At 46.4% G+C, this 121896-nt stretch overlaps 2 protein-coding genes and 1 pseudogene across 7 annotated transcripts in view; 1 reads left to right on the forward strand and 2 right to left on the reverse strand.

Moving 5' to 3' along the window:
• prkab1a (protein kinase, AMP-activated, beta 1 non-catalytic subunit, a) overlaps positions 1-17424 on the forward strand; it is a 30191-nt gene extending 12767 nt beyond the window's left edge. For all 3 annotated transcript variants that reach the window (XM_070887637.1, XM_070887636.1, XM_070887638.1), the window contains exons 6-8: positions 11735-11868; positions 13807-13875; positions 15414-17424. In XM_070887637.1, coding sequence (XP_070743738.1) covers positions 11735-11868; positions 13807-13875; positions 15414-15491 — 281 coding nt within the window. In that variant the 3' untranslated portion in view covers positions 15492-17424. The remainder of the gene's footprint in view (positions 1-11734; positions 11869-13806; positions 13876-15413) is intronic.
• A 9160-nt stretch (positions 17425-26584) lies between these two features.
• Positions 26585-117552, reverse strand: LOC139268858 (transmembrane protein 233). Of its 4 annotated transcripts, none has more exons than XM_070887639.1 (4): positions 117201-117552; positions 110778-110912; positions 83438-83507; positions 26585-28300 (listed from the first exon to the last, which is right to left on the reverse strand). In XM_070887639.1, exons 1-3 carry the CDS (start codon positions 117378-117380, stop codon positions 83478-83480), a joined length of 345 nt encoding a protein of 114 aa, XP_070743740.1. In that variant the 5' UTR covers positions 117381-117552; the 3' UTR covers positions 26585-28300; positions 83438-83477. The 4 variants fall into 4 exon arrangements, with proteins under 4 accessions (XP_070743740.1, XP_070743741.1, XP_070743743.1 ...); XM_070887640.1 differs by having other exon boundaries at positions 26585-28303; XM_070887642.1 differs by lacking the exon at positions 83438-83507.
• A 1662-nt stretch (positions 117553-119214) lies between these two features.
• LOC139269908 (U2 spliceosomal RNA) lies at positions 119215-119448 on the reverse strand (annotated as a pseudogene).
• Between the last annotated feature and the right edge of the window lie 2448 nt (positions 119449-121896).

Here is a 121896-nt window from a genome sequence, read left to right on the forward strand (position 1 = left end):
CAGTCCTCTGGCAACACCCTCATCTCCAAGAAGGATAGGATGATTGTGGTCACAGCTCTGCAATTTCCACCCTTGCTTCCCTCTGTAACCTAGGATGCATCCCATCCAGACCGGATGTTACGGGACTAGTAATCCAGAGGCCTGGACTTATGATCCAGAGACTTGAGTTCAATTCCCACCCTGAGAACTTTGGAATTTAAATTCAGTTAATTAGGTAAATCTGGAATAAAAAGCTAGTGTCAGTAATGGTGACCATGAAATTATTGGATATTCATAAAAACCCATCTGGTTCAGTAATGCCCTTTAGGGAAGGAAATCTGCCACCCTTAAGAAAAAAACACTACACAAAACAATAAGAATAAAACCGGACAGATCACCCGGCATCGACCTCAGCACGAAAATGGCACACCCAACCCAGTCAACTCTGCAAAGTCCTCCTCAACCAATGAATTGGGAGAGCTGTCCCACAGACTAGTCAAGCAACAGCCTGACATAGTCATACTCACAGAATCATACCTTTCATCACCCTCCCTGGGTACATCTTGTCCCATCAGCAGCACAGGTGACAGCACCGTGGTATATAGTCGGGAGGAAGTGGCCCTGGGAATCCTCAACATTAACTCTGGACTTCATGAAGTCTCATGGCTTCAGGTCAAGCAGGGGCAAGGAAACCTCCTGCTGATTACCACCTATCGCCCTCACTCAGCCGTTGAATCAGTACTCCTCTATGTTGAACACCACTTGGAAGAAGCAAGGGCACAGAATGTACTCTGGGTGGGGGACTTCAATATCCATCACCAAGAGTGGCTCGGTAGCACCACTGCTGACCAAGCCAGCCAAGTCCTGAAGGACTTAGCTGCCAGACTGGGCCTGTGACAGGTGGGTGAGCGAACCAACACGAGGAAAAATCCTACTTGACCTTGTCCTCTCCAATCTACCTGTCGCTGAGGCATCTGTGCATGGTAGTATTGGTACAAGTCACCACTGCACAGACCTTGTGGAGACAAAGTCCCATCTTCACACTGAGGATACCCTTCATTGTATTGTGTGGCATTACCACCGTGCTAAATGGGACAGATTCAGAACAGATCTAGCAGCTCAAAACTGGGCATCCATGAGGCGCTGTGGGCTATCAGCAGCAGCAGAATTGTATTCCACCACAATCTGTAACCTCAGGGCCCGGCATATCCCTCATTCTACCATTACCATCAAGCTAGGAGACCAACCCTGGATCAATGAGGAGTGTAGAAGAGCATGCCAGGAGCAGCACCAGGCATACCTAAGAATGAGGTGCCAAACTGAAGCAGCTGCAACACAGGACAACATGCATGCTAAAAACCACAATCAACGAATCAGGTCAAATCTCTGCAGTCCTGCCACATCCTTGTGAATGGTGTTGGAGTATTAAACAACTAAAAGGAGGAGGCTCCATGAATATCCCCGTCCTCAATGATGGCGGAGCCCAGTACACGAGTGCAAAAGTCAAGGCTGAAGCATTTGCAACCAGCTTCAGCCAGAAGTACCAAGTGGATGATCCATATCGGCCGCCTCCTGAAGTCCCCACCATCACAGAAGCCAGTCTTCAGCTAATTCGATTTATTCAACAATGATATCAAGAAACGGCTGAGCTCACTGGATACAGCAAAGGCTATAGGCCCTGACAACATCCCGGCTGTTGTGCTGAAGTCGGGAGCAGCGTCGAGGAGGTCCGTTGGTGAGGCCTATAAAAGGTATACTTGTGCAGCTACAGGGAGAAGGCAAAAAGTAGAAAGAAACAAAGGTGACGTCACAGCCAAGGGGGTAAGTGATTGCCTGGTGATTGGTGAGTAGTTTTTCTTTTTTCTCTTCTATAACAGTGAGTAAACTTTAGCATTGTTGTTGCCTATCTAAGGGTTAAGTCATGGCAGGAGAGCTCGGTCATGTGTTATGCTCCTCCTGTACCATGTGGGAACTCGGGGATGACACCAGTGTTGCTGACGACTACGTGTGCGGGAAGTGTATCCGCATCCAGCTCCTGACGGACCGCGTTGCGGAGTTGGAGCTGAAGGTGGATTCACTCTGGAGCATCCACGATGCTGAGAATGACGTGAGTAGCACGTGTAGCGAGTTGGTCGTACCGCAGAGAAAGGGTCCACAGCTAGATAGGGAATGGAAGACCAGCAGGAAGAGCAGCGCAAGGAAGATAGTGCAGGGGTCCCCTGTGGTCATCCCCCTGCAAAACAGATACACTGCTTTGGGTACTGTTGGGGGGGATGACTCATCGGGGGAGGGCAGCAGCAGCCAAGTTCATGGCACCGTGGCTGGCTCTGTTGCACAAGAGGGCAGGAAAAAGAGTGGGAGAGCGACAGTGATAGGGGATTCAATTGTAAGGGGAATAGATAGGCGTTTCTGCGGCCGCAACCGAGACTCCAGGATGGTATGTTGCCTCCCTGGTGCAAGGGTCAAGGATGTCTCGGAGCAGGTGCAGGGCATTCTAAAAAGGGAGGGAGAACAGCCAGTTGTCGTGGTGCACATTGGTACCAACGACGTGGGTTCTAAAAAAAAAAAGGGATGAGGTCCTACGAAACGAATTTAAGGAGCTAGGAGCTAAATTAAAAAGTAGGACCTCAAAAGTAGTAATCTCGGGATTGCTACCAGTGCCACGTGCTAGCCAGAGTAGGAATCGCAGGATGGCGCAGATGAATACGTGGCTTGAGCAGTGGTGCAGCAGGGAGGGATTCAAATTCCTGGGGCATTGGAACCGGTTCTTGGGGAGGTGGGACCAGTACAAACCGGATGGTCTGCACCTGGGCAGGACCGGAACCAATGTCCTAGAGGGAGTGTTTGCTAGTGCTGTTGGGGAGGAGTTAAACTAATATGGCAGGGGGATGGGAACCAATGCAGGGAGACAGAGGGAAACAAAAAGGAGACAAAAGCAAAAGACAGAAACGAGATGAGGAAAAGTGAAGGGCAGAGAAACCCAAGGCAAAGAACAAAAAGGGCCACTGTACAGCAAAATTCTAAAAGGACAAAGGGTGTTAAAAAAACAAGCCTGAAGGCTTTGTGTCTTAATGCAAGGAGTATCTGTAATAAGGTGGATAAATTAACTGTGCAAATAGATGTTAACAAATATGATGTGATTGGGATTACAGAGACGTGGCTCCAGGATGATCAGGGCTGGGAACTCAACATCCAGGGGTATTCAACATTTCAGGAAGGATAGAATAAAAGGAAAAGGAGGTGGGGTAGCATTGCTGATTAAGGAGGAGATTAATGCAATAGTTAGGAAGGACATTAGCTTGGATGATGTGGAATCTATATGGGTAGAACTGCAGAACCCCAAATGGCAAAAAACGTTAGTGGGAGTTGTGTACAGACCTCCAAACAGTAGTAGTGATGTTGGGGAGGGCATCAAACAGGAAATTAGGGGTGTATGCAATAAAGGTGCAGCAGTTATAATGGGTGACTTTAATATGCACATAGATTGGGCTAACCAAACTGGAAGCAAAACGGTGGAGGAGGTGCATAAGGGATGGTTTTCTCGACCAATATGTCGAGGAACCAACTAGGGGGGAGGCCATCTTAGACTGGGTGTTGTGTAATGAGAGAGGATTAATTAGCAATCTCGTTGTGCGAGGCCCCTTGGGGAAGAGTGACCATAATATGGTGGAATTCTACATTAGGATGGAGAATGAAACAGTTAATTCAGAGACCATGGTCCAGAATTTAAAGAAGGGTAACTTTGAAGGTATGAGGCGTGAATTGGCTAGGATAGATTGGCGAATGATACTTAAGGGGTTGACAGTGGATGGGCAATGGCAGACATTTAGAGACCGCATGGATGAACTACAACAATTGTACATCCCTGTCTGGCGTAAAAATAAAAAAGGGAAGGTGGCTCAACCGTGACTATCAAGGGAAATCAGGGATAGTATTAAAGTCAAGGAAGTGGCATACAAATTGGCCAGAAATAGCAGCGAACCCGGGGACTGGGAGAAATTTAGAACTCAGCAGAGGAGGACAAAGGGTTTGATTAGGGCAGGGAAAATGGAGTACGAGAAGAAGCTTGCAGGGAATATTAAGACGGATTGCATAAGTTTCTATAGATATGTAAAGAGAAAAAGGTTAGTAAAGACAAACGTAGGTCCCCTGCAGTCAGAATCAGGGGAAGTTATAACGGGGAACAAAGAAATGGCGGACAAATTGAACAAGTACTTTGGTTCGGTATTCACTAAGGAGGACACAAACAACCTTCCGGATATAAAAGGGGTCAGAGGGTCTAGTAAGGAGGAGGAACTGAGGGAAATCCTTATTAGTCGGGAAATTGTGTTGGGGAAATTGATGGGATTGAAGGCCAATAAATCCCCAGGGTCTGATAGACTGCATCCCAGAGTACTTAAGGAGGTGGCCTTGGAAATAGCAGATGCATTGACAGTCATTTTCCAACATTCCATTGACTCTGGATCAGTTCCTATCGAGTGGAGGGTAGCCAATGTAACCCCACTTTTTAAAAAAGGAGGGAGAGAGAAAACAGGGAATTATAGACCGGTCAGCCTGACATCGGTAGTGGGTAAAATGATGGAATCAATTATTAAGGATGTCATAGCAGCGCATTTGGAAAGAGGTGACATGATAGGTCCAAATCAGCATGGATTTGTGAAAGGGAAATCATGCTTGAAAAATCTTCTGGAATTTTTTGAGGATGTTTCCAGTAGAGTGGACAAGGGAGAACCAGTTGATGTGGTATATTTGGACTTTCAGAAGGCTTTCGACAAGGTCCCACACAAGAGATTAATGTGCAAAGTTAAAGCACATGGGATTGGGGGTAATGTGCTGACATGGATTGAGAACTCGTTGTCAGACAGGAAGCAAAGAGTAGGAGTAAATGGCTACTTTTCAGAATGGCAGGCAGTGACTAGTGGGGTACCGCAAGGTTCTGTGCTGGGGCCCCAGCTGTTTACACTGTACATTAATGATTTAGACGAGGGGATTAAATGTCGTATCTCCAAATTTGCTGATGACACTAAGTTGGTTGGCAGTGTGAGCTGCGAGGAGGATGCTATGAGGCTGCAGAGCGACTTGGATAGGTTAGGTGAGTGGGCAAATGCATGGCAGATGAAGTATAATGTGGATAAATGTGAGGTTATCCACTTTGGTGGTAAAAACAGAGAGACAGACTATTATCTGAATGGTGACAGATTAGGAAAAGGGGAGGTGCAACGAGACCTGGGTGTCATGGTACATCAGTTATTGAAGGTTGGCATGCAGGTACAACAGGCGGTTAAGAAAGCAAATGGCATGTTGGCCTTCATAGTGAGGGGTTTTGAGTACAGGGGCAGGGAGGTGTTGCTACAGTTGTACAGGGCCTTGATGAGGCCACACCTGGAGTATTGTGTACAGTTTTGGTCTCCTAACCTGAGGAAGGACATTCTTGCTATTGAGGGAGTGCAGCGAAGGTTCACCAGACTGATTCCCGGGATGGCGGGACTGACCTATCAAGAAAGACTGGATCAACTGGGCTTGTATTCATTGGAGTTCAGAAGAATGAGAGGGGACCTCATAGAAACGTTTAAAATTCTGATGGGTTTAGACAGGTTAGATGCAGGAAGAATGTTCCCAATGTTGGGGAAGTCCAGAACCAGGGGACACAGTCTAAGGATAAGGAGTAAGCCATTTAGGACCGAGATGAGGAGAAACTTCTTCACCCAGAGAGTGGTGAACCTGTGGAATTCTCTACCACAGAAAGTTGTTGAGGCCAATTCACTAAATATATTCAAAAAGGAGTTAGATGAAGTCCTTACTACTAGGGGGATCAAGGGGTATGGCGAGAAAGCAGGAATGGGGTACTGAAGTTGCATGTTCAGCCATTAACTCATTGAATGGCGGTGCAGGCTAGAAGGGCCGAATGGCCTACTCTTGCACCTATTTTCTATGTTTCTAAGACTTGTGCTCCAGAACTAGCCAAGGTGTTCCAGTGCAGCTACAACACTGGCATCTATGCGACAATGTGGAAAACTGCCCAGGTATGTCCTGCCAACAAAATGTAGGACAAAATCCAATCTGGCCAATTTCTGCCCCGTCTGTCTACTCTCAATCGTCAGCAAAGTGATGGAAGGTGTCGTTGGCATGCTATCAAGCGGCACTTACTCACCAATAACCTGCTCACCAATGCCCAGTTTGGGTTCTGCCAGGACCACTCGGCTCCAGATCCCATTACAGCCTTGGTCCAAACATGGACAAAAGAACTGTATTCCAGAGGTGAGGTGAGAGTGAATGCCCTTGACATTAAGGTAGCATATGACCGAGTGTGGCATCAAGGAGCTCTGGTAAAACTGAAGTTAATTGGACAAAGAGTGAACACTCTCCATAGGCTGGAGTGATACCTAGCACAAAGGAAGATGGTTGTGGTTGTTGGAGGCCAATCATTTGAGCCCCAGGACATCATTGCAAGAGTTCCTCAGGGCAGTGTCCTGGGCTCAACCATCTTCAGCTGCTTCATCAATGACCTCCCTCATAAGGTCAGAAGTTGGGATGTTCGCTGATGACTGCACAGTGTTCAATGCCATTTGCAATTCCTCAGATAATAAAGCAGTCCATGCCCACACACAGCAAGACCTGGATGACATTGAGGCTTGGGCTGATAAGTGGCAAGTAACATTTGCGCCACACAAGTTCCAGGCAATGACTATCTCCAACAAGTGAGAGTCTAACCACCACCTCTGGACATTCAACGGCATTACCAGCGCTGAATTACCCCACCATCAACATCCTGGGGGGATGGGTGTCACCATTGACTAGAAATATAACTGGAACAGCCACACACATGCGAGCAGGTCAGAAGCTGGGTATTCTGTGGCAAGTGTTTCACCTCCTGACTCCCCAGAGCCTTTCCACCATCTATAAGGCACAAGTCTCCACTTGCCTGGATGAGTGCAGCTCCAAAAACACTCAAGAAGCTTGACACCATCTAGGACAAAGCAGTCTGCTTGATTGGTACCCCATCCACCACCTTAAACATTCATTCCCTCCACCACCAGCGCACCTTGGCTGCAGTGTGTACCGTCTACAAGATGCACTGCAGCAACTCGCCAAGGCTTCTTCGGCAGCACCTCCCAAACCCGCGACCTCCACCAAAGATAGAAAGAAAAGTAAAAGTGGAGGGCAGAGAAACCTAAGGCAAAAAGGGCCACATTACAGCAAAGTGTGTTCGAAAGACAAGCCTGAAGGCTCTGTGCCTCAATGCGAGGAGTATTTGGAATAAGGTAGACGAATTAACTGCGCAGATAGCAGTTAACGAATATGATGTAATTGGTATCAGGGAGACATGGCTCCAGGATGACCAAAGCTGGGAACTCAACATCTAGGGATATTCAACATTTAGGAAGGATGGACAGAAAGGAAAAGGAGGTTGGGGTAGTGTTGCTGGTTAAAGAGGAAATTAATGCAATAGTAAAGAAGGACATTAGCTTGGTTGATGTGAAATCTGTATGGGTGGAGCTACGGAATACCAAGAGGCAGAAACCCGCTAGTGGGAGTTGTGTACAGACCACCAAACAGTAGTAATGAGGATGGGGACAGCATCAAACAAGAAATTAGGGATGCGTGCAATAAAGGTACAGCAGTTATCACTGGCGACTTTAATCTACATATTGACTGGGCTAACCAAACTGGTAGCAATGCGGTGGAGGAGGATTTCCTGGAGTGTATTAGGGATGGTTTTCTAGACCAATATGTCGAGGAACCAACTAGAGGGCTGGCCATCCTAGACTGGGTGATGTGTAATGAGAAAGGACTAATTAGCAATCTTGTTGTGCGAGGCCCCTTCGGGAAGAGTGATCATAACATGTTAGAATTCTTTATTAAGATGGAGAGTGACACAGTTAATTCAGAAACTAGGGTCCTGAACTTAAGGAAAGGTAACTTCGATGGATTGAGGCGTGAATTGGCTAGAATTGACTGGCAAATAATACTTAAAGGGTTGACGGTGGATAGGCAATGGCAAACATTTAAAGATCACATGGATGAATTTCAGCAATTGTACATCCCTGTCTAGAGTAAAAATAAAACTGGGAAGGTGGCTCAACTGTGGCTAACAAGGGAAATTCAGGATAGTGTTAAATCCAAGGGAGAGGCATATAAATTGGCCAGAGAAAGCAACAAACTTGAGGACTGGGAGAAATTTAGGATTTAGCAGAGGAGGACAAAAGGTTTATTTAAGAGGGGGAAAATAGAGTACGAGAATAAGCTTGCCGGGAACATAAAAACTGACTGAAAAAGCTTCTATAGATATGTGACGAGAAAAAGATTAGTGAAGACAAACGTAGGTCCCTTGCAGTCGGATTCAGGTGAATTCATAATGGGGAACAAAGAAATGGCAGACCAATTGAACAAATACTTTGGTTCTGTCTTCACGAAGGAAGACACAAATAACCTTCCGGAAGTACTAGGGGACCGAGGGTTTAGTAAGAAGGAGGAACTGAAGGATATCCTTATTAGGAGGGAAATTGATGGGATTGAAGGTCGATAAATCCCCGAGGCCTGATAGTCTGATCCCAGAGTACTTAAGGAAGTGGCCCTAGAAATAGTGGATGCATTGGTGATCATTTTCCAACAGTCTATCGACTCTGGATCAGTTCCTATGGGCTGGAGGGTAGCTAATGTAACACCACTTTTTAAAAAAGGAGGGAGAGAGCAAGCAGGTAATTGTAGACCGGTTAGCCTGACATCACTAGTGGCGAAAATGTTGGAATCAATTATTAAGAATGAAATAGCAGCGCATTTGGAAAGCAGTGACAGGATTAGTCCAAGTCAGCATGGATTTATGAAGGGGAAATCATGCTTGACAAATCTTCTGGAATTTTTTGAGGATATAACTAGTAGAGTTGACAAGGGAGAACCGGTGGATGTGGTGTATTTGGACTTTCAGAAGGCTTTTGACAAGGCCCCTCAAGAGATTGCTGTGCAAAATCAAAGCACATGGTATTGGGGGTAATATACTGACATGGATAGAGAACTGGTTGGCAGACAGGAAGCAGAGAGTCGGGATAAACTGGTCCTTTTCAGAATGGCAGGCAGTGACTAGTGGAGTGCCGCAGGGCTCAGTGCTGGGACCCCAATATACATCAATGATTTGGATGAAGGAATTGAGTGTAATATCTCCAAGTTTGCAGATGACACTAAACTAGGTGGCGGTGTGAGGAGTATGCTAGGAGGCTGCAGGATGACTTGGACAGGTTAGGTGAGTGGGAAAATGCATGGCAGATGCAGTATAATGTGGATAAATGTGATGTTATCCATTTTGGGGGCAAAAACACGAAGACAGAATATTATCTGAATGGCGGCAGATTGGGAAAAGGGGAGGTGCAACGAGACCTGGGTGTCATGGTTCATCAGTCATTGAAAGTTGGCATACAGGTACAGCAGGCGGTGAAGAAGGCAAATGGTATGTTGGCCTTCATAGCTAGGGAATTTGAGTATAGGAGCAGGGAGGTCTTACTGCAGTTGTACACAGCCTTGGTGAGGCCTCACCTGGAATATTGTGTTCAGTTTTGGTCTCCTAATCTGAGGAAGGACGTTGTTGCTATTGAGGGAGTGCAGCATAGGTTCACCAGACTGATTCCTGGGATGGCAGGACTGATATATGAGGAGAGACTGGATCACCTGGGCCTTTATACATTGGAGTTTAGAAGGATGAGGGGATCTCATAGAAACATATAAGATTCTGATGGGATGGGACAGGTTAGATGCGGGTAGAATGTTCCCGATGTTGGGGAAGTCCAGAACCAGGGGACAGTCTCAGGATAAGGGGTAAGCCATTTAGGACTGAGATGAGGTGAAACTTCTTCACTGAGAGTTGTTAACCTGTGGAATTCCCTGCCGCAGAAAGTTATTGATGCCAGTTCATTGGATATATTGAAGAGGGAGTTAGATATGGCCCTTACGGCTAAGGGGATCACTGGGTATGGAGAGAAAGCAGGAAAGGGGTACTGTGGGAATGATCAGCCATGATATTGAATGGTGGTGCAGGCTCGAAGGGCCGAATGGCCTACTCTTGCACCTATTTTCTATGTTTCTAGAAGGACAAGGGCAGCAGGCAGATGGGAACACCATCATCTGCAAGTTCCCCTCCAAGTTACACATCATCCTGACTTGGAAATATATTGCCGTTCCTACATCGTCGCTGGGTCAAAATGCTGGAACTCCCTCCCTAACAGCACTTTGAGAATAACTTCACCACACGGACTGCAGCGGTTCAAGGCAGCGGCTCATCTCCACCTTTTCGAGGGAAATTAGGGATGGCCAGTAAATGCTGGCCTTGCCAGTGATGCCCACATCCCATGAAAACATTTTAAAAAGCTGCTGCTGCCTCCTTTCCTGCTACATTGGCAGCATCCTCTTCCCTAGTGAAGACAAATGCAAAGTACTCATTTAGTTCCTCAGCCATGCTCTTTGCCTCCGCAAAAAGATCTCCTTTATGGCCCTACCCTTTGACCACCCTCTTACTCTTTGTGATTATAAAAGATTTCTGGGCTCCCTTTTATGTTAGCCGCTAATCTATTCTCACACTCTCTCTTTGCACCACTTATTCCCTTTTTTAGATCTCCTCCTGTACTTTCTGTATTTAGCTTGGTTTTCTACTGTATTATGAACCGTACAATTGTCGGAAGCCTCCTTTTTCTGTCTCATTTTTATCTCTATCTTTAGTCATTCAGGGAGCTCTAGCTTTAGATGCTCTTCCTTTCCTCCTTATGGGAATGTATCCACTCTGCGTGAACCATTTCCTCTTTGAAGACCTCCCATTGTTCAGTTACTGTTTTGCCTACCAATTTTTGATGCCAATCCAGCTGGGCCCAGATCCCTTTTCAACTCACTGACATTACCCCATCTCCAGTTAAGTATTCTTATGCTTGATTGTACCTTGTCCTTTTCCATAACCTTCTAAACCTGATGATATGATCAATGTTCCCCAAATGCTCTCCCACTGAAAAATGTTCCACTTGCCCCACTTCATTTCCCCAGTGCTAGATCCAGTATAGCTTCCTTCCTCAGTGGGCTGGAAACGCACTGATCAAGAAAGTTTGCTTATACACATTTCAGGAATTCCTCCCCTTCTTTCCCCTTTACATTGTTACTATCCCAGTCTATATTAGGATAATTGAAGTCCCCCATTGTCACTACTGTGTAGTTCTTGCATATTTCTGTAATTTGCCTGCAAATTTGCTTCTCTACATCCCACTATTTGTTGGCCTATAGTGTATACACCCAGTAAGTAGCATAATAACTGCACTCTCAATTCTAACCCCTAACCCCTCAACTACACTATCCCTCTCCGGTGCTATATTGGTTTATTTGATCAATATTGCCACTGCCTCTCTTTTTTTTCCTTCCCTATTTTTCCTAAATTCCTTGAATCCAGGTGTATTAAGTTCCCAATCTTCCCCTTTGAGCTAGGCCTCTCTTCTTGCCCCTATATCATCGTCCCATGTAGCGACTTGAGCCTGCAGCTCACCAACCTTATTTACCACACTACGTGCATTTACCAACATGCACTCCAAACCTATCTTAGACAGTTTTTCATTTGCCCCCCACCTGTCTGCTCCCTCTTAGTTCTGAACTCTTTATCCTAGTTCTAGTTGCCTCTCCCAGTCCCCTGTGCACTGTGTTTCTCCTCTCTAATATCATGACTTTAGATACTGCCACAGCTTCTCTCATCCGTCTCAATCCTGGTGTAAACCTGACAATTAATTTTCCCCAGATCTGTCCAGCTCTCCCCCCGGCCCGTACCATCAGGATCCATACGTGTACAAACCTGAGGAGAGGATTAAAACACCTCCTATTCTGCCACCACATCTGCTCCAGGTCATTCTCAACAAGGACACTGGCATTTCAGTGAGTACAATCCTCTGCCGTTTCTTCATTTTGCAAATATTGGATGCCAGTCAATGTGGTGATTCTTTACAGGGAATGTTTGTAGGTTGAGATTTAGCTCACTGCTGGATTTGCTAAATAACCATAATCTGATGGGTCAGCTTTGCATCAGAGTATCCTAGTTAACAGACTTTTTGATAGCCGAAAGCAGGAGCTGTGTTGGACTCCAGGTGCTGTGTGTGTCTGCCTGGTGCTGTGCACATGAGACAGAAGCCATATACATGTGCCCCAATTTTAACTCTGGCTGGTGAGTTGAGGCTGCTCCAGAAATGAGGCCTGGGTTATTTTAACTCCTGGGCCTCATTTAAATCCCACCGGCCAAATCAGTGAGAAGCGGTGGAAACTTGCACAGCAGTCCGCAGGCATGAGGTGGGTGTCTCTGGGCTTGGGGAGGCCTCATCTTTCTGTGCAGGGCCCAGAGGAGCGCTCCTGCATCCACCAAGGAAAGAAAACAAGTTGCCTTTTTCGGCCTCTTCCTGACTGGCCTTCACCTGGTGGGAAAACTTTCTCGCTCTGACCTGACATGCATATGTAAAAAAGGGCCCCACTGGCTTTGAAAGAAAGACTTGCATTAAAGCCTTTCACGTCCCAACATGCTTTACAGCCAGTGAAGTACTTTTGAAGTGTAGTCACTATTGCAATGTGGGAAAGGTAACCTCGTTGCCTGCTCAGGAGAGCAGCATAGAATCGTGGATGGTGCGATCCGGGTGGCTTTCTGCCAGCCAGTAACCTGAGCGATTTTAACTGCCCATGTGCCCGGGTTCTGCCGAGCGGATAGGGTTAAATCCACCCACCCCCCCATGGTTTGGCACTGTGTACATGTGCCCAGTGCCCTGAGGCTCTGTCATCCTCATCATTATTATAGGCAATCCCTCGGAATCGAGGAAGACTTGCTTCCACTCTAAAAATGAGTCCTTAGGTGGCTGAACAGTCCAATACGAGAACCACAGTCTCTGTCACAGGTGGGACAGATAGTCGTTGAGGGAAGGGGTGGGTGGGATTGGTTTGCTGCACGCTCTTTCCGCTGCCTGCGCTTGATTTCTGCATGCTCTCGGCGATGAGACTCGAGGAACTCGGCGCCCTCCTGGATGCACTTCCTCCACTTAGGGTGGTCTTTGGCCAGGGACTTCCAGGTGTCAGTGGGGATGTTGCACTTTATCAGGGAGGCTTTGAAGGTGTCCTTGTAACATTTCCTCTGCCCATTTTTGGCTCGTTTGCCATGAAAGAGTCCTGAGTAGAGCGCTTGCTTTGGAGTCTCGTGTCTGGCATGCAAACAGTGGCCTGCCCAGCGGATCTGATCAAGTGTGGTCAGTGCTTCAATGCTGGGGATGTTGCCCTGGTCGAGGACACTGACGTTGGTGTATGTGCATGTATACTGGGTATAGTGTGCAGCTGCTGAGGTGTAAGCCTGAGGCACTGTACGTGTGCATGCAACGCGGGAGCTTGAAGCTGTGTACACTTGCTGAGCACTCTGTACGTGAGCCAGAGGCTGTGTACCTGTGCTGGGCGCTCTGTGTGATATGACTTGAGGTTGTGTACAAGTGCTGGAGCTATTTGCTCAGGTCCCGTTTACCTGCTTTCCCCTGTAAAGTCCGAGAGAAGTGAAAATCACCGCCTTGTTTGGCCTTAAAACGGTTCTCTCCCAGAAACCAAAGCCCGAGTTCAGGACCCAGTGAATACTTTGTACGTAAGGTAGGATCACACGGGATGTCTTTCTGCGCTGTGTTCTGATTGCCAGTGCTCTACCAACGGCCTTCTAAAGTGAGCCCAGCAGCTGAGTATCGGGCTGTGCATCACTGCAGACTGGTAACCCAATGCAGGTCTCCAGTTTCCTACTGTCACCGTCGAGAGGGTAAGATTAGAGACCTTAATCTCAGCCTGTTCTGTTTGCTCCTACAGTGTGACCCTGCATTGCTGCCGGAGCCAAACCACGTCATGTTGAACCATCTGTATGCTCTGTCCATTAAGGTCAGTATTGCACAATCTGTTGGGGACACCATTTGTTTAACTCATTTGTTCTTCAATTCATCTACTTAGACCCCCCTCCCCCCCCCTCTTCTCTCACTTCCAATCTGAGCCACCACCTACTCCTCCCTCCGTTCTGTAACCCACTGTCTCCCTCCAGTGTCAGAGGCAGGATTTGTTTTTGGCGGGGGGGTGGGTGGGGGGTGTTTGGTTATGAGCTCACCAGAGCAAATAGAACTTACTTCGAAAGGTCTATTTCTCGTATGAATTTCACAATAAGGTTCAAATAAAAACATTTCTACTCATTAATCTAATAATTCAAATAGAGCAAACAAAAAAAAAGCAGCCTTGTTGGCCAAAAGCTCCAATTATGTGTTGCTGGTCTATCAATAACTTGACTATTAATCAGTCCAATATCCTGGTGAGCATTAAGAAGGGCAAACCCAACTTACCGAGTTTGATTGATTGAATTGTGGAACTGACTAGTTCTGGAACAGCATCCATTGTTTGTGTTCTATCGAGTGATCTAAGGCATGTTCGTTTTGAAACGAGTGGTTTAATAAAAGAAATCATAGAATTATCGGGAGAGCTTGAACCTCTCCCACCTGCACCACTGACTCACTCGCATGCTTTCTGTACCCCCTCCAGACTTTACCGCCCCACCCCCTCCCCCCATTCTATGCCTCCCTCCCTTACACACTTTTGCTTCCCCCATTCTGTACCCCACCCTACCTCCTTCACTTTATACGCCTGCTCTCCCATTATGCATCACTCCATCACTCCTTCACATACATTGTTTGCTCTTAACTGTTATTAGTGCGAGAGCTCTCACCTGAGTCAGAAGGTCAGGGATTCAAGCCCCACTACAGACTGTTAGTATAATCTAGCCTGATACTTTGCTGCACTGTTTGTGGTGCCATCCTTCGGATGAGACATTATACCAAGGCCATGTCTACCTGTTCAAGTGGACTTCGAAGATTCAAGGTACTTTTTTGAAGAAAAGCAGGAGCTTCTCCCAGTGTACTGACCAATAATTTATCCCTCAAACAAAAGCACCCAAACAGATTAATTGCTGTTTGCTACGTTGATCCCTGTAAAGTACTTTAGGACATCCCGCACGATATAAATGCAAATTCTTTCCTTTCTTTTTCTCCACCCTCCCGTTCTGACACCCACTCTAGCTTTCATACACGATGTGCCACTGTCCACTATTCTGCACAATTCTCCCCCCCCTCACATTTTGCTCCTTCCCCCACCCATTCTGTACCCCACTCCTCCTCCTTTCATGCTTTATATTCACCACCTCACATTCTGAACCCCGTCTACATCTATTTTATTTTGGAGTCACAGTCACTGAATGAAGCTCATTACCAAGCCCTTTACACCTGTCTGAGAAAGGAGACCATTCACTTGTGCCCAAGCTGATGCACGGCCAGTGACCGAGGTGATGTAACCTAGTACCACAGTGCCCAAGCTCTTACATTAATTGTCCAGTGACAGAGTTTGACATCTGCTCTTAAAGTGTTTTTAATTGTTCACAGGATGGTGTTATGGTGTTGAGTGCTACCCATCGCTACAAGAAGAAATATGTCACCACTCTCCTCTACAAGCCCATATGATCTCTCAAAGCAGCTTTACTCTCTCATCCAATCAGGAAGCTCCATTTCCTTCAACGATCACGCGCCACTCATCAATCATTGTCCTGGACGTGCTCAGCAGGATTTTAGCGTGATTGTACGGAGGGTAATTGTCGGAACCTTCGTCAGCAACTGAGAACTTATCTTCATTTCCTGCTTCCTGATTAGAAAAGGAAAACCTATAATCTGAACCTAGACAAAGTGCCTCTCCTCACTGTCCCTCAGACTATCAAAGTGGCACTAAAAACCTAATCCTAACCGTGAAGACATTCCTCTCATTGGGTTGTGTCTGACTCCATTCCATTAGTTGTAAGAGTTTCTTCACCCTCTGATCAGAGTGCCCTGTGCTCCGTTGTGTTATGCACCTTGGTTTCTGTGAGTCGAGGAATAACCGTACTGTGAACAGACCCGCCTTCTCACCCCCAGCCCCAGCTTCATGGTGACATCATCTTCCCATAATTCTCAATATAGAAAATCTATGTCATGGGAACCCTGATAAATAAATGGAACCCTAATTGGGTTAGAACACCTATAGGAAACATTAAGGGGACAAAAGAGCATGAATTTTAATATAATGGGCAACTGGTTGGAATCTCGTGCTTCTTCATGTCTGTGCATCTACCAGCAATGTATTCACTGAGTGCTCTACTCCACAGTGCTCACCACATGCTAATGGTATATGGCAATAGCCAGCTTTCCCTATTGGAGTTACGCTGGTGTCGCAGAGACGACTGACGGCTGCAGTGACCTAGGTGCGGTCCTCAGTATAGTGTTGTGATGTACTGGTAGGGTCTCAACATGACACTCTACAATCATGCAATTATATTCACTAACACTCCTCTGTAACTTTCCCAGTCACTGAAAGTTTCAATGGAGCTTCATCAGCCACATCAAGTCTTCCCTAACTTGTGGCAAATGAATCTTTAATTCTCTCGCCGCCATCTCTCGTTGCTGAGACAGTCCATCGCTACCTTGTCCCAAGGGACCATCCTTCATGTGTGAGCCTGTCCTCATCTGCCCCAGAGTTCCCACAGGCCTGATCCTGTCCTCCTCTGGCCCAGGGGTTCCAGGTAGCCTGATCATATCCTTGTTCAAATGCTGCTGGCTGACTTCCCACCCATTCCAGGCGGGAAGTTGGAGGGGAGCAGTGGTCACATCCTGTCCCAACAGGTTCCAGCAGCAGTCACTGGCCAGTGATCAGGTGCCAGACTTCATTCAGTCTTTACTCCTTTCCACGGATTAGGCCGCTGTGGTCAACTCTGGATCCCTTCCTGTTGTGCTGGCTGAGATCAGCTCATTTAGTACAAACCTGGGGACAAGCTTGCAGTGGGTCCTCCCTGCTTCACTGCTGTATTGGAAAGAGGTCCACAAAAAACCTCCAGCTAGCGACCACCTTTTTGCTTATTTTCTCCCGTCCTTTAGCAGATTTCTGTGTTTGAGCCCGTCCCAGTTCAGGGAGTCTGCATCTCCGACCTATTCATTAGTGACTGTGCAACCTTAATCCCTTAACTTTAGGGCAGGAGGAGGAATGTGACACCGTTGATTGGCTTTCTGCACACTCTGTTTTAATACTTTACCAAATGAGGAATCCTTCGATTCTGGAAATATGACTCCCTTGTTTGAATGGAGCGGATAACTCTGCCAGTTTCACTGCTTGGCTTTCAGCAATTCCAGTTTTAATGGCATCCAGGCTTTGTCAAATAAATTCCTGAAATATCATGTAAATTAAATTCCTATTGTCTGGCAGCTCCTCTTCTGTCGAGCAAGGTCATGAATCATGGGCGAGATTAGCCTGGATTTGTTGCCCTCTCCTGGTAACCGTGACACTTGCAGGAGATGACCTGTTGCCATGGAGTTCCTTGGTCTGCATGTATTACTGGCGTTATCCCGACAATCAATAAATATTCTGATCTGAGACTTCCGAGCCCTGTTAAGTTGTAAGAAACATCGCACTCTCTGCATTTTCAGGAATTTAATCGCTGCTGTACATTCACGCACTGTGCTAGTCTAATGACTATTGGGTCCCCTATTAGTATCTTTTTTTACACCGAGAAGGTTGGGTGAAAATCTAAGGTCTGCAGTGTATGACACCACCAGGGTTGACTAGGATGGAAGTTGTGATCAGATATCGCCAAGATTGGGTTTTAAGACCATGGGTTGTAGGTGGAAGAGAAGCCTATACTGGCAGACCTGTAATGAAGGACCTGTGTAATACGATTCATTTGACCTGTACTGACAGTTATCTAATTAGTGTGTAATAACATAATTACACACTACTGGGTGACTATAGGCCTGATCCAATGTAATAATGTGGAAGTGATTAATTTGGGAGCTGTAGGCTCTTTAGTTGTATAAATATTAACCACAAGAGGGCACTAAGAACACTGATCTTTCTCTTAAATGTTTTTTCTTCCATTCTCGCCGGAAGGCATTGACCCTGAATTTGCAGTCGGTGGCTTCCCGCGGGGAAATGCCTCCGATTCGCAAATAAAATACCCGCGTAGCTGATGGTCCGGGAGGTACGGAGACTCGCGGTCCCAGGTCCTCCGGTGGTTCGCAAGAGCTCCTGAGATCACGTGGGGTGGGCCGGCCCAACGAACGAAAGACGGGGATCCCCATTCATGCTTTTCGAGATTCCGTACATCCGGAATCCCCAAAGGCATGAATGGGAATACCCTATTAAGATACATGTACACATCAAATACATTTTCAAAAATTACATATTTAAAATTAATTAAAATGACAAAACAAAAATGTAATTTTTTGAAAAATAATTAAAATGTTTTAAAGGGGCTAAAAATAATCTTACCTTATTGTACAGCTTTTTTTAATGTTTAAATGACTGAAAAAACATATTTCAATGTTTTTTTAAAACTCTTACGCTGGTAAAAGCAGGCCTTGCGCTTGGGCGTAAGAATTGTACGAGCATTTGTTGGGCAAATAGCCAAACTCTCCGCCCGTGGATGCCCTTTTCCAGGGGATATGTTGGATCTGATTCTTAACGGATCGCAAGTTCCGGGCTTCTGCGCATGCGCTCCGCGCGTGAAAACCAGGGACTTGCACTGCCCGCATGGGCATTAATTCATGCCAGCCTGCAGTCTCACCGGTGTCAACCAGGGTGCCAATACCTTGCTCAAGAGGCCATTATTAAATCTTAGCAGTGAATACCATTCAACTGTAGGGGCAGCTCAATCCTGCTCTCTCCTAATGTCTGTGAGTGCTTCCAGGGGTGAGAAGCTTGACTGATTTATCTCCCTCCCTAATCTGGGGCTTCGAGACTGATTTTAGTAACCCTAGTCCTGCCCCTGCTCAGTTCAGTTTCAGTGACTTACATTTGTATAACACTTTTAAAGAAAGAAAGATCTTGCATTTAAATAGCGCCTTTCACAAACTCGGGACATCCCAAAGTGTTTCACAACCAATAGAATATTGTTTGAAGTGTAATTATTGTTGTAATGTATGGAAAGTTGTGCACAGCAAACTCCCACAAAATGCAGTGAGACGAATGACCAGATGGATCTGCTTTGGGTGGTGGTGGTTGAGAGAAAAATGAGGTTGCACACTGTGTGATTCGACCTGATTGAGAAGGGGTCAGTTATGGAGCTTTTGGTGATTTCTAAATAAGATGGCTTTGTTTTTCCCCAAAGTTCCAGCTCATCCCACAATAGGATGTCAGATAGACAGGCTCCCAACATGAGAGGTGGCTGTGGAATCTAGGTTGGTGGTGTATGCAGATAATGTTTTGAGAGAACATTAAATGAGGAAAATAGGGGCTTCTATTGCTCAACTGGCCACGAGAAGACTTGCATTAATCAGTCAGCAAGGTACTCTTCCTCCTCTGACTCTTCCTCCAATCCCCCCAGCCCTGACACACACAACCATGTGCAGGCCTGAGGTGGGATCTGCAAACCCCACTTCCGTGTGTCAATATTCAGTGAGCTATGGCACCCGACATACCATTTGATCACTTCATGCTGCACACAATAGGCTTCTTGTTTTTTGATTAGTGGTAATGGACAAGAGATGTTGACCGTCTGAGTGGCAGCCAATCTCAGGGAAGTAAAAAAACAGAAAATGCTGGAAATTCTCAGCAGGTCAGGCAGCATCTGTGGAGAGAGAAACAGAGTTAACGTTTCAGGTCATTGACCCTTCGTCAGAACTCTGACAAGCAGCTCACCTTTTTTAGTTCCCAAGCTGACAATGCAGTATCACTGCGGTCCACCCTCCCCTTCAAATCTGCTGTCATTACCCCTCTCAAAACACACACTCTTGACCGATCTATTCTTGCAAACTGCTGCCCCATTTTCAACCTCCCTTTCCTCTTTGGTGTCCATGAACGTGTTGTTGCCTTCCAAATCCGTGCCTCCAGGTTTGATCCCTCGAATCAGTTTTCCACCCTGCCACAGAACTAAAACGGCCCTTATATATGTCACAAACGACATCCTATGTGACTGTGACCATGGCAAACTATCCTTTGTCATCTTTCTCAACCTGTCTGCAGCCTTTGACACAGTTGCTCATAACATCCTCCTCCATTGTCTCTCTTCCATTGTCCAGTGGGGTGGGATTGCCCTTGCATAGTTCCATTCTTATCTAACCAATCATAGCCAGAGAATCACCTGCAATGGCTTCCCTTCCTACTCCTGCACTGTTACCTCTGGAGCACCCCAAGGATCTATCCTTGGCCCCCTCCTATTTCTCATCTACATGATTGGCAAAAGAGCCAGAGGCAACATGAGGAAAACCTTTTTTACGCAACGAGTGGTTAGGATTTGGAATGCATTGCCTGATGTGGTGGAAACAGAGGAGGAAAACATCCGGGAAGGCGCTGAATACCTCGAGTCTCTTTGCCGAGAGCAAGCTGAAGTCCAGCATAGACAGCGGAAGGAGCACGTGGCAACAGAGACACCCCACCCACCCGTTCCTTCAACCACCGTATGACCCACCTGTGATAAGAGACTGTAGATCCCGCATTGGACTCTTCAGTCACCTGAGAACTCGTTGGTGTGGAAGCAAGTCATCCTCGACTCCGAGGGACTGCCTATAATGATGATGGAAACAGATTCAATAGTAGCTTTCAACATGGAATTAGATAAATATTTGAAGAAAAATTTGCTGGGGCATGGGGAAAGAGTGGGACTAAATGGATTGCTCTTCGAAAGAGCCGGCGCAGACTTGCTGGGTCGAATGGCCTTCTGTGCTGTATTATTCTATGGTAACCCTCCAAGATCTCTGCGCTCATCCAATTCTGACCTCTTGCGTATCCCCAATTTTAATTCCTCTTCCATTGGCAGCAGTGCCTTCAGCTCATTAAGCTCTGAAATACTCTCCCTAAACCTCTCTAACCTCCCTTTAAGATGCTCCTTAAAACCTACCTCTTTGACTAAGCTTTTGGTCATCTGCCCTAATATCTCCTTATTTTGCTCTGTCAAATTTTGTTTGATAATGTTCCTGTGAAGTGCCTTGGGACATTTTACTATGTTAAAGGCGTTATATAAATGCAAGTTGTTGATGCTCCTTGTGGGCATTCCTACTGCAGTGCTTACTGGACTATAGCATAGGCTGGAGCTTATTTATGGAACATTTGAAGATTTGTTTGGGGTCATTCTGAGCGAATGGGTTGTGGGGGCATTTCCACTTTAAGTTGACTAATTGAACAAATATGCTCCACTAACTCTGACAGCCTGTGCTCCAACGTGCTGAGGGCACATTGTTCTATGTCATCATAGACTGATGTGATGCCAGCAAAGGATGCTGGGGATCTGCCAGCTCAGTGCTTTAGCTGAGCTTATTCCTCACCTTTATCTACTCCGAGGTCTCTTGACAGAAGTAGAGTTTCCAGCATTTAGCATTAAGGACAACCACCTGATGAAATGGGAACACATCCTTACCTGAGGTAGAGACAATGACAGATAACACACGACCAAAACACACACTTATTGATCTGCACAGAAGTTTAGTTTCCTTTTTTTTTGTGCCAAACAATTATTTTAGCCTCAACAACTTTCATAGTGTCCAATTCCATCCAAAGCTTGAATACTGTTGAGAGGAGGCTCTCCTAACATCTCTCACACTCTTGGACAGGATCCAAGAAGAGGCTTGTTATCTGATAGTTGCTCCTGCTCTCACTTCTATCCTTTATCTTTTCCTTCTCTCTGATTTATTGATATTACCTGGTTATTGCTCCTCTGCTCAGTTTCTTACTCAGTCTTTTTCAGGACTACAAAACTCGGCACCAATGTAAACTTCCTGGGTAGATTTTTGACTTGCCGTATGGCTGTAAATCTTGATGCGGGTAATAGGAACCGTAACAGTCAGATGAACCTGTTACAGGATTTCCATTGAAATCCATTAAGTGATAAATTTTGGTAAAAAGAATGAGGAGAGGAAAAATAAACTAAAGGGTACAATTCAAAAGTGAACAGAGAGACCTACGGGTATAAGTGCACAAATCGTTGAAGTTGGCCGGGCAGGTTGAGAAAGCGGTTAAAAAAGCTTACGGGATCCTGGGCTTCATGAATAGAGGTATAGAGTACAAAAATGTGGAAATGATGTTCAACCTGCATAAAGCACTGGATTGGCCTCAACTGAAGCATTGTGTCCAATTCTGGGCACCGCACTTTAGGAAGGATGTGAAGGCTTTCGAGAGGGTGCAGAAAAGATTTATGAGAATGATTCCATGGATGAGGGATTGGAGAAGTTGGGGTTATTCTCCTTGGAGCAGAGAAGATTGAGAAGAGATTTGATAGAGGTGTTCAAATTCATGAGGGATCTGGACAGAGCAAATAGAGAGAAACTGTTTCCATTGGCAGAAGGGATTTGAGTACAGGGGCAGGGAGTTGTTGCTACAGTTGTACAGGGCCTTGGTGAGGCCACACCTGGAGTATTGTGTACAGTTTTGGTCTCCTAACCTGAGGAAGGACATTCTTGCTATTGAGGGAGTGCAGCGAAGGTTCACCAGACTGATTCCCGGGATGGCGGGACTGACCTATCAAGAAAGACTGGATCAACTGGGCTTGTATTCACTGGAGTTCAGAAGAATGAGAGGGGACCTCATAGAAACGTTTAAAATTCTGATGGGTTCAGACAGGTTAGAGGCAGGAAGAATGTTCTCAATGTTGGGGAAGTCCAGAACCAGGGTCACAGTCTAAGGTAAGGAGTAAGCCATTTAGGACCGAGATGAGGACAAACTTCTTCACCCAGAGAGTGGTGAACCTGTGGAATTCTCTACCACAGAAAGTTGTTGAGGCCAATTCACTAAATATATTCAAAAAGGAGTTGGATGAAGTCCTTACTACTAGGGGGATCAAGGGGTATGGCCAGAAAGCAGGAATGGGGTACTGAAGTTGCATGTTCAGCCATGAACTCATTGAATGGCGGTGCAGGCTAGAAGGGCCGAATGGCCTACTCCTGCACCTATTTTCTATGTTTCTAAGGGTTGAGAACCAGAGGAAACAGATGTAAGGTGATTGGCAAAAGAACCAAAGGAAACAAAAAAAACCTTTTTTACACAGCGTGTGGTTAGGATCTGGAATGCATGGCCTGAAAGGCTGGTGGAGGCAGACTCAATCACAGTTTTCAAAAGGGAGTTGGATAAGTACCTGAAAGAAAAAGGTTTGCAGGGCCACGGTTAGCAAGGCGGTGGAGTGGGACTAGCTGAGGTGCTCTTGCAGAGAGCCAGCCCAGGCTCAATGGGCCGAATGGCCGCCTTCTGTCCTGTAACCATTCTATGGGGCTGAAATTGCCCACTGCTGGAAACGCGGCACACCTACTGTGTTTCTGTTTTACCGCCGTGGTTGATGCAGTGGCCTCTTCAGTGAAATTTGGCTCTTTGGCTTTTTTTTCCAGCAGACCTGAAGTCAGGCGTAATGGGGGCGGATGTGCAGCGGTGAGCGGAAGTTCGCAGTCTAGAGGGGGGAAGTTGGGGGCGGGTGCAGTGTCCGCCGCTGTCAGTCATCACAGTGCTGCGTCACCACAGTTCTTCCCTTCACCTTAAAGGGGAGAACGTGTGCGAATCTTCAAGTTCGGTCCACTGGGACACCAGGGAAGGTTTTGGCTGGGCCAGCAGACACCCAAGAGGGGGTGCCAGGCTGCCTGTTGGTGGCCCGGTCAAACCCAGGGGCATAATTATCGGGCCGACATGGCAATCGTCCGACAAAAACAGCGGCAGCGACAGTCGGTCCTCCCTTTAATGGGAGCCGCACGCCATTTTAAAAGGACTCTAAGTTCAGTGCACCGACAGAAAAAGCTGCCAGCGGCACTGAGTGGCGGGAGCAAGATTCTTTCGACGGAATTTCACCATCAGGGGGGGACATCAGTGGTGCGCGCTTGGATGACGTACTTGGGACGGATCGGCAGCAGTGGGAGGAGCGGGTCACCGCCGGGATACCGCAGGAGCGGAATTTTCAACATGGCGGCCATTACACAAAAAATCGGTGGTCATTGCACTCCGCTGTGTGGCCACCGATTTCCGGTGGTAACAGGCCTTCAGGGAAGGGGTAACTGCGGCTCCTATGAGTGTGTGCAAGCTGAGATGTGGGCTTGAGGCTTGCAATAGTGCGAAGTGTGTGAGGGTGAGGAGAAGAATATGAATGTTAGGTATGAGTCTTGATTGATAGAGATTGTTGAGCGATGGGGGGGTGTTGAATTGAACAATGGCTGAGGCTAGTGGTGCCGTTGGTAGGGTATAGCTTTTGAAGATGCATTCGCTAACTTTTGACCACTCGTGTGAGATCATTAAAGTTCTCCCTGCACTGCATCCATGTTCTTGGAGGTATACCCCTGGCATTGACTTCTGCAACTATGTCTTGCCACAGCCTTTTGACCAAGTGCCTGAGAATACAAGACATCTGTCCTCCATTCCAACTCTTCAACCAAGACCTCCAGTGCAGCGTCCAAAAACCTTGGTGCCCGCTCTCTCCCATGGTCAGCCATTGTTGATTGTTGCACAGTGCACTATTCCCAATGATCTCAACACCTCCAGCAGTCACAATGCACCTACTCTTTAAGTGGTGCAGGGTAGCTTTAAGTAATGCTAGGCACTCCTAATATTGGGCCTTCTGGTAATGCATGCAGTCAATGAATAGATGGGGAATGCTGGCTGCATGCAGAAATCACGGTAATGCACAGCCAGCATGAAGTTGGTATCCTGCCTGCATTTCAATCAATTGGCATTGGTTAATCACGCATTGCAATCCCTGCGCCAGTTTTCAGGGCTTATCCAATTCAATTATCTCTTATCTAACCATCATTGAGGGAGTTTTTAAATCACACACACGAAGAATGAGCACTTGGGTGTTGTTGAATCACTCCTTCATATGGTACCTTATCATCCTTCAGATATTACACAGTGAGTCAGAAAAGGAATTGGCAGCTTTCTTCATCAGTTCAACTATCAGCATTTCAGCAGAACAGTCACTAGACATTCAGATCATTCTGAGACCAACAACATCGAAGGCTTATGATCAACACGTGCCAAACACTGCGTAAAGTATAAAAATGATTTGCTGAAAGAGCCATTAGAGAGTGGAGATATATTTAGACACAACAGTGAAATGTCAATTAATCGGATTTTGAATCTCGAGGCCCTGGTGGTCTTTTGGTATTGCATGATGCAACCTCCCAGATTAACATCGGACCATGAGAGATCGGATGGACGGAAGGAAGGAACCAAGGATCGTTCCTCCCTCTTAATCTCTCTTGCTCTTTCAATTTCCAAATATCTTTTAGCTAATAACTGAAGGCATTAAAATGGATTAATCTGAGCAAAACTCATTACATCAAGCCTGCCAGTGTTAAAATGTACCATTTTTTTCTTTAAATAGCATTATTCTCACTCTGTATATCCTAGTGTGTTTTTATAAGTTTTCTTTCTTATAAAAGGATGTTAACACTCAAGTTTGGACGTTTACAATTTAAATGCATACTGGCTATTGCTGTTTGCATTCAGCTTATGGGTTGCTGAAGCTTTCTTCACTGGGGACACAGTTTTCTATATTTAGCTGAGTCAACGATAGGATTACATATCAAAATACAGACTTTAACATGTTTGCAGAATGCACCTGTCTTCACCCCCAAGCTCCAGTCACTGACACCAGTGCACAAGCTGAGAGCAGCAGTTCTGCATCTGTTGCTGCCATTAACAAGAGATGCTGGGAAAAGGGACATATGCTGCTTTTCCACCACTGAGACACAGCAACCTGCAATTTCTTAAACCACTGCTGTTCCACTCTGTATTTTCTCCCTTCACAATATAACAGCGTGCAGTTGTTTTGATAGCCATGGAAGTGTCAGTCGTAGCTCATTGTAGCACTCTCACCTCTGAATCAAGTCCCAGTCCAGAGACTCGAGGACATAAAATCTAGGCTGACACTCCAGCGCAGTGCTGAGGGAGTGCTGCACTGTCAGAGAGTGCCGTCTTTAGGATGAGACGTTAAACCGAGGCCCATCTGCTCTCTCAGGTGGACATAAATTATCTGGTCATTATCACATTGATGTTTATGGAACCTTGCTATGCGTAAATTGTCTGCCGCATTTCCTACATTATAACAATGACTACACGTCCAAAAAATATTTAATTGGCTGAGAAGTACTTTGGGACGCCCTGAAGTCATTAAAGGCATTATATAAATGCAAGTTTTTTTTAATGCTATCTTGCATATTTCAGAGTAGCATAGACTGCCTCGTTTCAGTGTCTGGCCGTCACCCATTAAATTACTTCAGTGACTTTTGTTTCTTGTAAATGAAGACGAAAACCAGACAGAGTAATGGGTAGGCCTGACTGGCTTTCCTATCGCTAAGTTCCCTAACCCATGAGGTGCTGAGTCTAACTCTAGCGGCCCTAGTGCTGTACCAGTTGACGACACCTAATACTGGGAGCTTCATGGTTTATATGGCTCATCTGCTCATTGGGTAAACTTACTGAGCCAGTGGGAAAACCTTTATTTTCATTTTCCTATCGTAACTGGGGATATTCAGATTGTTCACTTGCCTGCTCACTGCCATTGGCCATTAATTACACATTTGCCTGCAGCGATTATAACAATGTTGGTGAGAAAAGTAAGCCAGTCGAGGGCAACAGGTCCAACGGAAAAGCAACCCTTTATTTGATATTCAGCTGGCTGAGGTGAACAGGTCAGAGTAACACGGATCCCTAGGATTCACCAGATGAAGCAAATGGGCACAAGTGACAGGTAGTCCTGGAACTCACGCAACTTACCTACAATATTAATTTTTTTTAAAAAGGACACATTTCTTAAAGTTTTTCTTTATTACTGTATCACTAAACTGTACACCCTTTTTGTAATATGTACCAGTCACCATTTTATTTACAAAAGACATGTTGAAAAGATAAATAAATCCCATTTCATCCGACGCTGGAAAAGGATTTAATTTGTAAACATGAAACAAAAGTAAACCCCTACATTTCCACTCCATTATAATTCTTTCTTACTGCAGCTCCCTGATCTCGAAGAGTGTGACAGCTGCACAAACTATGTAAACAGTATATATATATAAGTTAAGACCAATAGTTTCCTATGTGTATGGATGAGTACATTCAATAAAGCAGGATCTAAACTCCCAGCTGGATTATTCTTTGTGTAGTCACTAGCATTTCAGTAAAGTACTGTGATGACTGTGTGAAACTTTCGTACGATGCCCTTTTGAACCACACACCCATCAGTATAATTATAGATTTTGTCCTTCTAAACTTGGGTTGTGGCTGTAAAAGCATTTTGTGCTGTGTGGCACTAGGATGAAGTGCTGGGGATTACAGTTCTGTCACTGGTGGTGATAGTACATTCACCACGCGGACTGCAGTGGTTCAAGATGAAGGCTCACCACCATCATCTCAAGAGCAACCAGGAATGGGAAATAAATGCTGGCGACGCCCATACCACGAGAATGAATTATAAAAAAGTATTGGGAACAATTTGAGCTAATGAATTGAGCACCACACAAGGTGCGCATCGTCATGTTAGTGTATTGGTTGGCGGCAGTGTTTTCTGTTGGGTGTTGGTATAAATGCGCTAAGAGGCATCACTGGATAATGCACTTCATTAAATCATTTTGATTAACTACTAAACAATTAAATAAACGTACACACCTTGGAAGTTGGCTCTTCGAATGTTAGCACTCAATGTTTAACATTTGTTATCTCCAAAGTGCCATTGGCCTATTTAACTTAAAATGGGTTTGTACCTCTGTTAAAAAACTGACAGGAACTTTGTCTATACTTGTTAAATGTCATGTGCTAATATTGGAAGAGCTGACTCTCAAGGGTTTAGCTTCATAATAAAATTAATATAACAGCTTTCAAATACTGAATGAAAATGCAGCTGTACAGTAAACAAACAGAGTGGGTCACACTATCTTATAAATAATGTGATCGCCTGTACATGGGAGTCCATTTCTGTCTCAGATTAATTCTGGTGCATTAAGTAAATAATGAGGTTTGATATTTTTAATATAACATCCCTAATTTTTATTGCCGCTCGTGTTCTGTGTTATCCAGCGACCAAGTTTGATGGAAAAGTGTTTCAAGAGCTTCCTGTTATCACAAAAGATTGAAATACGAATTATTTCAGTTATCTTTTCCCTGATGAAAGGCCTTAACTGGTTTCAAGACAAAAACCATCTGACCTCTAGCCGGCTGAATAAGAGGGATCACATCAACTACAATAAGCTGTACATGGTTGGCACTAATTACACGTAACTCCTTCCTCTTCCTCAGGTTGTTGCTGGTGAATGTCCAAAGCACCCAATCTTCCTTGGTGATTGTCCGGTCACTGCTGCTGAAAACAAAGGCAAAACAAACAGATTAACAAAAGGAGAAAAAAAGGCAAATGTTGGAAATCTGAAATTAAAACAGAAAATGTTGGAAATGCACAGCAGGTCAGTCAGGATCCTGATATAACAGAGGGTTATGACCAAGCAGTAACCTAGTTGTCTCGTACACGTGTCGATTCACCTCCTGTGCATTTCCAGCATTCTCTGCTTTCATTAGATTAAATGTGATTGTGATAGCAACAAACCAATAAAAATAAATATTTTCACACAAAGCATGTCCTTATCAATAAAAGATCACAAGATATTCAAGGATGAGGAAAGTCATTCGGCCCATCCAGCAAGACCATACAGTCACCAATCAATTGTTTATTAAATTAATCCTGAGTTTTATTCTCCGCTGTTCTACTCAGTATTGAACATTGTTGTGCATAGAAGAAAGTCCTAAATAAGCCTTTTACTAATTTAACCCTTTGTACCCTTGGTCTAAACTCACAATTTGATTTAAAGTAATTTTTTGGATTTATCTTTTCCGTTACCATTTATCTCGTATACCTCTGCAGGATCACCTCTCTGGTGCCTCATGTCTAGGTAAAGAAGTCCAGTTCCTGCAGTCCTTCCTCATAACTCGGACCTCTGACACTCGGGATCAGCCTCACGGCTCACAAGGCAACACCTCGTGATACACTATAATATTTTGCTCAATATTACTTGAAAAGCACATTACAGTCTAACTCTTAGAGGGTAGTAGTCTAACATGAAGACTTTTAAGGTAATTGGCAAAAGAACCATTGGGAAGATGAGAATTTTTTTAAATGCAGTGAATTATGATGCTCTGAAATTGTATACCTGAAAGGGAGGTGGAAGCAGATTCAATAGTATTTTCAAAAAGACATTTCATATATACTTGAAAAGGAAGAATTTGATAGGGAAAGAGCAGTGGAGAGATACTAAGTGGATCACTCTTTCAAAGAGATGGCACAAGCACGAAGGGCCGAATGGCGGCCTCCTGTGCTGTATGATTCTATGAATGTATGTGCAACTAAATAATCTTGATTCAAGTTTTCTCTGTCTTCCCTTGAAAGCAATAATACATAGAGTATGGTTCCACGGGCACCATCCAACCTCTGGCCAAGTGACCATTCTTTATGTGTGTTCAGAACATTCCTGAGTTGCAATCACAGTCACAATCTCGTGGGTTATTAGTTGATATGTTTTTAGCTCCCTTTACTCCTTTCACACCCGTGCTCTGACACTATATAAGGTCATTCCTGTGAATGGACTTGGACCCAAGCTGCAGATGTTTTAAAATCTTGTAAATAACATCATTTTACTGCTTAATGCTGCAATATCTGTGTCTGTTTTCTGAGTTTTATAGACAAAGTGCTCTGTCTAGTGTACATAAGATCTCTGTAAGATTTGATTGGTTGTTGCTAGTTTAAGGTGGCCCTGTAAACAATGGCCATCTTCACAATATTCTGTGCAGATTAATTTCTTATCTAAGTATCATCTTATTTGGTATCAGTTTTATCAGTCATCGTGAACTCCCTGTTTGACAGGTCATTATTGAAGTGCCATTGACAATGTTTTAATGATTTGCTAACAGACTTTGAAAATGTCTTTCAAAGTTGAGCTGCTTCATCATGTCTTCAACTGGAGCAGCAGATAAATCATCCAGATCTTCAGAGTCCCAAGAATGCGCTGAATATTTAGGAAAAACAGACAGCTCAAAGTTCTTCTGTTGGTTACTGTCACAAATTTTGAATTCTTTTGTTTCCATTTCTTTCAGCTCTGAAACTTTGAAGGTATGAGGCATGAATTGGCTAGGATAGATTGGTGAATGATACTTAGGGGGTTGACTGTGGATGGGCAATGGCAGACATTTAGAGACCGCATGGATGAATTACAACAATTGTACATTCCTGTCTGGCGTAAAAATAAAAAAGGGAAGGTGGCTCAACCGTGGCTATCTAGGGAAATCAGGGATAGTATTAAAGCCAAGGAAGTGGCATACAAATTGGCCAGAAATAGCAGCGAACCTGGGGACTGGGAGAAATTTAGACCTCAGCAGAGGAGGACAAAGGGTTTGATTAGGGCAGGGAAAATGGAGTACGAGAAGAAGCTTGCAGGGAACATTAAGGCGGATTGCAAAAGTTTCTATAGGTATGTAAAGAGAAAAAGGTTAGTAAAGACAAACGTAGGTCCCCTGCAGTCAGAATCAGGGGAAGTCATAACGGGGAACAAAGAAATGGCAGACCAATTGAACAAGTACTTTGGTTCAGTATTCATTAAGGAGGACACAAACAACCTTCCGGATATAAAAGGGGTCAGAGGGTCTAGTAAGGAGGAGGAACTGAGGGAAATCTTTATTAGTCGGGAAATTGTGTTGGGGAAATTGATGGGATTGAAGACCGATAAATCCCCAGGGCCTGATGGACTGCATCCCAGAGTACTTAAGGAGGTGGCCTTGGAAATAGCGGATGCATTGACAGTCATTTTCCAACATTCCATTGACTCTGGATTAGTTCCTATCGAGTGGAGGGTAGCCAATGTAACCCCACTTTTTAAAAAAGGAGGGAGAGAGAAAGCAGGGAATTATAGACCGGTCAGCCTGACCTCAGTAGTGGGTAAAATGATGGAATCAATTATTACGGATGTCATAGCAGCGCATTTGGAAAATGGTGACATGATAGGTCCAAGTCAGCATGGATTTGTGAAAGGGAAATCATGCTTGACAAATGTTCTGGAATTTTTTGAGGATGTTTCCAGTAAAGTGGACAAAGGAGAACCAGTTGATGTGGTATATTTGGACTTTCAGAAGGCTTTCGATAAGGTCCCACACAAGAGATTAATGTGCAAAGTTAAAGCACATGGGATTGGGGGTAGTGTGCTGACGTGGATTGAGAACTGGTTGTCAGACAGGAAGCAAAGAGTAGGAGTAAACGGGTACTTTTCAGAATGGCAGGCAGTGACTAGTGGGGTGCCGCAAGGTTCTGTGCTGGGGCCCCAGCTGTTTACATTGTACATTAATGATTTAGACGAGGGGATTAGATGCAGTATCTCCAAATTTGCGGATGACACTAAGTTGGGTGGCAGTGTGAGCTGCGAGGAGGATGCTATTAGGCTGCAGAGTGACTTGGATAGGTTAGGTGAGTGGGCAAATGCATGGCAGATGAAGTATAATGTGGATAAATGTGAGGTTATCCACTTTGGTGGTAAAAACAGAGACAGACTATTATCTGAATGGTGACAGATTAGGAAAAGGGAAGGTGCAACGAGACCTGGGTGTCATGGTACATCAGTCATTGAAGGTTAGCATGCAGGTACAGCAGGCGGTTAAGAAAGCAAATGGCATGTTGGCCTTCATAGCGAGGGGATTTGAATACAGGGGCAGGGAGGTGTTGCTACAGTTGTACAAGGCCTTGGTGAGGCCACACCTGGAGTATTGTGTACGGTTTTGGTCTCCTAACTTGAGGAAGGACATTCTTGCTATTGAGGGAGTGCAGCGAAGATTCACCAGACTGATTCCCGGGATGGCGGGACTGACCTATCAAGAAAGACTGGATCAACTGGGCTTGTATTCACTGGAGTTCAGAAGAATGAGAGGGGACCTCATGGAAACGTTTAAAATTCTGACGGGTTTAGACAGGTTAGATGCAGGAAGAATGTTCCCAATGTTGGGGAAGTCCAGAATCAGGGGTCACAGTCTGAGGATAAGGGGTAAGCCATTTAGGACCGCGATGAGGAGAAACTTCTTCACCCAGAGAGTGGTGAACCTGTGGAATTCTCTACCACAGAAAGTAGTTGAGGCCAATTCACTAAATATATTCAAAAGGGAGTTAGATGAAGTCCTTACTACTCGGAGGATCAAGGGTTATGGCGAGAAAGCAGGAAGGGGGTACTGAAGTTTCATGTTCAGCCATGAACTCATTGAAGGTGCAGGCTAGAAGGGCTGAATGGCCTGCTCCTGCACCTATTTTCTATGTTTCTATGAAACATCTGTCACCCTCACTATTAGCTCTCTTTGTTGCTAAAACCCTGAGCTAAACCTTCATTACTTTTATTAGATTAAACTTGATTGTAATATCGACAAATAAATAAAAATAAATATTTTCACACAAAGCACAGCCTTATCAATAAAAGATAGCAAGATATTCAAGGACGAGGAAAGTCATTCGGCCCATCCCTCCTCCTCCCCAGCCTCCCTCTTCCACCCTCCAACTTATCTAGAACGCAACAGCCCACATTTTTTTAATTAATTCTGAGGATATAGGCATTGTTAGCAAGGCCAGCATTCATTGCCCATCACGAGTTGCCCCTGAGAAGGTTGTGGTGAGCCTTCTTCCTGAACTACTGCAGTCCATGTGGTAAAGGTGGGGATTTCCATCATCTTGACCCAGCAGTGACGAAGGAATGCCGATACATGTCCAAGTCAGAATGGTTTGCGAATTGGAGGGGAACTTGGAGGTGATACTGCTCCCATGCACCTCTTGCCCTTGTCCTTCTAGGTGACGGAGGTCATGGGTTTGGGGGTTTGCTGCTGAAGAAGCCTTGGCGAGTTGCTGCAGTGAATCCTGTAGATAGTACACACTGCAGGCATGGTAAGCTAGTGGTGGATGTTTAAAGTAGTGGATGGGCGACCGATCAAGCTTTGTCTTGGATGGTATCAAGATTCTGAAGTGTTATTGGAGCTGCACTCATCCAGGCAAGTGGAGAATAATAATGTAATAACGAATCAATGGAAAGGTGCCATGTATCTTACATTATTATATATAACTGTATCCTAACATGCTATACATGACTGTAATAAGATATGACCTGTAACCACCAGCATACCTTACCACCAGGGGTGCACTTGCAAGAGACAGGTATATAAGGACAGGTCTCAGGCAAGTGCAGCATTCCAGAGCTGTGAAATAAAGGTGCAGGTCCAGAGTGACCTTGACTTCACTATATGCCTCGTGTGAATCTGTACTGAGGGGACAGGACTTTACAGTGGCGACGGGTTACGGGATTACAGAATCCACAGAATGGCGAACAACGGATCAGATGAAAAGTACAATGCGGGAGACAATTGGGAGGACTTTATAGAAAGGCTCCAGCAAAGCTTTGTAACCAAAGACTGGTTAGGCGACGATAAGGCAGACAAGAGAAGAGCCCATCTCTTGACCAGCTGTGGCTCGAAAACATACGCTTTAATGAAGGATCTGTTGGCACCCGAGAAACCAGCAAGCAAATCGTTTGAAGAATTGAGCACACTGGTAGGGGACCACCTGAAGCCAGCGAGCAGCCTACACATGGCCAGACACAGGTTCTACAACTACAGACGCTGTGTGGGCCAGAACATACCTGACTTTGTGGCGGAACTTCGGAGGTTGGCTAGTTTATGTGAGTTCTCCGATGAACTGAGGAGAGAAATGCTGAGAGACTTTTTCATTGAAGGAATAGGCCACGCAGGCATATTCTGAAAGCTCATAGAGACCAAGAACCTGACCTTAGAGGCAGCAGCACTGGTTGCACAGACATTCTTGGTAGGGGAAGAAGAAACGAGGTTGATTTACAATGCAGGTACGACAACTAACGAAATATCGGAACAAGAAGTTCACAGTACTAAACAAGCTGCTACACCCACACACAGACAAAACTGGGAGAACAGGCTCTCGACAGCAGGCAGAAGCCATCAAGGGCCACAGGAACGGCCGTTCACACCTCATCAACCCACAATGCGAGCAATCAACTACAAACTGAGAGAAGCTCAAGAGAGATCAGCCAGACGCAGCTCATTCTTTGGGAACTCTGAACAATGGAACAGGTCTGTACTGGAGGTGTAGGGGTGGGCACTCGTCAAGGGGATGTCGATTTCAGCAGGCTGTTTGCAGAAATTGTGAATATACAGGGCATTTGGCCCACATATCCAAAAGAACGGCAGCTCGGCTGGTATACGAATCGGATGGGTCGGAAAGCGGACCAGAAGATGGTGGGGACAGTACCCGGGACACCGGTGTACAGCGGGTCAACACGATCAATGGCCACTGCTCCTACAACAGGACGCCTCCTAAAATGATGAGGGTCCTACTCAACGGGATATCTGTCAACATGGAGCTGGATACGGGAGCGAGTCAATCTCTCATGGGCACTCAACAATTTGAACAACTGTGGTCGCATAAAAGAGACAGACCAAAACTCACAAGGGTCGACACCACATTAAGGACCTATACCAAAGAACTCGTACCAGTCCTCGGCAGTGCCATGCTCTCTATCACACACAAAGGGATAGTGAACCGACTTCCCCTGTGGATTGTCCCCGGAGACGCCCCAGCACTGCTGGGGAGAAGCTGGCTGGCAAAACTAAACTGGAAATGGGATGATGTCCATGCCATGTCATTAGAGGAACGGACCTCCTGCTCAACAGTTATAAAGTGATTTGAACATCTCTTTCAGCCAGATGTGGGCACTTTCAAAGGGGCCAAAGTCAAAATCTACATCACACAGGATGCTAGACCGGTCCATCACAAGGCCAGAGCTGTACTCTATGTGATGAGGGAAAAGATTAAACACAAACTAGACAGGCTTCTGCGGGAAGGCATTATATCACCTGTGGAATTTAGCAACTGGGCCAGTCCCATTGTCCCAGTCATAAAGCCTGATGGATCCATACGAATCTGTGGGGACTACAAATCTACTATAAACAGTCTCCCTACAGGACCAGTACCCGCTGCCCAGAGCGGAGGACTTATTTGCCACATTGGCTGGAGGTAAACTTTTCTCAAAATTAGACCTCACATCTGCGTATATGACACAAGAATTGACCGAGGAATCCAAGCTACTCACCACCATCAACACACATCGAGGCCTTTTCATGTACAATCGATGCCCATTCGGCATCAGGTCGGCAGCTGCCATATTCCAGCGCAACATGGAGAATCTGCTCAAGTCCATCCCGCGGATGGTTGTATTTCAAGACGACATACTTATCACGGGCAGGGACACCGACTCCCATCTCCGTAATTTGGAGGAAGTACTAAAGCGGTTGGATCAGGTATGCCTACGAGTCAAGAAATCCAAGTGCCTGTTTCTCGCACCCAAGGTTGAATTTTTGGGCAGATTGCCGCTGATGGAATCCGCCCAACAGAGTCCAAAACAGAAGCAATTCGCCTGGCACCCAGGCCCCGGAATGTCTCAGAACTGCACGCCTTTCTCGGGCTACTCAATTATTTTGGGAACTTTATGCAGAACTTAAGCATGCTGCTGGAGCCTCTCCACGTGCTACTCAGGAAGGGGTGCGATTGGTTTTGGGGGGACGCCCAGGAACGCGCCTTCAATAAGGCACGCAACCTTCTGTGTTCCAACAGTGTTTTCACTTTCCTTGATCCACGTAAAAAGCTAGTTCTCACATGCGATACGTCAGCGTATGGGGTCAGGTGCGTTTTGCAACATGTCAACAGTGCGGGCAAATTACAACCCATAGCTTATACCTCCAGGTCACTTTCGCGGGCGGAGCGCGGGTACGGAATGCTAGAGAAGGAGGCGCTCGCGTGCGTGTACGGTGTCAAAAAGAGGCACCAATACCTTTTCGGGGCCAAGTTCGCGTTAGAAACTGACCACAAGCCCGTCACATCCCTCCTATCCGAGAGCAAGGCATTAAACGCCAACGCCTCGCCGCGAATTCAACGGTGGGCACTCATGCTGGCATCCTACGACTATACCATAAGGCACACACCAGGCACAGACAACTGTGCCGATGCGCTCAGCAGGCTACCCCTGGCAACCACGGAAGGGTCTGATGAACAGGACTGTGAGATAGTCATGGCAATCAGTGCCTTTGAGTCCACAGGTTCGCCCATGACGGCTCGCCAAATCAGAGCCTGGACGGCCAGCGACCCCACGTTATCCTTAGTAAAAAGATGTGTCCTAACCGGTGACTGGGCAGAGGCTCACGATGCCTGCCCCGAGGAATTAAAACCCTTTCACAGGCACATGCATGAGCTATCACTACAAGCAGACTGCCTGATGTGGGGCAGCCGAGTAGTCATGCCTCTGCGAGGCAGAGAGGCATTTGTCCGGGAGCTCCACCGGGAGCACCCGGGGATCGTTCTCATGAAGGCCATAGCCAGATCCCACGTCTGGTGGCCTGGTATTGATGCGGACTTGGAGCTCTGCGTCCGAAGGTGCACCATTTGTGCCCAACTCAGCAATGCCCCCAGGGAGGCTCCACTGAGCCCCTGGCCCTGGCCTACCAAACCGTGGTCGCGGGTGCACGTAGACTATGCGGGCCCATTCATGGGCAAAATGTTCCTCGTAGTTGTAGATGCATTTTCAAAGTGGAATGAATGCACCATTTTAAACTCGAGCACAACCTCCACCACTGTGGAGAGCCTCGCAACCATGTTTGCAACGCACGGAATCCCTGACACATTGGTCAGTGACAATGGTCCGTGCTTCGCCAGCGCAGAATTCCAAGACTTTATAATTGACCACGGCAAAAATCACGTCAAGACGGCACCGTTCAAGCCGGCCTCCAACGGCCAGGCGGAGAGAGCAGTGCAAAATTATTAAACAAGGCATGCTTAAAATCCAAGGTCCCACGCTGCAGGGTCGCCTGTCGCGACTGCTGCTGGCATACAGATCTCGTCCGCACTCACTGACTGGGATCCCCCCCCCCGCGCAACTGTTGATGAAAAGGACTTTAAAAACAAGGCTCTCATTAATCCTCCAAGACATGCACGAAATCATTGAGGCAAAGCGCCGTAAGCTGACTGAGTACCATGACAGAAATTCGAGGTGGCGATGGAATGAGATAGGGGTCAAAGTGTTTGTACTAAACTATAGCAGGGGTCCCAAATGACTTGCAGGGACAGTAACGGGCAAGGAAGGAAACAGGCTACTGGTAGTGCAAATGGACAATGGCAAAACTTGCCGGAGGCATGTAGACCAAGTCAAAAGCAAATTTACCAACAACACTGCGGAACCAGAGGCAGACTACAATGTGGAACTCGCACCACACCTGGTGGACAGACAGAGGGAACAACCTGGGGAAAGGGCAATCCCAACAGACAGCCCAGGCAAGTCAACAACAATTACACCAATCGAAACAGACAGCCCAGGTGAGATACCAGCAACCACACCCAAAGAAAAACAGACACCAAGGCAAACAACTGAACCACAACTCAGACGCTCCACGCGAGAGCGTAGGCCACCTGAGAGACTGAACCTATAAAGACAATAAGACCTTGGGGGAGGGTGATGTCATGTATCTTACATTATTATATATAACTGTATCCTAACATGCTATACATGACTGTAATAAGATATGACCTGTAACCACCAGCATACTTTACCACCAGGGGTGCACTTGCAAGAGACAGGTATATAAGGACAGGTCTCAGGCAAGTGCAGCATTCCAGAGCTGTGAAATAAAGGTGCAGGTCCAGAGCGACCTTGACTTCACTACATGGCTCGTGTGAATCTGTACTGAGGGGACAGGACTTTACAAAAGGAAAATTGGGCAGGGTATGCAGCATGCAGCTAATCGACTACCACAGGAGCATAGGAACAGGAATAAGCCATTTAACCCCTCAAGCCTGTTCTAACAGTCAATGAGATCATAGCTGATCTATGATCTAACTCCATATTACCTCCTTTGCCCCATATCCCTTAATACCTTTGGTTAACAAAAATCTATCAATCTCAGATTTAAAATTCACAACTGATCTACCTTCAATTGCAGTTTGTGGAAGAGAGTTCCAAACCTCTACCACCTTTTGCATGTAGATGTGTTACTTAATTTCACTCCTGAAAGGTCTGGCTCTAATTTTTAGACTATGCCATCTAGTCTTAGACTCCCAACCAGCAGAAATAGTTTCTCTCGATCCAACCTATCTGTTCCCCTTAATATCTTGAAAACTTTGATCAAATCATCCCTTAACTTTCTGAATTCTAGGGAATACATCCTAATTTGTGTAATCTCTCCTCATAATTTAACCTTTGGAGTCCGGGTATCATTCTAGTCAACCTACGCTGCACTCCCTCCGAGGCCAATATATCCTTCCTACAGTGTGGTGCCCAGAACTGCTCACAGTACTCCAGGTGTGGTCTAACCAGGGCTTTGTATAGCTACAGCATAACTTCTACCCTCTTGTATTCAAGTCGTCTAGATATAAAGGTCAGCATTCCATTAGCCTTATTATTTTCTGTACCTGTTTCTGACATTTTAATGATCTACCTGGATCCCCAAATCTCTTTGGACCTCTGCTGTCTTTAGCTTTTCACCATTTAGAAAATACCCAGATCTATTCCTTTTAGGTCCAAAGTGGATGATTTCACATTTTCCTACATTAAAATCCATTTGCCACAGTTTTGCCCATTCACTTAATCTATCAATAATCCTTTGTAATTTTATGCTTTCATCTACATTGCATACGATGCCACCTATCTTTGTGTCATTGGCAAATTTGGATATGTGGATTTCTATCCAATCATCTAAGTCATTATAAATACAGTGAATAGTTGAGGCCCCAACACGGATTGCTGCGGGACACCACTAGTCACATCCTGTTATTTAGAGTACCTACCCATTATCCCTACTCTCTGTCTCCTGCCACTCAGCCAATTTCGTAACCAGGTCAGTAATTTGCCCTCAATTCCATGAGCTTCAACCTTAATTAACAGTCTCTAATGAGGAACTTTATCAAATGCCTTCTGGAGGTCCATACAAATATCATCCATAGACATTCCCCTGTCCACTACTTTAATCACCTCTTCAAAAATTCAAACAGGTTCATCAGGCATGGCCTACCTTTTACAAATCCATGCTGCCTTTGATCAGCTGAAAATTTTCAAGGTGTTCTGGCACTTTATCCTTAATTACAGGCTCTAGTCATTTCTCAATAACAGGTGTTAGGCTAACTGGTTTATAATTCCCTGGTTTCCCTCTCACCATTCTTAAATAGCAGAGGGACAGATGCAACTTTCCAATTAAAACGGTTCCTGAATCGAGAGAACTTTGCAAGATTAAAGTTAGCGCATCTGCAATGTGCTCACTTACTTCCTTTTAAACCCTGGGATGGAAATTTGGCCCTGGGGATTTGCAACTCTTTAGGGCCATTATTTTCTTCGTTACTGTTATTTTGCTTACGTTAGTTTTGTTGAATCCCTGATTCAATATTAATTTCCCTGGGATTTTCAGCACTGTAAATACTGATGCAAAGTAATTATTCAACATTTCCTTATCATTGACAATAGTATCACCAATATCAGTTTTCAATGGACCAACATGGCTCCTGACCACCCTCTATTCCCTAATATAATTGTAAAATAATTTGTGTTGATTTTAATATCCCTTGCAAGTTTCTTTTATACTCCCTTTTTGCAGCTCATACTATCTGTTTTGTCATCCTTTGCTGTTCTTTGTATCTTTCCCATTCACCAGGATCTGAACTATTTTTTGCACTTTTGTATGCTTTTTCTTTTAGTTTTATGTTGTTTCTTTCCTCTTTAGTCATCCGTAGCTATTATTTTGGGCAAGTAAAGCTCTTGCCCCTCAGGGGTATAAACTGGTTCTGAATCACGTTAAATTCTTTTCTTAACACCTCCTACTGATCATCTGCTGTTTTACCCATTATCAGGTTTGCCCAGTTTACTGTGGACAGTCTCTGCCTCATTCCTTTGAAGCCGGCCTTACCTAAATCTAGAATTTTAGTAGCTGTTTCACGTTTCACCCCTTTCAAACACTACTTTGAAATTGATCATGTTATGATCGCTATTAGATAAATGTTCATGCACTGTTAGGCTGTTAATTAAATCTGGCTTGTTACTTATTACTAAATATCATATGACATGCCCCCTTGTTGGTTCTAAAATATATTGTTGAAGAAAACTGTGCCGGACACACTCAAGAAATTCACTATCTTTTTGACATGTGCTAGTCTGCTTATCTCAATTTATATGAAAGTTAAAATTCCCCATTAAAATCACATACTTGCCTAATCTCTGGTTATACAATCCAGCACTTCACAACTGCTACCAGGTGGCTATACACAACTCCCACCACAGTCTTAAATCCTTTCCTAATTCTTAATTCTCCCCATAAAGTCTCCACTGCCTGCTTACCTCTCATTATATCCTGAAGGGATTTCATCCTTAATCCACCTCTACCATTTTCCCTATCTTTCCTGTAGACCTTATAACCTAATATATTTAGTTCCCAGTCCTGACCGTCTTGTAGCCATGCCTTAATAAATAGTTACTATGTCATACACTTCAAGTTGAATTTGTGCCTGCAGTTCATTCAATTTATTCCTTATACTCCGCGCATTTGTATAAAGAATGTTTATTTGGGCCACGTACCCTATAGCCTGTCCTTCAGCTCAAATGTTTTACAATGTTCCTCCTAATTTTGGGGGGGATTAGTTTCGCACATTGAAAAAGCTGTCCCGGACAGCGTGGGACAGGGAGAGAGCTGTGCGGCCACACAGCTTAGAGGGAACGTTGTCCACTACCGCCCGTTTTACGCCAGCCCCCACCCCCATCTCCCCTCCCCAGCTGAAGTTGACTTTTACTCTCAATAACTATTAAGAAGGATTCAGTTCTATCATCTCAATATCCATATTTCCTCTGCCTTTAATGACTGCGCCCAGAATTTTTCAGGACTTCCACATAGTTGGAAGTTCGGTGGAAACCCTGTTTACACACATGAACAGTTTCCTCCGAAGTTACAGCAGTAGAATGGGAAATGCCCCAAGGCAATTGCCCCTCCCCCCAGGTGTTTTTCATCTGTGTTGCAGATACTGAATTTGATTGTGATTGTAGTTTGTTAATATATTGAAAATCGCACCTACTTTACCATGTCAAATATACTCAGCTTTTTCGCAACTAAATGATAGTGAGGTGGTTTATTCTGTACAGTGTGAACATCACCTGCCACCTGTGTCCTATTTATAGAACTGCTTTTCATCTTTAGTCATCTGTCTTGCATACAGATTTTATTTGTGTCGTCCACAGCTTTCTGATTTAATTCTCAATTACCCCTGTATCATTTATAAAGTCCAGGTTAGACTGAGCCTGTGTGTACAGTGATAGTTACTTCTCCCTTGTCCATAATAATTTTACAAAGACCATTTAGGGCTTGCTGCAACACCAGGCCAATGATGAAGGGTGTATACCTGTCTCTACATAGAAACAAACCCAATACTGCTCCTTAAACATTGTTGCCCAATTCAGACTCAATGGCCTAGAAATTCAATCGTGCCTGAAATTATTATCCATAGATAGTCCCGCAAAATCGAGGAAGACTTGCTTCCACTTCAAAAGTGAGTTCTCAGGTGACTGTACAGTCCAATATAGGAATTACAGTCTCTGTCACAGGTAGGACAGACAGTCATTGCAGGAAAGAATGGTGAGGAGTCTGGTTTGCCGCATGCTCCTTCCGCTGCCTGCGCTTGTTTTCTGCATGCTCTCGGCGATGAGACTCGAGGTGCTCAGCGCCCTCCCGGATGCTCTTCCTCCACTTAGGGCGGTCTTTGGCCAGGGACTCCCAGGTGCTGGTGGGGATGTTGTACTTTATCAAGGAAGCTTTGAGGGTGTCCTTGAAACGTTTCATCTGCCCACCTGGAGCTCGCTTGCCGTGTAGGAGTTCCGAGTAGAGTGCTTGCTTTGGGAGTCTTGTATCCAGCATGCGGACAATGTGGCCCACCCAACGGAGCTGGTTGAGTATGGTCAGTGCTTCGATGCTGGGGATGTTGACCTGATCGAGAACACTGACATTGGTGCGTCTGTCCTTCCAGGGGATTTGCAGGATCTTGCAGAAATACCATCGTTGGTGGTATTTCTCCAGCGATTTGAGGTGTCTACTGTATATGGTCCACATCTCTGAGCCATACAGGAGGGCGGGTATCACTACAGCTCTGTAGACCATAAGCTTGGTGACAGATTTGAGGACCTGATCATCGAACACTCTCTTCCTCAGGCAGCCGAAGGCTGCACTGGCCCACTGGAAGTGATGTTGAACATCGTCATCGATGTCTGCCCTGGCTGATAATAGGCTCCCGAGGTATGGAAAGTGGTCCACGTTGTCCAGGGCCGCGCCGTGGATCTTGATGACTGGGGGGCAGTGCTGTGTGGCAGGGTCAGGCTGGTGGAGGACCTTTATCTTAAAGATGTTTAGTGTAAGGTCCATGCTTTCATACACTTCGGTGAAGATGTTGACGATGACTTGGAGTTCAGCCTCTGAATGTGCACAGACGCAAGCGTCATCCACGCATTGTAGTTCGACGTCAGAGGATGGGACGGTCTTGGATCTGGCCTGGAGGCGATGAAGGTTGAACAGGTTCTATAGTTTAGATCCACTCCAGCAGGGAGCTTGTTGAGGTGGAGCATTGCAGTGAGGAAGATCGAGGAAAAGGTTGGCGCAATGACGCAGCCCTGCTTGACCCCGGTTCGGACGTTGATTGGGTCTGTGGTGGATCCATTGGTCAGGATCACGGCTTGTATGTCGTCATGGAGCAGGTGGAGGATGGTGACAAACTTTTGGAGGCAGCCGAAACGGAGGAGGATGCTCCATAGTCCCTCGCGGTTAATAGTGCCAAAGGCCTTTGTAAACATTGTTGCTCAATTCAGACTCAATGGACTAGAAATTCAATCGTGCCTGAAATTATTATAATGAGGTCTCAGCACCAATTTCACATGCCCAGCCAGCACGTGAAATTGGTGCTGAAACCTCATTATAATGCTGCCAGCACCATCCATGCTATTTGTTGGTTACATGCTTGATTGGGTGGGGGGGGCGGGGGGGGGGGCGAGGCAGAAATTGGGCTTGGCTGACGCCACTTAAAGGCAGCCAGCATCTCTTAAAGGGGAGGTGCCCTCTGGCAGCAGACAGCAGGGAAACTACCCAGATTGAAGATCGCTGGAAGAGGTGCAGACACAGCACTCAGGTTTTCTGATGGAGGATTTGGTGCAGGGGGTGGGTGGGAGAAGGGAGATCCTGTTCCCCTCTATAGGGGGCAGAGAGTCCTTCAGGCAACAGCTTCACCACCAGTGGGAAGAGGATGCAGATGAGAGCAGTGACAGGAGCTTAGCTCCCAGGGTGTGGCTGCACTGCCAAAAGAAGTTCACTGACTTCACCAAACTTGTCACGGTAGGAATAATGCTCCCTTACCCTATGCTCACACCTCCACTACCTTCAACCTTACAACTCATAATATTCCCCTCACATGCTTCCCTTCACTCTCCTACACCATACTTCACTCCACCTCCTTCTCCTCATACTCACACACTTGCATTCCTCACTTCCCCACACCACACATGTTACACACTGCATACCAATTATTCTAACATGACAGGAACAGGAGAAGGTCGTGCACAACTTGAGACAGCATGGTTGCCACTGGAGGAGGCCGAGCCTGCCTCAACACCCTCTTCCATGTGGCCATCACGGGCAGGAGCAGAATGTTGGCCGTGGTGACTGGTGACACTGAAGGAGATGTCAAGTAGGGTTTATTCATACCTTATCCTCTTTTTCTCTTCTTCTATCTCACCCTACACACTCTTGCATGACAAACTGCAGCAGTTTTTACCAGCCACTCATTTCTCTCTGTTCTCCCTTTACATTAAAAGCTAATCCTTGACTCTCTCTTTCTTTTCAAGTGCTTACAATGTGGAGATACTTCTGCCACTTCAGGAACAGGAGGCCAGCCTGCCTGAACATGCACATCATTCAATCTCACCGCAGCAAGCAGCAGCTCAGAGACTGGCACCACGCATGTTTTAGATAAGAACATAAGAACATAAGAAATAGGAACAGGAGTAGACCATATGGCCCCTCGAGCCTGCTCTGCCATTCAATAAGATCATGGCTGATCTGATCATGGACTCAGCTCCACTTCCCCGCCTGCTCCCCATAACCCTTATCCCCTTATAGTTTAAGAAACTATCTATTTCTGTCTTAAATTTATTCAATGTCCCAGCTTCCACAGCTCTCTGTGGCAGCGAATTCCACAGATTTACAAAATCTCTGAGTGAAGAAATTTCTTCTCATCTCTGTTTTAAATGGCCGGCCCCTTATTCTAAGATCGTGCCCTCTAGTTCAAGTCTCCCCCATCAGTGGAAACATCCTCTCTGCAACCACCTTGTCAAGCCCCCTCATAATTGTAGTGTATGTAGATACCGTTAGCAAATGACTCCACGAGGCAGGGTATGATACTGAAACTGTGGAGACCTGTAGTCCTTTATTTGCAGCTCCTCGAGTGAGGACACCAAGCTGTGAGCTCCTTTTTAGATGGGTAACCCTTAGGTCTCCAGCAGCAGCACCCTCTGGTGTATAGGTAAGGTGTATACAGTGTAAGGGTACATTCAGTGTGGCATAACAGTGTTGCAGACATCACACAGTGAACAGGCATGCATACACAACACTCCCCACTAAGCATTTTTCATATCCTTATTGTCATGACCAGGGGAGATGATCAGTGGTGGGAGATGATCAGTGGTGGGAGATGATCAGTGGTGGGAGATGATCAGTGGTGGGAGATGATCAGTGGTGGGAGATGATCAGTGGTGGGAGATGATCAGTGGTGGGAGATGATCAATGGTGGGAGATGATCAGTGGTGGGAGATGATCAGTGGTGGGAGATGATCAGTGGTGGGAGATGATCAGTGGTGGGAGATGATCAGTGGTGGGAGATGATCAGTGGTGGGAGATGATCAGTGGTGGGAGATGATCAGTGGTGGGAGATGATCAGTGGTGGGCTATGATCAGTGGTGGGAGATGATCAGTGGTGGGAGATGATCAGTGGTGGGAGATGATCAGTGGTGGGAGATGATCAGTGGTGGGAGATGATCAGTGGTGGGAGATGATCAGTGGTGGGAGATGATCAGTGGTGGGAGATGATCAGTGGTGGGCTATGATCAGTGGTGGGAGATGATCAGTGGTGGGAGATGATCAGTGGTGGGAGATGATCAGTGGTGGGAGATGATCAATGGTGGGCTATGGGAGGTTGTGGTGAGGGTTGTGTGGTTGCCAGGTATGCCCCCTGTGCTTGAGGTTGGCCTCGTACGTTTCCCCTCCCTCACACACAGACCAAGTGGGTGTCACTGCTGTGGGCGTCCCTCAGGGGGGTAGCTACGGCAGCAGTGAATGGTATGTATACACTGTGATGTGAGTAGTTGTGGGGTGGTGGGCAGGGCCACAGGACTGGCTGGGCTCCTTGTCCACCAATTGGGATGAGAGTCAGGTCATCCCAGGGTTTGCCAGGGAAGCTGGAGGGTATTGGACTCTCGCTCCTGGTGTTGGCCCTGGTGGCCAGGGGTTGTAGGGTTGGTCTGGTGCAGGTTGCCATTGGTGGTGGCTGGACTGCCCATTGACCACTGTACCTGTAGTGGGTGTGCTCCCACTTGATGTGTGTGTGTCCTGCAAGAGGCATCACATTCATTCCAAAGGTCCAGGCTACATGGTCAGGTAGCTTACTGGACCTGGGGGTCTCCCACAAGGGGATTCCATTGGCATCAGCATGGTCCCTGTAGGACCCAATGTCCTTTGGCAGTGTCCTACCGGTATACATGACACCTTGGCTCTGATCACACATAGTCGAGCCTGCATTGTACATTCTAGCTTTTGCATCACTTTTGGGTGTCCTGGTTTCAACAGACATGTTTACATTTGGCATTTCACATTCTCTATCATTATTGTTAAGCATAATAAACTTGTTCTTAACCTTACTGACACCTGCATTCATTTCATTAGTCACATTAGTTAAACCAGCATCACAATTCATGGTTACATTGCATATATTTTCATACTTGCACCCTTTAATTGCATCTTTAGCTTTAAAGTCATTGTACTCAAATAGTTGAAACTGTCCCTTTAAATTTCTTTGATTACTGGTCTCCTTTAAAGGAGCTTCCCACTCTGATTGGCCGCTTGGTGCCACGTGTCGCTCCTCCAACACTGCCCCTCGTGGTATGGCCGCGGTCATTTTGATTACAGGTTCTGCTCCTCGTGGTGCGGCAGCCATCTTCTGGCTCTCCTGCAGGTAGGCTGTGGTGCTCTTTTCTTCCACAGGTTCGACCCTGGATGTCGGGAGCCCCTTTCTTTCGATGCTGTTCACCTCTTGGAGTCCTGCCCCAGCCCGGAAAGTGGAGTTTGGATCCTCGGTCTTGGCGATTTCGCTGTGGTGTTGTGGAGTCGTCTCCGCGCCGTCGAGCTGGACAGTGGAACCTCCAGATGCAGCGATGGATCCATGTTCGAGGTCAATTGCCGGGGACCAGAGGCCATCACCACTTTGCCTGATGTGGACCAGGTTCATCCAATTCCTGCCCAGCAACGTGGGACCGTCGCCGGCTACAATCCACAGGGGGAGTTTGTTCAACACGCCGCCCTGGGAGACCTGGATGTCCGCGCTGCCAACGATTTGGATTTTACCCTTGTTGGAGGTGAGGAGTTGCGCCTGGACAGGAGACAGTTTCGGTCGATTGGCAGGATTCATCCAAAGTTTTTCAAAGGTCGTTTGGCTCATCACAGACTTGCTCGCCCCTGTGTCGATTTCCATGGAGACTGGGACCCCGTCGATGTCCACTTCCATCATCCATGGAGAACTTTCGGTGGAACAGGTATAGATTCTATACTCTTCTTCCAGGATTTGAGCAACTTCACCATCATCTGTGTCGGAGCCCGGGTGATCAGCCAACTCATCAGAGACGCAGTGAGTACAGCTTTTTCTGCACATTCTTTGGAGGTGCCCTTTCTCTTTGCAGCCTTTGCATGCATAGTCTTTGTAGCAGCACTGGTGGGCTCTGTGGTTTCCTCCACAGCGCCAGCATGGGGCCATCCGGTTTGCCCCATGTGGCAGACTCATGGTTGCTGGACTCGGGGCAGCCTTCCTGCCTTTCGAAGTATCCATGCGGTGCACTGCGCTCGCTGGTTTAGAGTCCTGGGTCAGTATTCGCTTGGAGTCGCCGGCCGAAACCATGTAGGCCTGGCTCACTTGGATTGCTTTCTGCAGGGTGACCGTGATGTCAGCCGAGAGCAACTTGTGCAGGAGGCCCTCGTGGCCGATTCCAATGACGAATATGTCACTGAGGGCTTCATTTAGGTGGCCTCAAAAATCACATGGAACAGCTAGTCTTCTCTGGTGTGCAGCATACTTAGCAATTTCTTGGCCCTCAGGTCGCCGGTAAGTGTAGAACCGGTGCCTGGCTGTAGGATGCTTTCTTTCGGTTTTAGTTGCTCCTGTATGAGTGTTACGAGTTCCTCATAGCGTTTGGTGGTTGTCTTCGCTGGGGCTAGCAAGTCCTTGGTGAGACAATGGATGGAGGGCCCACAACTGCTAAGCAGGATAGCCCTGTGCCTGTTCGGTCGTGTAGCCGGTGTGTTCCCATCCAGGTTGTTGGCTATAAAGAAATGTTCCAATCTTTCCACAAAAGCATCCCAATCTCCTCCCTCTGTAAATTGCTGAAAGTTGCTGAGGCTAGATATGTTGAGCTTGTAGTTCATGACCTCATATCCTCGTCGCCAGTTGTAGTGTATGTAGATACCTTTAGATAATGAAACTGTGTAGACCTGTAGTCCTTTATTTGCAGCTCCTCAAGTGAGGACACCAAGCTGTGAGCTCCTTTTTATACTGGGTCACCTGCAGTGTGCAGCTAACCCTTAGGTCTCCAACAGCAGCACCCTCTGGTGTACAGGTAAGGTGTGTACAGTGTAAGGGTACATTCAATGTTGCATAACAGTGTTGTGTATCTGTAAAGCATGCACTCCATGTTCCGCTACCAGGAAGCTCATTCCCTGAAGTCCCAAGGAATCCAACATCCCTTGGGAGCACTGTATATAAGCTGGCCCCTAAGGCCTGTTCCTCACTCTGGAGTGTCGTATTAAAGACTGAGGTCACTGTTACTTTAACCTCCCTGTGTGCAGCCCCATCTGTGTTAGGAACACAATAACTGGCGACGAGAATACAAATCCAACGCAAAGATGCAGCAAACTGTGGGCATCCTGGAGAAGTTCCCGGAGGGTGAGGACTGGGAAGCCTATGTCGAACGGCTCGACCAGTACTTTGTAGCCAACGAGCTGGACGGAGAAGGAAGCGCTGCAAAAAGGAGAGCGGTCCTCCTCACATTCTGCGGGGCACCGACCTACAGCCTCATGAAGAATCTTCTGGCTCTGGTGAAACCCACAGATAAGTCGTATGAGGAGCTGTGTACACTGGTTCGGGAGCATCTTAACCTGAGGGAGAGTGTGCTGATGGCGAGTTATCGGTTCTACATGTGCCAGCGATCTGAAGGTCAGGAAGTGGCGAGCTACGTCGCCGAGCTAAGGCGACTTGCAGGACAATGTGAGTTTGATGGCTACCTGGAGCAAATGCTCAGAGACTTTTTTGTACTGGACATTGGCCACGAGACCATCCTACGAAAACATTTGACTGTAGAGACACCGACCCTCAGTAAGGCCATTGCGATAGCACAGGAGTTTTTGTCCACCAGTGACAACACCAAACAAATCTCTCAGCACACAAGTGCTAGCAATGTTCATAAAATAACTGAAACTGTGTTTGCGAGCAGAAATGTACAGAGCAGAAACCATGAGTCTGCAACTTCCAGCAGGCCTCAGGTGACCCAGATGACTGAGTCCCCAACATAGGATGAGTGCAAGGCAATTCACACCTTGTTGGCATTGTGGAGGCTTCCATTCAGTCTATTCATGCTGCTTTAAAGGGTATGTTTGCAAGAGCTATGGAACAATGGGGCACCTCCAACGAACTTGCAAACGAGCTGCAAGCTCTGCAAAACCTGCTAACCACCATGTGGCAGAGGAAGATCAGTCCATGATGGATCAAAGCAATTTCGAGCCTCAGAGAGAGGAGGCAGATGCTGAAGTACACGGGGTGCACACATTTTCGACGAAATGTCCACCTATAATGCTAAATGTAAAATTGAATGGCTTACCCGTAGCCGTGGAACTGGACACTGGCACTAGCCAATCCATCATGAGCAAAAAGATGTTTGAGAGACTGTGGTGCAACAAGGCACTCAGACCAGCCTTGAGCCCCATCCACACGAAACTGAGAACGTACACCAAAGAGCTTATCACTGTCCTGGGCAGCGCCATGGTCAAGGTCACCTACGAGGGCACGGTGCACGAATTGCCACTCTGGATTTTCCCGGGCGATGGCCCCACACTGCTTGGAAGGAGCTGGCTGGGCAAAATCCGCTGGAATTGGGATGACATCCGAGCGCTATCACATGTCGATGAGACCTCATGTACCCAGGTTCTTAACAAATTTCCTTCCCTTTTTGAGCCAGGCATTGTAAACTTTTCTGGGGCGAAGGTGCGGATCCACTTGGTCCCAGAGACACGACCCATTCACCACAAGGCGCAAGCGGTACCTCACGTGATGAGGGAGAGAGTGGAAATCGAGCTGGACAGGCTGCAACGCGAGGGCATCATCTCCCCAGTGGAATTCAGCGAGTGGGCCAGCCCGATTGTTCCAGTACTCAAAAGTGATGGCACGGTCAGGATTAGCGGTGATTATAAAGTAACTATTAATCGTTTCTCGCTACAGGAACAATACCTGCTACCTAAGGCAGACGACCTATTTGCAATGCTGGCAGGAGGCAAGATATTCACCAAGCTTGACCTGACTTCGGCCTACATGACACAGGAGCTGGAGGAGTCTTCGAAGGGCCTCACCTGCATCAACACGCACAAGGGACTGTTCATCTACAACAGATGCCCGTTTGGAATTCGGTCGGCTGCAGCGATCTTCCAGAGAAACATGTAGAGCCTACTCAAGTCGGTACCACACACGGTGATCTTTCAGGACGACATATTGGTCACGGGTCGGGACACCGACAAGCACCTACAAAACCTGGAGGAGGTCCTCCAGCGACTGGATCGCGTAGGACTGTGGCTGAAGAGGTCGAAATGCGTCTTCATGGCAACAGAAGTAGAGTTTTTGGGGAGAAAGATCGCAGCGGACGGCATTCGGCCCACAGACGCCAAGACAGAGGCTATCAGGAATACGCCCAGGCCACAGAACATCATGGAGCTGCGGTCATTCGTGGGACTTCTCAACTATTTTGGTAACGTCCTACCTTTTAGAGCCCCTACATGTGTTATTATGCGAAGGTGAGAACTGGGTATGGGGAAAAAAACAAATAATTGCTTTTGAGAAAGCCAGAAACATTTTATGCTCCAACAAGCTGCTTGTATTGTATAACCCGTGCTAGCATGTGATGCGTCGTCGTACGGAGTCGGGTGTGTATTACAACAAGCTAACGTTGCGGGGAAGTTGCAACCTGTCACCTATGCTTCCAGGAGCTTGTCTATGGCCAAGAGGGCCTACAGCATGATTGAGAAAGAGGCATTAGCGTGTGTGTTCGGGGTAAAGAAAATGCATCAGTACCTGTTTGGCCTCAAATTTGAGTTGGAAACTGATCACAAGCCCCTCACATCCCTATTCACTGAAAACAAAGGGATAAATACTAATGCCTCAGCCAGCATACAAAGGTGGGCACTCGCGCTATCAGCGTATAACTATACCATCCGCCACAGGGCAGTCACCGAGAACTGTGCGGGGGTGGAAATGGCGCAGCGTGCCAACTTGTTGATGGTGGCACAGCCCGCAGACTTGTTGATGGCCGTGGAAGCGTTTGAAAATGATAAATCACCTGTCACGGCCCGCCAGATTAGGATTTGGACCAGCCAAGATCCTCTGCTGTCCCTAGTAAAAAACTGTACTGCATGGGAGCTGGGCCAGCATCCCCGTTGAAATGCTAGAGCCAATCAAGCCGTTCCAGCGGCGAAAGGACAAGCTGTCCATTCAGGCAGACTGCCTGTTGTGGGGTAACTGCGTAGTGCTATCAAAAAAGGGCAGGGAGACGTTCATCTCGGATCTCCACAGCACACACCCGGGTATAGTAATGATGAAAGCGATAGCCAGATCCCACGTGTGGAGTCCTGTGTACGACAATGCAACGTATGTGCTCAGTTGAGCAACGCGCCCAGAGAGGCACCACTAAGTTTGTGGTCCTGGCCCTCCAGACCATGGTCGAGGATCCATGTCGACTATGCGGGCCCGTTTCTCGGCAAAATGTTCCTGGTGGTGGTGGATGCTTTTTCAAAATGGATTGAATGTGAAATAATGTTGGGAAGCACCGCCACCGCCACCATTGAAAGCCTGAGGGCCATATTTTCCACCCACAGCCTGCCTGACATACTGGTCAGTGACAACGGGCCATGTTTCACTAGTGCCGAAGTTAAAGAATTCATGACCCACAATGGGATCAAACATGTCACCTCGGCCCCGTTTAAACCAGCCTCCAATGGGCAGGCAGAGCGGGCAGTACAAACAATCAAACAGAGTCTTAAACGAGTCACAGAAGACTCACTCCAAACCCGCCTGTCCCACGTACTGCTCAGCTACCACACGAGACCCCAGGGTGCCCCCCGGCTGAGCTACTCATGAAAAGGACACTTAAAACCAGACTCTCGCTGGTTCACCCCAACCTGCATGATCAGGTAGAGAGCAGGCGGCAGCAACAAAACGTAAACGATGATCGCGCCACTGTGTCACGGGAAATTGATCTGAATGACCCTGTATATGTGCTAAACTATGCACATGGTCCCAAGTGGATCGCTGGCACGGTGATAGCTAAAGAAGGGAATACGGTGTTTGTAGTCAAACTAGACAATGGACAAATTTGCAGAAAGCATCTGGACCAAACGAGGCTGCGGTTCACAGACTGCCCTGAACAACCCACAGTAGACACCACCTTTTTCGAGCCCGCAACACACCCAAAGGTTCAACGACACCACACCCGACCAGGAAATCGAACCCATCACGCCCAACAGCCCAGCAAGACCAGGCTCACCTAGCAGCCCTGCAGGGCCAACAATACGCCAGCCCAGCGAGGGCACAGCCAACACACCAGAACAGTCATTTGTACTGAGGCGGTCCACCAGGGAAAGAAAGGCTCCCAACTGCCTCACCTTGTAAATAGTTTTCACTTTGACTTTGGGGGGGGGGGGGGGAGTAATGTTGTGTATCTGTAAAGCATGCACTCCCATGTTCCTCCACCAGGGAGCTCATCCCCTGGAGTCCCAAGGGATTCCAGCATCCCTTGGAAGCACTGTATATAAGCCGGCCCCTAAGGCCTGTTCCTCACTCGGAGTGTCTTATTAAAGACTGAGGTCATTGTTACTTTAACCTCTCTGTGTGCAGCCTCATCTGTGTTAGGAACACAATAAACAGTGTTACAGACATCACACAGTGAACAGGCATGCATATACAACAATAATCTTATACGTTTTGATAAGATCACCTCTCATTCTTTAGATGGTAGGCTAAAGGAGGGTGGTTCATATAGTGAATCAACAGCCACAAGTGTGCAGCAGCTAGCACAGGGAGATAGGATGCCACAGATGCCAGCTCATCGGAGGGCAAGATCACATACTAGCATAACTGGATAGGACTTAGATCCTGATTTAGAGGGCCGAGATTACCACAGAAGGCTGATGGGCATCTACCAGGAAGTGTTAGGTGCCCTGGGAAGCGATGTTGCGCACAGTGGTTCAGTGCATGGATGAGTCCAGCTCCAAATGTGTCAAGGCTTCACACATAGCATGGAAACAATTACTGTCCAACATGGACCGAGTGGTGAGCTCCATGAACATGACTAGCCTCCAGTGACAGATTAATTGGTCATTATCACATTGTTGTTTGTGGGAGCGTGCTTGTGCACAAATTGGCTACTGTGTTTCCTACATTACAACAGTGACTGCACTTTAAAAGTACTTCATTGGCTGTAATGCTTTGAGATATCCAGTAGCCGTGCAAGGTGCTATATAAACCCAAGTCTTTCTTTCATTTTCTTTCTCTGACAATAGTCATTGAAGCCCAGATGGCTGCCACCTTGACTTTGGGGGCTAGTGTTGACAGGGGCTCCCAGAGCATCACATCGGTCCACCACTCTGTTCTCATGCAGAGCAGTAGGATTGCTGTGGTGCAGTCCCAGAAGCATGACCTTGGCTCCATGGGAGAGGCATCTGCTTTCCTCGATGATGATTCAGGTGGTGGCATGACTCTTGCTGTAGGCCACCTCTGCAGCTGTGCCCGGGTTCCTGATAGGAGCCATCAGTCATGTTATGTATGTATGTGGACCTTACCTAAATGTAAGACTTGTCCCTAGGGGGCACACTTGTGGGACATCTAAGGGTCACCTGTGCACTCTGGGGCAAGCAGGTATAAAAGGTGATTCACCGTGCTGCTTCCTCACTCGAGTCTGAATCAAGAGACCAAGGTCACAACAGTTTGAGCTTGCGATATAGTCCTGTGAATTTATTCTGAACATAACAAATTGGCGACGAGTAACGGATCAAGAACTTTCATGCGGTAATGGCTGCCGTTGGTATTCTTGAGAGATTTGTTGAGAGTGATGATTGGGAAGCCTTTGTGGAGTGCCTCGACCAGTACTTTGTGGCCAACGAATTGGACAAGGCTGAGATGGCAACCAAGTGCAGGGCGATTCTCCTCACCGTATGTGGATCATCGGTATATGGCCTCCTTAAAAATTTGCTGGCACCGGTCAAAATAACGAACAAATATTATGCAGAACTGTGTATGCTGGCTAAGGAACACCTCAAGCCAAAGGATAGCATCCTGATGGTCAGGTACTGCTTTTACACGCACCATCGCTCCGAGGGCCAGAACGTGCGAATTTTGTCGCCGACCTAAGGCGCCTTGTGGGGCAGTGTAACGTTGCAGGATCCTTGTGGAAATGTTGCAGGACTTTTTCGTGCTTGGAATTGGCCACGAGGTCATCCTGCCGAATCCTTAGATCTGAGCAGGGCCATCACAATAGCCCAAGCCTTCATATCCACGAGCGATAACACGAAACAGATATCGTCACAGAATCGAAGCACACTGGAAAGCACCGTGCACAAAATAATGTTTTCAGCAGGCAGAACGGCACAGGGCAGGGCCCACCCGATTGCAGAGGCCAGACCTAGGCCTAGAGTGACTCAGAGTCCGCTGTGGGGCATGAATGCGTATCCATTAGCACCATGTTGGTGCTGCGGGGGCAGCCATCGAGCTCATCAATGTCGATTCAAGCCCTATGTGTGCAAAGGCTGTGGAACAATGGGGCACCACCAGCAAATGTGCAAACGATCTCTGACTCACCACGTGGCAGAGTCAGGAGAGGACGACCGATCCAGCGAGGATCACGATGAACGAGCAGGAGAGGCAACTCAACCCGAGGATGAAGAGGAAGTATATGGGATACACACCTTCACCACCAAAAGCCCTCCGATAATGTTAAAAGTTGAACTTAACGGCACTCCAGTCTCCTTGGAACTAGACACGGGGGCAAGTCAATCACTTATGAGCCAGAAGGCTTTCGAGATGCTGTGGAGCGACGAAGCACTGTGACCCAAGCTGATCCCGATTCCGGCAAAGCTGCGCACCTACACTAAGGAACCGATATTGGTAGTGCGGACATAAGAGTATTCCATGAGGGAGCAGTGTACGATTTACCACTGTGGATTGTTTCAGGTGATGGGCCAACGCTGCTTGGCAGGAGGTGAACGGAGAAGATTCGATGGAACCGGGAAGACCTCTGCGTACCTTCTCCGGCGAACAAGGCCTCCCTTTCTCAAAGGTCGAGCAAACCCCCACCTTCAGCTAAACCTGGCATCGAAGTGCAGATCCATTTGCAGATCCCCGAGGCATAGGCCGCTCATCACAACCATAAGGAGGTAAAGCTCAACCGAGCAGCGGTACAGGCGCGGTATCCATCACCTGAAGCCAACGACCCTTTCGCGACGTTGGAAGAGGCTCCAGGTTGACCATGCGGAGTGGGACTCCAGCTGAAACGATCCGAATGCATCTTCTCGACGTCAGAGGCAAAATACCTGGGGAGGAAAATCACAGCAGTCGGCATCACGGACACGGACGAGAGGGCGTCCAGACCATGGGACAAGAAGGTGTCCAGACCACGGGATGAAGGTGCGTCCAGACCACGGGACAAGAGTGTGTCCAGGCCACGGGACGAGAGAGCGTCCAGACCACGGAAGGTTGTCGCAACAGAACGGAGGAATGTGTGGTCCAGCAAGGAAGACGACTGGGTTTGGGGCAAAGGTAAAGGGGCGGCCGCGTGAAGGCCAGGAACCCACTCCGCTCAAATAAATTGTGTGTACCATGTAACCCTTGCGAGCGGTCTTTCGCGGCCAATGATGTACCATTATATGGGGTTGGGGATACCTTACAACAAGCCAAAGTTGCGGTCGAACACCAACCGGTCGTATATGTATCTGACAAAGTACTTGTAACAAGTCATGTGTTATCACACGGGGTCAGGTGTGTTGTACAGCAAGCCAAAATAGCGGGCGAACCCCAACCAGTTGTATATGTTTCTAACAAAGTATTCGTAGCAAGTAAGATGTTACTGCACAGGTTCGGGAGTGTTGTGCAGCAAGCAAAAGTAGCGGGCGAGCTCCAAACGATTGAACATGTATCAAAGAAGTTAAACAAAGCAGCAGCCTGTGTTCACGGGACTAAAGAGACCTACCAAAGAGTGTCCCAATATGTGCTTGAGCCAGGCAAGTTGCTCATCCCACAAGCTTGGGAGAGCAGAGGCACCATTATCGACACATTGTTTCGAGAATGTCCAACACTGTCTGTGCATTGTAACATGATCCGCCACGGGCCAGGCACAGAGAGCGGCACCTATGCTCTCAGATGGCTACCATTGCCCACCCCACGGGGTGGAAATGGTGCAGCCTGCAGACCCACTCGTGGTCGTGGAAGTGCTAGAAAGCAAGGGGTCAACCGTAACGGCCCCCCAGCTTAAGACCTGGACCATCCAGGATCCCATGTTACCGCCTGCCAAAGGTGAACTGCTAACCGGGCGTGGCAAGCTATCCACCGCAGAGACGATAGACCCATCCCAACGTTGCAAAGCAAGGCAGGGTGGCTACACATAGTCGGTGGTCCGGGGCCCCCATACTACGGCCCAATGTCCACGGGGACCACTAGGCCTCCCGCCACTACTGAAAGTCTCAAGGCCATTGCGACCATCCTCGGTTTTCCAGACCTCTGGGTCAGCACCCAAATCACTAAACCCAGCACCACGCGTGTCACGGTAGACTCCCCACGACCTGGCTATCCCGGGTGCTATGCTATCACCAGACAGAATCACTCAGAACCGAGCCTTCCGCATGCCATCAGCAGAGAATGCACCATAATTGCACGGCCCCTCCATGCGACATCAGAATAAGTGATGTAGACCATGATCAAGGCCTCAGTTGGGCCACTAGCTCCGCATTAGCCAAGGGGGGAGATGGGGAGAATGTGATGAAAACAGAGCGTTTGATTGTGAAACCATGTAGGGCTAACGAGTAAAGCAGTTGGACAAAACCAAACTGCGAACGACAGATAACCAGGAACCACTGTAAAAGTACCTGGCCCCCAGCGACCCATTAACACGATCAACTTCGCCGTCAACCAAGAGGATGAACCCACTATGTCAGGACTTCAACCCAGGCGATCGACCCGGAGGTGCAGGGTGCCAGATCGCCTCAACTTGCAAATAACTTGCACAATAAAATTTTGGAGGGGAGTGATGTTATGTATGTATGTGGACCTTACCCAAATGTAAGACTTGCCACTAGGGGGCACACCTGCGGGAGATCTAAGGGTCACCTGTACACCCTGGGGCAAGCAAATATAAAAGGTGATTCACCATGCTGCTTCCTCACTCTGGAGTCTGAATAAAGAGACCAAGGTCACAACAGTTTGAGCTTGCGATATAATCCTGTGAATTTATTCTGAACGTAACAAGCCACATCTGACGGGGATAGCCCTTGTCATCCAATAGCCAGCCAGTAACCTGATGGTCTGGGTGGAACAAAGGTGGCACAGAGGACTGGCACAGGATAAATGAATCATTACTGCTGCCAAAAAAACGGGCACAGACCTGCATGATGCAATGTCTGTGGTCACAAACAGGTTTGATGTTGAGGAAGTGGAATTGCTTTCTATTCAAAAATTCAGAACAATGCAAGGATGGTGATGTGGAGTACGCAAGGCAATGTGGGTGCAGTCTATGGTATCTTGGACCCTGGGAATCCTGCAATGCGGACAAAGCCTAGTGCTCTCTATCATGCTTCCCTCTGTCCATGGGGGATGAGATGTAGGTGATCATCCTGCAGTAGGGAGCCTTGGTGACCCCCCTGATGCAGCAGTGAACAGCTCACTGGGAGATGTCACTGATGTCACCTATTGATGCTTCTGCCGTGTATGCTGGATAGTTACAGAGGAGGCCGGTCCAATATGGCCGGCAATGCACTTCTGGCATGGGATGAGCACATGCACTCTGCTCACAATATTGGACCCTTAAGCACCTATTTTATGCCTGTAAGACAAGGGAAGCTGGTTGAATTTCTAGGTTACAATGATATGAGTTACCTCGGTTCCGATCATTTGGTGGAGTTTCCATTTTGGGATCTATTGCTCAATGTCTTACCTAAAATCAATGGTGTTACATTCATGTTGAATTGATCAGTTCTTTCTTAATTTTCATCTTAGTTAATTCAGCAGTTAATGGTTTCTTTGGTGCCCCATCAAGCTCATTCTCTGATGCTGACTTTTTATCTTGTTATCTTGTTCTTGTTTCTCACTAGGAAATATTTGCAATATTTTCCTCCTTGTCAGGAACTTGCCTGAGTGGAAATTGCAAAGCTCTCAATTTTTTTTGGCAAACTGTACATTTTCTCCATCACCTTTTCATATTATAACTTGCTATCCTGTTCCCAGTACATATTCCCTGCCGTAATATTGCAAATGGCTGCTTATCCTGCTTCTTCTCAGCTTATCAATTGAATGGAATCCTAATTGGCCTCTGACATCCAATCCTTTTTAGCCTGAATCTAAAATCCTTGTTGGTTTAGCAGTTTATTTAAATGCGTGCTACTACTATTTCACAGACATTCATTCTAGGTCCATTAATGCAGCAACATGTCCACTAATAATAGCTTGGAAGGCCTAGGACACTTGTGGGGCTTTCAGGCTTCATTATAAACACGTGCTCTGTTTCCAACAACTTCATGCAAAGGTTATGGAATATTTGATCATAAGATTATTTTAAAAGCTTTCATCTCTAGAGAGTCTTCTTACAGTATTAGTACCATTCCAGTTTATCTTCTTGTTCCTCCATATTTGTTTGCAATAAGTGCTTTATTGTTTCCTTTATTGAACACAAAATGATGCTGAACCATTTCTCGTTCTGCAGTGATTTATTTTCAACTGCAACTCAGCATATCATTTGACCATTTCTATCTGCAATTCAATTTTATGTGTCCCATTTTCTGTATGTGTATTTCATGTATTTAATATATCCATGACATTACCCCAGTTTATGAGGTGTGTCTAATATATTTAATATTTCCATGGCATTGATCTGTTTTATATATATCTCATATATTTCATATACCCATACTATTAACCCAATTTATGTGTGTCTCATATTTAATATATGTGGTATTGACCCCATCTATAACATTTTAACACAGTTTGTAACTGCATTGGCTAATATAAGACAACTACTATACAAAATATGTCCAAGCATACTGCTCAATTCAATATCTTTTCCACTGGCATGTGGGAGGTTGGAATAGTCTTTGATTCTCCATATTATGAAGTAACAATAAGATCATGAGAATTCTTATTGATAGAGGTTAAATATTAATAGTTAAAGGAGGTAGATAATTTATTCAACTGTTTCACAGTTCTAAATGAGTCTCAATCATAATATATAAAGCACATTAAATGTTACAGTACATAATTCACATTAAATGTTAACTGCTACAATACATAATACACCAAATAAAACTTACAGTATATAATGCATATTAAATATTACTTACAGTTCATAATGCACATTAAATCTTAGTTGCTTCAGTACATAATTAGGAGCTAGCCTTTGGCTTAGTGGTAATATTCCTACTTTTGAGTCAGAAGGCACAAGGTTTGAGCTCTTATTCTTCCAGATGATTGTCGACAGGAGCTCTGAAATCTGGTTTGACATCTAGCGGGATACCTATATCCAGTGGTTGTGGGTAGCTCCCCCTCATCGTATGGATTGTAGTGGGAGCCCATAAAACCCACCCACCATATAGGGGTAACCGTAACTGTAAAGATGGTTATGGCCATGGAATGACCGTTCACTTCGCAGCCTGTCAGACTGATAATCAGCTTGCGAATTATTCCACTACTCCAAGGGAAGAGTGTGAAGATACAAAAATAGCACAGTAGGAACAGTATGCTCTGTAAAATTACCTGAAGGGTTGCATTCAAGATCTGTAAGGGAAGTACCCTGAAAACTGCCTGAGGATACCTGTACAACATGGAGTTCAACTGCTGAACTGAATACAGGCTTCAAAATACAGATTTTTAAGCAATTAGTCATTATCCCTTGCTCAGATCCAGTGAGTCATAAACAGGCCACAACCACTCATATTTGTTTGAGTCCCTTTGTTAAAAATAAGACTGTAAGATACGGGGTTTGTAGAAGTGGAGATGACCAATTTGAAGGTCCATGCTTCAGTACTGACTCCGATTGACACAAAAAAGTGAGCCCTTTGACACATGGATCCTTCAGAAGGGGAGTTTTTCTTTGTCTGTGGTAGTCCATGCCTTGTGGTCTGGCTTTTTGATGATTTGGCAATAAATCTCTCAGGAGCTTAAGGGTAACCTAATCACAGGTTAGTAAATTAAATAAATTTCAATCCAAACTGGTTCATGTAAGACATCGATCAACAACAACAACTTTCATTTATATAGCACTTTTAGGGGGCGAAATTGCCCCTTTTTATAGCCGAATCATCGCCTCGGGGGGCGCTCATGGGTGCAAGACACTTTTCGCCTCCCTGGAAATTACCCAGGAGTTTGCGGAGGCGCTGCCCTTGGGGGAAATTGATCATCTTGGGTGTCGGGCTGCAGGTCTGGTCGCACACTGCCCTGGTGGCCTAGTGGAGGCTATCAGAGGCCTTGCAGAGTGCGCAGCGACCCTTCCCTTTAATCGAAGGGGAGGGGCAGTGAAGCCCGTCAGCGCTCGTGGAGCATCGGCGTAGCGCTTCCTTCAGCGTCTTAGCAGCACCCAGTTTACCGCCCCCGCGAGATTGCGGTCCACTTCCTTTGAGGGGTGGTAAGTGCAATTCCGCGCTGGGGGTGGGACTTTTGCACCTGCCCTAGAAGGTTACCATCCCCAATTGGGGCGAAAGGCAATTTCGTCCCCTTAATGTAGTAAAACACATAATCAGCAATCTTTCGTTTGGAACTTTATCAAATGTGTTTTGGAGTTTAAGTAGCACAGTTGACATGGGTTGTCACCAATGTTCTCTTTAAGCTGTGTGGCCGCACGTCCGCGCAGCACTCTAGGGGTCCCGTGCAGCCGGCTTGCCGACTTCTAAATAGAAAAACCATGCCTGCGTAGTATTTTGATTGGGCCGTGCAGCCCATTAAAGGGGCCACACAGCCCCTCCAAAAATTAGTGAACATTGGTTGTCACTTCCTCAAATAAATCAAGGAGTTTGTTCAGTCAGGATCTTCCCTCTCTGGAGCCTAGGTTGTTGTTGTACAGATAATCCTCAAATTTACTCCTGATAATCGATTCTAATTTGTTTTAATGGGGGATTGAACTAAGACTAATTGTCTGTATCTGATTTGTCCCTCTTTTTGAATATGGGCACCACATTAACCTGTTTCCAATCTATTGGTATCATCCCAATGTCAACTGACTCTCTCATAATGAGTGTCTGTGTCTCACAAATGTCTTCCATAGTCTCTCTCAACATTCTGGATATATAGCATGTAAACCTAGGGATTTATTTGTTTTAAGTTCTTTTAGCTTGACCAGGACTCCCATCTCATTTATATCAAAGTCCTGAATTGTGCCTTGGTTCTCCTTGTTGTTCATGTTTTCCCTTAAAAATACTTAAAGTCTGTAGTCTTACAATAAGATGCATCTTTGTGATCATATCATAGTTCAGATAGTGCAGGTTAAGCAATAATGTACTAAAAGTTATATCCATTCAGGTTCTTTTGATAAATAAAATTCTTCCTGCCTTCAATGTAATTTATCACAAATGCAAGACAATGAGAGAAGCTCGCAGTAAGCTATATGAAACACTTCCTACATAAAAAAGGAGGCAATCAGTCTATCTAGCAAAAGAGAATATTGAATCTGCTATTTGTCACATGGAGAATATCTGGGATGAGCTAGAATATTTGGCATAGATTTAGAACAAACTCAAAAAACAGTTTTTTTTCATCCTAGAAAATTCCCAATTTAAAGAATATTACTGTGGATGAACAGATAAGTATAGATGAAAGAAGCCATTCAGCCCATTCCATCAAAATATACAGTGCTCCATCATGGCATCGAACTTCCTCAAACAATTCTACTGTTTTTGCCCAAAACTTTGCTTCCAATGCTTTACCCAAAATATCATCCCAGGTATTGTTCACTCTTTGTGTGACAAAACGCTTTCTGACATTAGTCTTGATTGTAAGTTTGTACCTTGTCCTGCAGTAATAGTTCAACTTGAAATAGTGCTCCAGATGAACCTGTTTAGTACCTTATTTGCCTCTATAATAGCCTCTCTAATGTTGAAGCTGAAGAGTTGGAGCTTCTGCAGCCTATCCTCATAACTCAGTCTTCTAACACTATGGAACAATTTCGTGGCTTATCCTCTGCACCACTTTTAGGGCTTCAGTGTTTCATTGTGCTCAATGACCAAAAATGAAGACAGTTCTCAGCTGAGCACAACAATACCTTTTCAACATGACAGCTTCTATGTTTTGACAATATAGCTCGGTGTTTTGTTAATTGCTGCTCCTTAATGACTTAACATGGTAAGTGTTAAGTCTACTACCATTTGAAGATCTTTTTCAGTCTCTCCCCGTGAATCCAACCCCACTTGTTAAGTATCTCCTCTAATTTTTCTTTGAGAGTGAAACACCATGCCCTCATGTATATTGAATTTCATCTGTCCTAGTTCTTCACAATTGGGAATTTTGTGTAGTTTCTAAGTCACTTTATCAGATTTGACAGCCCTTCCATCCTTAGTTTCCTATCATCTGTGGACTTGACTAACTTTGCATTGTGTTTCTACATTATATAACTTTCTAATAACTACTTGGAGTGTCAAGTTCAAAAAAGTTGGTCACAGCAGATCTCCCTGTTGTTACCTCTGGTGTCCCCGAAGGATCTATCCTTGGCCCCCTCCTATTTCTCGTTTACCTGTTGTCCCTTGGCGTCAGCTTCCACATGTACGCTGAGGATACCCAGCTCGATCTCACCACCACTTCCCTCGACAGCTCCTCGGTCTCTAAGTTGTCAGACTGCTTGTCCGACATCTAGTTCTGGATGAGCAGAAATTTTCTCCAATTGAATATTGGGAAGACTGAAGCCATTGTTTTTGGTCCCCGCCACAAACTCCGTTCCCTAGCCACTGACTCTCCCCAACTTTTGTCTGAGGCTGAACCAGACTGTTCGCAATCTTGGTGTCATATTTGACCCTGAAATGAGCTTTCGATCACATATCCATAACATAACTAAAACTATCTATTTCCACCTTCGTAACATCGCCCGTCTCCACCCTTGCCTCAGCTCATCCGCTGCTGAAGCCCTCATCCATGCCTTTGTTACTTCTAGACTTGATTATTCCGACGCACCGCTGGCTGGCCTCCCACATTCTACCCTACGTAAACTAGAGGTGATCCAAAACTCGGCTGCCCGTGTCCTAACTCGCACCAAGTCCCGCTCACCCATCACCCCTGTGCTCACAGACCTACATTGGCTCCCGGTTAAGTATCACCTCGACTTCAAAATTCTCATCCTTATTTTCAAATCCCTCCATGGCCTCACCCCTCCCTATCTCTGTAATCTCCTCCAGCCCTACAACCCTCCGAGATGTCTGTGCTCTTTTAATTCTGCCCTCTTGAGCATCCCTGATTATAATCGCTCAACCATTGGTGGCTGTGCCTTCTGTTGCCTACGACCCAAGCTCTGGAACTCCCTGCTTAAACCTCTCCACCTCTCCTCCTTCAAGATGCTCCTTAAAACATACCTCTTTGACCAAGCTTTTGGTCACCTGCACTAATTTCTCCTTATGCGGCTCAGTGTCAAATTTTTTATCTCATAATACTCCTGTGAAGCGCCTTGGGTTGTTTCACGACATTAAAGGCGCAATATAAATACAGGTTGTTGTTGTTGTTGCTTTGCTGTACTCATAGAATAATAGAAAATTACGACACAGGAGGAGGCCATTCAATCCATCGTGTCCATGTTGGTCGAAAAAGAGCTACCCAACCTAATCCCATCTTCCAGCACTAGGTCTGTAGAACTCTTTAAGTGCACATCCAAGTACTTTTTAAATGTGATGAGGGTTTCTGCTTCTACCACCCTTTCCGGCAGTGAGTTCTAGACCACCACTACCCTCTGGGTGAAATTTCTTTTCCTCATCTCCCCTCTAATCCTTCTACAAACTACTTTAAATCTGGTTATTGACCCCTCTGCTAAGGGAAACAGGTTCTTCCTATCCATTCTATCTAGGCCCCTCATAATTTTATACACCTCAACTAAATCTCCTCTCACCCTCCTCTGTTCCAAGGAAAACTTCCCCAGCCTATCCAATCTTTCCTCATAGCTAAAATTTTCCAGTCCTGGCAACATCCTGGTAAATTTTCTCTGCACGCTCTCTAGTTCAATCACAGCCTTCCTGTAATGTGGTGACCAGAATTGCATGCAGTACTCAAGCTGTGGCCTAACTAGTGTTGGATACAGTCCTAGCATAACTTCCCTGCTCTTATATTCTATGCCTCGGCCAATAAAGGAAAGCATTCACATGCCATTTTAACTACCTTATCGACCTGTCATGCTACCTTTAATGATCTATGGACATACACTCCAAGGTCCCTCTGTTCCTCCACATCTCTCAGTATCTGTAATGTATGTTTGCCTGGGTTTACCTGCCACCAGGGGGAGCGACTGTCCGAGGTCATTGGGCCACAGACACACATGTGCAGCCCTCATTTATAAAGAAAGCCTCCATGTTTAATCCTCACTTTGAGAGCTAATAAAGTAGAGTCAGGTTACATCTGATTGAATTCACGGTACTAAGCCAATTACGTTATTGCTAATGCAACATTTGGTAATGAGGCACAATACAAACTTTCACACACACAAAAAAAAATGAGCACCATTGGAATCCTGGAGCGATTCGTGGAGGGAGAAGACTGGGAGGATTTTACAGATCACCTCAACCAGTACTTTGTGACCAACAAGATGGATGAAGACGCTGACGCAGTTAGGTGCAGGGCGGGTTTCCTCACGGTCTGTGGTCCAAAAATCTACGGCCTCAAAGAATTTGCTCTCACCTGCATGTCCAACGGAAAAGAACTATGAAGAATTGTGTGCTCTGATTCAGGACCATTTCAAACCTAAAGAAGATATCTCGTGATATCGCTTTTACAAGCATGTTCGTTCTGAGGGCCAGGACGTGGCGGAATTTGTTGCCGACCTGAGACGTCTCGCTGGGCCGTGTAAGTTTGGAACCGCGTTGGAATACATGCTGCGCGACGTCTTTGTAATAGGCATAAACCACGAGGTGATCCTGCGGAAGCTGCTGGCTGCGGAGATGCTGGATCTGGGCAGGGCTATCACGACCGCCCAGGCTTGCCTGACCACGGTCGACAATACAAAACAGATATCCTCGCAGAGTTGGAACTCAACGACAAGTACTGTGCACCAGATTGTGTCGTCGGTTGGCAGAGCTGCACCTGGCAGGGCCTACCCGACTGTGTTTGCGAAACCTGTAGCTGCTCGAAGTCCGCCATTGGGCACGAATCCGATTTCACTGTTGGCGTTGTGGGGGAAATTATCAGCCTCATCAGTGCCATTTCAGATAGTATATTTGTAGAGGCTGTGCGAAAATGGGGCACCTTCAGCGGATGTGTCCGCAGCTTAGCAAGCGTGCTGCAACATACCACGTGGATGATGATGACCGATCCAGAGCGGATCCGGCAATGCAACACAAGATACCTGAGGAGGAAGTGTTTGGTGTACATTCGTTCCTGACAAAGAGCCAACTGATAATGGTTGAACTAAAATTGGCATACCGGTATCTATGGAATTAGACACGGGTGCAAGTCAGTCAATTATGAGCCAGAGGACTTTCGAAAAGCTGTCGGACACCAAGGCCGTGAAACCGAAGCCGAGTCCAGTAATTGCAAAATTGCATACCTACACCAAAGAGCTCATACCAGTGATTGGCAGTTCAGCAGTCAAGGTGTCGTACGATGGGACGGGTCATTATCTATCGCTGTGGATCGTTCCAGGCAATGGTCCAACGCTGTTCAGCAGGAGTTCACTCGAAAAAATAAAGTGGAACTGGAACGATATTAAAGCTTTGTCATCGGTGGAGGACGCTTCATGTGCTCAAGTGCTGAGCAAATTTCCCTCGCTGTTTGAACCGGGCATCGGCAACTTCACGGGAGCCAAGGTGCAGATCCACCTGGATTCGGATGCAAGACCCATCCATCACAAAGCCCAGGCAGTCCCGTACATGATGAGGGAGAAGGTCGAAATCGAACTAGACAGACTCCAACATGAAGGGGTCATTTCACCGGTCGAATTTAGCGAATGGGCTAGTCCCATTGTTCCTGTGCTGAAGAGTGATGGCACTGTCAGGATTTGTGGAGACTACAAGGTTACGATCAACCGAATTTCGAAACAGGATCAGTACCCATTACCAAAGGCTGATGACCTGTTTGCAACGCTAGCCGGGGGAAAGTCATTCACCAAATTGGATCTGACGTCGGCCTATATGACACAAGAGTTTGTTGAATCGTCGAAGAAACTTATGTGCATCAATACGCATAAAGGGCTGTTCATTTACAACAGGTGTCCTTTCGGAATTCGCTCGGCTGAAGCCATACTCAGAGAAACATGGAGAGTTTACTGAAGTCCGTCCCCAGGACCGTGGTGTTCCAAGATGATATTCTGGTCACAGGTCGTGACACGGCCAAACACCTGCACAACCTGAAAGAGGATTTACATCATCTGGACAAAGTGGGGCTCAGGCTGAAATGTTCAAAGTGCGTCTTTATGACACTGGAAGTCGAATTCCTGGGAAGGAAGATTGCTGCAGACGGCATCAGGCCTACGGACTCGAAAACATAGGCCATCAAAAATGCACCCAGACCCCAGGATGTGACAGAGCTACGTTCGTTCCTTGGTCTTCTCAACTAATTCGGTAATTTCTTACCTAAATTGAGCACATTATTAGAGCCACTGCACATGCTGCTCAGAAAAGGTGACAACTGGCTTTGGGGTGTATCTCAAGACAGGGCCTTCGTGAAGGCTAGATATCTGCTTTGTTCCAACAAATTTCTGGTACATTATGACCCATGCAAGCGTTTAGTATTGGCCTGTGACGCTTCATGACATAAGGTTGGTTGCGTGCTCCAACAATCCAATGAGTCGGGCAAACTACAACCCGTTGCGTACGCGTCGAGAAGCATGTCGAAAGCGGAAAGAGCCTATGGCATGGTAGAGAAAGAAGCTTTAGTCTGCATATATGGGGTTAAAAAGATGCACCAGGAGCTGTTTGGGCTTCGTTTCGAGCTTGAAACCAATCACAAGCCGCTCATATTTTTGTTTTCAGAGCATAGAGGTATCAATACCAACGTGTCGTCCCGCATCCAGAGGTGGGCGCTGCCATTATCTGCCTATGATTATGTCATTTGCCATAGACCTGGCACCAAGAATTGTGCCGATACATTGAGCCGTTTACTGTTGCCCACGCCGGAGGTGGAAACGCTGCAGCCCGCAGACCTACTGTTGGTCATGGATGTCTTTGAGAGTGAAGGGTTGCTTGTCACTGCTCAACAAGTTAGGACCTGGATCAGCCAGGATCTGATCTTATCGGTTGTAGAACATTGTGTCCTTAGTGGTAATTGGTCGGCCATTCCCAGAGAAGTATATGATGAGACCAAACCTTACAACCGTCGCAAAGACGAACTATCGATTCAATCTGATTGTTTGCTATGGGGTAATCGTGTTGTTATGCCCAATAAAGGCAGGGAGAGATTTGTACGGGATTTACACAGTACCCATCCCGGTATTGTGATGATGAAGGCCATTGCCGGGTCTCACGTTTGGTGGCCTGGCATTGACTCTGATTTGGAGTCATGTGTGCATCAGTGCAACACTTGCATGCAGTTAAGCACTGCACCAGTGGAATCTCCACCAAGTCTGTGGTCGTGGCCATCCAAACCATGGTCAAGGATCCACATCTACTATGCGGGTCCTTTCCTGGGCAAAATGTTTTTGATGGTAGTGGATGTGTATTCCAAATGGATAGAATGTGTAATCATGTCATCCAGCACATACACAGCCACTATTGAGAGCCTTCGGCCATGTTTCCACTCATGGTCTGCCCGACATCGTTGTGAGAGACAACAGATCGTGCTTCACGAGTTTGGCGTTTCAAGAGTTTATGAGACTCAATGGTATCAAGCACGTAAGGTCAGCACCATTCAAACCCGTGTCCAATGGTCAAGCGGAGCGGGCCATTCAAACCATCAAGCAGAGCCTGAAATGCGTAACTCACGGTTCTTTGCAGATTCGCTTGTCACGCATACTGCTTAGTTACAGGACGAGACCCCACACGCTTACTGGGGTTCCCCCTGCTGAATTGTTGATGGAGAGGTCTCAAGACCAGGCTCTCACTTGTCCACCCTGATCTTAATGATCACGTCGAAAACAGACGTCAACATCAGCAATGGTATCATGATCGCACTGCCGTGTCACGCGACATCTCTAGTAATGATCATATGTATGTGTTAACATAAGAACATAAGAATTAGGAACAGGAGTAGGCCATCTAGCCCCTCGAGCCTGCTCCGCCATTCAACAAGATCATGGCTGATCTGGCCGTGGACTCAGCTCCACTTACCCGCCCGCTCCCCGTAACCCTTAATTCCCTTATTGGTTAAAAATCTATCTATCTGTGGCTTGAATACATTCAATGAGCTAGCCTCAACTGCTTCCTTGGGCAGAGAATTCCACAGATTCACAACCCTCTGGGAGAAGAAATTCCTTCTCAACTCGGTTTTAAATTGGCTCCCCCGTATTTTGAGGCTGTGCCCCCTAGTTCTAGTCTCCCCAACCAGTGGAAACAACCTCTCTGCCTCTATCTTGTCTATCCCTTTCATGATTTTAAATGTTTCTATAAGATCACCCCTCATCCTTCTGAACTCCAACGAGTAAATTCCCAGTCTACTCAATCTATCATCATAAGGTAACCCCCTCATCTCCGGAATCAGCCGAGTGAATCGTCTCTGTACCCCCTCCAAAGCTAGTATATCCTTCCTTAAGTAAGGTGACCAAAACTGCACGCAGTACTCCAGGTGCGGCCTCACCAATACCCTGTACAGTTGCAGCAGGACCTCCCTGCTTTTGTACTCCATCCCTCTCGCAATGAAGGCCAACATTCCATTCGCCTTCCTGATTAGTTGCTCCACCTGCAAACTAACTTTTTGGGATTCATGCACAAGGACCCCCAGGTCCCTCTGCACCGCAGCATGTTGTAATTTCTCCCCATTCAAATAATATTCCCTTTTACTGTTTTTTTCCCCCAAGGTGGATGACCTCACACTTTCCGACATTGTATTCCATCTGCCAAAGCTTAGCCCATTTGCTTAACCTATCTAAATCTCTTTGCAGCCTCTCTGTGTGCTCTACACAACCCGCTTTCCCACTAATCTTTGTGTCATCTGCAAATTTTGTTACACTACACTCTGTCCCCTCTTCCAGGTCATCTATGTATATTGTAAACAGTTGTGGTCCCAGCACCAATCCCTGTGGCACACCACTAACCACCGATTTCCAACCCGAAAAGGACCCATTTATCCCGACTCTCTGCTTTCTGTTAGCCAGCCAATTCTCTATCCATGCTAATACATTTCCACTGACTCCGCATACCTTTATCTTCTGCGGTAACCTTTTGTGTGGCACCTTATCGAATGCCTTTTGAAAATCTAAATACACCACATCCATCGGTACACCTCTATCCACCATGCTTGTTATATCCTCAAAGAGTTCCAGTAAATTAGTTAAACATGATTTCCCCTTCATGAATCCATGTTGCGTCTGCTTGATTGCACTATTCCTATCTAGATGTCCCGCTATTTCTTCCTTAATGATAATTTCAAGCATTTTCCCCACTACAGATGTTAAACTAACCGGCCTATAGTTGCCTGCCTCCTTTTTTAAACAGAGGCGTTATATTAGCTGCTTTCCAATCCGCTGGTACCTCCCCAGAATCCAGAGAACTTTGGTAGATTATAACGAATGCATCTGCTATAACTTCCGCCATCTCTTTTAATACCCTGGGATGCATTTCATCAGGACCAGGGGACTTGTCTACTTTGAGTCCCATTAGCCTGTCCAGCACTACCCCCTTAGTGATAGTGATTGTCTCAAGGTCCTCCCTTCCCACATTCCTGTGACCAGCAATTTCTGGCATGGTTTCTGTGTCTTCCACTGTGAAGACCGAAGCAAAATAATTATTTAAGGTCTCAGCCATTTCCACATTTCCCATTATTAAATCCCCCTTCTCATCTTCTAAGGGACCAACATTTACTTTAGTCACTCTTTTCCATTTTATATATCTATGAAAGCTTTTAGTATCTGTTTTTATGTTTTGCGCAAGTTTACTTTCGTAATCTATCTTTCCTTTCTTTATTGCTTTCTTAGTCATTCTTTGCTGTCGTTTAAAATTTTCCCAATCTTCTATTTTCCCACTAACCTTGGCCACCTTATACGCATTGGTTTTTAATTTGATACTCTCCTTTATTTCCTTGGTTATCCACGGCTGGTTATCCCTTCTCTTACCGCCCTTCTTTTTCACTGGAATATATTTTTGTTGAGCACTATGAAAGAGCTCCTTAAAAGTCCTCCACTGTTCCTCAATTGTGCCACTGTTTAGTCTGTGTTTCCAGTCTACTTTAGCCAACTCTGCCCTCATCCCACTGTAGTCCCCTTTGTTTAAGCAAATTATGGTCAAGGCCCCAAGTGGGTCACTGGCACTGTTACGGCCAAGGAAGGTAACAGGGTGCTTATTGTCAGACTCACTAACGGGCAAACATGCAGGAGGCACACTGATGAAATTGCGGCACACAGACGAACTGGAATAACTTGAAGAAGACACCATCAATAACCAACCAATTCATATTCAGCCATCAGAAGACCCTGCTGTTGTCAATGAATCTGGACCTTCAATCTCCAACATGGACACTACCACTCCCATTAGATCGGCTACCCAGCCTCAAGTCATGAACGCCTCGAAGAGCTCACCCAGATCTAAAATTGAACTGAGACAATCAACTAGGGAGCGGAAAGTCTCGGACCGTCTCAATTTGTAAATAGGACTGATACCAAGATCTTGGGGGGGAGGGGGAATGATGTAATGTATGTATGCCTGGGTTTATCTGCCACCAGGGGGAGTGACTGTCGGAGGTCATGGGGCCACAGATACACACGTGCAGCCCTCGTATATAAAGAAAGCCTCAATGTTTAATCCTCACTTCGAGAGCTAATAAAGTAGTCAGGTCGCACCTGATTGAATTCACTGTACTAAGCCTACTGAGTTATTGCAGACTCAACCGTACCCTCCCATTTATTGTGTTTTCCTGTACCATGTTGCCCCACCCCAAATACATTACTTCACACTTTTGCGGATTGAATTCCATTTTTCACTTTTCTGCCCAACTGACCAGTTCATCGATATCTTCCTGCAGTCTAAAGATTTCCTCCTCACTGTCAACCACCTGGCCAATTTTTGTATCATCTGCAAATGTCTTTATCATGCCCCCTACATTTAAGTCTAAATCATTAATATATACACAAAAAGTAAGGGACTGAGTACTGAGCCTTGTGGAACCCCACTGGAAACAGCCTTCCTGTCACAAAAACATCCATCAACCATTACCCCTTGCTTCCTGCCACTGAACCAATTTTGGATCCAATTTACCACTCTCCCTTGGATCCCATGGGCTTTTACTTTTTTGATCAGCCTGCCATGTGAGACCTTGTCAAAAGCCTTACTAAAATCCATGTAGACTACATCAAATGCACTGCCCTCATCGACCCTCCTTGTTACCTCCTCAAAGAATTCAATCAAGTTAGTCAGACACGACCTTCCGTTAACAAATCCATGCTGTCTCTCCTTGATTAATCTGTATCTTTCTAAATGAAGGGTTATACCGTCCCTCAGATTTGATTCCAATAATTTGCCCACCACTGAGGTTAAACTAACTGGCCTGTAATTACTCGGTTTATCTCTTCCTCCCTTCCTCCTACTCCAGGGACTTAAGCACAAAAAATCTAGTCTGACACTCCAGTGCTGTGCTGAAGGAGCACTGCACTGTCAGAGGTGCCATCTTTTGGATGAGATGTTAAACCGAGGCCCCATCTGCTTTCTCAAGTGGACATAAAAGATCCCATGGCACTATTTCAAAGAAGAGCAGGGGAGTTATCCCCGGTGTCCTGGCCAATAACAAAAAAACAGATTATCTGGTCATCATCACATTGTTGTTTGTGGGAGCTTGCTTGTGTGCAAATTGGCTGCCGCATTTCCTACATTACAACAGTGACTACACTCTAAAAGTACTTCATTGGCTGTAAAGTGCTTTGAGACATCCGGTCGCCATGAAAGGGACTATATAAATCCAAGTCTTTCTTTCTTCTTAAACACTGGTACAACGTTAACAGTTCTCCAATCCTTTGTCACCACTCCTGTAGCCAGGGAGGATTGGAAAATGATGGTCAGAGCCTCTACATATTTCATCTGGTCCTGGCGATTTATCTACTTTCAAAGATGTTAAATCCCTTAATACTTCCTCTCTTACTATGTTTATCCCATCCAATATTTCACTCTCTTCCTCTTCAACAGCGGCATCGTCCCCCTCTTTTGTGAAGATAGCTGCAAAATATTCATTAAGTACCTTACCCTACATCCTCCACACACACACATCACCATTTTGGTCCCTAATAGGCCCTACTCTTTCCTTAGTTATCCTCTTGCTCTTTATGTAATTATAATACATCCTTGGGTTTTCTTTGATTCTACTTGCCAGTATTTTTTCATGCCCTCTCTTTGCTTTCCTAATTTCCTTCTTAATTTCATCCCTATACTTTCTACACTCCTCTAGGCTTTCTGCAGTATTGAGCTCTCGATATCTGATATAAGCTTTTTATCTTACCCTGTATGCACCTTGTCATCCAGGGGCTCTAAATTTGGCAGTTCTATCCTTTATCTTTGTGGGAACATGTTTACTGATGTAAGACTAATGAATTGTTAGTTATCTAGGTTTGTTTCTTATTGTTTTTGAAAATAAGTACCATGTTGACTTGTTTACAATTCAGTGGGATCTTCTGTGTATTCAATGACTCCCTCAAGACAATTGTCAGCACTTCACACACTTGGGCCTTAATTGCACTCAGCATATCTGTTATATTTGATCCATTGATGGATATTTGATGCTCCTTTTTGTCCATCTAGCGCTTCCTTGCAAGTGGTGCTAAAGTTATCAGGTTCAGCTGTAGAACTATCACACTTCTAGAATCTTCTGTAATGAATACTTCCAGGCCATTATAATTCAGTATGTTAACAATTCATCTTAGTTTCAAATCTGATAATGTCCTTAAGGGATTTGAATTCTCCTTTGACTATGCTTGAACAATTAACCACTGTTGCATTTGACTTGTACAGCAATGCTCATTTCTAATTCTCTCTTTACCCCTCCAACCACAACTTTTTTGGGAAGTTTCTGTATTCTTCCCAGTGGTTTCCCTCACATATCTTCCTCCAAGCTTGGCAGAGTTTGTTTTTCTTACTTATTTACTTTGCATTGTCTTACTACTTTAGATCATGCTCATTTAGTTTGCATTTACCAGCCCTTGATATTGGCTGCATGCTCAGTAGTGTACAATGCCTACACCTTACATCATCCATGCTTATCACAGGCAGCAGCAAATAGCGCTTGACCATAGGAGTCAACTACAAAGGCGGCGTTTATAAGATATTGAGCGCGCCAACTATTTTGAACAACTCAATGAGTACTTTGCACCTCATCAATCCCTGTATTTACCGATTTGCTTTGCTGCTTTCAGACAAAGTTGTGCCTTCAAGCAACTTTAATCAGCTGTTTGCACTTCATTAAAGTATGATTACCTTAGTGTTTAGATTCTTAGCATTGGTGTCGTGGACCACCCCGACCTGCGAGAGAACACCACCGCAGGTCAGGAGTATAAAGAGCTGGAGCATGCCACTGCAGCTTCCAGCGCGAGCCGCTCCAAGTGTGCGACGGCTTCAATGTGGGCGACTGGGTGACGACATCAGGACCAAGGTCGCCATTTGGAGCGTGGGCAGGAGTATCGGTTGGGCCTGATAAAGCAGAGGAGCGGTAAAATCGTGGCGGACTTGCGATGAGTGATCGGGGCGGAGGAGCGATGAGGGATCGGGGCGGAGGAGCGATGAGGGATCATGGCTGAGATTTGATGGGTGATTGTGACGGAGCTTTGGTGAATGTTTGGTGCGGAGGTGCGGCAGGAGATCATGGCGGAGGTGTGGTGAGGGCAGGCCCTTGTTGCCCCTGCGCCCTCGGCTCTTCTGGGCCCCATACCCTCATTCGCCGCACCCCCGCCACAATCCCTCACCGCTGCAGAGAGGTGAGGGATCGTGGCGGAGGTGCGGCGAATGTTTGTGGTGGAGGAGCAATGAGAGATCGTGGCGGAGATGCGGCGAATGTTTGTGGTGGAGGAGCGATGAGAGATCGTGGCGGAGTTGCGGCGAATGTTTGTGGTGGAGGAGCGATGAGAGATCGTGGCGGAGATGCGGCGAATGAGGATATGGGGCACAGAAGAGCCGAGGGCGCAGGGGCAACACGGGCCAGCCCTCACTGCGATATGTGTGCGCACAAGGTCCATGCAGCAGAGCAAGTCTCCAGTCGTCCTGGTTAACCCTTGCCACTGGATAAAGGCCTAGCTCTGTCAAGCCCGTGTGGTGGCTGATGTGCAACGGGTCATCACACGTTAAAAAAATCCATGCACAGGCATCTTCCACCCTGGAGTTCAGGACTGGAACATCGGATCCTTCATTGAAATATCTGCGAATTCATGTGGAAGCAAGTCATCCTCGTTCGAGGGACAGCCTATTGCTACTGATTTGGATGCAACTGCTGACAATTACGAGAGGCAGTTGGAAAGTGGAGACTTTAAATGTTCTGCATTGTCCTAATTTAAAAAAAAATCTACATACGAAATGTTTCAAGTACATGCAGAAACATATCCTGATGGCCAGATGAGGTTCTTGGTGCAGATGTGCTGTTGGTTATGTTTGGCCCTGATATGCTATCTTATTGCTACAACCTATCTTCTTCTTAGGCAGTCCCTCGGAGTTGTGGATGACTTGCTTCCACACTAACATGAGTTCTAAGGTGGCTGATGAGTCCAATGCGGGAGCTACAGACTCTGTCACAGTGGGGCAGGTGGTGGTTGAAGGGACGGGTGGGTGGGGTGCTTGGTTTGTTGTATGCTCCTTCCGTTGTTTGTACTTGACTATCATGTGCTCTCGACAAAAAGACTCAAAATGTTTGACACCTTCCTGAATGCTTCTTCTCCAGTTTGAGCTGTCATGGGCCAGGGATTCCCAAGAGTCGGTGCGGATGTTATGTTTTTTCAGGAAGACTTTGAGGGTGTCCTTTAAGCATTTTCTCTGTCCTCCTAGGGCTCGTTTGCCGTGACAGAGCTCGGAGTAGAGTGCTTGTTTCGGGAGCCTTGTACTATCCCGCCCTCCTTTATAATTCAGAGACATGGACAATATATAGTAGGCACCTCAAAGCACTGGAGAAGTACCACCAATGTTGCCTCCACAAAATTCTGCAAATCCATTGGCAGGATAGACGTACCGATGTCAGTGTTCTCTCTCAGGCCCACATCCCCAGCATTGAAGCATTGATTATGCTCTCAATCAACTCTGATGGGCGGGCCACATATAACCTATCATGGTTTGACCGTCCACCACGTGTAGCGGGCAAATTGCATTAACGACAATGCGGCCACTATAAGCGGTGGGGACTCTACGTGATTCATTGTCAACTAACGCCTTCTTGAGTACTACACCTCAGTTGATTTCTTTAAGCTTGTTCCTTTGAAATGGGCCGCTTTGAACTTCTATACCGGAGTACTTTCGCTTTGTGATGTTGGTTTGTCCCACATCACATGGTCGTTGTTGCTCAGGGTATTGCTCTACTTTCAACCCCAGCGTACACATAATAAATCAGTCACCCTCTTGAAATAAATTGAACATAGATAACCTGCCCTCTCAGGTGGATGTAAAAGATCCCATTGCACTATTTCAAAGAAGAGCAGGAGAGTTCTCCCTGGTGTTCTGGCCAATATTTATCCCTCAATCCACATTAATAAAAACAGATATCTGGTCATTTTCACATTGCTGTTTGTTGGGGTTTGCTGTGTGCAAATTGGCTGCAGCACTTCCTACATTCCAACAGAGACTAACTTCAAAAGTACTTCATTGGCTGTAAAGCAGTTTGGAACATCCTGAGGATGTGAAAGGCACTATATAAATGCAAATCTTTTTACTTTTTTTGTTTATTAAAAATATGATAGATTAACATTCCTCATTCAGTCTCCCAGCAGTCACTCCAGCACTGACTGTGCTGGAGTTTAGTAGGTCAATGGGAGGGCACCTAATTAGTATGGGGAAGGCGGGCACCAGTGCCAGTACGGGTACATAGCATGCAACCCTCCCCCACTTGCCCCACGTGACAGAAACCTCTAGCGTCCATCTGCCATCGGAGGGGGCAGTGGGGGCGGGGGGGGGAGAAGTTTGCCTCAGACTCTCCCACCCCCTAATCTCAACCATGTTCTCTTCAACCTCCTGAGCGAGGGGGCTGATCTTGAAATTGAAGACAAAAATCTGCAAGTTTCTTCAAAGATCCAGACTACTTCATCTTTCTGGGTGCACCATCCTCCACTGATATGCCAGGCCATTGAGCCCCTACACACCCAAGCTCTTCTACACTCCCCAAGCTTATTTACCCCCCCCAAGCTCTCTTACCCCCCCCCCAAGCTCTCCTACCCACCTCCCAAGCTCTCCTACCCCCCCCCCCGCCAAGCTCTCCTACCCCTCCAAGCTCTCCTACCCACCCCCCAAGTTCTCCTACCCCGCCCAAGCTCTCCTACCCCCCAAGCTCTCCTATACCCCCACCAAGCTCTCCTACCCCCCAAGCTCTCCTACCTCCCCAAGCTCTCCTACCCTCCAGCTCTCTCTTCCCCCACAGATCTCTCTTTCCCCCCCCAGATCTCTCTCCCCCAAGCTCTCCCCCACCTCCCGCAGCTCTCTCCTCCCCCACTCCCAAGCTCTCCTCCCCCCCAAGCTCTCCAACCCACAAGCTCTTCTCCCCCCCACCCAAGCTCCCCACCCCCCCCACAAGCTCTCCTAACCCCCCAAGCTCTCCTACACCCCACCCCCCGCAAGCCCTCCTACTCCCCCAATCTCTCCTACACCCCCTCCAAGCTTTCCTACCCCCCTAAGCTCTCCTACCCTGCCCCCCACCCCCCCTCCCCCCCAAGCTCTCCTACCCAGACTGATTCCCGGGATGGCAGGACTGACATATGAGGAGAGACTGGATCGACTGGGCCTGTATTCACTGGAGTTTAGAAGAATGAGAGGGATCTCATCGAAACATATAAAATTCTGACGGGACTGGACAGGTTAGATGCAGGAAGAATGTTCCCGATGTTTTGGAAGTCCAGAACCAGGGGTTACAGTCTAAGGAAAGGGGTAAACCATTTAGGACCGAGATGAAGAGAAACTTCTTCACTCAGAGCGTTGTGAACCTGTGGAATTCTCTACCACAGTGAGTTGTTGATGCCAGTTTGTTAGATATATTCAAGAGGGAGTTAGATATGGCCCTTACAGCCCAAGGGATCAAGGGGTATGGAGAGAGAGCAGGAAAGTGGTACTGAGGTGAATGATCAGCCATGATCTTAGTGAATGGTGGTGCAGGCTCGAAGGGCCGAATGGCCTACTCCTGCACCTATTTTCTATGTTTCTATGTTTCTCCCCCTACCCACCCCCTTCATTTGCTGAAGTTTCTGCCTCTTACAAGGAAAATTGGAAAGTTCCGGAGATGGCAATGACTAGGCAGGTAGTGCCAATTTCCAATTACCTGCAGAACCCTGAGGAATTTCAGCTCCAATTAGGTTAATGAGCATAAATTCAAATTTAATTCAAACAGGTACCAGATGGAGATTGATTTATTTCTCATGATATCTTAATGCATTGATTCTGAAAGCAGTCATGTATTACATTTGAGTCATGTTAGACTGCTTTGGTATTCCTGATTCGTACCATAACAAAAGCAAAATGCTCTGGATGCTTGAAATTTCAAGTATTAAACAGAAAATGCTTGAAACTTTCAGCAGGTCAGGCATCAAACTGAAACGTTAACTCTCTTTCTCTCTCCACAGCTGCTGCTTGACTTGCTAAGTGTTTCCAGCAATTTCTGTTTTTATTCTCTATGTGTACTAGTTTGGTCAAAGTCCTCTAATAATAAGACCTTCCTTTTTGTTTTGACTTGGTGATCTATTGCAGAGGATTTAAAATGTTTTAGTAGAGGGATTCCCTGGAAATCTTTACAACCTATTGAAAACTCCTCGCAAATACATATGCACTCCCACGACCCCCTCTACAAATACTGATGCCCACCCAGCAACTCCCTACAAATACTGATGCTCTCCCAGGAATTCCCTACAAATACTGATGCTCTCCCAGGAATTTCCAAGATCCTCCTTCCCCACAAATACAGATGCACTCCCAGGTCCCTCACCACAAATACTGACACACTTTCAAGAATCACCCCCCACCCGCCCCCACCCCACCCCCCCAACCACCATCCAAAATTATACTGACGCACTCCCAGGAACTCCTTACAAATACCGACGCACTCCCAGGGATTTCCTACAAAAAATGACACACTCCAAGGAAATCCCTGTACATACTGACGCACTCCCAGGACCCATGCCCTACAAATACTGGCACACTCCCAGGACCACCCTCTACAAGTACTGGCACACTCCCAGGACCACCCTCTACAAGTACTGGCACACTCCCAGGACCACCCTCTACAAGTACTGGCACACTCCCAGGACCACCCTCTACAAGTACTGGCACACTCCCAGGACCACCCTCTACAAATACTGGCACACTCCCAGGACCACCCTCTACAAGTACTGGCACACTCCCAGGACCACCCTCTACAAATACTGGCACACTCCCAGGACCACCCTCTACAAGTACTGGCACACTCCCAGGACCACCCTCTACAAATACTGGCACACTCCCAGGACCACCCTCTACAAGTACTGGCACACTCCCAGGACCACCCTCTACAAATACTGGCACACTCCCAGGACCACCCTCTACAAGTACTGGCACACTCCGATGATCACCCCCCTACAGATACTGGCACATTCCCAGGGCTACCCCCTACAAATACTGGCACATTCCCAGGACCACCCTCTACAAATACACTCCCAGGACTGCCCCCCCACCCCCCCCACCCACAAATACTGAAACATTGCCAGGGACCCCTGCAAATATAGACACACCCAAAATGGTGCCATCGCTGCAGACAACATTTTTATGAGTGTGCATCAATAGAAAGAACATTTTGCTATATCAAAAAACACATCAGCTGATAGACGGACAGGCAGAAAACTTTTACTTTGCGGATGTCCCGAGATCATCTTGCAGGCTCGATAGGGTCTGGAAACCCCAATTTGAAAACTTGTGGTCTACAGCAAACCCCCTTGAGTTATCGGAAGTAAAGATCTAACTAGATAATTGCAGGTTATGTGTTTCCAAAGTACCTATGGAATGAGCTGAAAATTAAGTAATAGACTCTCATACCAGTTGACTGGAACTAATTTTGAAAATTCTACTCTTAAAGTCAATTACATTTTTAATAAACAAAAGAAAAGTTAGACACGCTCAATTTATTTTAGGTGGATTACTTATCTGCTGTAGTGTGCAGTGAGTCATTGAGTAAACCCTCCATCTATACATAGTGCAGTCTACAATTGAGATGCATATAGCATTTCAAAACATAACAGTTTCAAGTTGTCAAGATGAATTATTGAGCATTACAAACAGCAGTTCTTTATGCTAAATCAACACTTAGCTGGTAATCAGCATCACTGTCATGCTGTAATTTTTCCTCTATATAACATTGCACCTGTTTTCTTTCCTGGATTTAACCCCCCTAGATTATCCTCAATTCATTGGCATCCAATCACAAAGAGAAAGACTGAGTAAGCTACTGCCTCTTACCCTCTGCAGACATGTGCAAAAGCAGGATTATTCTGGTCCTCTTTAACAAAAAAATGAATGCATTTGCTGCTCCATATATTGAACAAGGCAAACTAAAAAGATTTGTTTCTGTCAACATAAAGATTCACTTTTGTATTCGTATTGAGATTTAGGAGGGATCTGTGGTTACTATAGCCAGGGATGGACCTGTGGGTACTGAACCTACGGATGGACCTGTGGGTATTGAGTCCAAGGATGGACCTGTGGGTACTGAAGCCAGGAATGGATCTGTGGGTATTGAACCGAGGGATAGACCTGTTGGGACTGAAGCCAGAGATGAAATTGTGCGGACTGAAGCCAGAGACTGATCTATGTGAACCAAAGCCAGAGATGGACCTGTGGGGACTGACGCTAGGGATGGGCTGTGGGTATTGAAGCCAGGGATGGACTGTGGGTACTGAAGCAAGGGATGGACCTGTGGGTACTGAAGCCAGAGATAGACTGTGGGTACTGAAGCCAGAGATAGACTGTGGGTACTGAAGCCAGAGATAGACTGTGGGTACTGAAGCCAGGTATGGACTGTAGGTACTGAAGCCAGAGATAGACTGTGGGTACTGAAGCCAGAGATAGACTGTGGGTACTGAAGCCAGGTATGGACTGTAGGTACTGAAGCCAGAGATAGACTGTGGGTACTGAAGCCAGAGATAGACTGTGGGTACTGAAGCCAGGTATGGACTGTAGGTACTGAAGCCAGAGATAGACTGTGGGTACTGAAGCCAGAGATAGACTGTGGGTACTGAAGCCAGGTATGGACTGTGGGTACTGAAGCCAGAGATAGACTGTGGGTACTGAAGCCAGGTATGGACTGTAGGTACTGAAGCCAGAGATAGACTGTGGGTATTGAACCCAGGGATGGACCTGTGGGGACTGAAGCCAGAGATGAAATTGTGCGGACTGAAGCCAGAGACTGATCTATGTGAACCAAAGCCAGAGATGAACCTGTGGGGACTGAAGCCAGAGATGGACCTGTGGGGACTGACGCTAGGGATGGGCTGTGGGTATTGAAGCCAGAGATGGACCTGTTGGGACTGAAGCTAGACCTATGTGAACTAAAGCCAGAAATGGATCTTTGAGTATTGAAGTCAGTGATGGACCTCTGGTTATTGAAGCCTCAACTCAACAACTCATATTTATAAAATCCACACAGCTTTCTTGTAAAAGATGCTGAGAACATTTTATTCCCTGACCAGGTGAGGTTGTTTGTAAGAGAATGGAACAATGTGAGGACGTTCATATATCTTTCTTTGGCATGTAGGGATTCTGCACAGCCCTCCGGTTCTTGGATGTGATGGTAATGTTTGATGGGGCCGAAAAGCCCTTTTTAATAAAGGCCTTAACAGAGCTAGGTTTTGGCATTGCTTTTGTGTTGTGGATCAGGATGCTCACAGATTCTAAGGCACTTGTGCCATTTAGCTGTCAATCCCAGTGTTCTCTTTACACAACAGAATGAAACAGGCATATCCTATTTCTTCCTTGATTTTCAGTCTTACTTGTAAATCAGTACAACTCAGCATCCATGGAGGGGTAATCCTATTAGATATTCCTATATACTGTGATACTCTGGCCCCACACTCTGGAATTCACTCCCTAAACCCCTCTCCCTCGCCTCCTTTAAGACCTTCCTAAGAACCCATCTTTTTGACCAAGCTTTTTTCATCCCTCCTAGTATCTCCTTCTTGGGATAAGGGTCCATTATTAAAAGAAAATATGCCTCTTTGAAGTGCCTTGGAAAGTTTTTCTATGTTAAAGGTGTCATATAAATGGAAGTTGTTGTTACTTGCTGGAAGGTGAGTGTGTCCAAAATTTACTTCCCTACAAAGCAATATTTCTGAAAAGATGATGGATGGGTGGTTTCTGTTTCTGCCCGCTCATTAATATGAATGTGTAGAAAATTGTAGGATGACCAATATGGAAACAGAAACACCCTGCAATAAGCTTTCTTAAGATACCTCTAGATCTGCCATTTCCTTTTGACACAAGCTGGCTACCAGGTTTCTAGACTGTTCTAAAGGGGATGGAGTATAAAAGCAGGGAAGGATGCTACAGTTATACAGGGTATTGGTGAGGCCACACCTGGAATACTGCGTACAGTTTTGGTTTCCATATATACGAAAGGATATACTTGCTTTGGAGGCAGTTCAGAGAAGGTTCACAAGGTTGATTCTGGAATTGAGGGGGTTGACTTATGAGGAAAGGTTGAGTAGGTTGGGCCTCTACTCATTGGAATTAAGAAGAATGAGAGGTGATCTTATCAAAACGTATAAGATTATGAGGGGGCTGGACAAGGTGGATGCAGAGAGGATGTTGCCACTGATAGGGGAGACTAGAACTAGAAGGCATGATCTTTGAAGAAGGGGCCGCCCATTCAAAACTGAGATGAGGAGGAATTTCTTCTCTCAGAGGGTTGCAAATCTGTGGAATTTGCTGCCTCAGAAAGCTGTGGAATCTGGGTCATTGAATAAATTTAAGACAGAGATAGACAGTTTCTTAACCGATAAGGGAATAAAGGGTTATGGGGAGCAGGGAGGGAAGTGGACCTGAGTCCATGATCGGATCAGCCATGATCATTTTAAATGGCGGAGCAGGCTCAAGGGGCCGTATGGTCTACTCCTACTTCTTATGTTCTTATGTCCTTTCTCGTTGGTTCAGTTAAGGAAGATAGGTTGATTTCACAAGAGATGTTGATTGGACAATCTTAACTGTAGAGTTTCTACTGCAGAGTGTCATTTTATTTGGTATACAGTTCCTAGATTTTCAACTGACAACCAGTTGTGAGAGTGACCACTGAAAATTCCTCATCAGATTACCACAACCATTGTACTTGCATTGTTGCACAAGAGTTTACAGATCAGTGTTGGATAAGATATGGAGCTCCCAATCATGTATCTTCTATATTTGTCCATCAATCCAACCATATTAGGTCACGATACTGAAGGAGATACAGTTATTAAAGATATTTCATTCACACCCAACTCGATGCACTCTGTCTTGAATCTTCCTGTGAAGATTGGACTCTGGAATAGTTCATTTAGTCAATTTTCTGTCCTTTGTTGGCTTCCAACTTTCTGAAAACAGCTGGTATTGATATCCCACTCAGCATGGAAAGGGGCTCTGGAAAGGGGCTCTAAGAGAATGATAGCCTCCTTTTGTCCATCTCAATTTATTTGTGTGGGGTTGCCCTCTTTGAATGATCATGGATAAGGAGAGGATGGGTTGTGCCAGCCATGATGTTCACAGTTGACTCTTGGGTTGGTCTGGGACTAGGCTTGGGTGTTCCATAGGTTTCTGTATTTGTCCCCACCCTACCACCTCCTCTCATCACATTATATGGAGGAAGGACCCTACCCCCAGCACTAACCTGAATGCTCCACCCCCTTCAATATTATTGTTTGCTCATTCTTCTGATTTTGGCCTCCCACAGGTCTGACTCTTGTTCCTGCTGTAAAAATGAAACCTGAGGCCTTCCCTAGTGCAAACTGTATGACTTACTCCCCATGTCCTCATAATGGGCGCCTTTATCAGGCCTAAATAAATCTCCTTAGGTTCTCTTAGACTCAGTCTTTAATGAAACGGTCAGCATACTTATCCAATGCATATGAACCTTTAATGTTATTGTTGATTTGCTTAATCTTACCTCAGATGTCTTAACTGTTACAAACTTGCATTCCACTTTGTTATTGTTGTAATGTTGCTAACCTGTTGATCTACAAGAAATGTAACCAGCCTAAATATAAACAAAACAGCTGTACATATTAGGGATAACATAATGCAAGTAAAACAAGTGATGCAGCTATCAGCAGGACAGAAATAGAATCCATATGGATAGACATAAAAGATAATAAAGTATCAATCACACTAATACGTGTAGTCTACAAACCACCTACTAGTGGAAGGGAGGTGGAGGAAGAAATACGCAGATAAATTAGGGAAATGAGAAAAAACACAGAATAATAATCATGGCGGATTTCAACTACCCCAATATTAACTGGATAGAAGAGGTAGGTAAAGGGGGATAAGGGAATAGAGTTCCTACAATGTGTACTCCTTTCTAACCCAATATGTAACAACACAACAAGGGAGGATTCGCCATCGGATCTAGTAATGGGGAATGAATCAGAGCAGATAAAAGGAGTAAAAGTATGGGAACATCTAGGCAATAGTGACCATAATTATAATATGCTTTAAATGATAATTAAGAAAGACATAAGTAATGATGAAAACAGTTATGTATGTAATAACTCGATTGACTGAATACTGTAAACTAACACAGGTACAAACCTTGTTTTCTTTACTAGGGCCCAAAGTGATTACATTACATGATGGCTTGCCTTTTATACCTGGGCAGCACACACGTGCGTACAGCCCAATGACCTCCGACAGTGGCGCCACCTGGTGGCTAGCAACTCCAAGCATACATACATGACAATATCCCCCTTTAAGATATTAGTAACAGTTTTTTTACAAATTGAGATGGTCTGGGGCTTTCCGCTCCTGAGTTGATTGTCTCAGTTCAACTCCAACCTTTGGCGAATGTTCTGAGTCTGTTATGACTGAGGGCTGGGTAGCCGATCTGATGGGAGTGGCAATGACCATTTCAGGGATTGAAAGTCCAGATTCATTGATGACAGTGGAGTCCTCTGATGAATGAGGGTAGGTTGGTTGGTCACTGATTGTGTCTTCCTCAGACGGTTCAGGTTCATCCGTGTGCCACAGCTTTATCTGATCAACATGTTTCCTGCATGTCTGCCCATTCTTGCACTTGACGATAAACGTTCTGTTACCCTCCTTGGCCATAACAGTACCGGCAATCCATTTGGGACCCTGACCACAATTTAGAACATACACAGGATCATTACCAGAAATGTCGCGTGATACAGTAGCATGATCATGATACCACTGCTGACTTTGACGTCTGTATTCAACATGATCGTTCAAGTCAGGGTGGACAAGAGAGAGCTTGGTCTTAAGACCTCTCTTCATCAACAGTTCATCAGGGGGGACCCCGGTAAGCATGTGGGGTCTTGTCCTGTAACTAAGCAATATGCATGACAAGCGAGTCTGCAGTGAACCTTGAGTTACACGTTTCATACTCTGCTTGATGGTTTGGACAGCACGCTCTGCTTGACCATTAGATGCGCGTTTGAATGGTGCTGACCTCACATGTTTGATACCATTGAGTTTCATGAACTCTTGAAACTCCAGACTAGTGAAGCAAGGTCCGTTATCGCTTTCAACGATGTCGGGCAGACCATGAGTGGCAAACATGACATGAAGGCTCGCAGTGGTAGTTGTGGATGTACTGGATGACATGATTATACACTCTATCCAGTTAGAATATGCATCCACCACAACTAAAAACATCTTTCCCAGGAAGGGACCTGCAAAGTCGATGTGGATCCTGGACCATGGTCTAGATCGTCAGCTGCAATTCCGCTTTACTTAGCTGCATGCAAGTGTTGCACTGATGCACACATGATTCCAGATCAGAGTCAATTCCAGGCCACCATACATGAGACCTGGCAATGGCTTTCATCATGACAATACTGGGATGAGTGCTATGTAGATCATGTACAAATTTCTCTCTGCCTTTCTTAGGCATAACAACACGATTACCCCACAGTAAACAATCTGACTGAATGGATAGTTTGTCTTTACGACGGTTGTACGGTTTGGTCTCATTGCCCATTTGCTTGGGTATGGCAGACCAATCACCACTAAGGACACACTGTTTCACAACCAATAATATTGGATCCTGGCTGGTCCAGGTCTTAACTTGTTGAGCTGTGACAGGGGTTTCTTCACTTTCAAAAGCATCCATAACTAACAGTCGGTCTGCAGGTTGTGGTGTCTCCACCTCCGGTGTGGGCAACGGCAGACGGCTCAGTGCATCGGCACAATTCTCGGTGCCAGGTCTATGGCGAATGACATAATCATAGGCAGATAATGTCAATGCCCACCTCTGGATGCGGGACGATGCACTGGTATTTATACCTTTGTTTTCCGAAAACAATGAAATGAGTGACTTGTGATCTGTTTCCAGTTCAAACCGAAAACCAAACAGGTACTGATGCATCTTTTTAACCCCATACACACAGGTGAATGCTTCTTTTTCTACCATGCTGTAGGCTCTTTCTGCCTTTGGCAAACTTTTAGAAGCATACGCAACAGGTTATAGTTTACCCGACTCATTAGTTTGTTGGAGCACGCAACCAACTCCATATGATGAAGCATCACAAGCCAATACTAGGCGCTTACATGGATCATAATGTACCAGCAGCTTGTTAGAGCAAAGCAGATTAATAGCTTTCTCAAAAGCTCTATCTTGAGACGCACCCCAAACACAGTTGTCGCCTTTTCTTAGTAGCATGTGCAGTGGCTCTAATGAAGTGCTCAATCTAGGTAGGATATTACCGAAGTAGTTGAGTAGACCAAGGAATGAATGCAGCTCCGTCACATTCTGAGGCTTGGGTGCATTTTTGATGGCCTTGGTTTTCGAGTCCATAAGCCTGATGCCGTCAGCAGCAATTTTCCTCCCCAGGAATTTGACTTCCGGTGCCATGAAGACGCACTTTGAGCGTTTCAGTCTGAGTCCCACTTTGTCCAGATGATGTAAAATCACATCTAGGTTGTTCAGATGTTTGGTGGTGTCACGACCTGTGATCACGATGTCATCTTGGAACACAACAGTTCTAGGGACGGACTTCAGTAGACTCTCTAAGTTGCTCTGAAATATGGCTGCAGCCGAGCGAATTCTGAAAGGACACCTGTTGTAGATAAACAATCCTTTATGAGTGTTGATGCACGTAAATTTCTTTGACATCTCGACCAGCTCCTATGTCATATAGGCCGACGTCAGATCCAGTTTAGTGAACGACTTCCCCCCGGCTAGTGTTGCAAACAGATTATCAGCCTTCGGTAATGGGCATTGATCCTGTTTCGAAACTCGGTTGATCGTAACCTTCAAGTCTCCACAAATCCTGATAGTGCCATCACTCTTCAACACAGGAACAATGGGACTGGCCCATTCATTAAATTCCACCAGTGATATGACCCCTTCACACTGGAGTCTGTCCAGTTCGATTTCGACCTTCTCCCTCATCAGTTACGGAACTGCCCGAGCTTTATGATGGATGGGTCTTGCATCTGAGTCCACGTGGATCTGCACCTTGGCTCCCGTGAAATTGTCGATGCCTGGTTCAAACAGCACTTGAGCACATGGAGTATCATCCTGTGACAACAACACTTTGATATTGTTCCAATTGCATTTGATTTTTTCTAGCCAATTCCTGCCGAACAGCGTTGGACCATTGCCTGGAACAATCCATAACGGTAAATCATGAACCTCACCATCATACGACACCTTGACTACTGTACTGCCAATCACCGTTATGAGTTCATTGACTGGACTCAGCTTAGGCCTCACAGCCTTAGTATCCCACAGCTTGTCGAATGTCCTCTGGCTCATTATTGATTGACACGCACCCATGTCCAATTCCATCGGTACCGGCACACCGTTAAGTTTCACATTAATCATTATCGGTTGGCTCTTTGTTAGGAACGAATACAGTCCATACACTTCCTCCTCTTGTATCTCGGATTGCATATCCGGATCCACGTTATACTGGTCATCATCCTCCATGTGGTGTGTCACAGCACGCTTGCTCAGTTGCAGACACATGCGCTGGAGATGCCCCAGTCTCGAACAGCCTTTACAAATGTACTGTTTAAACTGTCACTGATGAGGCTGATGATTGCCCCCACAATGCCAACATGATGAAATCAGATTCATTCCCATTGGCAGACTTTGGGTAGCCACAGGTTTCGCATACGCAGTCAAGTAGGCCCTGCCATATGCAGCTCTGCCAAACGACAATACAATCTTGTTTACAGTACTTGCCGAGATCCGATTTTTCAATGGTATCTGCTTTAAGTTTTTGTCTGTCATGATGCATACCTGGGCAATCGTGATGGCCTTGCTCAAATCCAGCATCTCCACGGCTAGTAGCTTACGCAGGATCACCTCGTGGTTGATACCGATTACAAAGAAGTCTCGCAGCATATCTCCCAATGCGTTTTTGAACTTACAGGGGGTCCAGCTAGACGTCTTAGGTCGGCAACGAATTCCGACACATTCTGACCCTCAGAACAAACCTGCTTGTAGAATCGATATCGTGAGATGATGATGCCTTCTTCTGGTTTGAGATGGTCACGTATCAGAGCACACAATTACTCATAGTCCTTGTCCATTGGACTTGCTGGCAAGAGTAGATTCTTTGAGTCCATAGATTTTCGGACCACAAACCGTGAGGAAGACCGCCCTCCGCCTAATTGCGTCAGTGGGTTCCTCCATTTTGTTGGCCACGAAGTACTGGTCCAGGCGAGCTACAAAATCTGTCCAGTCCTCTCCCTCCACGAATCTCTCCAGAATTCCAATTGTGCTCATTTTTACATGCGTAGGTTTTTAAGTTATCTCGTCACCAAATGTCATGCATGTAATAACTCGATAGACTGAATACTGTAAACTAACACAGGTACAAGTCTGGCTCTGCTTTATTAGGGCCCAAAGTGATTACATTACATGATGGCTTGCCTTCTATACCTGGGCATACAGTTCAATGACCTCCGACAGTGGCACCACCTGGTGGCTAGTAACCCCAAGCATACATATATGACAAAAACCATGGTAATAGATTGGAGAAAAGCTGATTTTGAGGAGCAGAGAATAGAACTTGGGAAAATAAAATGGGCAACAATATTGGCAAACAATGATGCAGAACAGCAATGGGAAACATTTAAAACAGTGTTGAACACAATGCAGGAACAATATATTCCACTAAAAGGGAAGAACAAACTAATGAGACTTCATAGATGAATTAAGCCATAAGGGAACAATTGAGGGTAAGGAAAGAGGCATACATTAAGTACATAGATAGCAGGGGAGAGAATAAGGGAGAATACAAAGAGATTGGGAGAGAAGTCAAAAAAACAATTAGAAAGGCAAAGAGGAACTATGAAATTAAATGATCAAAACATAAAACAAAATAGTAAAATATTTTACAGTTACATCAAAAAAAAAGGAAGGTTGGTATAGGAATAGGGCCATGAAGGGATAGACAGGATAATACCACAGGTAACAATAGAGAGATGGCAGAAATATTAAACAATTATTTTGCTTCAGTATTTAACAAGGAGATAGAATAGATGGACATGGCATTGGATGATGAGATTAGTAATGTGATAAGTGCATTTAAAATAAAAAAGGGGATATATTAAATAAACAAATCAAACTCAAAGAGGTTAAAACCACTGGTCCGGATGGATTACACCACACATTTTAAAGAATCTAGGGAAGAGACAGCAGAGGCATTACTACACATTTAATAATTTGTTAGAAAAAGGTGTAGTGCCAGAGGACTGGTGGATTGCTAATGTAATACCTGCTTTAAGCAGGGGGATAGAATATGTCCAGGGAATTATAGACCAGTCAGCTTAACATCGGTGGTAGGAAATGTTATGTATTTATCCCCTTGTAACCTTGTAATCTGCATCTCACCTGTCCACCAGAGGGACTACATGTTGGAGTCCCAAGGGATCCCAGCATCCCTTGGGAGTACAATATATAAGCAGGCCACCCAAGAGGTACCTGCACTCTGGAACTACAATAAAGGAGCTAAGGTCACACTTGCTCATTACACACAGTACTCGGTCTGACCTCTTATTATGAGTATAACAATTGGTGACGAGGTAACGAACTGTGCGAAAATGCAAAGAACAGTCGGCATCCTGGAGAAGTTCTCAGGGGGACGATTGGGAGGCCTTCATGGAGAGACTCGACCAATACTTCGTAGCCAATGAGCTGGAAGGAGACGAGAACGCGACCAAACGAAGGGCAATCCTCCTAACTGTCTGTGGGGGCACTACCTATGGCCTCAGGAAGAATCTCCTGGCCCCGGCTAAACCAACAGAGAAATCCTACGGAGAACTGTATATGCTGGTCCGGGAGCACCTAAATCCTAAGCATCGTGTTTTGACGGCGAAATATCCGTTCTACAAGTGTCAACGATCGGAGGGCCAGGAAGTGGCGAGCAACGTCGCCGAACTAAGGCGCCTCGCAGGACATTGTGAGTTTGAGGAATTCCTAGAACAAATGCTCAGAGACTTTTTTGTACTGGACATCGGACATGAGACAATCCTTCGCAAACTGTTGATTGTAGAAACTCCGAATCTGAGTAAAGCCATAACGATAGCCCAAGCAGACAACAGCAAGCAGATTTCGCAGAACAAATAAGTTTCGGCCAGTACTGTGCATAAAGTAACTTTGGTTTTGAGCAGAAATGTACATGGCAGAATATACACGCCGGCTGCTGTGGCCCAACCTCAATTGACCCAGAGTCTGCCATCATCTGTTAATGTGAGGCAGTTAACACCCTGTTTGGCGCTGCGGGGGTGATCATCGGCCCCATCAATGTCGCTTTAGGCACTATGTGCAATGGCTGCAGAACAATGGGACACCTCCAACGAATGTGCAGGCGAGCTGCAAACCCTGAAAACCACCACGGTGCAGAGGAAGATCGATCCACTATGGATCAGACGGAATTGGAAACTCGTACGGCGAGGCAGAGGTGTACGGGCTATACATGTTCATGATGAAATGTTCACCAATAATGTTGAAAGTTGAACTGAACGGTATTCCAGTGTCGATGGAGCTGGACACAGGGGCAAGTCAGTCCATAATGAGTAAAACAGCCTTCGACAGGCTGTGGGGGAAGAAGGCACATAGGCCCAAGCTCACTCGAAGCTAATGACGTATACAAAGGAACTAATCCCAGTAATTGGCAGTGTTGAAGTCAAAGTCTCCTATGATGGAGCAGTACATGAACTCCCGCTGTGGATTATGCCAGGGGATGGCCCCACGTTATTTGGCAGAAGCTGGCTGGGGAAAATCCGCTGGAACTGGGACGACATCCGAGTGCTTTCGTCAGTTGACGACACCGCATGTACCCAGGTTCTAAGCAAGTTCCCTTCGTTATTCGAGCCAAGCATTGGAAGTTTCTAGGGGGTGAAAGTGCAGATCCATTTGGTTCCCAGTCCGTGACCCGTCCACCACAAGGCTCAGGCGGGACTGTACATGATGCGTGAAAAAGTAGAAATTGAGCTAGACAGGCTGCAACATGAATGCATCATCGCGCTGGTGGAGTTCAACGACTGGGCCAGTCCGATTGTTCCGCTACTCAAGGAGGACGGTACAGTTAGAATTTGCGGTGACTATAAAGTAACAATTAACCGTTTTTCACTGCAGGACCAAGGCAGACGACCTATTTGTAACCCTGGCTGGAGGGAAGACGTTCACCAAGCTGGATCTGACCTCGGCCTACATGACGCAGGAGCTGGAGGAGTCTTCAAAAGGCCTCACCTGTATCAACACACCCAAAGGTCTACTTATTTACAACTGGTGCCTGTTTGGGATTCGGTCGGCTGCAGTGATCTTCCAGCAAAACATGGAAAGCCTGCTAAAGTCGGTTCCTTGTACAGTGGTCTTCAAGAACGAAATATTGGTTACAGGTCGGGACACCATGGAGCACTTGAAGAACCTGGAGGAGGTTCTTAGTCGGTTGGATTGCGTGCGGCTCAGGTTGAAACGCTAGAAGTGTGTTTTCCTGGCACAGGACGTCGAATTGTTCGGAAGAAGGATCGCAGCAGACGGCATCAGACCCACTGACGCCAAGACGGAGGCCATCAAGAACGCGCCGCGACCATGGAATGTGATGGAGCTGCAGTAGTTTCTGGGACTCCTTAACTACTTCGGTAATTTCCTACCCTGCTAGCACCCCTACATGTGCTACTGCGCAAGGGAAATGACTGGGTATGGGGGAATTCACAAGAGGCTGCCTTTAAGAAAGCCAGAAATTTACTGTGTTCTAACAAACTCCTTGTTCTGTATAACCCATGTAAACGACTAGTGTTAGCTTGCGATGCATCGTCATACGGGGTCGGGTGTGTGTTACAACAGGCTAATGAATTGGGAATGTTACAACCAGTTGCGTATGCATCCAGGAGTTTGTCTAAGGCCGAAAGGGCCTACAGCATGGTTGAAAAAGAGGCTCTGGTGTGCATTTACGGGGTAAAAAAAAATGCACCAGTACTTGTTTGGCCTCAACTTCAAGCTTGAAACAAACCACAAGCCGCTCATATCGCTATTCTTGGAGAGCAAAGGAATCAATACCAATGCCTCTGCCCACATCCAAAGATGGGCGCTCACGCAGTCGGCATACAACTATGTAATTCGCCACAGACCGGGAACAGAGAACTGCGCAGATGCTCTCAGTCGGCCACCATTGCCCACCACAGGGGTGGAAATGGCACAGCCAGCTGTTGTGTCCTTACACTCTACTGTACTCTACTGTAAATCAACACGAGGCACATACTGGAGACAAGGTCACTCTGTGACCTGAACCTTTATTCACAGGACCAAGAAGTGATGACCCTGCGTGGGACCTCCCTTTATATACCTGGATGACCAGGTGAGGAGTGTCTCCCACAAGTTCACCCCCTGTGGTCAAGGTGTGCATTTCTTAGGTGTATACAGTGTACAGTGTTGTTACATGCAGATTACAGTTACATGAAGGTTACATACATGACATCACCTCCCCCCCCAACGTCTTTGGGTCAAAGATTGAGTCTTTCAGGCGGTCGACGCTCTCTCGTGGAGCGCCGCAGTTGGGGCTCTGGTTATTGAGCCTTGGCATGAGTCTTTGTCACCTGTGGTGATTCCAGCTCATCCGGGCTGGCCGCAGGGACTGTGCATGCTGCTGAATGTTCTTGTTGCTCGTTCACTGGCGGTGGTGTGGGCAGCATCTCATGATTTTCCTCAGGTTTATAGAAAAACATAGAAACATAGAAAATAAGTGCAGGAGTAGGCATCTCAGTGTCCATGCTGAACCTTTTTTTTACTTGGTCCAGATGCTTGCGGCATATCTGTCCATTGTTAAGTCTGACCACTATGACCCTAATCCCCTCTTTACCAATTACAGTACCCTCAAGCCACTTGGGCTCCAAAGCGTGATTCAGAACAAATACAGGGTCATCGATTTCTATACATCTCCCCTTTGCGTTACGATCATGGCACTCATTTTGGGACTGGCGCTTACCCTCAACAATGTTTGACAGGACTGGGTGAATGAGGGACAGTCGAGTTTTAAGTGTGCGTTTCATGAGTAGTTCCGCTGGCGGGACTCCCGTGAGCGAATGTGATCGGGACCTGTAGGCCAGCAGGAGGCACGATAGGTGGCATTGAAGGGAGGGTCCTTGAATCCGGAGCATGCCATGTTTTATGATTTGGACCGCACGTTCCGCCTGGCCACTGGAAGCCGGCTTGAACAGTGCTGTCCTGACGTGTTTGATGCCATTACCCGACATGAACTTCCGGAATTCATAGCTAGTGAAGCACGGGCCGTTGTCACAAAGACCGCACGCAGACTCTCCACTGTGGTGGATGTCATGCACGAATTCAATATGATGCACTCGATCCATTTCGAGTACGCATCAATAACAATGAGGAACATTTTCCCCATGAACGAGCCCGCGTAGTCTACGTGAATACGTGACCATGGCTTAGTGGGCCAGGGCCACGGACTGAGTGGGGCCTCCCTGGGGGCATTGCCCAGCTGGGCACATGTCGTGCACCTGCAAACACAGTGTTCCAGGTCTGCATCAATTCCTGGCCACCATACATATGACCAGGCAATGGCCTTCATTAGCACAATGCCTGGGTGCTCGCTGTGGAGTTCCCTGATGAATGCTTCCCTTCCTTTCTGGGGCATGACTATCCGGCTGCCCCATAGCAGGCAGTGGGCTTGGATGGAGAGTTCATCCATTCGTCTGTGAAATGGTCTGACCTCTTCAGGGCATGCTCCATGCTCCGTGTGCGGGCGCCCAATCCCCAGTCAGGACACATTTCTTAATCAAGGATAGGAGGGGATCTCTGTTTGTCCATGTTTTGATCTGGTGGGCTCTGATGGGGGAGCCTGCGCTGTCGAAAGCATCGACAGCCATGACCATCTCAGTGCTTTGCTCCGCTGCCCCCTCAGTGGAAGCCTGCTGAGCGCGTCAGCGCAGTTTTCATGGTGTAGTCATACGCAGCCAGCTTGAGAGCCTATCGCTGTATGCGAGCTGACGCATTGGCACGGACAGCTTTTCTGTCGGACAGTAGGGATGTTAACGGCTTGTGGTCCGATTCTAACTCGAACCTTCTGCCAAAAAGGTACTGGTGCATCTTTTTCACCCCGTAGACACATGTGAGTGTTTCCTTTTCAACCATCCCATATCCCCTTTCTGCTTGGGAGAGTGACCTGGAAGCATAAGCCACAGGTTGGAGTTGGCCCTCATCATTACTCTGCTGCAACACGCACCCAACCCCATAGGATGATGCATCGCATGTCAAAAGTTGTACAGGGTCAACAGCTTATTAGAACAAAGCAGGTTCCGCGCCCAATTGAAAACCCGTTCCTGACAGTCCCCCCAAAACCAATTGCAACCCTTACGCAGGAGCACTTGTAGCGGCTCCAACAATGTGCTTAAGTTCAGCAGAAAGTTCCAGAAATAGTTCAATAGTCCAAGAAATGAACGCAACTCCGATGTGTTGCCGGGCCTGGGCGCGTGATGGATCGCCTCCGTTTTAGATTCGGTAGGCTGGATCCCGTCTGCGGCAACCCTCCTGCCCAAAAACTCGACCTCTGGCGCCAAAAACACCCACTTGGACTTCTTTAGTCGCAGGCCTACCCGGTCCAGTCGGCGTAGCACCTCCTTCAGGTTGTGGAGGTGTTCCTCGGTGTCTCGACCCGTGATAAGGATGTCGTCCTGAAATACGATTGTTCCGGGAATGGATTTGAGCAGGCTTTCCATGTTCCTTTGAAAGATAGCGGCTACTGAACGAATGCCAAATGGACACCTGTTGTAGACAAACAGCCCCTTGTGTGTGGCGATGGTGGTCAGTAGCTTGGATTCTTCGGCCAGTTCCTGGGTCATGTCGGCTGAAGTGAGGTCCAACTTGGTGGACAGCTTGCCGCCTGCCAGCGTGGCAAAAGGATCCTCCGCTCTCGGAAGCGGGTATTGGTCTTATAGTGACACTCGGTTGATGGTGGCTTTGTAGTCGCCACAGATCCTGACCGAGCCATCCGTTTTTAGGACAGGGACGATGAGGCTTGCCCATCGCTGAATTCAACGGACAAAATTATGCCCTCTCTTAGCAACCTGTCCAACTCAATTTTCTCCTGCATCACATATGGCACAGCTCTGGCTTTATGGTGCACTGGTGTGGCGTCCGGGGTGATGCGTGTCACTACTTTGGTACCTTTGAAAGTCCCGACACCAGGTTGAAATAGTGACTCAAACTTTTGTAGGACCTGTGAGCATGAACTTCGCTCCACAGATGAAATGGCGTGCACATCCCCCCATTTCCAGTTCATCTCGGCTAACCAGCTCCTCCCCAAAAGCGCGGGACCATTTCCCGGGACAATCCAGAGTGGCACCCAGTTCTCTGATCCATTATGTGTGACCACCAACATTGCACTGCCTAGCACTGGGATGATCTCTTTGGTGTACGTCCGTAATTGCGTGTCAATGCGTTCTAGTTTGGGTCTGCTCGCTCTGAGTGGCCATAGTTTCTCGAATTGTTGGACACTCATAAGTGACTGGCTGGCTCCTGTGTCCAGCTCCATGCGTGCCGGGATGCCGTTTAACAGTACTCTCATCATCATAGGTGGCGTCTTTGTGTATGAGCTGTGGATGTTTGCCACCTGAACCCGTTGAACTTCAGCATCCATTGCTGTGTCCTAAGCATAACCCTGCCTTGCAGACCCCTCTTGTGGTTCATCCGCTTCGTAAACCAGCCTCGCTGCGGCTTCCTGCACATTCTGGCTAAATGTCCACTGAAGTTACATTTTCTGCAGATAAATTGTTGAAACCTGCAGGTTTTCGCAGCATGTCTGCCCCCGCACCTCCAGCAGGAGCTGAGATTGTTGTGAACAAAAGAGCTGTTCCCAGGCATTCCTCTCTGATTGTCTCTTTGATTACTCTTGAGCACTCTGTTAGTGAGTGTCAATGGCTCCATCCTGGGACGTATTGTTCAGCCTGCCATTGTCTGTGTTGAGGACTTACCCTAGAGTCTGTTGCTGCCTGGTTGGTGTCGAATAGCCCTTGCTTGCCTGCGGGGTTCTGAGTCGCGTTTACCATGTTAACTCCCTGCTCAATCGCCACGTTGAGAGCAGAGTTGCGCGTGTATATGATCTTGGTTTCCTCCTCCCCCGCCATGAAGGTTTGAGCCATCAACGCCGCTGCTTCCAAGGTCAAGTCCTTGGTCTCAATTAGCTTCCTACAAATCCCAGCGTGACCAATGCCCTCAATGAAGAAATCTCGTAACATCTCCCCCCTGCAGGTGTCTGTGAACTTACAGAGGCTGGCCAAGCGCCGAAGGTCCGCAACAAAGTCCGGTATGCTCTGCCCTTCCCGACGTCTGTGCGTATAGAATCGGTGTCGGGCCATGTGTCTACTGCTCGCCGGTTTGAGGTGCTCACCGATCAGTTTGCTGAGCTCCTCAAAGGTCTTGTCCGCTGGCTTCTCGGGTGCGAGCAGGTCTTTCATCAGCGCGTACGTCTTAGGTCCACAGCTGGTCAGTAGATCCGCCCTTCGCTTGTCAGCCGCTGCCGCTCCCAACCAGTCCTTCGTGACAAAGCTCTGCTGGAGCCTCTCAACGAAATCGTCCCAGTCCTCACCAACACAGTACCATTCCTCTGTGCTACCGGTGGCCATTCTCGTGAGTCGTTGATTCTCGTTTCTTGTCGCCAAATGTTGTGTCCTTACACTTTATTGTACTCTACTGTAAATCAACACGAGGCACATACTGGACACACGGTCACTCTGTGACCTGTACCTTTATTCACAGGACCAAGAAGTGATGACCCTGCGTGGGACCTCCCTTTATATACCTAGATGACCAGGTGAGGAGTGTCTCCCACAAGTTCACGCCCTATGGTCAAGGTGTGCATTTCTTAGGTGTATACAGTGTACAGTGTTGTTACATGAAGGTTACATTTACATGAAGGTTACATACATGACACCAGCGGACTTGCTTATGGTCATGGAGGCATTTGATAATGAGAAATCCCTCATTACGGCCCACAAGATCAGGACAAGGACCAGCCAGGATCCTTTACTCTCCCTGGTAAAAAAAAACTGTGTCCTCCATGGGAGCTGGTCCAGTGTCCCAGTGGAAATGCAGGAAGCGATTAAGCCATTCCACAGCTGCAAAGATGAGCTGTCCCTGCAGGCGGACTGTCTCTTGTGGGGCAATCGTGTAGTCTTGCCCAAGAAAGGCAGAGACACATTTATTGGGGAACTACACAGCACCCACCCAGGCATCGTGATGATGAAAGCCATAGCCAGATCCCATGTGTGGTGGCCAGGCATCGACTCAGATTTAGAGTCATGTGTACGCCAGTGCAACGCTTGCTCTCAGTTGAGCAATGCACCCAGAGAGGCACCACTAAGTTTATGGAACTGGCCATCCAAACCATGGTCGAGGATCTATGTAGACTATGCAGGCCCATTCCTAGGCAAAATGTTTTTGGTTGTCGTGGATGCTTACTCAAAGTGGATTGAATATGCAATAATGTCTGTACGCATGTCCACGGCCACCATTGAAAGTCTCAGAGCTATGTTTGCCATGCACAGCCTACCCAATGTCCTAGTCAGCGACAATGGGCCGTGCTTCACAAGTGCCGAATTCAAAGAGTTCATGACCCGCAACAGGATAAAACATGTCACATCTGCGCCGTTCAAGCCCGCATCCACCGGCCAGGCAGAACGGGCAGTCCAGCAAAGCTTGAAACGCGTGTCGGAAGGCTCTCTGCAGACCCGGTTGTCCCGAGTACTGCTCAGCTATCGCACCAGACCCCACTCACTCACAGGGATTCCCCCAGCCGAGCTGCTCATGAAAAGGGCGCTTAAAACAAGGCTCTCCCTGGTCCACCCTGATCGACATGATCACATGGAGGACAAGCGGCATCAACAGATGTGTACCATGACCACGCAAACTTGTCACGTGATATTGAGATCAATGATCCTGTGTTTGTGCTCAATTATGGACATGGTCCCAAATGGCTCGCCGGCACAGTCACAGCCTGAGAGGGGAGTAGGGTGTTTCAGGTTAAACTGACCAATGGACAAACGCACAGAAAACACTTGGACCAAATTAAACTGCGGTTCACCAACAGCTCCGCACAACCTGAAGAGGACACCACCAACTTTGGCCTTCCAACACACACACACAAGTGGCAACTGACATCATAGTTGACCACGAAAAAGAACTCATCATCCCTAGTAGCCCGGCAAGGCTGGCTGCCCAACAGCCCAATGAAGAACTGACCAATCCAACCACACCAGCATTTGTACCGAGACGATTGACAAGGGAGCGCAAAGCCCCAGATCGTCTCACCTTGTAAGTAAGTGTATTGTTGACTTCACGAGTACTTATGGAATCCCAACTAAAGCAGAAAATAGAAGAACATCTGGAAAGCAAAAATATAGTAACGAATAGTCAGCATGGTTTGAAAAGGGAAAGTCTTGCTTGACCAACCTCATTGGGTTTTTTGAAGAGATAACGGAGACAGTAGACAATGGTTGGGCAGTAGATGTAATGTATTTAGATTTTCAAAAGGCCTAAATAAAGTACCCCATAATATACTGATTAACGCATGGCAGATGCAGTACAATGTGGATAAATGTGAGGTTATCCACTTTGGTGGCAAAAACACGAAGGCAGAATATTATCTGAATGGCGACAGATTAGGAAAAGGGGAGGTCCAACGAGACCTGGGTGTCATGGTACATCAGTCAATGAAAGTTGCCATGCAGGTACAGCAGGCGGTGAAGAAGGCAAATGGTATGTTGGCCTTCATAGCTAGGACCTCAAAGGTGGTAATCTCGGGATTACTGCCAGTACCACGTACTAGTGAGGGTAGAAATAGGAAGGCTAGTCAGATAAATATGTGGCTGGGGCATTGGTGTAGGAATAATTGGGACCGCTTCTGGGGTAGGTAGGACCTGTACAAGTCGGACAGGTTACACCTCAACAGAGACGGGACCAATGTTCTCATGGGTGGTTTTGATAGTGCAGTTGGGAGGGCTTTAAACTAGCTTGGCAGGGGGTTGGGAACCCAGGAGAGGGCTCTGAGCTAGTTAGAGTGGGTGAAAGCTCAGATGAACAGAACCCCAAGAAAGGATGCAAAAGGCAGGAGGCAACAGAGCAGAGTAGCACTGGGGTAAGTGTAAACCACAAGGTGATAGGAAAGGACAATATGTATGAATATAAGGGGGCTGCAGGAGGGGTCAAAACTAAAAATCATGGCTGAAAAACTAGTATTAAAACACTCTACCTAAACGCACGCAGCATTCGAAACAAAGTAAATGAGTTGACGGCACAAATCATTACAAATGGGTATGATTTGGTGGCCATTACAGAAACGTGGTTACAGGGTGACCAAGACTGGGAATTAAACATACAGGGGTATCTGACAATTTGGAAAGATAGACAAGAAGGGAAAGGAGGTGGGGTAGCTCTGTTAATAAAGGATGATATCAGGGCAGTTGTGAGAGACGATATTGGCTCGAATGAACAAAATGTTGAATCATTGTGGGTGGGGATTAGAGATAGCAAGGGGAAAAAGTCACTGGTGGGCGTAGTTTATAGGCCCCCAAATAATAACTTCACGGTGGGGCGGACAATAATCAAGGGAATAATGGAGGCATGTGAAAAAGGAACGGCAGTAATCATCGGGGATTTTAACCTACATATCGATTGGTCAAATCAAATCGCACGGGGTAGCCTTGAGGAGGAATTCATAGAATGCATACGTGATTGTTTCTTAGAACAGTATGTTACAGAACCTACAAGGGAGCAAGCTATCTTAGATCTGGTCCTGTGTAATGAGACAGGAATAATAAACGATCTCCTAGTAAATGATCCTCTCGGAATGAGTGATCACAGTATGGTTGAATTTGTAATACAGATTGAGGGTGAGGAAGTAGTGTCTCAAACGAGCGTACTATGCTTAAACAAAGGGGAATACAGTGGGATGAGGGCAGAGTTGGCTAAAGTAGACTGGAAACACAGACTAAACAGTGGCACAATTGAGGAACAGTGGAGGACTTTTAAGGAGCTCTTTCATAGTGCTCAACAAAAAATATATTCCAGTGAAAAAGAAGGGCGGTAAGAGAAGGGATAACCAGCTGTGGTTAACCAAGGAAATAAAGGAGAGTATCAAATTAAAAACCAATGTATATAAGGTGGCCAAGGTTAGTGGGAAACTAGAAGATTGGGAACATTTTAAATGACAGCCAAGAATGACTAAGAAAGCAATAAAGAAAGGAAAGATAGATTACGAAAGTAAACTTGCGCAAAACATAAAAACAGATAGTAAAAGCTTTCACAGATATATAAAATGGAAAAGAGTGACTAAAGTAAATGTTGGTCCCTTAGAAGATGAGAAGGGGGATTTAATAATGGGAAATGTGGAAATGGCTGAGACCTTAAACAATTATTTTGCTTCGGTCTTCACAGTGGAAGACACAAAAGCCATGCCAAAAATTGCTGGTCACGGAAATGTGGGAAGGGAGGACCTTGAGACAATCACTATCACTAGTGGGGTAGTGCTGGACAGGCTAATGGATCCCAAGGTAGACAAGTCCCCTGGTCCTGATGAAATGCATTCCAGGGTATTAAAAGAGATGGCGGAAGTTATAACAGATGCATTTGTTATAATCTACCAAAATTCTCTGGACTCTAGGGAGGGGCCATCGGATTGGAAAGCAGCTAATGTAACGCCTCTGTTTAAAAAAGGGGGCAGACAAAAGGCAGGTAACTATAGGCCGGTGAGTTTAACATTTGTAGTGAGGAAAATGCTTGAAGCTATCATTAAGGAAGAAATAGCGGGAAATCTAGATAGGAATAGTGCAATCAAGCAGACGCAACATGGATTCATGAAGGGGAAATCATGTTTAACTAATTTACTGGAATCCTTTGAGGATATAACAAGCATGGTGGATAGAGGTGTACCGATGGATGTGGTGTATTTGGATTTCCAAAAGGCATTCGATAAGGTGCCACACAAAAGGTTACTGCAGAAGATAAAGGTACGCGGAGTCAGAGGAAATGTATTAGCATGGATAGAGAATTGGCTGGCTAACAGAAAGCAGAGAGTCGGGATAAATGGGTTCTTTTCGGGTTGGAAATCGGTGGTTAGTGGTGTGCCACAGGGATCGGTGCTGGGACCACAACTGTTTACAATATACACAGATGACCTGGAAGAAGGGACAGAGTGAAGTGTAACAAAATTTGCAGATTAGTGGGAAAGCGGGTTGTGTAGAGGACACAGAGAGGCTGCAAAGACATTTAGATAGATTGAGCGAATGGGCTAAGGTTTGGCAGATGGAATACAATGTCGGAAAATGTGAGGTCATCCATCTTGGGAAAAAAAACAGTAAAAGGGAATATTATTTGAATGGGGAGAAATTACAACATGCTGCGGTGCAGAGGGACCTGGGGGTCCTTGTGCATGAATCCCAAAAAGTTAGTTTGCAGGTGCAGCAGCTAATCGGGAAGGCGAATGGAATGTTGGCCTTCATTGTGAGAAGGATGGAGTACAAAAGCAGGAAGGTCCTGCTGCAACTGTATAGGGTATTGGTGAGGCCGCACCTGGAGTACTGCGTGCAGTTTTGGTCATCTTGCTTAAGGAAGGATATACTGGCTTTGGAGGGGTACAGAGACAATTCACTAGGCTGATTCCAGAGATGAGGGGGTTACCTTATGATGATAGATTGAGCAGACTGGGTCTTTACTCGTTGGAGTTCAGAAGGATGAGGGGTGATCTTATGGAAACATTTAAAATAATGAAAGGGATAGACAAGATAGAGGCAGGGAGGTTGTTTCCACTGGTCGGGGAGACTAGAACTAGGGGGCACAGCCTCAAAATATGGGGGAGCCAATTTAAAACCGAGTTGAGAAGGAATTTTTTCTCCCAGAGGGTTGTGAATCTGTGGAATTCTCTACCCAGGGAAGCAGTTGAGGCTAGCTCATTGAATGTATTCAAATCACAGATCGATAGATTTTTAACCAATAAGGGAATTAAGGGTTATGGGGAGCGGGCGGGTAAGTGGAGCTGAGTCCACAGCCAGATCAGCCATGATCTTGTTGAGTGGCGGGGCAGGCTCGAGGGGCTAGATGGCCTACTCCTGTTCCTAATTCTTATGTTCTTATGTTCTTATGTTCTTATAGGAGCAGGGAGGTCTTACTGCAGTTGTACAGGGCCTTAGTGAGGCCTCACCGAGAATATTGTGTTCAGTTTTGGTCTCCTAATCTGAGGAAGGACGTTCTTGCTATTGAGGGAGTGCAGCGAAGGTTCAGCAGACTGATTCCCGGGATGGCAGGACTGACATATGAGGAGAGACTGGATCGATTGGGCCTGTATTCACTGGAGTTTAGAAGGATGAGAGGGGATCTCATAGAAATATATAAAATTCTGATGGGATTGGACAGGTTAGATGCAGGAAGAATGTTCCCAATGTTGGGGAAGTCCAGAACCAGGGGACATAATCTAAGACTAAGAGGTAAGCCATTTAGGACTGAGATGAGGAGAAAATTCTTCACTCAGAGAGTTGTTAACCTGTGGAATTGAAACCTGTGGAATTCCCTACCGCAGAGAGTTGTTGATGCCAGTTCATTAGATATACTCAAGAGGGAGTTAGATGTGGCCCATACGACTAAAGGGATCAAGGGGAATGGAGAGAAAGCGGGAAAGGGGTAATGAGGTGAATGATCAGCCATGATCTTATTGAATGGTGGTGCAGGCTCGAAGGCCGAATGGCCTACTCCTACACCTATTTTCTATGTTTCTATGTTTCTATGTTTCTATGAACAAGGTCAGAGAAAATGTGTAGTCGGGAACAAGTAGCAGAGCTGGCTTCAAGACAGAAAGCAGAGAGTGGGGGTAAAAGGTAGCTGTTCACAGTGACAGAAGATGGATAGTGGTGTTCCACAAGGATCAATGCTGGGACCACTGTTGTTCACAATTTATATTAACGATTCAGACTTTGGAATCAAAAACACAATTTCTAAATTTGCAGATGACACCAAATTGGGGGTATAGTCAATACTGAGGAGGACAGCAACAAATTACAGGAAGACATTAATAAACTTGCAGAATGGGCATATAATTTGCAAATGTAGTTCAACACAGATAAATGTGAGGTATTACATTTTGGTAGGAAGAATAGGGAGGTAACTTATTACTTGGAGGATGCGAGTCTCGGTGGGGCAAAGGAACAAAGGGATCTCAGAGTACTAATACACAAATCACTAAAAGTTGTGACACATAAAAAAAAGCAAACCAAGCACTAGGGTTTATTTCTAGAATTATAGAATTGAAAAGTAGTGAAGTTATGCTAAACCTGTATCGAAATTGGTTAGACCACACTTAGAGTACTGCATACAGAGGCACTGGAGAGGGTGCAGAGAAGATTTACAAGGATGATACCAGAAATGCAAAGGTATACATATCAGGAAAGAATGAACAGGCCGGGTCTCTTTTCTCTTGGAAAAAAAAGGCTGAGCGATGACCTAATAGAGGTCTTTAAAATTATGAAATGTTTTGATAGAGTGGTATAGAGACTTGTGGGGAAAAGCATAAGTAGGGGCCATCAATATAAGGAAGTCACCAAGAAATCCAATAGAGAATTCAGAAGAAACTTCTTTACCCAAAGAGTGGTGAGAATGTGGAACTCGCTACCACAGGGAGTGGCTGAATCGAATAGTATAGATACATTTAAGGGGAGACTAGACAAGCACATGAGGGAGAAGGGAATAGAGGGTTATGCTGATAGACTTAGATGAGGAAAGACGGGAGGAGGCTCGAGTGGAGCATAAATGCCGGCATGGACCGGTTGGGCCAAATGGCCTGTTTCTGTGCTGTATATGCTATGTAATCCTATGTACCTTTTACCCTTTTTTGCCTATCAGGTATTCACAAATAACAAAACTAAAAAGTTTAAAATGAACATTGGCCCCAGATTAAAAGGGAAATTTAGAGATCCCAAATCCCCAACTGCACTCTGTGGGAGAGCGGATCAGAACAAGTGTTCCGATTTTCCAAACTTCACCCTCATTGCAGCTTCCTGTTGGGAGTGCAGACTTTATCCTCTGAATATCTCTACCCATAAAAGGCCGCCCTTCCAATTATAATATTGTGCCTCTCTCTGCAGCTCGGTCCCATTGTATTCCCATAGAGATAGTTTTCATTACAACCACTCACGTTTGAGCTGAGTGAATTTCAATAAATATTAAAGTTTGTTTTTAAATAGATAAACAATTGTTTGATATCATTCCACCATTTTGTTAATTCTTAAAAATGTCAAATATCAGGAAAACAATGCTTCAACTACGCCGTGGAGAGAAGACCTGGCTTAATGGCCGAGAATTAGGGTTGCCAATGCTCCTGGATACTGCTGTGAGCAAACCTGGTGAAAATCATAGGGGCATTAAAACATGGTGTGGTTTTTTTTTCATTCTCTTTGGACACCTTTGTTCATTAGCTATAAAAATATAGGAGATGGGGAAAAGAAGGCTGTTTGTCTGGTCGGATTGGAGGTGGTAGATCATATAAGGAGACAAGTCCGATTGCGATAATTACAGAGGAGTTTCCCTGCTGTCTGCCACAGGAAAAATCATCGCAAGAATTCTCCTCAGTCATCTCCTCCCAGTGGCTGAAGAACTCCTCCCAGAGTCGCAATGTGAATTCCGCCCATCAAGATTTTCACCGCATGACAAATTCAAGAAAAATGTAGGGAGCAGCATCAACCTCTGTACATGGCCTTTTTTGACCTCACAAAGGCCTTCGACTCTGTCAACCGAGAGGGATTATGGAGTATCCTTCTCAAATTCGGCTGTCCTCAAAAATTTGTCACCATCCTCTGCCAGCTTCACGATGACACGCAAGCCGTCATCCTTACCAACAGATCCACCACAGACCCAATACAAGTGCAGACTGGGGTCAAGCAAGCCTGTGTCATTGCAGCAAGGTTCTGCTCAATCTTTCTCGCTACAATACTTCATATGACTGTTAACAAGCTCCCCACTGGAGTGGAGCTAATCTACAGGACGAACAGGAAATTGTTCAATCTCCGTCATCTCCAGTACAGAACCAAGGTTGCTCCAACCTCTTTCATTGAATTACAGTATGCAGACGACGTTTGGATTTGTGCACACTCAGAGGCTGAACTCAAAACCATTATTGACACCTTCACTGAAGCATACGAAAGACTGGGCCTTACATTAAATATCCGTAAAACAAGCCTGCCCCCGTCGCACAGTACTGCCCCCTGATTATATCAAGATCCATGATGAGACCTTGGGTAGCATGGACCACTTTCCATACCTTGGGAGGCTTCTGTCAGCGAGGGTGGACATCGATGACAAAATCCAACACCGCCTTCAGTGCAGCCTTCGGTCGCCTGAGGAAAACAGTGTTTGAAGACCAAGATCTCAAACCCGGCACCAAGCTCATGGTTTACGAGCAGTGGTGATACTCGTCCTCTTATATGCTTCAGAAACATGGACAAGGTACAGTATGCACCTCAAAGCACTGAGAAGTACCACCAATGCTGCCTCCGCAAAATCCAGCAAATCCATTGGCAGGATAGGTGTACCAATGTCAATATTCTCTCTCAGATCAACATTCCAAACATTGGGGCATTGATCACACTCAATCAGCTCCAATGACGGGCCGCATTGTCCATATGCCTGATACAAGACTCCTGAAACAAGCACTCTACGGCAAGCGAGTCCCAGGAGAGAAGAGAAAATGCTTCATGGAAGCCTTCAAAGCCTCCTTGAAAAACTGTAACAACCCCACCGACTCTTGGGAATCTCTGGCCCAAGACCACTTAAAGTGGGGAGAAGCATTTGAGAAGGCACCAAACACATTGAGTTTCTTCGTCAGGAGCACACGGAAGCCAAGTACAAACAGCAGAAGGAGCGTATGACAAACCAAGCACCCCACCTATCCATCCCTTCAACCACCACCTGCCCCACCTGTAGATCCCACATAGGACTCATTCGTCATCTTAGAACTCATGTTAGTGTGGAAGCAAGTCATCCTCGATTCCGGGGCTCTGCCTAAGAAGAAGAAACCTCCAGGAATATGTCTACCAGGATTCTACTCGGCCCTTCTCCTACTCCAGCGCTGTAACTTCACCAGAAGTGCGGTGAAAGCCCTGTTTATGTGTGTAAACGAGGTTTGCATTGCACATTCACTGACCTCTTTCATTCATTGCACTCTCTGCACTCATGGAGAATGTGCAGAAGGGGCACATTGAAATTTTCAGAATGAGCTGAAGTCACTGAATACAACAATGTCAGCTCTCCTCTTTAGTTGTCGAAAGGATCACAGTGATCCTGGCTCCATCTTCTTCTCTTGAAGATGCTGCCGCACAGTGGGGTTTTACTCCACAATTGCAGGCCAGCTTCTGTGCTTTGGCCAAGTAACCACTCTTCATGTGGGAGAACAGACAGCAAGTTTCAGCACGCTATTCGAGTGTGGCAGGCTTCACTGTCAGGCCTGATCCTGTCCTTCCCTGACTTTCACAAACATGTACCTTCCAGCAGGGGCTATTAGATTGCAATCCTTCCCCTAGCCCAGGAGCACTGAAGCTGATTGTAGCACCTCGGCACCACCTTGACTGAACTGAAACCAGATAACTCAACACAGATCAGGGAATGAACCTGCATCATAGAAATATAGAAACATAGAAAATAGGTGCAGAAGTAGGCCATTCGGCCCTTCGAGCCTGCACCACCATTCAATAAGGTCATGGCTGATCATTCACCTCAGTACCCCTTTCCTGCTTCCTCTCCATACTCCTTGATCCCTTTAGCAGTAAGGGCCATATCTATGTCCCTCTTGAATATACCTAACGAATTGGCATCAACAACTCTCTGTGGTAGAGAATTCCACAGGTTAACAACTCTCTGAGTGAAGAAGTTTCTCCTCATCTCAGTCTAAATGGCTTACCCCTTATCCTTAGACTGTGTCCCCTGTTTCTGGACTTCCCCAACATCGGGAACATTCTTCCTGCATCTAACCTGTCCAGTCCCGTCAGAATTTTATATGTTTCTATGAGACCCCCTCTCACTTTTCTAAACCCCAGTGAATACAGGACCAGTCGATCCAGTCTTTCCTCATATGCCAGTCCTGTCATCCCAGGAATCAGTCTGGTGAACCTTTGCTGCACTCCCTCCATAGCAAGAACGTCCTTCCTCAGATTAGGAGACCAAACTGAACACAATATTCCAGGTGAGGCCTCAGCAAGGCCCTGCATTAAGACCACCCTGCTCCTATACTCAAATCCCCTAGCTATGAAGGCCAACATGTCATTTGCTTTCTTCACCGCCTGCTGTACCTGTATGCTAACTTTCAATGACGGATGTACCATGAAACCCAGGTCTCGTTGCACCTCCCCTTTTCCTAATCTGCCACCATTCAGATAATATTCTGCCTTCATGTTTTTGCCACTAACGTGGATAACCTCAAATTTATCCACATTATACTGCATCTGCCATGTATTTGCCCACTCACCTAACCTGTCCCAGTCACCCTGCAGCCTCTTAGTGTGCTCCTCTCAGCTCACACCGCCACCATCTTAGTGTCATCTGCAAACTTGGAGATATTACACTCAATTCCTTCATCTAAATCATTGATGTATATTGTAAATAGCTGGGGTCCCAGCACTGAGCCCTGCGGCACCCCACTAGTCACTGCCTGCCATTCTGAGAAGGACCCGTTTATCCCTACTCTCTGCTTTCTGTCTGCCAAGCAGTTCTCTATCCATGTCAATACATTACCCCCAATACCATGTGCTTTAATTTTGCACACCAATCTCTTGTGTGGGACCTTGTCAAAAGCCTTTTGAAAGTCCAAATACACCACATTCACTGGTTCTCCTTTGTCCACTCTACTGGTCACATCCTCAAAAAATTCTAGAAGATTTTTCAAGCATGATTTCCCTTTCATAAATCAATGCTGACGTGGACCGATCCTGTCACTGCTTTCCTAATGCGCTGCTATTTCATCTTTAATAATTGATTCCAACATTTTCCCCCAATATTGATGTCAGGCTAACCGGTCTATAATTACCCATTTTCTCTCTCCCTCCTTTTTTGAAAAGTGGTGCTACATTAGCTACCCTCCAGTCGATAGGAACTGATCCAGAGTCGATAGACTGTTGGAAAATGATCACCAAACCATCCACTATTTCTAGGGCCACTTCCTTAAGTACTCTGGGATGCAGACTATCAGGCCCTGGGAATTTATCGGCCTCCAATCCCATCAATTTCCCTAACACAATTTCCTGACTAATAAGGATTTCCTTCAGTTCCTCCTTCTCGCTAGACCCTCGGTCCCCTAGTATTTCCGGAATGTTATATGTGTCTTCCTTCGTAAAGACAGAACCAAAGTATTTGTTCAATTGGTCTGCCATTTCTTTGTTCTCCATTATAAATTCGCCTGATTCTGACTGCAAGGGACCTACGTTTGTCTTCACTAATCTTTTTCTCTTCACATATCTATAGAAGCTTTTGCAGTCAGTTTTAATGTTCCCAGCAAGTTTCCTCTCATACTCTATTTTCCCCCTCCTAATTAAACCCTTTGTCCTCCTCTGCTGAATTCTAAATTTCTCCTAGTTCTCAGGTTTGCTGCTGGTCTGTTTGGCTCAATTTCACATTTGCACAATAGAAACATAGAAACATAGAAAATAGGTGCAGGAGCAGGCCATTCAGCCCTTCTAGCCTGCACCGCCATTCAATGAGTTTCATGGCTGAACATGAAACTTCAGTACCCCCTTCCTGCTTTCTCGCCATAACCCTTGATCCCCGAGTAGTAAGGACTTCATCTAACTCCCTTTTGAATATATTTAGTGAATTGGCCTCAACTACTTTCTGTGGTAGAGAATTCCACAGGTTCACCACTCTCTGGGTGAAGAAGTTTCTCCTCATCTCGGTCCTAAATGGCTTACCCCTTTTCCTCAGACTGTGACCCCTGGTTCTGGACTTCCCCAACATTGGGAACATTCTTCCTGCATCTAACCTGTCTAAACCCGTCAGAATTTTAAACGTTTCTATGAGGTCCCCTCTCATTCTTCTGAACTCCAGTGAATACAAGCCCAGTTGATCCAGTCTTCCTTGATAGGCCAGTCCCGCCATCCCGGGAATCAGTCTGGTGAATCTTCGCTGCACTCCCTCAATAGCAAGAATGTCCTTCCTCAAGTTAGGAGACCAAAACTGTACACAATACTCCAGGTGTGGCCTCACCAAGGCCCTGTACAACTGTAGCAACACCTCCCTGCCCCTGTATTCAAATCCCCTCGCTATGAAGGCCAACATGCCATTTGCTTTCTTAACCGCCTGCTGTACCTGCATGCTAACCTTCAATGACTGATGTACCATGACACTCAGGTCTCGTTGCATCTTCCCTTTTCCTAATCTGTCACCATTCAGATAATAGTCTGTCTCTCTGTTTTTACCACCAAAGTGGATAACCTCACATTTATCCACATTATACTTCATCTGCCATGCATTTGCCCACTCACCTAACCTATCCAAGTCACTCTGCAGCCTAATAGCATCCTCCTCGCAGCTCACAATGCCACCCAACTTAGTGTCATCCGCAAATTTGGAGATACTGCATTTAATCCCCTCGTCTAAATCATTAATGTACAATGTAAACAGCTGGGGCCCCAGCACAGAACCTTGCGGCACCCCACTAGTCACTGCCTGCCATTCTGAAAAGTACCCGTTTACTCCTACTCTTTGCTTCCTGTCTGACAACCAGTTCTCAATCCACGTCAGCACACTACCCCCAATCCCATGTGCTTTAACTTTGCACATTAATCTCTTGTGTGGGACCTTGTCGAAAGCCTTCTGAAAGTCCAAATATACCACATCAACTGGTTCTCCTTTGTCCACTTTACTGGAAACATCCTCAAAAAATTCCAGAAGATTTGTCAAGCATGATTTCCCTTTCACAAATCCATGCTGACTTGGACCTATCATGTCACCTCTTTCCAGATGCACTGCTATGACATCCTTAATAATTGATTCCATCATTTTACCCACTACCGATGTCAGGCTGACCGGTCTATAATTCCCTGTTTTCTCTCTCCCTCCTTTTTTAAAAAGTGGGGTTACATTGGCTACCCTCCACTCCATAGGAACTGATCCAGAGTCAATGGAATGTTGGAAAATGACTGTCAATGCATCCGCTATTTCCAAGGCCACCTCCTTAAGTACTCTGGGATGCAGTCCATCAGGCCCTGGGGATTTATCGGCCTTCAATCCCATCAATTTCCCCAACACAATTTCCCGACTAATAAAGATTTCCCTCAGTTCCCCCTCCTTACTAGACCCTTTGACCCCTTTTATATTCGGAAGGTTGTTTGTATCCTCCTTAGTGAATACCGAACCAAAGTACTTGTTCAATTGGTCTGCCATTTCTTTGTTCCCCGTTATGACTTCCCCTGATTCTGACTGCAGGGGATGTCATAGCAGTGCAATCAGGCAGCAAACTCCATATTTACTAGTCTAGTATCTTGGGGTTTGACTGTTGCCCATCAAGTCAAATCTTCATTCCTATCCCAATTTTATTATTTCTTTTGCCACATCTTATTGAACCAAAGAAACCTTTGGTAAACTTTTGCAGCAAACATCACTTTGCTGTGCGGCGATGCAGATGTGAAAGATAAAATAACAGACTGATGATAATTCTGAATCAATTTTATCAAAGCTACGTTATTGCAACTCATCTCATGAACTTCCAAATGTCAGATGTACTTCAAAAGAAGGCTAGGTTAAAACATGTAAAATGAAAGGTTCCTACCTTAGAGAAATGAACGATGAAAATTATTGCGATAATTATTAATCCAGCAATAATAGCTCCGATAGCAACCAACATCGCTATGTGTCCCAGCTTCTGGGCTCCATCGATATCTCCGTCATTGTAGCTGCGTAGAGCCTGAAGGACATAAAGCAACCATGAGCATAAAATCATGTTGTGCACTTTAACTTAGTGATTAGACTGGCACTTGGCACAGTGAATGCTGCCACATACTCTGCATCACCAAGTCCGTTGTAATATCGCCCATCTCTGCCTCTGTGTCAGCTCAGCTGCTACTTAAACCCATCCATGCCTTTGTTACCTCCAGACTTGACTATTCCAAGCTCTCCTGGCTTGCCACCCATCTTCCACCCTCCATAAACTTGAGCTTATCCAAGACTTTGCTGCCAGTACCCTAACACGCACCAAGTCCCATTCACTCATCACCCCTGTGCTTGCTGACCTACATGCCACCCAATCCGGCATCAAATTAAAAATTCACATTGTTTTGTTCAAATCCCTCCAGTCTCGCAGTTCCCGATCTCTGTAACCTCCTGAAGCCCTACAACCCTCTGTGATCTCAGTGCTCTTCCAATTCTGGCCTCTTGCTTATCCATTATTTTCATCGTCCATGGAGTTTAATAATCTTATATTAATAAAACTATGTGGATATTAGAAAATAATATTTAAGTTCAGAAATGTTAGCAAGGCTTCAGCAACAGTTGTGCCACCTAGAGTGTACACAACCAGACTGTAACCTTCGACATCTAGCTGGGAATCACCTACAAAAAGACAGCATTGAGTTAGGCAGAGACACAGGCAGACAGCACTAAGTCAGACACAGGCAGATAGTACTGCATCAGACAGAGACACAGGCATATAGGACTGAGTCAGAAAGACACAGACGGTGAACACTGAGTCAGTCACAGGCGGAGAGCACTGAGTCAGACAGATAGAGATATGTGCTGATAGCACTGTCAGAAGGATGCAGAGGTAACTAGCGTTGATTAATCACCTAGTCTGACAATTAGATCAATAACACTCAGGCAAACATAGGTGTTAGACAGACTCCAGAATAGATGATTAACACTGAGTCAGAGACAGACTGATCATCATCATCATCATAGACAGTCCCTCGGAATCGAGGAAGACTTGCTTCCACTCCTGAAGTGAGTTCTTTGGTGGCTGAACAGTCCAATATGAGAGCCACAGACCCTGTCACAGGTGGGACAGACATTCGTCGAGGGAAGGGGTGGGCGAGACTGGTTTGCCGCACGCTCCTTCTGCTGCCTGCGCTTGATCGCTTCACGCTCTCCTTTGAGATTCGAAGAGCTCAACGCCCTCCCGGATGCACTTTCTCCACCTAGGGCAGTCTTCGGCCAGGGACTCCCAGGTGTCAGTGGTGATGTCGCACTTTATCAGGGAGGCTTTGAGGATGTCCTTGTAACATTTCCTCTGCCCACCTTTGTCTCATTTGCCGTGAAGGAGCTCCGCATAGAGTATTTGCTTAGGGAGTCTCGTGTCTGGCATGTGAACTATGTGGCCTGCCCAGCGAAACTGATCGAATGTGGTCAGTGCTTCAATACTGGGGATGTTAGCCTGGATAAGGACACTGGTGTTGGTGCGCCTGTCTTCCCAGGGGATTTGCAGGATCTTACGGAGACATCTTTGGTGATATATCTCTAGCGACTTGAGGTGCCTTCTTACATCATCCATGTCTCTGAGCCATACAGGAGGGCGGGTATTACTACAGCCCTGTAGACCATGAGCTTGGTGGTAGATTTGAGGGCCTGGTCTTTGAACACTCGTTTCCTCAGGCAGCCGAAGGCTGCACTGGCGCACTGGTGGCGATGTTGAATCTCCGCATTAATGTCTGCTTTCGTTGATAAGAGGCTCCCGAGGTGTGGGAAATGGTCCACATTGTCGAGGGCCGCACAGTGAATTTTGATGACTGGGGGGCAGTGCTGTGCGGCGAGAACAGGCTGGTGGAGGACCTTTATCTTACCTTAAGCGTACAGCTGACCTTCCTAATGCCCGCTCCCCAACCAAGCCTCGGGCCACCTACCATCAGTGGTGCTACTCGGCACCGAGCTTGCGGCCAACATCTTGCCGTAGGCAATTAGGCTTATACAGCTGTGCCTGGTCTCCAGTTGTCGTGGACCCCCTTGCCACTGGACTAAGACCTTTCTCAGCTAAGCCCATGTGGTTACCGGTGTGCAGCAGCCACCCCATGTTAAAAGAACTCACGCACAGGCAACTTCTACTTCATTAATATGAAGTTTGGAACCTAGAACGTCAGGACCCTCATGGACAATTCCAACAGCAACAGCCGGAACGCCGCATTGCCATAGTTGCCCAGGAACTTAGATGTTATGACAACGACATCACCGCCCTAAGCGAGACCCAGCGGGCAGGGGAAGGCCAGCTCAAGGAACATGAAGGTTACACCTTTTTCTGGAAAGGAAAACCAGAGGAAAAATGCCGCCTTCATGGAGTCGGCTTCGCCGTCAGAAATGAGTTGGTCGACCGCCTCAAAGATTCCCCCTGCGGGATTAACGAACGCCTCATGATTCTTTGTCTTACCCTATCCCAGAACCAATGCGCCACAGTCATCAGTGTGTACGCCCCAACATTCGATGCAATGGATGAGGCTAAAGGGGGTTTTTATTCCAACCTTGAGACATCCCTGATCCACGTCCCCATGGGCGATAAATTGATCCTCCTAGGTGACTTTAATGCCAGGGTCAGCAAAGACACAGCCCTCTGGGGAGGCGTGATCGGCAGAGAGGGGGTAGAGAAAGCCAACTCCAGCGGTACCCTACTCCTGGCAAAATGTCTAGAACATGAACTCCTCATCACCAACACCCTGTTCTGCCAGAGGGACAAATACAAGGCATCGTGGAAATACCCTCACTCCAAACACTCACCTGCTCGACTATGTCATCGTCCGAGCCAGCGATCACAAGGGTGTGCGCATCACCCGCGCCATGACAGGAGATGATCACTGCTGGACGGACCACTGACTAATCCGATCCATCATCGACATTAACATCGCCCCAAAGCAGAGGGAACAGCAGAAGCAGTGCCACAAAAAAGTTAATGCCGGGGCACTTAAAGACCCAGCTAAGAGATCCTATACAGCCAGCGCCTCATAGCTAACCTGGGTGCCTTGATGACCCTGAGATGCTGAATGCTCAAATCGCTTGGTTTTCCCTCCAGGCCTCTATAACCAGTGCCCGTGAAGAGAAACTTGGTCATTTAACCAGAAAACACCAGGACTGGTTTGATAAAAATGATCAGGAGATCCAAGAACTAATAGATCGCAAGCGCAGAGCATATCTGAGCCTCAAGCAACAACCCAACTTGGGAGCAGCAAAGCAACATTACAGACGGCTCAAGGCTTAGGTCCAACAAAAAAAAACGGGACCTAAAGAACAGATGGTGGATGGCGAAAGCACAAGAGATACAACAACTGGCCAACAGCCACAATATGCGAGGATTCTTCAATGCAGTCAAGGCCACATATGGTCCAAACTCCCAAAACCCCACCCCACTCCTGGCCAAGAACGGGAAACACACATCAAGGACACCGAGGCTGTCAGGGCCCACTGGAAGGAGCACTTTGAAGATCTCCTCAATCGAGACTCTGCCTTTGACTCGTATGTTCACGATTCCATCCAGCAGCATGCGACCCGTCACCATCTCAGTGAAACCTCAACGTTGCACGAGGTAGGCAAAGCCATAAAACAGCTAAAGAATAACAAGCCTACGGGAGCAATGGAATCCCTGCTGAGATGCAAAAGTATGCCGGAGAGGCGCTGATGGCGCGGATACATGGCCTCATCTCTCTCATCTGGAGGGAGGAGTGCATGCCGGGAGATCTCAGAGATGCAGTAATCATGACCATCTTTAAAAAAGGGGACAAGTCTGACTGCGGCAACTACAGGGGAATCTCCCCGTTATCAGCCACTAGGAAAGTTGTCGTTAGAGTTCTCCTCAACCGTCTTCTCCCTGTGGCCGAGGAGCTCCTCCCAGAGTCACAGTGCGGATTTCGTCCCCTACGGGGCACAACAGACATGATCTTTGCAGCGCGACAGTTGCAGGAAAAATGTAGGGAGCAGCACCAGCCCTTATACATGGCCTTCTTCGACCTTACAAAGGCCTTTGACACTGTCAACCACGAGGGTCTATGGAGCATCCTCCTCCGTTTTGGATGCCTCCGAAAGTTTGTCAACATCCTTCGCCTGCTCCACGACGATATGCAGGCCATGATCCTTACCAACGAATCCATTACAGACCCAATCTACGTCTGGACCAGGGTCAAACAGGGCTCCAACCCTCTTCTCAATCTTCCTCGTGCCATGCTCCATCTCACAGTCAATAAACTCCCCGCTAGAACTAAACTACAGAACCAGTGGGAAACTGTTTAACCTACTCCACCTCCAGGCTAGGTCCAAGATCACCCCAATCTCTGTCGTTGAGTTACCGTACGCGGACAACGCTTGCATCTGCGCACATTCTGAGGCTGAACTCCAGGATATAGTTGATGTATTTACTGAGGCATATGAAAGCATGGGCCTTACGCTAAACATCCATAAGACAAAGGTCCTCCACCAGCCTATCCTCGCCGCATAGCACTGTCCCCCAGTCAAGATCCATGGCGCGGCTCTCGACAATGTGGACCATTTCCCATACCTCGGGAGCCTCGTCAACAAAAGCAGACATTGATGTGGAGATTCAACACCGCCTCCAGTGCGCCATTGCAGCCTTTGGCTGCCTGAGGAAAAGAGTGTTCGAAGACCAGGCCCTCAAATCTACCGCCAAGTTCATGGTCTTAGGGCTGTAGTAATACCTGCCCAGAGGCATGGACAATGTACAAAAGGCAACTCAAGTCGCTGGAAATATATCACCAACGATGTCTCCGCAAGATCCTGCAAATCCCCTGGGAGGACAGGCGCACCAACATCAGTGTCCTCGTCCAGGCTATCATCCCCAACATTGAAGCGCTGACCACACTCAATCAGCTTTGCTGGGCAGGCCACATAGTTCACATGCAAGACACGCGACTCCCTAAGCAAATGCTCTATGTGGAGCTCCTTCACGGCAAACGAGCCAAAGGTGGGCAGCAGACACGTTACAAGGACACCCTCAAAGCCTCCCTGATAAAGTGCGACATCACCACTGACACCTGGGAGTCCCTGGCCGAAGACTGCCCTTGGTAGAGGAATTGCATCCGGGAGGGCGTTGAGCACTTCAAGTCTCAACGCCGAGAGCGTGCAGAGGTCAAGCGCAGGCAGCGGAAGGAGCGTGTGGCAAACCAGTCCCACCCACCCCTTCCCTCAAGGATTGTCTGTCCCAGCTGTGACAGAGTCTGTGGCTCTCATATTGGACTGTTCAGCCACCAAAGAATTCACTTCAGAAGTGGAAGCAAGTCTTCCTCGATTCTGAGGGACTGTCTATGATGATGAGCCAGATCAGGCAATGAAAGGTTAAGCCAGATAACGCTGCAAGTGAATGCCCTAATAGTTTATAGGGATCAAAGCTGGTAAAGCATTGGGAAGTCTACCAGTATTCTGTGCTGGTCGGCAGTGTAATTTTAGTTAGTTTAATCCCAGCAGTAGCCTTTTGCACACTTGTGGATCCCCAAATCTCTGTTCTCACCAAACTGTGCCTAAGGGTATGATGACAAAGTTATGTTACTGGAGTAGTAGTCCAGAGGGCTGATGAGAGTTAAAATCCCACCATGGCATTGAGAATTTGAATTCAGTTTTTTTTAAATCTGGAAATTTAAAAAAAGGCTGGTACCAGTAAGAGTGATCATGAAGCTGTTGGATTGTCATAAAAACCCAACTGGCTTACCAGTGCTCTTTAGGAAGTGAAACCTGCCATCTTTACCCGGTCTGGCCTGTATGTGAATAAGTAAGTGTATCAGTCGGAGAAGAATGAGTTTCCTTCTCAGGCTAACGTAGCCTGATAACGTAGAATGATTTTTCAATCATTCGCTTTGGAGACCGTTGTACATGGCGATAGGTTTTAGCACATGTTAAACACTAGACAGACCAAGGGGAAAAAACTCCTCAGCTGCCTGAGGGAATCAAGCGGAACAGGTGAATCTGTTTACAGCTAAGTGAGCTGCCTTCGACTCCAGATTTAATGTCTAAAGACAGGGTCCAGGAGACCGCTTATTGCTTGTGAAACTCACGTTAACAGATTACAGCGATTCCCAGTCCATTGTGAATTAAAACTTTTCACATAAATGAAAATCTCTACAGTTCAAACTTTGCTTTAAAAAACACACCTAGGAACTAAACTACCCTTTGTGTCACAGAGCAATGAAAAAAATCTCCGGTTCAGAATCTCTAGTTAATAATTTTAAAACCTGTCGTTTTACAACATCCCTCCTCACCTTAATCCCACTGCACTTACCATCATCGAAAACACGAAGGCCACGATGTTGATGGGATAAGATGGACAGAAACAGGAGAGTATGGTGAGGATGATATATTTCCGAGGCATCGCTGCTTTCTGGGCTTCATTGTCAAGCTGTGTCGCTGGATTCTCCTCTAAAGATCGCTTTAGGTCCGACTTGACGACCGCCTGAGACATGAGGAGAGTTTGGAAGAGTCCGGGAGTTCTTGGTGCTGGGCTTCTACTCACACTGAGGGCTGGGCTGTCCAACAAACTCACAGCAGTCAGCACTGACCTAATTTTACCGGGACAGCCAGCCTGGAGACACAGACCCCATCACCGCCCAGCTAACACTGACCACTGCCCATCCGTCAGCTGCTGCGAACTGCAGATCGGGAACATCTTTCGCAAGAGTAGTGTTGCTCCTCATTAACTGGATTTATTCATGATCTGTAACTAATCTCTCACCCTCCGTAACTAGCGATTATTAATCTCTCACTCTCTACATCTAGTGTTTATTATACTCTCACCATGTAACTAATCATTATTAATCTCTCACCCTCTATAACTAATGTTTATGAATCTCTTAACCCCTGTAACTAGTATTTATCTCTCACCCTCTGTAACTAGTGTTTATTAATCTTTCACCCTGTAACTCGTGTTTATTAATGCCCACCGTCTATAAACTAGTGTTTATCTCTCAACCTCTGTAACTAGTGTTTATTAATCTCTCCCCCTCTGTAATTAATGTTTATTAATCTTTCAACCTCTGTAACTAGTGTTTATTAATCTCTCACCCTCTGCAACTAATGTTTATTAATCTTTCAATCTCTGTAACTAGTGTTTATTATTCTCCTACCTCTCAGTAGCTGGATGTATTAATCAATAAACCCTCTGTATTAGTGAGGTTTATTAATCTCGCCCTAGTAACTAAAGTTTATTAGCCCTGTAACAGTGGAATTGATGAATCTCTTACCACTTGTAATAATGGGATTATTAATCTCTGACCTGGTCTCTCCAGGCAAAATTGGTGAAAGGAGCAGGTAACAGAGATTTGTTATGAGGGAGCTATGGGTTGGATATTTTGTGCCAGATGTGAGTGTTCATGCTATGAATCCTCCTGTTCCTGCTATACATAAATGATCGCATGTCAGTCTCAATTCAATGTACAGTAGTTAAACATTCAGGACACAGGATGGCAAGGAAAGTGGACATGAAGGAGATAACCAAGTTCATAGACTCTTTGGGTTGGATGTTCGGCTCACTTGCGCCTCTGTTAGCGCCCTGGCAGAGTTTTAAATACTTTTTTGGGTATTATGCTGGGCATCCAGGATTTAGCGCCAGGCTGGAAAATTCGGCTATTGGTTTGCGCTGGCACAAAGATTTACCGCCTGTCCTTCATTTTCAGCATGATTATGATGTCAATCATCGTGCAAGGCTGCGCTAGCACTCCATTTAACGCCTGCCCCAGGATACGCCTGAAAAAAACAGGCGGTCCCAGGATGCAGTAGGCAGTATTGATGGCATATTTAAACGGAGGCTGAAGGATCTTATATCACAGTTGTCAGTGACTGCTACAGTTGCGTGCAGAATGCTGCATGAGACTCCGAGTTGCCAACGGCACTTTAATGTGCCATGACACTTTGCTTCCAAGGTTAGTGAGAGATTTCAATGGAGGCAATACTAATTCCCCAGCATATCAAGCTGGTTGCTATATGCAGTTGGCTTCACGCTGGAAGAAGGGTTCTTGGCCATGTTGGGCCACAGATTCAAAGAGAGCTCAGAGGTATGGGGAGGAGGCCATACCCCCCACAGGTTTACAGGGAACGTCACTCATACCTCCAGATCTCTGAGGCACAGTGCATTAGAAGACCGCACTTCTTTTTTTTTTATTTTTTTATTTTTTTTATTTTTTTATTTTAATAAATTCGTAGCCAATCGTTCCAATTCTTTGTCAAATCACAAACGCCAGAGGTCACCTTGCACATGCCAAGGATCACACTGCGCCAATGCTCTTAGCCAAAAGGCCTAGAGCCACTGCACCGTTCCTGGAAGTACTGCAATACCAGGTTCGTGCCATGGAGGTGGATGAGTCAAGCCACCCCACACACCTCCGTGGAGGTGGATGGGTCAAGCCACCCCACCCACCTCCTGTTTCCAAAAAAAGCAAGCATATACCTTCCTAACCAGGGAGAAACCACCCGGAGGTCATGGTGGCTGGTCAGGTCAGTTACACATGATCTTAGCCAAAAGGCCGAGAAGCGATACTTCTGAAAAGAAGTGCTGACAGAAATATGCCAGCTCCTACAGGCAAACATACAGCCGACCAGAGGCAACAGGACTGCGCTGCCCGTCGAGGTGAAGGTGACTGTGGTGATGGCTGTTGTGTATGGAGAAAGAATCAGACTAAACACTGTGAGCTCAAAGTAAAGTGTGACCTTAGTCTTTTATTGCAGGTCTCCAGAGTGCCTCTCCAACCTGTGAAGCCTTCGTAAATACCTGTGCTCTCAAGGGATTATGGGATCCCTTGGGACTCCAAGGAATGAGCCCTCTGGTGGTTGTACAGAGTAAATACAACTCCACATTCATAACAACATTCCCCCCCAAAGTCAATAGTGTAACTATTAACAGTGTGACTCGATCTGGGGCCCTTCTTGTCTTGGTTGATCATCTCGGTGTGAAAGCTGGTGTTGTTGAATCATTTGTTGGGCCCTCGCTGGGTTGCTGTGCAGCTGGTCTTGCTGGGCTGCCTGGTGTGTTGGGCCCTGCAGGGCTGCTGTGGATGATGGGTTCTGCTTCGTGGTCAACCATGGTGTCGGTTGCCACTGATGTGTGTGTTGGGGGATCAAAAAAGTTAGGGTCCAAGGTGGGCTGCTCAAGGTAGTCTGTGAATCTGTGTTTGATTTGGTCCAAGTGTTTCCGGTGAATGAGTCCATTTGAAAGTTTGACCCGAAACACCCTGCTCCCCTCTTTGGCCACGACAGTGCCAAAAAGTCACTTGGGACCTTGTCCATAATTTAATACAAATACAGGATCATTGATTTCAATCTCGCGTGACACATTTGTGCTATCATGGTATGCACTTTCTTGAAGCCGCCTGCTCTCTACCTGTTCATGTAGATCAGGTTGAACTAGCGAGAGCCTTGTCTTAAGTGCTCTTTTCATGAGCAGTTCAGCAGGTGGGATCCCAGTGAGTGAGTGGGGTCTCATGCGGTAGCTAAGCAGGACTCGGGATAGGCGAGTCTGCAGTGAGCCTTCAGTTATCCTCTTCAAGCCTTGCTTGATGGTTTGCACTGCTCTCTCTGCCTGACCATTGGACGTTGGTTTAAACGGGGCAGATGTGACATTTTTGATCCTGTTACAGGTCATGAATTCTTTGAACTCAGCACTGGTAAAACATGGCCCGTTGATGCTCACCAGGACATCGGGTAAGCCGTGTGTGGTAAACATGGTCCGCAGGCTTTCAGTGGTGGCAGCGGACGTGCTAGCCGACATTATCTCACATTCAATCTACTTGGAGTACACGTGTACAACCACAAGGAACATTTTACCCAAGAACGGGCCTGCATAGTCGAGGTATACCCTAGACCACGGTTTGGAAGGCCAAGACCATAAACTTAGCAGCATCTCCCTGGGTACATTGCTTAACTGCGAGCATGTTTTACATCTGTGAACACAGGACCCTAAGTCCGCATCGATACGGGCCATCACACATGGGATCTGGCTATCTCTTTCATCATTACGATGCCTGGGTGGGTACTATGGCGGTCATTGATGAAGGTGTCTCTGCCCTTCTTGGGGACCACTACTCGATTGCCCCACAGAAGGCAATCTGCCTGTATAGACATTTCATCTTTGCGCCGCTGGAACGGCTTTATCTCTTCCTGCATTTCCACTGGGACACTGGACCAGCTCCCGTGAAGCACACAACTTTTGACTAGAGATAATAAGGGTTCCTGGCTTGTCCAGGTTTTGATCTGCCGGGCAGTGACGGGTGATTGCTCACTCTCAAATGCTTCCATAACCATGGCTAGATCTGTGGGCTGTGCCATTTCTACCCCCATGGTGGGCAATGGCAGCCTACTGAGAGCATCGACGTAGTTTTCTGTGCCTGGCCTCTGGTGGATGGCATAGTTTTATGCGGACAACGTGAGCGCCCATCTCTGGATGCAGGCCGATGCGTTGGTATTTATCCCTTTACTCTTGGAAAACAGGGATATAAATGGCTTATGGTCAGTTTCCAATTCGAATTTTAGCCCAAACAGGTATTGATGCATTTTCTTTACCCCATAGACACACGGTAACGCTTCTTTTTCAATCATGCTGTAGGCTCTCTCAGCCTTAGACAGACTCCTGGATGCATAAGCAACCAGTTGCAGTTTCTCGAAATCATTAGCTTGTTGCAATACTCACCCGACGCCATATGACGATGCATCACATGCTAGTACCAAACGCTTACATGGATCATACAACACAAGCAATTTGTTTGAGCATAACAATTTTCTTGCTTTTACAAAGGCATTTTCTTGGCTTTTGCCCCAAACCCATTCGCCCCCTTTTCGTAGTAAGACATGTAGTGGTTCTAGCAGGGTTCTGAGACCCGGTAAGATGTTACCAAAGTAGTTCAAGAGTCCCAGAAACGACCGCAGCTCCATCACGTTCTGTGGCCTCGGTGCGTTCTCGATTGCCTCCGTCTTCACATTGGTGGGCCTGA

The sequence above is a fragment of the Pristiophorus japonicus genome, chromosome 8, assembly GCF_044704955.1.
Source record: "Pristiophorus japonicus isolate sPriJap1 chromosome 8, sPriJap1.hap1, whole genome shotgun sequence".
Classification (NCBI taxonomy): Eukaryota; Metazoa; Chordata; class Chondrichthyes; family Pristiophoridae; genus Pristiophorus; species Pristiophorus japonicus.

Coding starts and splice junctions, on each gene's coding strand:
- LOC139268858 (XM_070887639.1), bottom strand. CDS start 117,380: ATGTCTCAGGCGGTCGTCAAGTCGGACCTAAAGCGATCTTTAGAGGAG. Junction 110,913..117,200: donor CCTTCGTGTTTTCGATGATG/GTAAGTGCAGTG, acceptor TATGTCCTTCAG/GCTCTACGCAGCTACAATGA. Junction 83,508..110,777: donor TCATCGTTCATTTCTCTAAG/GTAGGAACCTTT, acceptor CATTTCTTGTAG/ATCAACAGGTTAGCAACATT.